The 142,588-nt window shown below is 50.2% G+C and overlaps 3 protein-coding genes and 1 long non-coding RNA gene across 5 annotated transcripts; 1 reads left to right on the forward strand and 3 right to left on the reverse strand.

Annotated features, from left to right (window-relative positions):
* Positions 1-673: 673 nt before the first annotated feature.
* Positions 674-6,447, reverse strand: CZIB (CXXC motif containing zinc binding protein). Of its 2 annotated transcripts, none has more exons than XM_082614899.1 (8): positions 6,348-6,447; positions 6,023-6,106; positions 4,661-4,717; positions 4,193-4,274; positions 3,959-3,990; positions 2,618-2,695; positions 1,825-1,919; positions 674-932 (listed from the first exon to the last, which is right to left on the reverse strand). In XM_082614899.1, the coding sequence occupies exons 1-8, from the start codon at positions 6,351-6,353 to the stop codon at positions 863-865; spliced, it is 504 nt and encodes a 167-aa protein (XP_082471025.1). In that variant the 5' UTR covers positions 6,354-6,447; the 3' UTR covers positions 674-862. The 2 variants fall into 2 exon arrangements, with proteins under 2 accessions (XP_082471025.1, XP_082471026.1); XM_082614900.1 differs by having other exon boundaries at positions 1,825-1,890; positions 6,348-6,446.
* Positions 6,448-8,159: 1,712 nt separating this feature from the next.
* Positions 8,160-18,288, reverse strand: MAGOH (mago homolog, exon junction complex subunit). Its single transcript, XM_082615558.1, has 5 exons — positions 18,108-18,288; positions 15,269-15,327; positions 13,990-14,100; positions 9,538-9,620; positions 8,160-8,395 (listed from the first exon to the last, which is right to left on the reverse strand). The coding sequence occupies exons 1-5, from the start codon at positions 18,193-18,195 to the stop codon at positions 8,296-8,298; spliced, it is 441 nt and encodes a 146-aa protein (XP_082471684.1). The 5' UTR covers positions 18,196-18,288; the 3' UTR covers positions 8,160-8,295.
* A 186-nt stretch (positions 18,289-18,474) lies between these two features.
* LOC309800802 lies at positions 18,475-22,421 on the forward strand. The gene is made up of 3 exons (XR_014293502.1): positions 18,475-19,082; positions 21,258-21,394; positions 22,036-22,421. It is a non-coding gene; the product is annotated as an uncharacterized lncRNA (long non-coding RNA).
* Positions 22,422-25,776: 3,355 nt separating this feature from the next.
* On the reverse strand, positions 25,777-102,810 carry LRP8 (LDL receptor related protein 8; the record flags this gene model as incomplete). The annotated part of the gene is made up of 21 exons (XM_082612136.1): positions 25,777-25,815; positions 28,104-28,280; positions 29,232-29,404; positions 33,008-33,076; positions 35,041-35,265; positions 36,400-36,552; positions 37,856-37,997; positions 39,417-39,556; positions 39,810-39,928; positions 42,913-43,140; positions 45,183-45,357; positions 48,420-48,545; positions 48,618-48,737; positions 49,859-49,939; positions 51,892-52,014; positions 52,839-52,961; positions 53,897-54,280; positions 57,438-57,566; positions 65,215-65,337; positions 101,798-101,917; positions 102,699-102,810. The coding sequence occupies 21 exons, from the start codon at positions 102,808-102,810 to the stop codon at positions 25,777-25,779; spliced, it is 3,081 nt and encodes a 1,026-aa protein (XP_082468262.1).
* Between the last annotated feature and the right edge of the window lie 39,778 nt (positions 102,811-142,588).

Here is a 142,588-nt window from a genome sequence, read left to right on the forward strand (position 1 = left end):
CACCGGCATGAAGACGTGAGCTTGCCCTCATGACTGAACTGTGCACTGAACAACTCTATCCACTGTAAGAGATCTTTAGACCCAGGGAACCAGGCCCACGAGACACAGAGGCCGGGACTGTTGTCTTCACACCTCCACAGGGCTGTCCAGGGGCAGAAGAACACAGAAGAAGTGTGACCACAAAGGGGACAAACCAGGACCATCAGGAGGAGCTAAAGGAAGCGTAGGGGCTGACTCAGCATAAGGAAGAACTTTCATAGGGGTTCCCTTGGTGGGAGGGATTGCCCCATCACAGCAAGTGAGCAAAGACCTGAGGACCATCTGGCAGGGATTGTAGAGAGATGATTCATGCCAGGATGGAACTGCTGACCTCCAAAGTCCCTTCTGGGCCTGGAATATGCAGTGACACCAGTGAACAGAGTTGCCTGGGTTTACCCAAGAGCCAAGGTGGTCAATGTGATGTTTTGGCTCATGACATCATTCCGCAGGCTCCGCTGCCCTCTGTACCAATGCGTTTGACACTTCTGGTCCCCTGGGGTGGCCTGTGCTCTCCCCAAGAGCTTGAGAGCCCTTAAGAGCTCTGTGTTCCTGTTTTGCAAATTGGATTCGGCTAAGATTCTGTACTGTGGGAAGGTGCCAAGCAGCCATCAAAGCCCTCCAACATGAAGGGGAGTGTAGCACAAACGGGGGCTTTATTGGTGGGGCTCGGGAAGCTGGGACAGCCCAGCACGCAGGCTGTGAGGGCCTGGACAGCTGCCCCGAGACGAGACACGAGGGCACCAGCCTCTGCGCTGTGCTGCCTGGGGCACGTTGTCCCTTCTCAGTTCTTAGAGGCAAGTGTGCAGGAAGAGGGTTCAGGACTTCACAAACTGGTGGGTGACCTCGTAGATTCCCACAGACTCCCGAGCCTTTTCGTCATAGTCAGTCCAGTCCTGTGGGAAAAAATGGCAGTGTTGGCCTCACGAGGCAGCCTGGACAGCATGGGGAGTGGAGGACTAGGACTTAAAAGGCCCAGCTGAGGCTCCGGCTCAGATCTTCAGAAACATGTCAGACCCAGGTCAGAGCCAGACTGCTCAGGCCTGAATTCCTACTCTTCTAGCTTTGTGATTTGGGGCAAGTCACTAACTTCTCTGAGCCTTGGTTCTGTCCTCTATTTAAAAAAAAGAGGACAGCAGTAGATTTTACACTGAATGTTGAAAGACTCAAGAGTTAACACATGTAAAAGTATTTAGCCTAGGGCCAGGCACATATGAGAGCTCAGTAAGTCCAGTTACTGTTACTAGGTGCTATGCAAACTATTCCTCTGAGGCCTGACCACAAGCCTTCCTTATCTGCAAGGCAGTAACATGTCCAGTTGATTCTTGGTATTCACAGTAGTTACGTTCTAGAAAGTCCCCACAAACACTGTGTTAGTGAGTACGGAATCACTGCTCCCAGGGGAAATACAGGGTTAGGTTCCTGGGAGCATCTGATTCTGTTTAAAAACACCTTATTTAACACACACACACACACACACACACACACACACACACGTATGTATATGGCTGATTCACTAATACTGAACTCACAGCCAACTGTGCTGTATCTCACACCTGAACAAGCTTGTCTAACACGTATTTTCTCTGTAAGGCACATCCAGCTTTCCTGCGTGTGAACACTAGGCAGCGCTTCAGCACTACACTTGGGGCTATCGTAAACACCAAAATCACCAACAAAAAGCACAAAAAGTGTGGAGCCGGCTTCCCACTGAAGAGCCTTGTTCACCAAAAGGGTTATTCCCGCCAGGTGCCCTAGAGCTCCCCGCAAGGCCCCCAAGTCCCGTACCTTTTCCTGCAGATTAATGTCACTGAAGACTGTCCCGGATTCCAGACCCTCAGCAGCAAACCCGGCCTGCAGGTGACAGGAAGGCAGCAGTTTACCTGGGGAGAAGGAGGCACTGGTCTGGCCTATGGGGCCTGGTCAGGGAACTGGCCTTTCTCACAACACCTCTGGCATGGGAAGACCAGAAATACAGTGTGGGCTACTGTTCTGGAATAACTACTGAGCTTCCATGCCCTGGCAGCTGCCCTGGGACTAGAGTGGTTTCTCCAAATTAGAGCCCTGGCCCCAGAAGGCAGGAGGTGTGGGGTAAACCCTTCCATTACCCTTGATTTTCTGAAACACCCTGGGTGTGTCACGTCCCTCTCTGGACCTCAGTTTTCTTACTTATGAAACGGGGATGACAATACTCTCTCTTCTGCCTACCTCACAGGGTTGTGAGGTGAAAATGCTACACAAATAAAGTGGCCTGAGCACTGGCTCTGGAGTCGGATAGATGTGGGTTCAAATTACAGCTCCATTGCTTACTAACTGCGTCACCCTGGGCAAGTGGCAAAATCTCTGAAGTTCTTTTCTCATCTGAAAAATAGGATGTATAACTTCACAGGGTTACTGTGAAGTGAGGTAACATTAAAAGTGACAAGCCTGATGCCCAACATACATTAGATGCTTAATAAATAATAACTGTTATTCTTAGAAATGAGAATTCCTAGTCCACGGTCTCTGTAGGAAGCACAGTTCTACTGTCATTTCCTATATGCCCTCCCCAAAGATACAGGTTCCCCAGGAAGACATGTACCTGGGGCTGGAAATCAACTGGTTCAAGTCCTCGGCACTCAAACTCCACTATCGTCTTGAACTTCTCATTGTCTTCGGCCTAGAAAGGAAGTGTGTTGAGGAGGTAGGTCCAACTGTGCCTTCAGGATGACTCCACAGCCCCTGAGAGCCCAGAATGGGACTCAGGGGCAACTCATCCTGTTCTGGAAGAAGACTGCCTTGACACCTGCTTGCCACAAGATCTTCTTGGATGTGGACTCTGGGGTCAGGGTGCCTGGATGTGAGCTCAGACACAGTTCTGCCTCTCTTCTCCTCTGGGCCTAAGATTGTCAGCTGGAGCTGAGGAAACCACTACAGGTTTATTGTGAGAACCTGAACTAGGTATAAATTGCCCAGTATAGGACCTGACACTATGCTCAATGAATGGTAGATAAAATTATCAAAATAGAAACTATGAAGAAGAATGTTAAGCTATAAGGTTTCCAGGTCATCCAAAAGGCCCCAGTATACTTTGCTGTGGCCTTTTGCTAACCATCTAAGCCATGCTGTCAAGGCAGGGGCTGACTTAAAGCCTTTGAAGTGGGATATGCATGTGGAGGAGGCACACTGAGGGGGTGGTACAGCCAGGAAATTCATGCCTCCCTGACCCCTGGGCCCACAGACCCCAAGGACACACCCACACATTCATTCTTATTCTGTCATTTACTGTAGAAATGCTTCCTGCACACCAACCATGTGCCTGGCCCTGGATTGGTTTTTGTTTGCTGGTCTGTCTCTTCCACTAGATTATGATTTACTTGAGTGCAAGTCCTTACGTGATTTTTCCCTTTAACTTCAGGACAAAGCTGAGATTTTAGCATAAATCAGACATTTTTCAAAAATACCAAATAAGGAATGGATGAAGACACAGACCCAAAGCATACACTCCCTCCCTCACCTTTGGACTAATCTGTTAATGCAGTAACGTATAAATACCTAATAAAATCAAATATCAAGGATGGATGCACTGTCTCATCCATGGATTCAGAGAAGGCTCACTAGCCCTCCAAGATGTAGACAAGGCAAGTGTTCCCAGTGATGGAAACTGAGTGGCCAGGTTGGGTCAGAGGTCCCCTAAGCTCCCACAGCCCAACACTTATAAGAAGGCAGTACAATAGCCTAGTTATGAGTCTTTTTCCTACCGAGCACTCGGTCAGGGTAAGGTGAATGAATGACTGAGTGAATGAATGAACAAATAAGCACATGAAGTCACTCAGTTCCATGGTGGGTCACTCTGGTGCAGATATAACTCGAGAACCCAGGCCTCCTAGTTCCTGGCTTGGATCTAATCCCACCATGCCTGCCACTGCAGCAGGAAACTTACATTGTAAGGTTTGATGGTGCTGCTCAAAATCTCTGAAATGTAAAAGAGAAGACAAAGTCGACTTAAGTCCGTATCCCGGCCCCACCCAGGTACCCAGATGTGGCTCTGGGCAAGAGTCTACGGCAGAAGCTTGGATACCTCAGGCCTGGGTCCACCCACATGAGCATGCTTTCGGTCTCGTACCACAAAGCCGTGGGCCAGCCTGGCAGAGGTCAATATCCATGGCCTACCTACCAATGGAGTTTTCCCTTGAACACAGCTTGCACTTCTGGACCATGGAGGCACTGCCACGGCCTCCCTTCAGTGCCACGTTGTCCTGGCAAGCAGTAAACAGAACCTCTAGTCACAGATCAGTCAGATGTAAGGGTCCCCAGGAGACCCAGTCCTATCACTTATTATCAATTAATATTATAACAATATTTAAATACACACCATCTATATCTACCAAGACCCAGACAGGGTGAGCAACTTGCTAGGACAAGAATCCTGGGGAGGCTTCTTGAGAGTGAGCAAAGGGCTTCCCCTTGATTCTGAACTCTGCCTCACGTCCCAAAGCCCATTGTTCCCAGTTGATCACACTCTGCCTGCCCTCCCAAACCACAAAAAGTGGGGTCCAAAGACTGGGGAGGTGAGGGCCACATATCCCTGCCCAGAGGCCTGTGTGTGTCTGTATATGGGTATAGTGGTGGGGGGAGCAGTTACCATGAGCCGAATGTACTGCCACTTCTCTGAAATCTCACCACAGTTGCCACATTTCATCTTGGGGAGGGGGAAAAAGAGTATTAGTAAAGAAGTTGGCTCAGTTGGGCAGATGCTGAGGGAAGGGTAAGAACAGTGTGAGGTGGGCAGGCTCATCATCTTGTCAGCAATTCAGCAATCTTACTTCATCCTTATAACCAGCTCCACTAAGGACATAACCAGACTTCTCTCTGGGCAAAGTTTCTCGTGCTGGCTTGCTCATCCTCCTCTAAGGAGTCCCCAGTCTGGCTAGGGATTCAAGGCTCAAGTAGTACAGAAATGGCTTCAAAGTCCCCCCCTCCCCGTTGAGTTAGGAGCTTCCTGCGTGTCCTTACAGGCCCTGTAGGTTCCTGGTAAAAGTATTTATCACTCTTGCTACTCCTTCTTTGTCTCCTTCTCTAGACTCTGCTTTTTGAAGCCAGGAAACATCAACTCCTCAAATAAGCCCTGGCACTCGGGCTTCAAAGTATTTGGAAATAAAGGTGGGCAGAAAGCTTCCTGAAAGATAGGGCTTTTGCCAGGTACTGAAGGATTCTGGGATTTAGACTAAAAGGAAAACAGATCAGAAGCTCCCGTATCTGGGAGAGTAAAGGGCCTCAAACTGCTCAGTTAAGAAGAGGACCTCTGTATACCATCCCACTAGAGTACCAGATTTACCAATACAGGATGGGGAATTAAGAATGGAGCCATGCACAAAATTAAACGATTTCACAGTAAATAAAACCTAATCAACAAAAGAGAAGGTGAAATTATTCTTACTGAATAATCACAAGATCCCTTCAAGTAGCCTTTCGTTTAGTGTTTGTTTACATACCATGAAATATGTTACGGAGGAAAAATTACAAAAGATATTTCAAGATACTGCCAATTAAGAATTAACCAGTAGGGCTTCCCTGGTGGCGCAGTGGTTAAGAATCCTCCTGCCAATGCAGGGAACACGGGTTCGAGCCCTGGTCCGGGAAGATCCCACACGCCACGGAGCAACTAAGCCCGCACGCCACAACTACTGAGCCTGCGCTCTAGAGCCCACGAGCCACAGCTACTGAGCCCACACGCCTAGAGCCCATGCTCTGCAACAAGAGAAGCCACCGCAATGAGAAGCCTGAGCACTGCAACGAAGACCCAACGCAGCCAATAAATAAATAATTTTAAAAAAGAATTGACCAATAAACTTAAAAAAGCAAACATAAAATTCTACCCAGAAGAAAAGAGAACATTTAATAAGCATTTCTCATCTAGCCGGAGAGAAAGCTCCCGTTCACCACTGAGATCAGGGTGGGAAACCTTTACGCGGCCCCGGCCCTGGCACCCCCACCAGAGCCTTACCTTCAGGTACCACCGGAAGTCCTCGCCCACTGGCCGGAGGTTGGTGACATTCTCCAGCGTGGCTTTGAGCTGCAGCGCAATTTTCTGAGAGAAGGAGCACAAGGAGGAGGAGCGCCAGGGCAACGGCGTCAACAGCGCCCCGGCAGCCCTGCGCCTAGCCCCTGCCCAACCCCGCCCCTCTCCTCCTCTCCCGGCACGAGCTGTGCCTCCCGCCTCCTTCTCAGCGTGAGCCCACTCCCCTCCTTCCCTCCTGGCGCGAGCTCCTGCCTCCCAAGTTCTCGCCACCTCCCGGCCTCTGCCCCGGCGGCGGCTCGCCTCCGCTTACCCCCATAGCGACCCGGCTCAGCTAGCGCTGGCTGCGGCCACTGCTTTCCGGCCCGTCGTAAACGGCGGGCGCCGCTTGCGCACCCTCGCTGCGGCTCTGGGCGGGGCGGGGCGCGGAGGCGCGGGGCGGGTCTCAGCGCGCCGGGGCTACACCCGCACACCTGGCTTTTCCTCCTAGGCAAAGTGATCCTGTGGAGGTAGGCTGAGTCCGCAACTAGCCGGTGCTCAGACCCGCGGAAGGCTGCCTCCAGCAATCGGTAATTCCAGATATTTACTGAACGCCATGCTAGTCTGAGGGATACCGCAGCAAACAAGACAGTCCTGCCCGAAACCTCTGCGGGGTCCGCTTCCTGCCCTTCAGACTCTGCCTTCCCTCACCCAACCTCGCGCTTGGTCCCTGCCTGACCTTGGAGGCTTCTTAGATCACGTCCGTTCACCCAGCCCAGGGCCGGCTTCGTAGGTTTGAGAGATGGGACCTTTTTCATCTTTAAACTGCTCCTTCCTCCTTCCCCCAGGGGACCTTTCAGAGGGTTGGCTCGTGTACATGTCCTTCTCATTGTGGTCGCCAAGACTGGACACACCCTTTCAGCTGGCTCTTCTCTGAATTCCTGGTTTATTTTCTATCACACATTTACCGAACCTGTGCTCTTGTGCAGGGCACAGCTGAGACCATACAGAAGCTGTGAGCATTGTAAGCAAAAGCCTGTTTGAGGCTTTTACAGCTTCCTGAGGTCTAGTTTCTTTAAAATTTAGAGTGACTCTTTCGGATGTCTACTTTGCCACGAATTTACCTGATTGCCAGGTACCCTTCTGTAGCAGAGGGTGCACTATAGCCAGGAAGCCTGACATCTCAGGTCCCAGATCTGCACCTAACTTGCTGCCCTGTAATCTTTGAAGGAGGCAAAGTAGAGTGTGTGTGTGTTGTGGAGGAACACTTGCCTAGGAGTCACCAGACTTGGGACCTGTCCCAAGTTGGCCTGTCTTGAGGGATGTTGAGCTCAGCCTAATCACCTCCCCTCAGTCAAATGAGATTTATCAAGACCTAGTTCCTTTCAGCGCCCACTGTCTGTTCAGTCAGCAATTTGCCTCATTAAGGAAGCCATGCAATTTAGCAGCAAGAAAAAGTTCCTACAGATTTACCTGCTGAACAAATCCTCACACTATCTACAACTAGGTTGCTTCTTAATGGCCGCTGGTATTCTGATTTTAAAATGAATTACTGGAAAAATTTTCTGAGACCAGGCACTTTACCCCTTATAATGTATTAAACCAAATATTTCCCCCCATACTGAAGTAGCTTCAGATATATCTATAAAGGTGATTTAAAAAACCCCAACCTCAGTTATTAAGCTGGATGAAAAAAACAAAACCCAAAATACCAACCACAATACTACTTCACATCTAAAAAATTAACTTCATTAATACCAAATATCGTGTTCAAATTTCCTTAATGATGTCAATTTTATATTTCCTGAATCATGATCCAAATAGGGTTCAAATGTTGTATTGATTGTGTCTCTCAAATCTCCTTTAATATATAGGTTCTCACTCCATCTCCATTTATTTTATGTTTGCAGCTTATTTTTTGAAGAAATCGGATCTCTTGTCCTGGAGTTTCCCAGGACAAGGATATTGACTGGATTTCCACTGTATTTTTTAGCATGTTTCTCTATTCTTTTACTTCCTGTAAACTGGTAGGTATATGTATAGAGTTGATTAGATTTTTGGCAATACTTCACATAGGATGTTAGTGTTAAAAAGTAATTGAGAAGAGTGCACATGTTCGGGTCTTTATAAAATAATAAAAATTGCATTTTGTTACGTATTTATTAAAGACAATCATTTATAGTTTATAAAAAAAATACTGCCCTGATATACACAAAAATGTCTTGATAATGGTAATTAGAAGCGGCACTCCCACCCCCCTTGTGTCCACACCAATATTCAATCTAGATTGGCTTAATCTTGAAGTGTAATCCAATAAGACTGAAGACCAAACACTTCAGGTCCTGGACAAGATAATAAAATACTCGTAAGCCTTCTGGATCCCTAAAATGCAAGAAGAAAAAAATGTTTAAAAAGCTGAGAAAACTCAGCAAAAAAATACCATTTACTAACCCAGATTATTTAGGTACCAGGATATTCCTCACAGAGGTATTTACAGAATTAAAACTTTAAAAACAACCCAGTGTCCAAAAAGAAGAAAAAGCCTATACGCTATATATTAAAATGTAATATTATGAGGTAATTTAAAATGTTAAGGTTTCTTCTTAATGAGGAAATGCTTATATTAAGTGGGAAAAAATCATGATTAAAGTAACAGACTGTTGATCTCAATTACATTTTTTTGTGTTAAAAGACTATATATATTTTTTAAAGCACAGGAAAAAGACAAGAAATACTTTAAGATTAATGGTTATCTAATTGATAAGTTTACAGGCTATTTTCACCTTTCTACTTTTCTGTATTTCCTGTATTTTCAACAATGAGCATGTATTACTTTCAGAATTAGGAAAACTTATTTTTTAAGTAGTAGTACTAAGCAGGACCAAGAGGCTGAAGATTACTACAGCATAACTGGGTAAGAACAAGACTGTTCACAGGAAGACAGTTATGCCTAACATGTACTAAAAGTGAGCCATATCTAACCCCAAATCCTCAAAGCACAAGAGCCAAAGAGGTTGCCAAATTCTAAGGATTCTTTGTGGCATGTAGATTCATGTCTCGACTTTATAATTTACCCTACTGACAAAATGAATTTTTAAATTTATATTCTGAATAATTTCAAGTTTCACTAAAGTCAGGCTTTAAGATGTGCTATCGGAATAGCCAACACTGAGGAAGGTGTTCAGACTCATTGATTCTACAGTTTATTTCCAGCACTTGTTTTTTCGTGTTTCATTTCTGTTCTGGCCAGATTCTTACCCACTTTGGCTGCTCTTATGGCATTACTCTGTGTGTGTGTCACTGAGAAGCTCTTATAGCAATGACTGACTAAAACACCAAAAGCAAAAGGAGCAAGCCCTTGAAAATATATAATTTGGAGTCTCTCTATTGAAGGGGACAAAGCTGACCAATTCTGTCTTACATTTGTACCAGATCTTACCATAATGGTCCCAATTTGGTTAAGGGTTTCATATCAGCCTGCTATAAAACAGACACATCTTGATATAAGGATCATGGATACTTACTTGGATTGATTGACATCAATAAGGGAACCAATTTTTGATGTTGTGAAAGAAATATGTTCATCTCCAATGACAATTTCAAGCTCCTAGAAACATGAAATGTCAAGCTGAATTGGATTTTTCATCAGTAACACAGGAGAAGGGTTCATCATCTGCCAAATCACACAAACTATAATACAGTTGGCCACATTACCAAGACCAGTTCAATCTGAGCCCTAAACTGTACTGGGCACTGGAAACAAAGAGATAAATAATTGGTATGAGATAAATACTGGTTTAGCCCTTGAGTAGCTTATACTCTAAGAGGAAGTTGTGTGTGTGAGGCTCCACCATTTAGAAGAATTTACATCGTGCTTTGTATAGGAGTTTTCATTGTTAACAATGTGGAGTAACATGTATAAATCTGTTTTACGAATACCAAGAATCTAACTTTTCTGGGCAACATGGGACAAGTAAAAGAATTCCAGACCCTGAGCAGATCCCAGCTTTGTCACTTACTAGCTGTATGCCCTTGGGTCTGAATTTCTAAAGAGTGAAACAAGTACTATAATCTTAAAAAAAAAAAAAAAAAATCTATTGGGTGGGGAACTGGAGGGGGGTGCCTATGGGACAGATCAGCAAAACCAAAGAAACATCTCTGCCCTTGTGGAACTTACAATCTATTTTTTAAATATTTATTTATTTATTTAGGCTGAATTGGGTCTTAGTTGCAGCATGTAGGATCTTCATTGAGGCATGCAGGATCTGTTGCTGCAGCGCTCAAGCTCTTCCTTCGTTGAGGCACGCGGGCTTCTGTCTAATAGTGGCGTTAGCTGCCCCACGGCATGTGGGATCTTAGTTCCCCCGACTGGGGATCGAACCCGCATGCCCTGCACTGGAAGGAGGATTCTTTACCACTGGACCACCAGGGAAGTCCCAAACTTACAATCTATTGAGCTCTACTTCTTTAACACTCAGATTTGAAAATGTTAATATTTTATCATATCTGTGTCAGATTTCTTTTTTAAGAAATATTAGAGTTTAGACCCACCTCCCACTCTGTTCTCCTTCCTGTCTCCCCAGAAGTTGGGGTGTATTCTTTCCAATCATGGTTTTATATTAGGTAGTATATTTTTAAAATTTTACATAAATGATCATACTATATCTTTTTGCTTTTTTCATTCAACAAGGGTTTTTTTTTTAAATTTGTTTTTTATGGAGTTAACATTGTTTTTTTGTTGCTGTTGTTGTTTTTGGCCACACCATGCAGCTTGTGGGATCTTAGTTCTCTGACCAGGGATTGAACCTGGGCCCACAGCAGTGAAAGCAATGAGTCCTAACCACTGGACCACCAGGGAATTCCCATATTGGGTTAAAATTGGTTTAAGGGTTTCATGTGTACAATATTATATTTCTATTTCTGTAAATAATACAGTGTGCCCACTACCCAAAATTTAGTTTCCATCTGTCACCATACAGTTGATCCCCTTTACCCATTTTGCAACACCCCCTCCCCACCTCCCCCAGCTCCTTCCCTCTGGTAACCACTACTCTGATTTCTCTGTCTATGTGGTTTTGTTTGGCTTGTTCATTTATTTTGTTTTTTGTTTCCAACAAAGTTTTTGTAGGTAGATCAAGTCCATTAGTTTTAAACGCTTTAGAATATTCATCTCCCTATTGAAGCAGACTTAAGTTCCCAGTTTTTGTTTCTATAAACAATGTGGCAAAGATATCCTTCTATGCATCTTGTGTATATATGTGAAAATCTTTCTAGGAAATTCCTAGAAGGTAAACATATTTTCAGCTCTGCTAGACACTAACAAATCGTTGCCTAAATGGTTGTACCAATGTTGTTTCCACCAGTATATATGAATCCCCCTTTTCTTTCTCATATCCTTTTTAAAACTTGGTGCTTTTTTTTTTTTGACCATTCTAATGGGTCTGACATGGTATTTCACTGTTGTCCTCATGTTCACTTTTCAAATAAAACTGTAAATGTTTTCATAAATTTATTGCCCACTTGTTTTTCCAGTTCTGTAATTGTCTACTCATAACCTTTATGGATTCTGCCACTAGTTTACCTTTTTATTATTATTATTATTTTTTTTTTGCGGTACGCGGGCCTCTCACTGTTGTGGCCTCTCCCGTTGCGGAGCACAGGCTCCGGACGCGCAGGCTCAGCAGCCATGGTGCACGGGCCCAGCCGCTCCACGGCATGTGGGATCTTCCCGGACCGGGGCACGAACCCGTGTCCCCTGCATCGGCAGGCGGACTCTCAGCCACTGCGCCACTAGGGAAGCCCACCTTTTTATTATTAATTTGTAGCTCTTTATATATTCTGGATTGAAATGCTTTGCCAGTTATGTTTTGCAAATATCTTCCTCTAACCTGTGGCTTATCTTTCTATTTTATCTTGATATCTTTAGATAAAAAGAAGTTCTAAATTTAAAGAAGCCGAATATACTAACCTTTTTCCTTGAGGAGTTTAAAAAACTTCTCTACCCGGAAATAATAAGATAGTCTATATTTTCTTTTATGTTTTAAAATTTTGCTTTATTTCTATAAATCGTCTAATTAAAAAATACTCTGTAAATATACTGCCAATCAACTTGGTATACTTTGTTAAACAGTCCATCCTTTTTCTACTAACTTGAAAGCCCACCTCTGTCATATACTGTTCCAAGTTCCCGTATACTCATGGGTTAATGTTTCTGGGTTCTCTATTCTGTCCCATTGGTTTAGTGGTCAATTCCTGAGGCAATGTCACCATACAAATGACTATAGTTTTATAAGAAATCTTCAAAATTATCTTGGCTACTCTTGCCCCTTTGATCTTCCATGAATTTGAGGCTCCATCAGGTTTTAGGAAAAATCCTGTTGTGATTTTGATCTGAATTGGAATGAATTTATAAATTATTTTGGTGAAAATCGATATAATATTGAGTCTTCCCATCCATAAAAATGATACATATTTTTATGTCCTTCTATAAAGCCCTTTCCTGTCAGTTTTATATATCTTGTTAAATTCACTCCAAGTTCTGTATAGCTTTTGTTGCTGTTATGAATGGGATTTTGTTTTTAATTTACACTATCCAGTAGGTTGTTGCTGGTATATAGGAGTATGCCTTGTCCACTTCACAGGACTATTGTGAATGCTGAATGAGCTAATGGAGCTGAAAATTTTATCAATCCTAAAGCAAAATACATATACATAGTATTACTAAGATCTCATGAATGTTAATTAAAAAGTTAACTTGAGTAAGTACTGAGGATGAGATTTTTTTCACTCTTCCTCAAGAGCTGGCCCATCATTCTGAGGTTAATTAGAATAAGCTTATACGAGTTTTCATATTAATTTAATAAATATAATTATTATTGAGCTTTTACTATACATTGGCACTATTTCAGTCACTAGAGATATAGCAGTGGAAAAAAATAGGTAAAGTCCTTGTACTGAAGGAGTATGCATGTGTATGTGTACATCTGTTGCAGTGGAGGAGGAAGAGGGATGCATAAGGAAAATCAAACAAGGCAATTTCAGACAAAGATAAATGCTACAAAGACAAAAACCAGATTTTTTTTTTAAGTGGTGGGGAAAGGCATTTTAGATTGGATGGACAGGCAAGACATCACTGAGGAAGTGACATGTGAAGACCTCAATAATAAAGACAGTCTTGGATAGAATGTTCCGGGCAGCATGTAGGAAATGCAAAGTGTCCTAAACTAAGAACCACCTAGGTGTATCTGAGTAACAGAAATAAGACCGGTGAGGTCTGAACACAGTGAGAGATGGTGAGAATAGTAGAAGGTAAGGTGGGAGTTTGGACTTTATTTTAAATGCAGTGGGAAGCCACTGGAGAGTTTAAAATGAGTGGAATAAACAAATTTACATTTTAAAAGATTACTCTGGCTTCAGGGAGGAAAAAATGGGCTATACAGGACAAAAGAAGAAACAATGAAATCAATTAGAAGTCTGGATTAGGAAAGCAGCATTAAAGTGGAAAGAAGAACCTTTCCTATTAATTCAGTCAAATATGACAGTGGCTTTTATTTTTTAATTGCCACAATGTTTTCAGAATATCTAAGCCACGAATTTAAACAGATATATAGTTGCTTGCATGATTTTCCATTAGACTGTTGAAATAACTATGTTTTATTTATCTTTGTATCCTCACAACGTTTTGTCCATAGTCGTTACTCAGTAAATAATATGGGCAGCAAATGCTCTGAGAAGCAAGGGAGGGATCACAAGAGGAAATTCAGGGCTGGGCTCTGGGTGGTGAGCAGCACCACTTGCTCTCCCCAATCCTCTGTGTGGGATTAGCGCTTCCTTAGACCAACGTGCTGGTAACCTGCTCCGTGTAGGGCTCCATATCGCACATACATACATGAGTATATTCAGTGTCATATGCAGAGCAGTAAACCTCATCTTATTTGTAAGATTTTCGCACTGTGGATAGTTGCTGAAACACCTACCTGCCGGCCCACTCGGTCAGGAGGAGGCCACAGAGCATCATCCTCTTTGGTAATTTCACTGTCATCAATTATTCTCTTCAGTTCCTCCATCACACTTCTATGTACATAAGCCTGAAAGCAAGTTAAAAAACAGAATTTAAATTGTATCGCTAAGCAGCATTCTGACTCAGATAGCGATGAAAAATAAAAGACTACTCATGAAAACTTATTTCTGGCACCTCTGTAAGTGGGAAGACATTCCGGCAGGGTCAGAAGTGCCCAATGACTACACCTCAGTCCCCCAACTAGTTGTTTCTATTTCTTGGTACATCCTGTTCATATGGACCTACTCCTTGCCTACCTACTAAACTCACACTTGAGCCCCAATCAAAAGATCTGTGAGTAACTCTGGTTAATTTTAACTAAATGACATGCTTCTGAAGAGCAGAGATATGTCTTTTACATTTTACATATTAGTCCACATTAAAAAAAATTGTGAGGATGCTGACATGTGTGGGTAAGCATAATACTGATTGCTAATTAAATACAATAGCATGAGAATATACTGACTGTTAAGACATTTTCAAATGTGACAAAGTGGTTAAAAGGAAAGAATAACTTTGATGAAACCTTAATGGTGTGGTAGAAATCATGCCAAAATGGAGCACACGGACTTGACAAAGGCAGGCATAGGTCTGAATTCCTGCTCAATCTCTTACTAGGAGGGTTAACTTTGTACAAGCCCCATAATTAATATCTGGGCCTTCACTGTCTTATCTGTAAAGGGTATATAATACCACCCATCACAGAGGCTGACAATAAGGGTTAAAATAAGATCACAGATGTAATACCTAGTGTCATGCCTGGCATCTAACATGCATTCAGTGATGTTAACTGCTTTCCCATGCTCCCTTTCCCCCATTCAAATGCAAATTAAAAGAGCTCTATTGAGTGCTAGATACCAGGCAATATACCAAACACTAAGTTAGTGGGGGGGTAGGTTTTCTGTTTTTGCAGATGAAGCAACTGAAACTTATCAAGTTCAACCAGGCGTGTGCCCAAGGTCACAAGGTTAGTAAGTAGCAGATTCAGGGTTCAAACCAAGATTTGCAAGACTTCAAATGATTTCCCGTTACCGATTCAGCATTGTTAAAGAAAATACAAACTAAAAGATTTGAGAAAAACTTTAGAAGCTATCTACAGACATGTCTATACTTTCCTATTCTTTATCTTTCAATACTACTCACAGAAAGAACAAAAACAGGACAAAAGACTAAACGGCTCTCAGAGGATTCATTACCTCTTTTCTGATCATGACGTCATTTTTGTAATTGCTGTTGTTGGCGTATCTCAATTTCCCTGTGAGGGGCAAAAAACAAATTCAATATATAATAAAAACATATAAATAAAGCCTGCCTTATCAGTAAACAAAGGATGTTGCCGCCATCAAGCCACCAGCCACACCACTCCCAGCTCCCTGCCCACAGGTGCACCCTGAGGGGATTCAGGGTGGGGGAAATAGGATACTGGCCCTAGATAGTTAAGGTGCATATCAAAGAAATGATCTCAAGGAGCCAAGCATCTTCCTCTACATAGGAAAGTGCTAACTTCTTTAACTTGAGCTATCTGGTATTTCTTTAATTAATAGTTAATAGTAATATTTTGATGTTCTGACTACCTGTTATTTTTGTCTTTGGGTGTTTGTTTGTTTGTTTTGCACAAACTCCTATATATCCTGGCTCATCCCTAACCTCTTTGGAACAGTCCCTCAAAGCTATCTGAGAGCCTGTCTCCCAGGCTTAAGTCCTCAGTATTTCTGCCGAATAAAACACAATTCTCAATCTTTAGGTTGTGGGGTTTTTTTTTTTTTTCAGTCGACACTATTAAATAGCCTCCTAGCCAAAAATACAGCTGACAATGAATTACAATTCTTGCAAAAGCCAGCTCAGGTGTGATAAAAGAACAGGCTCTTTTGTGACTGGCAAATCAGGTCTCTGCAGGTTAATGTCCTCAGCTGAAAATAGGAGTAATTGATAACTCACCTGCACCCAGGGCCTTCTAAGGCTCAAAAGAGCGGTGAAAACTTCTGAAAACTGTAAAATACTTTTTACATATATTAACATGTGACTGTGAAAAACTCTCATCTATCCTTATGATGGAAAAGCTGTGGATTTATTATTGAGCATATTTGGTATACAAGGCCCTTTGTGCATATGTGCATCTAACAGGCTAATTTGGGTATATATGGCAGATATGAAGGAGAAAATAAAGGAAATAGAGGAGATAATTATTTCCCTATAGAAGGCACACTAAAATGAGCCAAATTAATTGATGCCTCACTGCACTGTCTCTCTGCCTCAAGTCTCTCTCCTTTCAGGTCATTCTCCATACAGTGGATAAAGTGATATAGTAACAGGTGGCTCTGATTAGGTTACTCTAACACTCTGATACTGACAATGGCTTCCCACTGCCTTCTTGATAAAATCCAAATTCCTTAACGTGGCTTACTGTTAAGCTGAGCCCCTTTCCAGCCTCACTCCTATAATAGTCCTCTCTCACAGAGCTGGAGTTAATCAAACTACAGCTGACCCTTAAACAACGTGGGGGTTAGGGGCGCCCACCCTCTACACAGTTGAAAATCCGAGTATAACTTAAAAGTCATCCAGCCCTCTGCATCTGCGGTTCCTTGGTATCTAAGGTTCCTTACCCGAGATTCAACCAACTGTGGATCATGTAGTACCATAGTATTTACTATCGAAAAAAATTTGCATATAAGGGGACCCATGCAGTTCAAACCTTTGTTGTTCCAGGGTCAACTGTCTTGGTTTCTGCCTGAAACATCCTATGCACTTTTTGGGTTTTCAGCCTCCTTGCTGTTAATGCTGTCCAAAATGCCTTCTTGACTCATCTGCCTAACCAACTCCTACACATTCCTAAAGACTCACACTCCCCTTCCCCGTGTCATCTTATACAGGAAGGCTTCTTTGACCCTTCAGCATAGGTTAGGTGCCTTCTTTCTGCTCCCAGAATCTTCTGTTTCTTTCTACCACAACACCCAATACACTGTCTTGCTATTGTTAACAAAACTTTCTCTACAATTGGGGCTTGTCAGTTCATCTTTGTGCCCCCATTTAGTGGAAGTTTTCTGTCATCTTTGACTCCTTTTCCTTCACCATACTGGCCACGCCCCAAATCCTATCAATTGGCAAAGTCCTTTTTGGTTCTGCCTCCAACAGTATCCTAAATCCTTCCCTCTACTTTTACTATCACTCTAGTCCCAACCAACATCCTTTTTGTCTTAACAACTGTAACCGTCTCCCATTACGTAGTTGCCATTCTTGCCCATTCTGCACCTAATAGTTACAATACTTATTCAAGAACAGATTATATCTCTGCTTGAAACTTTCCAATTGCTTCCTGCTGCACTTAGAAAAAAATCTAAACTCTACCATGAACTATAAAGACTACATGGTGTGAACCCTGCATACTTATCCGACATCATCTCCTACTATTCTCCTGAGTTCAGTACTCTTCAGCCACACTGGGCACCTGAAACATGCCTAGCTCATCTCTGCCCCACGGCCTTGACACTTGCTTCTCCCTCTTCCTAGAATGCTCTTCTTCCTGAGCTTCACAAGGCTGGCTCCTTCTTGGCAATTAGATCTCATTTCAAACATCTGCTCTTCAGAGAGTTCTCCAATGGCCACCCTTTCTAAAAGCGGCCAACCAGCAATTATTTCATCATTTTGTTTTATTTTCTGACCACTCATCACTATCTGGAATCTTTTTTTTTTTAAACGATCTCCCAGCACGAGGATACAAGTTCCATGAAAGAGGAAGCCTGTCCATCGTTCACTCCTGCACCCCAGAATGTGGAACAGAACCTGGCACAAGATAGGCGCTCAAGTAATGTTTGTTGAATGAAGCATTATGGTCAAAAACGTCACTAAACAGAAGTCCCTGCACACATACAGAAAGAACCAGTGGGGCGGACATAGGATCGTTCCTTCCAAATCAGCGCCTCACAGCCATCTGTCCCTTCCTCCTCCAGTTCCTCGTACATTCCGGACCCCCGGCCTCCCCACTAGCCCGCCCCCAGGTCTAGTCCTCGCTCCCGGGGAGCGGGAGGCTTCTCTCACCGTCCGGCCGGAACTCAAACTCCAGGAATTCGTGGCCGAATTTGCCCTTGTGACCCACATAGTAACGCAGATAGAAATCACTCTCCATAGCTGGCAAAAGGCAACAAAGACCAAACTTTAATAGCGAACCTCACTGCCGCCGTACGCGCCCGACACTGACGTTTACGGCGGCGCGCGGAAGTGACGTTAGGCAACGGCACGGCCTGTACCGGAGAGACCTCCTCCCTACCACGTCTACCTGGAGGTGGGACAAGGCGGCTGCGCCCCTCCCGGCCGAACGAATCTCCATTCGCCGGGAGGGGGGGTCTCAGCCCGAGGCGTGAAGGCCCTGAGGCTGGTCGACCTGCCTTCTCCTGGGCTTGAGGCCGGAAGCTGTCCGTGGACTTCTGGGCCCCGCGGCGAGGGCCGGGGGTCTGGAGGCCGCGTTGCCTGACCTCGGGCTTAACACCCGGAATCCTGCGTCCCCCCAGGCTCCACCTCCATTTGGGACACCCGACTGTGTGGGTCGGAAAAGGCCCTTCACCGTCTCTGGACCTAGGTCGTCTCATCAGTAAAATACGGTTAAAGGGAGAACGCAGCGCACCACGGCGAATGCGTCTAACGTAGGCTCCGACTGAACTCTGCCTGTTTAAGGATCACTTCTAGAAATCCTTCTCAGCGACGCTTTCCCTGAATCCGCAGTGGAGCTTTTCATTTCCCTGCAGCTAACTCGGCCACACTTATCCCCCATTTTATCTCTTTCTACCTTTTATTTCTTCCTTTCCCTTTCTACCTCACGGGCCTCTAGATGAGGTGTTGTGAACAGGACTTAAGTTGAATATTTGATCTCCCACTCCCCAGCACAGCTTACCCAGCAGTGATTCTCGGCCCGGCCTGCGCAATCGGATCGCCTTGGAGCACCTAAAAAAATACTGGTGCTTGGGCCCTACCCCAAACCAATTCAACCAAAATCTCCTACAGTGGACCTGTGTGTCGGTATCGTTGTTTTGTTTTCTTTTGTTTTGCAGAGCTCCCCAGATGAGTCAGGATTGAGAATTATTGCCCAAGAGGCTCTTGTCTTTTCAGGCCAAAGTGGTTGACCTCTGTGAAGGCTTTCTGGCTCTGGAAAAGTTTTCCTCCTTGCTTACGCCAAGGGCAACAAAACTCCTAATTAGTAGAAGCCTGCTGTAGTTCATCTAACTTCCGGCCAGAGGGGAAAATGGAGTTGGATCTAGAGACAATGCCGAAATGGCATCATTCTTGGCGCCTGTAACTACACTGTTCCGTATTTGGGCTAGTGGTCTCTTCTCATTCCCAGTCTTGCCATTACTACTTTTCTCCGTGAAAAAGAATTGGTAGCAGAGTGTAGAGTGGGTGTGATGGGGGGGAAAAATCACTGGAGATTTGTATTAAAATAATCCCTTGTGTGACAGTGATTCACTGTGACCAAAGGTGAACTGATTGAATTTTTTGGACCTCAGGTTTCGTATCTTTAAAATGAGCATAATAATGTTATACATCTGGCAGAACTGTTGCAAGGATAAGAAACGTCTTGGAAATTGGAAAATACTTTGTAAACTGTAAATTACTATAAGACATCTTAAAAAAAAAAACAACAGTGGATGTGGGTGATAACAAGGGACTTGTATAAAAAAGACAAGGGATCCACCGTGTATTAGGCACCTAATAAATGTCAACCCCTAGGCTGAGTCTGTTTACAAGTGCTTGTTCTTTGAATCCTCATGACAATCTTGAGGTGGTAGTTGGAGTTAAGTATTTAGAGACATTGGGTAATTACCACAAGGTTATTTTCCAAGAGTGAAATTATAAAAAATTATAACGTAATTGATGAATCTGGGCATCTGCAGATATGGCAAATATCAAAAGTGTTGAGAAAATTTAAAGGACACCCGACTCCAATCAGGCTATAAGGTGATTTCAGGTTTTGGGGTATGAGGCCACATAGTATAGCTGAAAAAGCATGGTCTATGTGTCTGATGTGCCTGAAGTTAGCATAATTTACTGAGCATCTACTATGTGTCATGTGCTGGGAATACAGTGGTGAACAAGACATACCTTTACAGAGCTTACAGAGGAGGCAGTCAAGGAACATACAAGCAATTATAATGTAGGGATAAAATTTACATATAGGGGAAGCACAGAATACTATGGAAGCACACGGAGTGGCTCCTAATCCAGTCTAGGGGGTCTAAGGGAAGTCTTCCTGAAGAAAATGTTCCAGACAGAAGGCCCAGAACTGTGGTTAGAATACAGAATAAGGTTGTGAATATAATAATGAGGTTGGAGAAGGGTTAGAAGACTAATCATGAAGGGCCTTACAACCCATATTAAGGAGTTTGGGCTAAAACCCAAGGCTGCTGGATTTAAATGGAAGGAAAATGGATGAAGGGCTTTAGGCAGGAAAGTGGAAAGAGGTGGTGGTGACATGACCTATCGCATTCTAGAAGGATCACTCTGGCTGGTTGTAGACTGGATTGGAAAATGGAAAGATTAGAGGTATGAAACTCGTAGGCAAGGAGATTAAGATGTAGCCAGAGAGGTAGGGGAAAAACCAGGAGTATGGTGTCAATGTAAGCCAAAATAAGAGTCTTTCAAGACACGAGTGCCAACAGTGTTACATACTGCTTCCAGGTCAAGGAAGATAAGGACTGAAAATATTTACAAGGTTCATAATCAAGGAAGTCCTGGGTGACCTTGGTAAAAGCAACCTCATTGGCATGGGAGTTAGAGACAGAGCAGAAATATTGGGATACAAATGGAAAACTTTGTTGTGGAAGCACAGAATTACCTAACCCTATGAGTTAGGTCTGAGTCTGAGAGAATAGAGAAGGCTTCCTAAGGAAAGTACTCAAGGACAAATAGGAGCTAGCCAGATGAAGAGGCAGAAAAGGAAAATCGAGGCAGAGAACACCACATGTGCTACACTTACTTTGGGGGCACTAAACATAACTATTGACTCTGGGAAGTTTCTTCACTCATATTTCTCATCTCTAAAATGGGAATGATAATATTGATAGTCTTTATCTCACAATATCATTCACTCCCCCCCTCATAAAAGCATCACAGTACTTTCATATTTTAAAAAAATGAATTTAATCTCTCTCTAGAAACAGTGCACTGATTTTACAAATGTCCACATTTGGTTTTTAGTTCACCAAGATGATGTTGGTACAATTAGTGAGATGCAGCACACCACCCTTTGCCTCTGGAAGAGAAACCAGACTGCAAAGGGGACTGAGTACAGAAGCTGACGGAACTCAGAAGGACAAGACAAAAAAGCATAAGTGGTTAGTGTGACCCAACATTCTAACATGCCTGTTACATCAAATATGGTCACTTGGGGGTGTTCAGAGGAAGACAAACGAGGAAAGTTCATTTGTGTACAACGTGGTGGAGTTTGCAAACCAGTAGCTCACCCCACATCAACAACAGCTCGTACAGAACAAAATGCTATTTTAAAACACATGGTTTGCACAGATATTTGTTTTCTCTTGTAATTTTTGTAAAAAAGTATCAAAACCTTCACGTCTTTAAATATATATATACATATACAGGTGGCTTTTTAAAATTACTCTTTATAGCACAAAGTGTTTGCAAATGCAGAGGATTTCTGCTGATTCTTGACTATGCACATGGTGCATAGCCTGAATGAACAAAGCTTCCCGATTTCTTATATTAACTGAAAATTTGAAGCTGTAATTCCTCCACCTCTAAGTTCTCCATATCCTGAAAATCCCCAATACCCTAAAAGTAGTGTGAGAAGATTCTGATACTCTATCTTCATGCATTGCCAGGAAAAGAAATTATTTACTCTGAAGCATTTAACTGATAACTCATTTATATTTTGTGAAATGATGAGTGTATAGCAGGAGTGAGGGAGTGGGGTAGAGAGGCTCACATTCCTGTGCTCTCTCCCCATTCCCCCTAGTACCCGACTGGACAGTGCTTGGGGTCCCCTCTGCAGACACCGTTGAGAAAATCCCAGAGGCTCTTGACAACATGGAATCCTTCTGTGAAAATCCTGCTGCCCTTCTATCAGTCTTCATTGACCGTACCAAAAAACTTCAACTCAAATTTATGAAAAGCAGTCACTGTTTCCCTTTGGCCACAGGAAAGCTTGAGAGCGAAGACTGTCATGTCTGCAAAGTGCTGGCAACACATTCTGATCAATTTTCCATGATGCACTTGGTGCCTTATACACAGTAAATGACCAAGAAATGTTTCATTAATTGAATCAGAAACTAAATAGAAGTATTCTATAAAGTGCTTACATTGAACCTGTCTTTCCCATCCAGCCTCATTTCTTGCTAAGTCTCCCTTGAGCCTTTTGCTCATTACAATGAATTACATGCAGTTCTTTAAGATGCCCATGCTGTTTCATGCTTCTGTGTCTTACCTCAGTGTGTCCTCTGCCTGAAGCAGCTTGGACACCCCTACTTAAATTCTAAGACTTAGCTTAGAGCCACTATTCCTACAATGCCTTTCTTGACCCCATTCTTACAACTTTGTAAACTAATAGTACCCCCAAAAATATCTATTCCTTTTTTTTTGTTTCCACATGTCTTCCTCTAATTCCTACTGTGAGCTCTGTCAGGACAGAAAGCGTTTGACTGACCTGTACATCTGCAGTACCTGGCACTTAGTTGGTACGTAGCAAATAGTTTCAGTGGATGAATATATGTATTGCAATCACACAGAATTGAAGGGATGAAAAGTACTTATTGCTATACATTTAAATACGATCTCATTCTGAGGTTACAGTTTACCTCAATCTGTTTTATATGTAATCATGCTATCAACAGTAAATAAATAAAATAGTTTTCCTCATTTCTGGAAGCATATTTCTGCCAGTGCTTTCAAAATTCCACCAGAAAGATAGGCCATAAGATAGGTAGCAGGTTTGATACAATGTTTGGGCAGCCCAAAGTAGTCTCCTGGAAAAGGAAAGTGAGGAAAAGGGCTGGACTAGTTTCTTTTACACATATAAAAAAATGCCTGATAAATTTTCTGCCCTTCAGGCCTTATCTCTAAGCTTCCTTCCAGCTCTGTAGTCCAATGACTCTGTGATCCATTATTGGCTGTAGGTATATGATGACGCAGGGGCAAAAGGCAACAGATGTACAACTGTACCTCAAAATGCATCCAAGAATAGAGAAGCATGAACCTGACTCCTCAGATTTCATCTTATTTACTGCCATCCAACACACGAGTATTCCACAGTTTTTTGTAGGTTGCTTCCGTAACTGCCTCTTCCAAACTGCAGTTGTAGCATAGTCAGGAAACATGGATGTCTCTCAGGAAGTTGTGTTTCATCATCATTTTGAGGTCTCAGGCTGAATCATCCTGACCCTATTCATTATTTTTTTCTGTGAAGGACAGGATCTGACTAAAAGTTTAGAAACTACGCATTAGTCACTATTATCATTTCCCCAGGAAACTCTATTTCTTTGGAGGCAGGTTACAGAAATAGTTGCTTGTTTTGTGTAAATTTCAGTGTTTTTCACTTTCATGATTTTTCTTCAGTCAAAAATAATTTTACTTTCCGTTCTTGAAAGAATAGTAGTAAGTGATTAAGCTCTATGGGAGTTGGCCACCTGTTCTTAAAATTCTGTTTGGTTTTGGTCATTCTAGGTCAATTGCATATACCCTCTCAATGAATGTTTCAGGACTATCAGCACATGTATATCATGAAGAAACTGCTTGCTTATGCAAAGCTTAGTGGCCAGGCTCCAGAATACAGTTATTTTCTCAGAAGACAGGAGACCGTGAGTGATGTAGAGAAAGGTCCTAGGAACAGGGTGACAGAACCCCAGAATGTCTGCCTGGAAATTCAGAGGGTATCAAGCTGGTGAGACATCCAAGCTTCACAGAGTTGGGGGCAGCTGGGGAGTAGAAGGGGAGGAATTCTCTTAAAAGTGTCAAGTTCCAGGTATGTTAAGGTTAGATACATGTCCTCTGCTCCTACTAAACCAAACACTTCCATGTCACACCTTGTCCAGTGGGAGTGAAGTGGCAGAACAGCAGAGTTAAGACCACACCTTGGATAAGAGCCAACGGGGACTGAATTCCTTCTGGGACTGTAGGATTATCTTTTCAATGGTAGACCCCACAAAAGAAAAGTGCACTTCTCCCTGCCTCCCCCAAGGCCCAGGAAAAGCAAAGTAAGTGTCTACAATGAAAAAAAAAAATCTGATATACCCAGAGTTTCTCCTTTTATTTACAAAGCAGTAAACCAAATCCCTGTGTGAACATATATATCCAATATACTGTAGTACTGTGTACGCCGTTTCCCCCTCAAACAGGGCTTCAGGTTTGGCCACTTTTACTGATTTAAGCCAAATATTAGTTTCATCTGTGTGAACACATGATGGTAACAAACCTATGTATCACTTTAAATTGTTTTCTCCACCTAAAGGAAATGGTAGAGAGAAAGGGGAAGGGAGAAATAGAGATGTAACAAAACCTATTCCTCCATCCTTATCCTCAACCCATAGCATACTCAGAGGTCAGTGCCTGAGCCAGTCCCAACAGTAAACTTGGGCTGTTCAAGAAACATCTCCATTTAACTCTCTGTAAGTAAGGATGGCACCCTCAGTGTGCTTCAGAGGAAACAGTGAATTCAACCCAAGTGTCCTAAAGGAAAATGAAGTTACTTGAAATGCTGAACTTTAAAACAAGGAGTAGCCGAGGTTCAGGCATGTTCTCACCTGAGCTCGTGGGAACTTTGGGTACTGTGTGAAGTCTGTACACTGGCTTTAGCCACAGAAGAGAAAGCCCAGGTGAGAACCACAGTAGCCATGGGTGAGCTGAGGGGCTTTTGCTGACTGATTGGAATCCCAAGAACAGCCAGAGGCAGAAAAGGTCTACCTCTCCCCACTGCATGTTTGCACAAACCATGGTATCTCTTTTCTGATCCAAATTTCCAAAGGCTTCTCTGAAAACTACAGATAACCCTTCTTGTGGACTGTTTTAAAATATACTTATCTTTATGTATCTGAACAACAGCCATAGGTGTGCCTCTTCTCTACAGATTTTTCTTTCTCACTCACATACACACATAAACATAAATGCACACAGAGTCCGGGTGGTAGGCCAATCATACCAAAAATAAATACTCTCACCTCTCTAAATTACTTATAGAACTAATCTCATCTTTGAAATATGTTAATAAATAATCTAAATGGGAGAGGGAGTTGAAGTGTTTTCTTTTTTTTTTTTTACTTATGTTGATGGATAGCCACAAAGCATAATCATTCTATTTACAAAAACAACTCTGAAACCTAAAAAAGCCCCCCAAAACCAAATACCCTCTGTAAATATAATTTTTAAATGATGAGTAAGCTACTGTACCATCGGCCCCATTTGGTTATGTACATCACGTTAGTCACTCAGCAGTAGCTATTCCATGAATTCCTCATGGGTAGTGCAACCAGTTAAAAAGTGTATAAAACATTATACATATAAAAACTCTCACATCCTTTGGATGTTTGCAGTTCATCATAACTTTGTGGTTACCTTTCCGCAATATAAATTAAAAAAAATTACACACGCACACACACACACAGACACACAGACTCATGTACAGAAACCCTTCCATCCAGGCATACACCATCCAGGGTGTAGTGCATGGGACTGAATTCCGTGAGGCACGAAGGGAGTGGTCCCGTCCTCAGGGCAGTCCATCATCTTCAAGGCTTAATGCCACTCGCTGGGGGAGACAGAGCAAAGAAATCATCATTAGACCCATTGGAGCTATTTATTGGATCACAAGGTACCAGAAATTCTATTACTTTATAGGCAGTAGCTCACATACTCTTCAAGGTACCTCAGAAGACAGGTTCGTCGTATTTATTTTACAGATGAGAAAACTGAGACTCAACGAGCTTAGACAGCATTTGTCCTGGATCATAGAGCAAGCGGGTGAACTCAATTTGAACCCAGATCTGTATGAATCCAGAGCTATAGCTTTTTTCATTATTCTGTTCTGCCTCTGTAAAGAGGAGGGCTGCAGAGATCTAAACTTTCTGCATCCTCCCTTACAGGATTTTAGGTTTGCTCAACCCCAGTAGGTTAGCTTTGGCAAATGTTTAATCCCAGGCCATTAGCTACTTGTCTCTAGCATGCTAATCACAATCAGGAAGGTAACTGGCTGCACCCCTCCCAACTAATTATACAGAATTGGAAGGCAGTGGAGATCAATGAAGTTTAATCCCTCTTTCCCTCACCCCAACTTTCTAGTCATTAGATACTAGACTTCCCTCTGCCACAAATGGCTGACCACCCACTAACCCTTGAGCCAGTCTATTCCATTGTGGACAGTGGACTTAAATTCTTTCCTATATTGTCATGAAATCTGCTTCTTTATATCTTCCGACGTTCCCTGATTCTCTCTCTTAGACTCAGAGAGTTCTACACAGACAACCCTTGAAATTTTCAGTGTTGGTGTTCCCTTCCCTTCCTTCTGAGTGTTTTCTTCTCCAGGCTACACATCTAGCTTCCCCCACCTGGTCCTGATATAATGCTGTGTCCCACTCTTCCATTTCCTGGACACCCTCCTTTGGATAAACCCCATTGTTTCAAGATCTTCTCATAGCTATATGAATTTGAGCTAACCACTTCACCTCTCTGAGCCTTGGTTTCATCATGTTAAGTGGGAGTAATAATAGGACCTACCTCATAGGGTTGCTGGGAAATCAAATGGGATTATGTATGTAGAGTACTTAATGTAGCACCTAACACACATGGGGTCCAGAGTATTCTAAATCAACCTAACCAGCATAAGAGAGAACCAGACTAGCATTTTCCATCTCTGAACATTCTATAAACAATAAAAAGTAACTCCACTGCCTTTCAAATCGTCTTTGGATTATTTGTGGGTTTGCATGAATGTCACGGCCTTGCTCCACTAGACTATCTTTTTCTAGTCTGTGACCCTCCCACTCTCCTCAAGATAGATCTCTAGGCCAAAGTCAGGTCCCAGCAGTGATGGTGGAGCTACCTGAGAAGGGGACAGGGGAGAGAACAGGTTGTTGAGAATACTGATTTCCACAGCTTCAAGGCTATATACCCCGAGCAATAGTGGAAAGAGCATGGGCTTTTGTGTACATACAGACAGGCGTTTGAATCCTGGTTCTACCACTTTCTAGTTGTGATCCTAGGTAAGTTATTCAATTTCTCTGAGTCTCAGTTTCCTCATCTGCAAAATGGGGCTAGTAATATCAAGTATATAGGTTCCTGTAAAGACTAAACAAGAAAATACATGTAAAACACTGAGTAGTGTCTGATACACAGTAGGTTCTTACTAAATGTCAATTTCCTCACTCTTCTACTCTATTTCTCTGCAGTTGGCAGGAGCTTATTCTTCAGGCCTTAGATTCATCAGGAATAGCTCCTCCTGAGTGGTTGTTTCCTTCTGTGGAAACAATGACACTTTACATGTGCAGAGCGCTTTATAACTCACAAAGCACTCTCACATGTGTTATCTCACTTGAACTTTATAAACTTAGGCAGCAGAGAGAATGGGGGTTATTATTCCCATTTTACAAATAAAAGTAATCAGAAAGAAGAGACTGAGATCACAGAGCTGTGGAATAGTGAAACTGGGAGTCATCTCCACTCCAAGCTCAACATTTCTTCCACTGTGCCCCCTGTGATCTTTAAAAATTGGTTAAGCAACTGTCTGCTTGGATTGGCCAAGGTTAAGGATCCTCAAGGCCATCTGCTAACCCTCCTCACTTGCTCGACCTCATTTCCCACGTCTCCCGTTCACGAACAATTAGCTTCAGCAGCAATTCTGTCTGTCCTGCCCCGTACTCAGTCATTTCTTCCACATGCCATTTCCTTGGTCTGCAACTAACCCATCTTTCCTCTTTGCCCCGACACCCAGCTCACAGTTTGCAGCCTTCTAGAACCAGAAAGCCTTCTAGGATTGACTGCACCTGCCTGGTTCATGCCCTTGCTCATCAGCCCCTCAGACTCAGAGTGGCATGGCCCTACCTTGCACTTGACGACAGGCAGCTCGGAAAGAGGGTTCTTCGGGAGTTGGTGCAGCTGTGACCTTGGTTCCCCCGGCAAGACAAAAAGCTCCTTGAGGGCAGGGGATGGGTCTTCCATTTCTCTGGTCTCCCCAAGACAGGGCTCTGCCCACAGTGGGTGATCAAAGCTGCTGATTGCCTGACAGGGGGATGGACTGGATGACCTATGAGGTCACACTCAGCCCCGACTCTGCTATACAACCATGACATCTGCTCCAGCCACTTTGTGGTCCTTGATCCCCCAACAAGCCATGCCCTGTCGTGCCTCTCAGCTTTTGCACATGCTTCTTTCTGGAATGCCACTTTCCTCCTTCTCTACGTGGAAGACTGCTATGAATCTTCCAAGGACACAGTTCTTCTGTCACCTTTGTTGATGTTTCCCTAGCATTGGTTCAACAAATACTTACTGGGAGCCAAATATGCTGTGCTAGGCACCAGGGAAACATTCATCAGACAATCCTGCCCTCAAGGAGCTCACGGTCTAGCGGGGAGACCAATGAGTAAAAAGACAAGTAGACTATAGTGTGACAGGTGCTGTGATGGAGAGAGGTGGTGAGAGAACAGAGAAACCAGGGAAAGCTTCCTAGAAGAGGGGACCCTTGAGCTTCCACCATGGCACTCAGCACACAGCTGTTCAATAGCCAGTGACTCTCTAACTCCCCCACCAGCTCCCTGGGAGCAAGTACAACACTTGGTATCTTATGTGGTACTTGGCACATAACTGGTATACATTGTTCACTGAAATGAATGCATTTGGACTGAATGGCCACAGTCGCCTTTCTAGGCCAAAGGTTCTGAAAACGTATTCAGCACAAAGACAGGCCTCTTTACTCCAGGAAGAGCCTCTAGGTACAAGGCCGTCCTGATACCCTTCTATCCCAACCACCTACCCCAGCATTCCTGTGTCCCCAGGGCCTAGAACAGTGCCTGGCACATGGTAGGTTCTTGATAAATGTCTGAAGGAGGGAAGGAGGGAGGGAGGGAGGGAAAGAAGGAAGGAAGGGAGGGAAGGAGGGAAAGAAGGGAGGAAGGGAGGGAAGGAAGAAGGGAGGAAAGGAAGGAAGGAATTCTTCCAGCAAGGAACACTTACTGCTGGATAGACATGGCCAATCTGAGCAGCCCTCCCTATGTGGAGCTCATCCTCATCCTCTTCTTCTGTCGTTTTCCTGTATACAGGGTTGTCGAAATTCATGCTTTTGGTGTTCTTCCGCTTCCAGTTTCTCCAGATCAGGTAACCACTCATGCACAGCAGGGCTATAACCACTGGAGGAAGAGACACGTTACAGTGGATCTCCAGCAGGCTCCAGCCCGTTGCCCAGACATCAGTGCATTTCTCGCCACCTCTCCAGCTTGACTGCCCCTTGTTCCCAGGCTCTGTTTCTACATATTCTTTTTCTGCTGCTGGGAAGCCCTTCTCCTAGCTCTTCGTTCATTAACTACTCATCCTTCAAGATCCAGCTCAAATGTGAAGTCCTTTTCAACCTCTCATGGTACAGTCAGTTGTTCCCTCACATGTGTTCCCAGACCACAGTGTTGTACTTTATATATGTGTACCCCCAAATAGACTGAGCTCTTTGAAGGCAGGGACCATGCCTTCTTTCTCTCACTGCGCCCAGTGCCCAGTAGCGAGTAGGTGCTCAGTAACATGCTGAGTGAGTGAGTGAATTTCTTCACCACACTCTTGCCCTAATACTGCTACTTCCCTGGATTTCTCTAAGAAACCATTCTCTCCCAAAATTGGAGGGTGGAGGGTGGGGTGGGGTGCTTCTTTCCAAAGCTGGGGCTCTGCAAGAAGAAGAGCATCTCTAAAAGGGAACACAGCAGGGAAACACAGGCTCTGAGTTAAAATAAATGGATATATTAATGAGTAAAGGAGGAAGTTCTCAGATAGAGCCGGGAGAAAATGGGGCAAGCAGCTTCACAAGATAGTAAGCAGTCACCCTGAGCATTCACGTGGAGGCTGGGTGATAGCTATCTAGGATGCTATAGAGGGGGTTTCTACAATACTTTGGTAAGATTATAGTAATCAATAATAACTGATATACATAAAGATAAGAACAGGGCAAGGATGCCTGTTATCGCTGCTAGTATTTGTTGTCCCAGAGATCTAGCTATGCAGTGAGACCGAATAAAGAATTGAAGGGCACACATGGGAAAGGGAGAAATCAAACTGTCATTAACAGATATTGTATGCTTGGAAAATCTTAGAAAAGCAGATGAAAAACATTAGAAATGATTTTAGTTCATCAAGAATCAACATAAAAAATCAATAGCTTTCTTATTAATCAGCAATAACCAATTAGAAAATGGATAGAATAAGAACACATTCATAATAGCCCAACAAAAAACTATAAAATACTTGGGATAACCCAATAAGGAATGTGCAAGTCCTATGTGACCTATACAATTCTACTGAAGGCCATAAAAAGAAGGCTCAAATAAGTAGAGAGATATGTCATGTTCCTCGATGGGAAGGTTCAATGTTGTAAAAATGTAAATTCTCCCCACGTCAATTTATATACCCAAGGCATAAGATTCCATCATAAGTTTTATAGAATTAACAAGATGATTCTAAAGTTCACTTAGAAGAGAAATTGAATAAAAACAGCTAAGAAAATGTTCCAAGAACAATAATACCCTATTAGACATTAAAACATATCATAAAGTTGTGTTTCGAGTATATAGGAATAGTATATAGGAATTAGTGGAGAATAAACAGCCTAAAAGCAGATCAAAGTATGTATAGGCACATAGTTTACAATAAAGATGACAATTCAAGTCAGAAGGAAAAGATGGACTATTCAATAATGGTCTTGTGAAAACTAGACAAGCATGTAGAAAAAAGTACTTAAATCTCTACCTCTTGCTGCATTCTAAATTCCAAATGGATTAATAATTGAATACTAAAAAATGCTTAAAATAGTAGAAAAATATATAGAGAGATATTTTAATAATTTAGAATGAGGCAGGCCTTCCTAAGCAAGACACAAAGCCCAGAAGTCATAATGTAGGAGATTAACAGATCTGATGCTTAAAGATGTTTAATTTATGCACGGCAAAAGAGATCATAAACAAATTTTAAAAATCAAGTGGCAGGATGGGAGAAATGATTTGTAACATATATTACAAAGGTTTAACATGAATTATGTATAAATATTTCTACAAATAAGTAAGAATAAGACAAGGAACCAATAAAAAAATAAGAAAAGACTGTGAATAGGCAATTCATAAAGGATGAAATGTAAATGGCCAATACGCTTGTGAAAAGATACTCTGCCTCCCAGGGGAATATCAGGCAAAGAATATTCATCTTTCACCCCTCAGATAAGCAGAAATTTAAAATAATGATTCTATTAGGGCAGGTTACATCAGGGAAACAGCATACACATGCCCTTCTGTGGAGCAGAGTATGGCAGGAGAGGAGTTGATTTCTCTTTCACTAAACAATGCTGAGTATTTTCCACTCTACTCAAAATGAGCCTGGAATAGTCTCACCATCATCTTTACTAATAAAGCTTTTCAAGGCCAATTCAAATGCCACCTTCTTTAGAAGTGCCACTCCCTCTCCTCCACAGAGCATTGGGTCTCTATTATAGCACCTTATAATATGTAGTAACACCTCCCTTGTATCACCTTTTTTATGATTAAGTCTGACTAAAAACTGAAAGCTCTTAAAGTCTTTTCTCTTTTCCTTCCCTGGATCCTTGGCGCCTCGCACAGTCCTTTGGATGGTGTTGAAGTTTTTAAAACATTCCCTCGCTAACTCACCACCATATTGGGGATTCTTAGGATAAAAGGGCCAAGTCCTTATCCTTGAGGTACTACACATGGGCAAGTAAGGGAGATAAAACGATGGATGGACAATCGCAATTCAAAGATCCGACCAAGAGAAGAGACTGGTATGAGAGATAGAATGTGCAGGATACTAAGTGAATATCAGGGTAAGAGAGACTGAATCAGCCCACATGGCTCTCTGTGAGGTTTAACCAAATGTTATATTCTGGCCATATTCCAAACCCACCCCACTCCCGCCCTCCCGTGCCATCTCCCATTCCTGGCTTTGCCCATGCTGTCTTCACTTGCTTGGGTTGCTCTTGATCCTTCTTCACTTGGCTGATTTGGCTCAAATAACTTTTCCACTAGGAACCCTCCCCTGTCCGCTTCCCTCCTCTCCCAATTCCAAGATAAGTGCCTCCTCAGCACTTCTACTGAACTGCATACGGCTTCCTTTCAGGACTTACCATGTCAGAATCAAATTATCTGCGTTATGTGTGTCTCTCCAACAAGTCTATAAACTTTTGGAGGACAAGAACCATGTCTTACTTATTTTTAATCACCTTCCCTCCCCTTATCACAGAATCTGGTACATCATAGCTGCTTGATAAATGTTTGTTGAAAACGAAACAGAAAGAAAGCAAGATAGCACGATCTATTAAAGGAATGGCAAGCAGCTCTATGAATTTTTTTTAATGTATTTTTTTTCTACTCATTAATTCAACAAATACTTGATTTCCTCCCATGAGCCAGACACTGCTAAGAGCTGGGGAGAGTGGCGAGCAAGAGAGACACCAGACCTGTCCCCGTGGAGCCTACAGTTTGGCTTCACATGGCTGGTGTGTAGAGTATCAGTGAGGGGTAGTGGGGGAAATATGTGGATAGTTGTCTGGGGCCAGGTCCTGCAGAGCCTCGTGTGCCAAGCTAAGAAACCAAACTAAATCAGGACTGGGAGGTGAGCAGGAAGGCGGCCAGGGCAGAAAAAGTCAATGAGAGAGGTCCATGTGCTAAGTGCTCTATTCTTCTAGTGCTTTTACCCAGACCCTGGGCAGGGTCTCTCTTTTCTCACCAGTGACTTGGGGCCACACTCACCCATAGGCACAATGATCCCAATGACAGCAGCAGTGACCGTTGAGCCCATCTTGTCACTTTCATTCCCATCTGCAAAACACAAACATTAGCAGAAGGATGCTCCATCACTGTGAGTCCCAAGTCCTTGCCGGCCTCAAGCAGTAAAAACTACCCAACTGCTTCTTGCCCCCGGGGGTTCCAGAATGATGATCCCGGCTACTGCTTAATAATTTAGTCTTTCCAGATCTTATCAGGACAGAGGTCATCTCCAGTCCACAGATGAGGAAATTGAGTCTTCTTGGGGTTCTGGGGACCCACAGAGAAGTGGCAGAGCCGGGATTCAAACCCAGGATTTGTGACCTAAATCCCTTACCCTTTCCACAGTATTTGAGTGGTAGGAAGCTCGGGGCTGAGCCCTTAGGTCTTTATGTTGCTGACTACCTGGGGCAATTGCCTTTTTCAGCCAGTATCTGTTGTTTTGTCTCTCTTATTTCCGGTGGTCTGTCTGTCCATCTGCATCATCAGTTTGTTTTTTTAAAATAAATTTATTTATTTATTTATTTTTATTTTTGGCTGTGTTGGGTCTTCGTTTCTGTGTGAGGGCTTTCTCTAGTTGCGGCAAGCGGGGGCCACTCTTCATCGCAGTGCGCGGGCCTCTCACTATCGCGGCCTCTCTTGTTGTGAAGCACAGGCTCCAGACGCACAGGCTCAGTAGGTGTGGCTCATGGGCCCAGCTGCTCCGTGGCATGTGGGATCTTCCCAGACCAGGGCTCGAACCCGTGTCCCCTGCATTGGCAGGCAGATTCTCAACCACTGTGCCACCAGGGAAGCCCGTACTATATATTTTTAAAAGTAGGTTGTGCCATCTTTTTCACTCTCTTACACTCATCTTCATTATAACATCTGTACAGAACTTTTTAGTTTAAAAAGCAGTTTTCCCTTGGATCCTCATGATAGCCCTCTGAAGTGTGAAGAGGAGCTATCATTTGCTCCAAGAGAGGAGATGATTGTCTCCTGGCAACGGCCCAAATGCTATCCTCTCAGTGTGTCTGTTTCTCCAAGTTACTCCAAGGGAACCTAATTATTAAGGGGAGAAAAGAGCTGCACTGCTTACAAGGTTTACTGTGGAAATGCCATTCTCCTCTCCCTCCGGGTCCCAAGCAAACACAGGACAGTGATATTAAAGCCTAGAGCATGCTGAAGCCAGTGGGGAGACCCCCTGGTTGGAGGCTCGGCCCAAGTGAAAGGAACTGGACTTCACACGCGACCCACCTGCTTCTCCGAACTTCAGGGTAAGCGCTCAACTCTGAAAATCCAGCTCCTGCTGGCAAGATGGGCCTGATTATTAAGGTGCTACCCCGCTGCTTAGTTTCTGGGCCATGCACATATGGGAAAAAATTTAAAAGATAGTTTATCCTCTTAAATGAACTCTGCCTAGCAGGTAACTCAATTTAAAAGGTATTTGCTGGTTAATAAGATAGAACATTTCTAGCAGTGACAATTATTGCTCCCGATGATTTAATAAGCGGTGAACTTAATTATTTTCATCCCAGGGTTTGCAGAGAGGCACTAACAGACCATAGTTATGGATATTACTATATGGGGAACCTATAGAGAGTGCTGAGAACTGAGACCAGGGCATCTGAAGCTTCCAAATCTGAGGGATGCTCCCTCATACACGTCAGTAACGTGTGACACAGACACACTATCAGAGTCAGCAGAGGCTGTGTGCGTGAGCACTTCTGTTTACACGGATGCCTCTGTCTCTCATGGCAACCTTGCGAAGCAGGTAGGGGAAGGGTTATTATTATCCTACTTTGTAGGTGAGGAAACTGAGGCTCAGAGGTAGGAAGTAGCTTCCCTCAAGACCCTCTATAAGGTAGGAGCACCTATGACTCCTAAATTGTGTGTTGGCACTCTTCCTCCCGCTGCTTCCTCCTTGAAGACAGTCAATATTTAGCTCTGGTATGACCACTTCTTCCCACAGACTCCCCGATCCTGGCTTCCGTGGGACCCTCCCGTGTCATGAAAGAAGGCAGAACTCATTTCCTTACAGTGCTGGGAGTGGTTGCTGGTTGCAGGGCTTGGGGTAGACGGGCTGATGCTGGGAGCCCTGGGGACACTAACTGAGCTTGGGACCGCTGCTGCCAGGCTCGGTGTCTCTGTGCTGTGGTTCTGGTAGGCGGGGCTGTGGACGGTGGTCCCAGGGGCTCTGGTGGTGTCGGCTACTGTCCTCGTTGTGGTGGAGGCTAATGTCGTAGTTGAGGTAGACTGAGGTGCTGCGGGGGAAATATCATGAAGGTTACTGGACAAAGAATTTTGCTGTTTTAGTGCCTAAATTATTGTCTCAATGAAGTATACTTATGAACTCATCCTCATGGCTCAGCTCAAATTCCTTCCCTAATCCTACTGAACGGGCTATGATTTTTACTTTAGCTGAATGCCAAGCATCTTGTCTGTGTTTATACTGCATTTCAGTTTGATAAAGATGAGTCATGAGGACAATGCTGTAAAATTAGGTGTGGGTAAGCCCACGATAAAAGACTGGGAAGAGTGGAAATTATATAAATCTAGAAGCAGTTTGCATGTATATTGGTACACTATTAGGTTCAAATTCTCACTCCACTTTTTTTTTTTTTTTTTTTTTTTTTTTTTTTTTTTTTTTTTTTTTTTTTTTTTTTGCTGTACGCGGGCCTCTCACTGCTGTGGCCTCTCCCGTTGCGGAGCACAGGCTCCGGACACACAGGCTCCGCGGCCATGGCTCGCGGGCCCAGCCGCTCCGCGGCATGTGGGATCTTCCGGGATCGGGGCACGAACCCGTGTCCCCTGCATCGGCAGGCGGACTCTCAACCACTGCGCCACCAGGGAAGCCCTCTCACTCCACTTTAAACAATTGAACCTGGAAATCATGAATGCTGCAGCAGACTTATGCTCAAACAAAAGGCCTCGTGCCTTCATCAAGACTGGAGGATGGATATAAATTTATATGGTTGAAGTATTAACTGACTGTTCGTCCCAATCATATCACAAAAGGGCTGCTAGACAGTGTGTTAAGTTCTGGGTGAGAAACAGGCAAGATCATAGTCACCTGCATATACATAGTAATCAAAGCCATGGGGAGCAAGGTTTCTTAATTTGAGGTCTTCAGGGGATTCCTGATCCCTCTGAAACTGAATTTAAAATGTTGTATGTGTATGTGCATTTTTCTTGGGAGTGAGAAGAGAAAGCCTTGGAGGGACCCTATGGGACACCAGCATTCAAGGTCGGTACAGAAGAGGAGCCTGCGAAGGCAACAAGTAGCCAGAGAAGATGGAGGAAGACCAGGCGCTCATGGTTTTCCAGAAGTCAAGGAAAATTTCAGCAGAAGGGGTCTGGCATTGCCAGGAGCCATCCCTCCCTGTAGCTCTGCTCACCTCGGTAGCACCTCTTCATGTCAGGGCCCAGTCGCATTGTGTCAGGACAGGCACAAGTGTACTTGGGGGAGTGGCTGGACATCTGAGGAGCAGGAAGGCACAGGTACTCACAGCCTCCATTGGGCTGGGCACTCAGCTCGCAGGCATCTGCAGCTAATGGCACAGAGAGAGATGGGGAGAGAGAGTACTGGGGCACAGACAGGATGTGCCAGATTCTCCCTCCCCCACGTACGAGGCCCTTCCCAGTCAGCTAAATCAAAACGCTTTCTCTACTACTTTTACTGGGCACCTTCCGTCACTGTACCTGCTGTTTTATCCCCACTCTTTCTTCCTTTTCTTTTTTTTAACATCTTTATTGGAGTATAATTGCTTTACAACGGTGTGTTAGTTTCTGCTTTATAACAAAGTGAATCAGCTATACATATACATATGTCCCCATATCTCTTCCCTCTTGCGTCTCCCTCCCTCCCACCCTATCCCATCCCTCTAGGTGGTCACAAAGCACCAAGCTGATCTCCCTGTGCTATGAAGCTGCTTCCCACTAGCTATCTATTTTACATTTGGTAGTGTATATATGTCCATGTCACTCTCTCCCTTCGTCCCAGCTTACCCTTCCCCCTCCCCATGTCCTCAAGTCCATTCCCACACTTTCATTTAATGCTGATGACAACTCAGAGTGGGGGGTGTTATGCCCAAGTTAACAGATAAAAGACTGTGGCTCAAAGAGAATAAACTTGTCAAAGTTATACCTCTAGTAATTTTGGAGACAATTTAAATTGAGGTCTGTTGGACTCCAAAGTCCATGTTTTTTTCTCTCTATGCCACATGCCATATCTCTTTCTTATTTAAATTTCTAATCTAGAATCAGGCACCAACCTTATCTCCTTACCCCTTTTTGCTTTCCCACCTTCACCCTTCCCATTACAGTTAGAATGAGTATATCCTAGTGACAAAGGAAGAGACAACCTAATTGTAGGATTCCTGGCATCTGTTGCCAACCAGCAAGCTGACTTACTGATGGCCCTAGGATACATTACTTTATACCACTGCAAAGTACGAACAAATAGCAAATGAGAAGCAATGTGCTCCTTTATGGCAGAAGGAGCTCTGGAATCAGACAGGCCTATGTTTAGGCTTCAGCTCTACCACCTGCTAATGTTATTTTACCTCTACGAGCTACTGTTTCCTCAGCTGTTAAATGAGAACAGTAATATCCATACTTTGTAAGACTGGCAAAAATGGGACATTTGTATATGTATTTATTTCTACCCAGCCTTAGTCCACCAAGAGCTGGAGGCAAAATGAAGTAAAATATGTGACAGCAAGGCAGTCCACCAATGACAGGGACAGCTGCCACTACTTCTGGGGATGCTGAGACATGACATGAATGTGGATACAGCCTGCCTACTAGAGGGAGGGGATGTGGGCAGGGGACCTGGGCCTGGGGAAGGCTCACCTCTTGGCTGCTTCAGCTCATGGAAGATGACAATGTCATGTGGGTTATTGAGGTTCTCAGCCAGGACGGAGATTTCCAGGCCACTGAGCCGATTTGCACTGAAAATGGCCTCATTCTCCAGGTCTGTCCAGAATACCTTGTCCTGTGGGGTACACATACAGAGGATGGGAAGCCTAGAGCTTAAACCCATGACCTCAGCCTGAGGGCTCAGCCTCAAACCATAGTCACAAGAACTGCTCTGGCCTCTCCCCTGAACTCTCTTGTCCACAGATTCATAGTGGGACTCTCAGCTCTGATCTGTGGCATATGCTCTGGTTCCCTTCCGTCTCAGAGGGTTATTCAGTGCTTTGGCCTGAAGACTGCTCATTAAGGCTGAGCTAGGCCTGCTTCCTGGAGTTCAGCAGAAACCAAGGTTGGGTCTCTGTAGCTATTACCATTACTAGGGCCTGGGACCAAGATTGGAGAGGATGTATGATCTGGTGAGCACTACCCCTATGGGGCCTCCTACAGCCTCCGGGTATACATGCATACACATCCAATGGTTGGTCCATACAAGCCTAAATGTGTACCTGTAGGCAAATCCACATTTATAGGTACAACCGTGCAGCCTCATGTACAGATCTAGACACATACCCACATGCTCATCTACACACCCAAAGGCACACTTGTACCTAAAATGAACTTGTCTAAGTACTGGTATGCATATTTACACTCACAAGCACTAGCACATACAGGAATGCATATTTTTAAACAGACGCATTTATGTATACACAGGCACATACACATACATGCCACATATACGCACAAGCACAAACACGTGTCTGAACACACCTGTCTTTTGAAGCAGAGGCTGGACTTGGGAGCTGGAGCTTTGCCCACAATTTCAGAGCTGTGCTGGGTGATGTCACTCCAAGCAAATATTGCCAATGCCCACCACAGGCCACTGTCCCCTTGCTTTCCCTCCCCTTGGTGGCAGAGTTAGATTTGGGGAAGAGGTATGGGTGTGTGAGAACTTGGTCGCTTCTGGCTTCCTCATTCCCCAAGGAGAAAGGTTGTTAGGGTCAGAACACAGGAGGGTCTTGACTCTTCACCCTCCTGTGAGCTTCTTGAGGACTGGGATGATGTCTGATTCACTTCTATGACCCCAGAGTCCAGCAAAGGTCAGTGAGAGTGTGCTGAATTGAATAGCATCTCTCAGGCCATTTCCAGTAGTAAATAATACTAAGGAAATGTGTATTCCTTTTCCCTTTCTTTATTGGGTACCTTCTGTATACGTGGGTACAGTGCTGGGTGCTGAGGGTACCTGGTCTGGCAACTTACCTGTGAGAAGTGCTCTGAGGGAGGGGCCTTGGGGAGGAAGCACAGGAAAGGCTGCCAGGTGGACAAGGGGCTGCATAGCCTCTGTTTTCAGACAGCTCACATATTGTGTACAAACAAGCCAGTCAAGCTTCCCTGTCCCTTTGTTTCCACTTGGACGAGTCTCAGGGAGTCATCCTATTTGAACAGCCTTTCCTAGGCTTCAGCTTCCTGATGGGGCCATGCCTCCCCTCACGGAGCTCACCTCAAACACAGCTATCCCGAAAGGGTGGCTCAGGAAGTCAGGGGAGGAAATCAGCATCTTCCTGTTGCCTCCACTGAAGTCAATGCTGGACAGCTGGTGCAGCTTGGAGTCCACCCAGTACAAGCGCTGGTTCAGCAAATCTTGAGGAGGAAAAAGGGACAAGGGGATCGGGTTGTGAGCCTGGGACCACAGCCTGGATTTCTGCTCCTCTGTGCCCCTTCCCTGCCCACATCTCCAGGCCGGGCCTCAGAAGGAGGCCAGCCCAGGGCAACCATCAGGAAACACAGGCAGTGGCACTATAAGGGGACACAGCAACAAGACCCATGGAGCCCCAGGCAGTGGTCAGCACCAGGCGCTAGAACAGGACCCCCAGCCGGGGAAGGCAGGGCTCACCCAGGGTGATTCCGTTGGGCCACTCAATACCGTCTGACACCAGTGTCTGCCGGTGCATACCGTTGAGCCCAGACTTCTCGATCTTAGCCTCGTACCCCCAGTCAGACCAATACACGAACCTAGAAGAGAGAAGAACCCAATGGGCTTCTTGTCAGGGGACATGATTGGGGTGGTGTGGGTCACAAGGGCTCAGTGGCCCTCTGAATATTGAAGATTATGCTTCGTGAGGACTGGAAAGACCTCTGAAGTTCATGGAAGCCATCAAACCTTAGCATTGGCAGGCGTGTTGGTCTTCGCCTTATCTGAGTGCCTGGAGAAGCCTGTATTCCCCGAGTCCACCTGACCCCGGCGGAACAGCCTGTCAGCCCATCTGTCCCACTTCAGCAGCTCCAGCTCCAGCCCTAGCATGCCAGAGCAGGAAGGGAAGGGCCCTGTCAACCCTCTTACTTTCCTGGTTGACAGAGGAGAAAGCCGATGACCTAGCCAGGGTCACACAGCTAGAACTCTGTCCAGGGCTTCTCTCTCTTTTTTCTTGAGCATTTATTGAGTATTTACTAGGTGAGTGGCCTCATCTCATGTACTTACAAATGCAGTAATCACTGCCCCTCTAATCCAATCCCTACAGAGCAGGCAAAATGAGCTTCTAAAAATGGAAATAAGTTGTCATTAACCTGTTTTTTTAAATTGAGATATAACTGACATATAACACTAGTTGCAGGTGTACAACATAATGATTTGCTGTTGCAAAATGAGCACCACAAGAAGCTAGTTAACATCCAGCACCACGCATAGCTACAATTGTTTTCTCGTGATAACTTTTAAGACCTATTACTCTCCAGTGTTTAAACTTTATGATCGTTTCTCCTATTGACCTTAAAATCAGATCCCAAATCCTTACCACATCCGATAGGGCTCTGCATGACTAGGTCCCTGCCTACCCCTCTGGCTGTCTCTTCTGCCACCACTGCCCACTTCCCTTACAAACTCCACACCCGCCCCCAGGGCTTCTCTTAGATCCTTCAGGGCACCAAGGCCTTTGCCCCAACTTGTTTGCCATTCAGAACATCTTTTCAGTAGAGAACCTTCCTCTGACCCTCAATGTAAATAGGTTCTCCCTGTTATTGACTCTTAAAACACCCTGTTTTTTCCTTCCAGGGTGCTCACACCATCAGTTATTTATGTATGCATTCAGTATGTGGCGTATTTGTTTACTGTCTGTTTTCCCCACTAGTCTATATGCTCCACTGAGGGCAGGCTCCTCATCTGCCTTACTCCTCATTTTGTACCTGGCAGGTAGCTCGTGTGTGGCATATAGGCCTTATTTACTATTTGTTGAACGAAGTAGCCTCACAATTACCCCAGGAGGGTATAATTATTAGTCCCATTTTACAGATGAGTAAACTGTGGCTCAGAGAGGCTGAGTTCCCTAAGATCACGTTGTGAATAAGTAGTAAGGCCAGGCTTCAAATTCAAGTTCAAATTAAGTTGGACTCTAAAGCTCGCGTGCTTAATCCTTCCCAAAATGCCTCTGCTGAAACCTGGTGTCAAGCCAAGGCCTGCTCCAGGCTAGGGGGCTGCGTGGTTGTTGTGGATCCCTTCCATTTGCCACTTTGGATCCCATCGCCATTCTGCTCTGAATACCAAAAGGCTGGCGCATGTGGGAACCACATCAATGGGCTGGGCTCCCTAGCCGTCTGGCTCCCAGTTGTATTCAGCAAAATATCGGAGGGGGAAGGGGAGAGACTGAGGTCAGGATGTCTATTCCCCTAACTACCCCCTACAAAGGTGCCTCCAGCTGGCTAATGCCCTAAAGGTGACCCTCTCTACCCCGCTCTTTCCTTCCCAACTCGGGTAACCCTCCCTGCTCCTGCCCCTCAGGCCTGTTACCTGTTACTAGTCCAGGATAGTGCATTAGACCTTACCCGCTCCTTTGTAAATAGTCCCTTTATTAACCGGCCTTAAATTATCTTAAAATGAGTGAGCAGTGGGTTTCCTGGCAAGACCCTGACCAAGCCACAATGGACCAGGAATGGGCTGGGGGTAACTATATGGTTTGGGGGACATGGCAGGTGCAGCCCCAGGTCTGTGTGATAGCAGACGGAGAACAGGGTTGAGGTGGTGGTTAAACGAGGTGACTCAGTTGTCTGCAGAGTGCCTGGATGCACCTGTGCATGCCTATTAAGCAGCAGCTGTCGGTCACCTCCCAAGGCCACGCACACCCTCTCAGGTGGCCAGCCTCACCCCCGGCTGCCCTCACTGGAAGAAGAGCGTTTTCTTATCCCTGCTTAACAATTAAGGAAACAACAGCAGGAAGAAGCTGGTGATCCTGGTAAACATAATATGATGCAGCTGCTTAAAAACCATGCCATCTCAGGACATCCCCACGGAGGGAGGGAGGGAGGGAGGGAGTCCTGCTCTGTTCAGAATCCCTACCCCTGATATGGAGGCCTGGGCAGAGTAGGGCAGAGCAGGGCAGCCTGGGGGGTGAGGGGCCCAGAGGCTGTGGGCCACAGGGATGGGGATGGAGGTGGGCAGGCTGGAGCAGAGCTGACCCAGTAACCTCAGTCCTCAGATCTTGCTGGCTGTCCTGCAGGGCAGGGAGTAGACATGCTAGAGGTAACTCCTAGGCCAATGGAGGAAGTCGAAGAGAGGCAGATATGGGAATATGAGAAAGAAACAAACAAAAGAATACTTTCTAACGGGCAGAGCTGCCCCAAAATGAAACAGGCCGTATGACAAGTAACAAGCTCCTGTCTCTGGAAGTGTGAGCAGTTGCCAGATGCCCACCTGCAGCGCGCAGCAGCCTGAGGGAAGACTTCCTGCCCCAGGAGCGTCTACCAGGCAATTTCTAGCACCCTACTCGGCTCTGAGATGCTCTGGTTCTATGATATGGTGAGAGAGTAGCAGAGTCCTGGGAGCACCCTGGCGACCAATGCACAAGGGACCCTTGGTCAGGGGTTCACAGGCTGAGGGGCCCGCATGGACTTTCTTCCCTGTGGCTTGTGTCTGGGTGGCCCAGGGCCTTCCAAAGCCCTCAAGGTAGCTCTTGTGACAGACACACGAAGACTGAGCGCCTAGGGCAATTTGGGGTGGGAACACTCACCCTTGCAGGGGGTCGACGGCAATGGCCCGGGGTTCACTGAGGTCACGGCTGAAGAGAGTGCAGCGGCGTCCGCCATCAACTGTGGCCACTGAGATGGTCTTGTTGCCCGAGTCGGTCCAGTAGATGTGCTTGTGGACCCAGTCCACTGCCAGGCCCTCTGGAGAGTGCAGCTGCTCATCAATGAGGACCTCCTGCTCTGCCGGGTCGCTGGCTTTGTCCATGTAGGCGCTAGGAGCAACCAGGGCTGGCATGGGCAGGTGTGCCACCCCCCCCCCACCCCGGGCCCATCTGGAGCCGCCCTTCCCCTCTCTCTTCCCTCTGGGCCACAGCAGCGCATTGGAGAGGAACTTGGCTAATTTCCATTCAACACATTCCCTGGGCCACCAGGGTAAAGATACAGGCTCGAGTCAGCCACAGTCTCTGGACTGGAGGAGCTCAGTTTAGTAGGGACAGAAATTTACAGCCAGATAATTACACCAATACACTGTGATTACGGAAAGTATCAGAGGCTATAGCAGCAGAGAAATGGAGACTACATCATCCTGGAGGGCTGGAGAAAGCCTTGTAGCTGAGCCCTGAAGGACCAGTTTGTCAGGAACACAAAGAACAGAAGGCAGAGGGAACAGCATGTGCAGATGCCGAGGCGTGTGTTCTGGAACAGTGAAGGATCCGGTGGGGGTGGAGTGGGGTAGGTGGGGTGTAAGACAGGAAGTAAGTGTAGGCAGGGGCCACATCCTGATGGGCTCTGCATGCCACGCTAAAGGCTCAGGATTTCACTGTGGAGGGGTAACTAAACAGGTCAGAGGACATGGCCAGATAGGCATGTTAGATCACTGTGGCACCTGCAGAATATGCGAGGGGTTGGAGGAGGAGGGAATGAAGGCAGGGAGACCAGTTAGGAGGCTGTGACCGCATCCAGGTGAGAGACGAAGAGGGTGTGCAGAAGGGCTGAGGCAGTAAGAATGGACAGAAGGGGCCACAGTACAGCTGACACTCAGGAGGCAAAATTAGCAGGGCTTTCTCTCTCCCAAATGCCTTATTTCCCAAGGTTTTCTTCTCCATATACCCTCTCTTTGGGTGATTAGTTCCACAGTGCCCACGGCCATCCACAGCTCTGACCCTCTGATCCTGACAACTGTCTAAGTTCCAGACTATAAAGCCAACTGGCCCCCGTCGGACGTCCCATGGACACCTTGAACTCAACACATCCCAGACTGTTCATCCCCATTCCCCTCCTCTCAGCCACACAGACTGCCTACCTCCCACCCGAAACTCCTCCCCTGCTCCCATCTCAGAGAACGGTACCACCGTCCACGAAACCTCCCAAGCCAGAAACTGAAACTCCCAAAGTGAACCTGGGAATTCATTTTGACTCCTCCTCCCACAGCTCCATACCCAGGGCATCCTCAAATCCTGCCTCTTTCCGTCGCAACCATCAGACAGGCGCTACTCAAGCTGGTTCTGGGTGTGCGAGCGTGAGTGAGTGTGTCTGTGTGTGCTGGGGTGTGACAGGCATCGAACTGTCAGTGAGCAGCACTCGCACTGCTTCCATCCATCCATCCACCATTCGTTCAACAGTCCGCCCAGTGCCTGGTCATCGGCAGTCCTGCCAAGTGCATCTCAGGACAAAGAAAGGGGGCCTGGGCACGCAGAGGCTCCCAGGAGAGAACCTCCTTGTGTGTGCGAGGAGCCTTCCCAAGCGCCAGAGTCCACTGACTGTGGTGTGAGGGGCTGGACTGCCGGTAGTGCCACCCAGGAAGACTTCCTTGACCGCCAGTTTGGGTCAGAGGCCTCCTCTATACTTCTCCCTCACGATCATCACAATGGATTTATCTATGCTCTGAGTGGGACCCTCCAGGCAGGACCAGGTCTGAGTCATCTTTGAGTCCCCAGCATCCAACACACACATACGTGAGCTGCTCTGAAAACCCCTACCAAAGCCCAGACAGAGGCTTCTTCCTTTCCGCCCTGGCTGAACATTTCCTGTGTCTCGCACTGCCCCATCAGGCCGCCAGAGGTCAGTCAAAGCCCCCATGTGTGGGGCTCAAAGCTGCTCGCCCATCCAAGTCCTCAGTCCCAGAAGGCCCCGCAGGTGGAGAAGTCCTGGCAGTTCCACAACCGCTGTGATCCCCCATGCCTTCCTAAGCCCCATCTCTGTCCTGGGGAAATATAGAGGCAGAAGGGGTGCAGAGGCCACCCTTCCTCTCCTTCTTTGTTGGCCCCAGCCCCGCCCCCCCAGGCCTGGTTGCAGGACCCAGGCCTCGACTCACCTGTAGATCTTGCGGTAGGAGAGGTCACACCAGTAGATGCGATTGGTGGCAACTTCGACGTCCAGCGCCACGACGTTCTTGAGCATGGGGATGAGACGCGAGTAGTCCCGCTTCACCAGGTCTATCCTCCGCACTTCGTGCCGGTTGGTGAAGATTAGGGATGGGCTTCTGCCAGCTGCCATGCAGGGGGTGTTGAGAGGGAAAGGGTCAGTGCAAGAGGCGGGGGATCTGGAGACCAAGGCTCTGCCACTGGTTTGCTGGGGGACTCCTCATTTCCTGTAAAAAGTGGTGACGACTCCTACCTCACAGGTTAAAGAAGCAGGTGAAATGATGGGTACAAAAAGCATAAGATGCAAAGCACCACGTGTAACAGAGGGGTTTTTATTCTTTTAATCGCACTCAAACTCCCCCCAAATCTTTGATGACTCCCCATTTCCTCTGGCCTGCACGGAAGGCCTTCTGCAGCATGACCCCAGCTCCCTGTCCAGCCTCATCACTCACCCCCCCTAACACCTTGATTCCGGCCACCAGACTACCTGTCATCACCTCGCCACGGCAGAGCTTTGCTGCCTTGGGGCCTTTGCTCAAGCTGTCCCTCTACCTAGAATGCATTTCTCCCCAGCAGCTGCCACCTCTTCTGCTTGGGCCCCACTGCAGTGTTCAAGAAGGGGCAACCTGAGCGTTAAATGATTTAGAAAGATGACTGAGGCTGCAGAATGGAGCACGGACCTCAGGGCTAGGGGTGAGACTCGAGGGAGGAGACTCAAGGAGGTCGTTGTGAGTCTTTAGTTTATACAGAGTGTATTGGCATGAGATGAATCTGCAGATGCTGGCAGGGACCAGATCACAAAGGATCCTGTGGTCCAGGGGAAGAGTTTGCACTTTATTCTCAGCCAATAGCAGGGGTGGGATGTGTATAATATGACACAGATTATATACGTGCAAAGGGACAACACACAACCTCCCGTGTATACACAAACCCATTTTTAGATTTAGGATTAGATTTTAGGAAGATCTTCAGTGAGCTAGACATTCCTGGCTACTCCATGGGGCGGGTCACTGTCCCCCAGGCCTATGAGGGCCTAGCACTTCGCACAGCCCGCCACTCCTCCAGCCTGTTTTCAGGTGGAACGGGCCACTCTCAGGCACCTGCAATACTGAATGGCAACACCTGCCCCTGGAGCTGCCTGTACCTTCTCCCCCTCTTGTTTTCCAGCTGACACTTCTGCAGGCCACCTGGTTCCTGTCACTGTCCATCTGTGCCAGGCTAATGTGCTCTCTGGGGACAGGGTAGGACCAGCATAGAGCCAGGTGGGGCCTGGGGCTGGGTGTGTGACCTGTGTGTAGTGATGGAGATTATTTCAAAGCAGGGTTGGGGTGACAGGGAAGGTGTGGGACAAACAGATACCATGGAAAAATAGAGGTCTAAGCACAAGGAGAAAGGAGGAAAGCTGGATTCAAGGCCCAGCTCTGCCACTGACAAACTGTGATTTTCCTCACCTCAAAATGAGAGCAAAGACACTTCATCTTCCTGAGGGCAGGAGCTGGGTTACAGGGTACCTTGAGGTGATTTTTACTGAGAGCTGTGACTGTGACAGGAACCCTGTGTGTTTATGATTTGAGTTTTTGTGTAACTGCACTTTAGATATTCACACGTAGGCGTTTGTGTATTCATGGGCCATTGTATGTTGTCTCCACTGAACGTATGTAATCCCGGTTCTGTGTCACACCTGTCCCATGTGGGGGTAAGAACAGGTTGCATGTTACATGTGATGGGCTAATGTATGTGTTGTACATTGTGCAGTTTGGGTGGTATATGTTTTGGGTTTACGAGCTACTTCTCAATTATTGTAGCTGCTGTGTTGTTATAACCTATAGAATGGGTATTCATGCATCTGAATTCCAGGTTCATATATCCAACAGCCTACACAATACTTTGCTTAGATATCTAAACAGTTTTGTTAAATTTAACATGTCCAAATCAATCTAATATTCTCCCAAACCTGCTTTTCTCACCGTCTTTCCTAACTCCATAAATAGCAATCCTATTTTTCCAGTTAGTTCGTCAAAAACCTTGGGGTCATCTTTGACTCCTTTTTTTTCTTTCACATCCTACATTTAATTCATAAGCAAATCCTGCTGCTTCAAAATAAATCCTGACCTTCAAAATATATTCATACTTTCATACTGTCCACTTCTCATTATTCCCACGCAAGGCCCAGATCCAAGCCACCATCACCTCTCTCCTGGCTGACGGCAAGGACCTCTGCAGCAGTTCCCCCGCTTCCTCCCCTGGCCCCGACAGTCTATTCCCAACAGAGCCGCCAGAGGAAGTCGGTTAAAATGTAAGGCACACCCTGTCCCTCTACTCTGAACCCACAAGGCTTCCTTCCCCCTGACTGACAGTGAAACCAAGAGTCAGCCCTTAGAATGGTCTCGAAGGCCTTTGTGATCTGCCCCCAAGTCACCTCTTGGACTTCATCTCCTCCTATGCCCCTTGCCCTGGCTTCCCTGGCTTCCTCGTTCTTATCTGAACACAGCAGGCATGCTGCTGCCTTTGGTTCCTGCAGGTAATGCATGGCTCACTCCTTCATCTCCTTCTGGTCTTTATTCAAATGTCACCTTCTCAGTGAGGGCTTTCCTGACCACTCTATCGAAAACTATAACTTCTCTACTTTATATTTCTTCTGAACCCTCATCACCATCTGCCATGCACTGTACTTATTTTTCTGATTTCTTGTCTGTCTCACCAACTGGAGTGTAAGTCCCATGAGGATAGACAGGGATTCATGTCTGTTTTGCTTACTGCCGAATCCCTAGTGCCTACAACAATGTTAGGTGTTCAGTGTAAAGAACTGAATAAAACAAGTGAATTCCGTTGGCTGACGTGACGATCAACGTTAGGTCTGCACGTGGCCTGCTCTTTGTATGGGCTGCCCGTACCGTACGTAGCCAGCACGGTCCAGCCTGTGTCTGGCACTGTGTGTCATGCGAGTGCAGACTCTGTGGGCCGTACCGGGTGGCGCTGTGCAGCGTCTGCGTGGGTGTTCATGCACAGTGCATCGTGTGCGGGCTGAGTATTTACACTCTGAGCACCCTGTGTGCAACCTGCCATCTGTGTGTGTATACGCAGGTGTGCACACCTGCACCTCACGTATGTGAAGCACACTGCTTCCTGGACTCCCTCAGAGCTGCTCCCCTGCCCGCCGCCCCCCCGCCACCTTGCGGTGTCCATACCGACGGCCTTGCAGTTCTTGGTCAGGGTGTCCATCTCGTAGCCAGGGTGGCACTCGCACTTAAAGTAGCCCTTGTAATTGACACAGATCTGGCTGCAGGCATCTGGGTCCTCACACTCGTCAATGTCTGTGGGGGGGGGAGCAAGGTCAGAACTGGCCGGAGGAGCCGCCTCCTGGAGGGGCTCGGGGAGGGGCTCACCACCACAGGTCTTCTGGTCCAGGAGCCGGTAGCCCGATGGGCACGTGCACTCAAAGCCGATCTTGAGGTCAGTGCAGATGTGGGAACAGCCGCCATTGTTGTGCAGACACTCGTTCAGCCCTGGGGAGGGACGTGGGCTCCTGAGGGTCCAGGAGCTCAGATTGGGGTGGGGGCAGGACAGGGATGGGCCTAGAGCTGAAGCAGAGACTCAGGGCAGCGAGCTTTCCCCCAGAGCCTCACTGAGCCTCAGCCTCATTAGCCAGGCGACTGGGCAAGAGGAGGCTCAGAGAGGGCCAGGTCACATAGACAGGACAGAGTGGAACCAGAACTCGGGTCCTTTGCCTCCCAGGCCAGGGCTCTGCCCACCACCAAGCTGAAGGCAGCTAGGCTGCCTGAGGTCTTTCCTTTCACAAACACGTTTCTTATGGCTCCTCCTTCCTTGTGACCTCAGAGTTGAAGGTGCCTGCAGGTACCACATCCAACCCTCAGGTACCCCAAGAATCCCTTCCGAAATGCCCTTGCTTAAACACCTCCAGCCTCGGGAAGCCTGCTTCCCTCCTGAGGCAGCTGGCTCTGTGTGGGGTTGGCCAGAGTCCAATGGCTCCCTGAGAATCTCCTTAAAGCGCCGATTCCTGGTCCCCCGCCATTCAAGTGCCTTTCTCTGCATGCACTCATCTGTTTGTGTCCTTCTCCCGCAGGGCCCAGAGCTAGTCTGCCACCCAGAGGAGTCTGAACAACAAGGGCTGCCCACTACTGAGCTTCTGGTTATCTAAGACTGCCAGGCCTCTTTCTCCACGGAGCTGTTGCTAAGTCAGTTCTCTCCCACGGTGAACTATGGTGGATTTTTTTCACCTCCTCTCATTTCAGCACCTGCCCCTATTCCTACACTTAGTCACAGGCCCGGTCCCAATATTACCAACTGCAGCAAGGGATGAAGGGATGCCAGGAGGTCATCTGGTTCCCCCGTCCTCCACTCCCTTACCACCTCCTGGCAGGGTCCTAGCGGAGGTCAGGGAGGCCAGGACCAAGGCTCACCAAGTTCTTACAGCATCTTCTGAGCTTTAGAACCACAGAGGGTTAATTCTGCCAGCCAGGGAAGGTGCCGTGCCACCCTCTGCCCATCAGGCCCACGTCCCACCACTCCAGCCAAGCCAGGCAGAGCTGTGCCAGGCCAGCCAGGGCCATGCACACAGCTGGTCTGAGCTGCCCACCCCAGGCCATGCGTAGCTGTGGTGCCCCACCTCCAGCCTCCTGAGCCATGCTTAGGGAATGCTCCTCTTTACCCCTGGGCCGCCTCCTGTTTCTCTGGGATGTTGGCAGAACTGAAAGAAGAAGACCATAGCAACCCCATGACTCGGGGGCCGGGGGGTGACTCAGCCAGGCCCAGTCCTGGGAAGCCCCAGCCCCTCGGGGTGGGCTGAGCTGTGGTAGCTTTGCGGTGGTCTCTGTACGGCACCACCTCCAGGACTCTTTCTGTCACTCCAAGCCCTCCTTGACCTCTCCCACACCACACTATTCCCTCCCGTCCGTTCATCTGTTCACCCGCTCACTCACTTCCTACCCCACCTTCTGCAGGAGCAGCAGCTCAACCATTGTATTTACTGGGTGGAGGGGCATGTGTAGGATGGCTCTGAAAGGGGAAAGGAGAGAGCTCCACGTGACTCAGGCTTCGATGAAAGACCAAGGAACTGAGTCCTCCAGGACTGAGGTGAGTCGGGGTCAGAGAATGGGGAGCGGGTCCCGAGCTGTCTATCTCCGTCAAACCTTCTCTGGAAGACCAGCGCTGAGGCAGAGGCTGAGGGGAGTCTCCGGGCCTTCCCAATTCTACCTACCCTGGAGGTGATTCTGCTGGGGGGCCTGCAGGGTGGGGAGAGGGGAAGGTGGCCCAGAGAGGCCTGAGGAGCATTTGAGGTCCCCTGTTGAAGGAAGGGGCAGTGTGCCCTTCTCCCAGCACGCACGTCCACCTGCATGCCCACACCTGCATGCACACACATGCATGCACACACACACCGCTTACGTGCACAGGCAGGCACATTCACACAGACGTGGGAGCTGCACAGAGATACGTGATGCAATTCCCTTGCCTTCCTCAGAGAAGGAGCCATGGGTACAGACACTGGCCTCTCACCAGCACAGAGACACAAACACATGCGTACATACGTCTCTTTGGTGTGTCATGCAAAAGACGAGAGAGAAGAGAGTTTAGCAGGTTAGTAGTCTGTGGGTGGGGGGCGGGGGGCGGTGGCTAGGCCCAGCTGCTCCTGCTTCCTTATCCTCTTGTCCATAACTTCCTTCTTCTGGGACTTTCCATGGCAGGGCCTGGGGGGGAGTCTGTCACCTGCAAGCTCAGGTGGAGGCCGAGTGACCTTCACCCAGCTACTCTTCCTTCCGAAATCAATTTCTTTATCCTCAATAGGGGCAGAAACGTGCTATTCCGGGGAGCTCCAGGGGATGAAGCTCCTCTGAGGGCCCAGGAGGGGAGGTACTGGGTGGAAAAGGGTCTGCCAGGAGGGTAGGGGAGGGAAGGTCTGACGTAGGCTCTGTCCCCCAAGAAATTCTCTGTCCCCTGACCTCAGAAATGAACCTTCCTGGAGCCCAAGCTGGGTTTCCTGCGTGCTCTCTAGGATGCCCGCCCACCTACAGTCCAGAGTCTCCTGTTCTTTTTAGCCTGGAACCCACCCCTACAGCTCTGGCCATCAGGACAGCCACCTCTTTCCACTCCTAACTCATGTCCAGCCTGTGAGTCTGGTCTCCCAGAAAGCTTCTCAGGGCTCAGGATGGTGCCACCCTCTGCTGCTGGGTCCGCCCTATGCTCATCCGGGCCTGGCCTGAGCCCAGTGGCCTTCAGATGTGCCTTGTCTGCCCACCCGCCTGCTGTTCCCCACCTCTTCCTCTGCAGGGGGCTGGAAGGCCTCGGAGGCCAGCGTCCTGGCTAGGTCGGCAGGGCAAAAATAATGAGGAAGAGAGAAAGTTCCAGAGTGAGCACACACTCAGAGGTCTGAATCTGGAAGAAGTGAGGAGAGGCTGCATTTGTGAGAGGAAGCATAATTTCTGAGCGTCTGGAAAGGAAAGGCCCTTTGATTTGCAGAGTAGCAGAACAAGAGGCCCCAAAGGCAAAGAGCCCCGTCTGAGACCATGGGACAGCACACGAGTCCAGAGAGAGGGTCAGATCAGAATGTGTGCAGAGGGGCAGGCGAGGGCTGAGGGCCGAGGGCCAGGAGGGGGCGTGGCAGGGAGGGTTAGTCCAGCAGTGGGACGGAGACAGGTACTGTACCACACTCTTTCAGAGGCTCATCTGACCAGTCCCGGCAGTCCCTCTGAGCATCACACACTTTCCCGCCGTCCACGCACTCGCCACTCTTACACTGAAATCTGCGGGGACCCTCACATGTTGACTCTGTCGGGCCGGACAAGAGAGTGGACAGCACCTGTGAGACCTTGGGCAGGGAGGGCTGGGGTGGGCTGGACCCATGGGAGGTGAGAAGAGCTCCAGCCCCAGTCCCTGCTGGTCTCCAGAAAGTGACCCAGGACAAACAGCTGAATACAGGGCCAGTGGGAGCTCTGCTCACAGAAGGACAGGACCCCAGGGATAATCGGGATACCCAAGCATCATCTAGGTAGGCAGGGCACGGGGGTCTGTGTCTGATCTGTCAGTATTAGGGAACTTGGAGGGAAAAGCAGCAGCTCTACAGAGACCCTGGAGGATGCACTGACCATCTCCTGAGGGGGACCTATGCTCCAAGTGCCCTAGACAGAGGAGGCCACGTCACTGCCCAATCACTGATCCATTTCTCCAGATGACCAGTGGGTCAGGGTCCCTGATGCTGCTGCAGGGTGATGACCACAGAGCCATCTGAGAATTAAGTGGGCTTCCTGGGAAGCAGGACTCAGCCTCTGCTCAGTCTGGGAACCAGTGCGGGAGGCTGCTTGGAGGTGTAGATGTGGACAAATGGTGGGGGCTGGACTTCCTGCAGTGCCTTCATGTCCCCTCCCCCTAGTCCTCTTTCAGCTTTTGCAAAGTCCTTAAAAATCCAGGTCTAGTGCCACTAGGACCCCAGGAAGGGGATCTGGGTGGTTTAGGGGCAAGTAATGCTCTGAGGGAAGATGCATCTTAGGGACCAAGGGGTGATGTCCCCCTCGCTGCTCTCTACGGAGCCAGGAGGGAGGAGCTCAGGCATTCGCCTCAGAGGATGCTACCCCTCTGCTGCTGACCACACGCACCCTGCAGGCAGCCAGCTTCATCACTCCTGTCTGGACAGTCCTGTTCCTGGTTGCAGCGCTTGATGGCAGGGACACAAGTCCCATCCCCACACTGGAACTCGTCTCCACGGCAGGTGCCCAGCGCTGCCAGGAGAGGGGAAGGGGAGAGAGTCAGGGCCATTGTGGTGCTGGGACAGCTCTCCTCCCCCAACCTCCATCCTCACCCCCACTCCATATCCACCCCTGGCAAAAACAGAACCGGTCGCTGAGCTTGGGAGTCTTCGGAGGACACCTGGCCAAGGCACAAAATGGGGAGACTGAAGCTCAGAGAGGGGGAAGGCCTCACCCAGGGTCACACAGCACTCTGGCTGGCAAAGGCAGGACTACAACTCGGGTCTCCTGTTTCCCACTCCACCATCTCTCGCCAGGGCCACCCCTCCAAACAGACACGTGGTCTTCTTTGGAGTCTCCGTGCTCATGACTTAACGACCTCATCCCTTCAGCAAACCCCTCCTGAGCGCCCACTGTGTGTGCAGTGCTGTGCAGGGGTGGGGAACACAGAGCTTACTAAGAGCCTCCCCATCCTCTAGGAGCTCAGGGGTGCACAGTGGGGCTGCGGGGCGAGCAACGAGGGCATCACAGTGTGGATGTGCTGTAAGAGAGGGCACCAGGGACCTGCTGCAGCTCAGGGGAGAGACGCAGCCCAGCTGGGTCCATCAGAGGAACCTGGGCAAGGCCTTGAAGGATGAGCAAGCCCAGCAGGTAGGCAGGGTGGGGGGCTTCCTGAGTGTACCAAGGTGTCTGGCATTGGAACTACTGGGTGACTGGGGCAGGGAAGGGCAGAGATGGGAGGTATGGGGGTGGGGGGGGAGCATTACTGAAGGTCACAGGTACCTGTGAAGACCCTGAGCTCCACAGCTTAGCAGCCACGTGACCTCACACAAGTCACTTCACTTTTCCCAAGTCCTGTTGCCACCGTTAAAACATTACTAGGATCACAGTAGGGCGAGGAGACGCGGCCCCTCGACGGACAGTCGCGCACCCGCGGCTCTGGGCGATACGGAGGGGAGGTGGCTTACGGCAGTCGGCCTCGTCCGACTTGTCCTTGCAGTCGCGGTCGCCGTCGCAGCGCCAGCCCAGGTGCACGCACTCGCCGCTGCGGCAGGCGAACTGGGCGGCAGCGGCGCAGGCGGCGGGTGTGGACGTGGCCCTGGGGCCCGCGCGGCCGCAGAGCTCGTCCGCCTCGTCCGAGCGGTCCTCGCAGTCGAACTGGCGGTCACAGACCCAGCGCTCGGGGATGCAGGCACCGCCGTCGCCGCCGCAGCGGAACTCGCGGGGCCCGCAGGCCGGGTCGGCGCAGCCACGCTCGTCGCTGCCATCGCCACAGTCGTCGTCACCGTCGCACACGAACACGGCGGCCAGGCAAGAGCGGTTGCTGCACTGGAACTCGTGCGGGGCGCACACTGCGCAGGACAGAGAGCCGGTCGGCCCGCCGGACCCCATCCCCGGCGCCCCGGCCCGCTGGCCCCGCTACAGGGGCCCTGACCCTCACCCACGGGCCAGAGTGAGCCCGGCTGGGGGGCCGAACAGGGGACAGCAAAGGGGGCCTCCAATCCGGGTCCTGCCAGGGTCATGCTGGGCGACCTGGGGCAGCACACTTGCCACCCTGAACCTCCCCAGTCTCATTGGGAGTAGGAACTCCTGCGCTACTCCCAGCAGGATGGTGGGACTAGGAGAGTCTCTAAAGCTGCAGAACACGCCCTGTCTTGAAGGGCTTTGTGATGTTCTCAGGAAATGATATGTAACATGACACTGACCCTTCCAGGGAACAAGATCTGGACCTGCTTCTTTACAGCACAGCTCAGGTCCCTCCCCCTCCCCAGTTTGCCCAGAACTATCCGAAGTCCCTTGGCTTAGCATCCAAGGCCACTGGCACGGAGCTACTGCTCTGCCCCATCACCTCACTCCCGCACATACTCTGGCTTCACGTCACACACTGGACCATTTGTACACTTTCCCACCTCCTGGCTTTTGCCCAAGCTGTTCCACCTGCTGGGCGCCCATGTCTTGCCCACCACTGTCTCTGTATATCGCAATGATGAGTTCGCATCTACAAGGGCCCAAATTCTACCTCTTTCATAACACACTTCATGCTCCCCTGCTTGGCAAGTTTCCACCCACCTCCACTCTCCTTTCTGGTGCCCTTCACAGCCTGCTCAGGTGTCTGGGTCTTGTGTCCTTCTCTGTCTGCCCCATGACCACAAACTGCATGGGGGTGAGCTCTGAGACTGATCCACTTTTGTTCTGAAGGCCCGGCACAGAGGAGCTCCCTGCAGTGAGTGGGTGTGGTATGGATGGAGGCTGGAACGGCCCTGGTGTGAGGAGTAATTTAGGGGTGTGCAGTAGTTAAGGGCACAGGTCACTGGCCCTGCCTGGGGCCCTGGGCTTCCCCTCTCTGGTGGGCTGCTCTGAGCTCAGAGGCTGGGAGAGCCTTAGTGACCACCAGCCCAACTACCAGTTTACAGATGGGGAAACTGAGGCCCAGAGAGAGGAGCAATTTGCCCAGGGTCACACAGGCAGTCCATGGTGATGGAACCAGAACTCAGGTTTGGGGCTCTTCTTACTCTGACTCATCTCGGCTTTCTGGTTTTCCTCTCATCCTGGAGTGTAGGCTGTTCCTAGAGCAGCGACCTGGCCTCCTTCCCTCCATTCCTTACACAGAGGCCAAGAACAGGCGCCCAGGCAGGGTGTGGATGCAGGAGCTGTGGCCACAGGTAACTCGGTGGTGGCAGCACCAGATCTTTCCACGTGGGGGCGCAAAGAGTCTGTGTTTTTATTTTCCGGTGGGAAAAAGTCCTTTCTCTTCAGTTAGGGAACATAAAAGAGAACGATGATGTCTTCAGTTTCACCATGTAGGGCAGCTCGTGTCATGTGTTGCTGACAGCGCTACCAAGTTTCTGACAGATGCATTTTTTTCCCCCTTTCTGGGCTTTTGGGATGTTGGGGCATTGGTGGGAAAAGCACACCCTACCCTGTGATGTCTGCCCCTCAAGATTAATAAGCTGATGCCTAGATCAGCTCCCCTCCTTCCTGTCCAGACAGGGAGGGAGGACTCATTACGATCAGAGTTCTGAGAAGAAGCGCTATCTTTATCCTGAGTTCGCTCCAAGGTTTCGAAGCTGACAGCACCTTGAAGATCTACATCCTCAGGCCTGTGCCCAGGGACCCCCCTCGCCCAGCATTCACGAATGGAAGAAGCTCTGAGGGATGAGAGAAGGGAGAATTCTTTTTGTTTCCCCCGGTGGTTGGGAGCTGAAGCAGAGAAGCCCCATAGGCCCTTCAAACACCCCTATCTCCTATAATTGACAGGAAACAGTCCTGCCACAACATGCCCTTGTTAGAGCTATTCCTACCCCCTGCAGTAGTGGCTGATGGCCTTGATGACTGAGGAAACATCTGATTTTCAGCGGGTAGGGGAGGGAAGAGGATTCTCACTGGCCAGTGAGGCCCCACAAAATTATCACAGCTGAAGAAATGAGCCAATGCCATCAATGGGGCTTTGAAACTGCTGGCCCCAGCCAGGATCTGCCCCCATAACCAGATGCTTCCGGCTTCAGACATATCATAACTCCAGACTCAGAATCCTAGAGTGCTGTGACTCAGAAGCCCCCAGAGGAGATGGTATTCCCCTGGGCCAGGAAGGATGGATAGGATGAAATACAGAAGCTGATGAAGGGAGGGGGTGGGAAACAGTGGTGGGCAAGTGCTTGGCAAAAGCTCCCAAGGGATCGCCCAGATCTCAGCCCAGCCTCACAGTCCAGTAATGATAACCAGTCTGTCTACCCTGTTAATCATGAGCTCCCAGAGGGAGGACTGTGTAGCAGTCACCTTATCGGCCCTTTCGGAGCCTGGCTCCGGGCCTGGCACACAGTAGGTGCCCATCAAATATGAAACATGCACGGTCGGGTTGTGCTCCCCACTGGCCCAGGCCCTGCTGGCCCGCTCCCTGGGAAGGAGATAATCCCTGTGTTTGAAGCTCAGTGATGTGGAACTGCCCCAGTGACCTCTTCCATCTGTCCCTGCCGAGGCTGCTGGGAATGTCTTCCTGCCCTATGGCACCGGGGCTCAAATCTGAGATTTTAGCAACAGTCCCCCTCCCTACCCCTGACACTGCCAGTGCCCTGGCCCAGGCCACCACCATCTCTCACTACGGTCCCCACCCTGGTCTCCCTGCCCTTGCTCAGAGATCAGTACAGACGTATGGAATGGATGAGCAGATGTCAGGTAGGCATGGTTTAAGAGCGCATGGATTTTGCTGTCCAGACCTGAATTTGAATCTCAGTTCCATCATTCAGCCATGGGCACTTTCCCTCACTTGTCTGAGCCTCAGTTTCCTCACCCACAAATGGGGATGATAATGGCTGTTCGTGAGGTGTTTGTGAGGATGAAAAAGAATGTCTCTGCGAAGTGCCCGGCCATTACTAGTGTCCTGACCGATACCTTTTCCTCTCCACCTGCCAAGCCCCCTGGAGAACCTGGCCCCTCCCCACAAGCGGCCACTGCTCCCCGAGGCTGCCTGACTGTGCTTGGCAAACCCTGGGGACCTGACCCCGGACTCACAGGTGGCACAGCCGGCCTCGTCCACTCCACTCTCGCAGTCCTTCTCCCCATCACAGCGCCACGAAGCAGGCACACACTTGTGGCTGGTGGGTCCACAGCTCAGCTTCTCTGCGGGACACACCTGCTTGGCTGTGGAGACAGACACACGTGCATGGCTTAGCCACGGGGGACACAGGGCATGGTGCCAACCGGTCCTACTGCCTGGCTCCAGCCACCTGGCCTGAGGCCCTGGGAATCCACCAGGGCCTTCCTGCCCCATGTCTCAGTTTCTTCATATGAGAAGAAGCCCCTGTCTTCCCCTAAGACTTCCTGAATCCTATAACTGACCCACTGCCCTGCCTAACACCCTTTCACGGCCCCCTGGCCCCTGGCCCTCAAGGCCCTCCTTGATCCAGCCAACCCCTGCCTGCTTCATCGGCCCGACCTTCCACCCTTCCAAGCCTTCCCTTTAGGCTCCAGCAATGTGGAGCCGCCTTATGCTGTATGAGTCTCTGCCATTTCCAGCTGTGTGCCCTTGGGTGAGATATGCCCCATGTGGGCCTCAGTTTGCCTTCCAGATCAGTGACTCCATGACTGCAGATGTGAAGGGCTCACCAAGGTCCCAACAGCTCCCTCCAAGCCCCCTCCCCTGATGGTGCTGAGCCCGCTGCAGAGATCAGCCGCCGAGTGGCAGGGCCCAGCGGGACCACATAGCTATAATTACTGCAGCTGCAATCAGAGGCTGACTCAATCAGGGGCTCGAAGCCCCGGGGTTGATTCTCAATTTGGAAGAAAGAATGAGAACCCTGATCAGGCCTGGGGATGGCTCTCATCTTGAACGTCTCAGAATGGCCCACGTGACAGACCCAGCTGAGGCAGATACATCTCAGGCCTCCGTGGCTGGCTCCCTCTGCCTTTCAGGGGGTACACGAGGCCGAACTCAGTGGTCTCCAGGATGTGCCAGGCACAGAGCTAGACGCTTCCATTTCATCTTTACAACAACCCAGCAGGGTGAAGATTATGTTGGGGCCTCCAGCACGAAGGTTGAGGCCATGGGCTCTGGGGCTTGGCTGCCTGGGTTCAGGTCGGTCACTCACTGGCTATCTACCTTGGCCAGCAATCCTTATCTCTGTGCCCATAAAGTGGGGACAGTACTATTCCCTAGCCCACAGGATTGTTAGGAACCACAGGATTGTTACGAACACCTACGTTAATGTCTGTAAAGCACTTAGAATGCCCAGCCAGTGCTCACTGATGATACCTACTATTACTCTCCACGTGCAGCAGCTGAGGACTTGTTTGTTCCCTCAGTGAGTAGCTATTGAGCACTGCTGTGTAGCAGACATGGCACCCACCACCAGGTACTAGTCACACAGCTGTAAAGAGCCAAGTGAGGATGCAGTCAGCTGTGTCTGATGCCAGAGACTGGGCACAGTCCACTGCACCCTGCAGGTGGCAGGTTACTGGTGCCTTACCCTCAGTTTTTCTCTCTGATCTCAGACCAGTTTTTCTTCCTCTTACTTCCATAGCTGGGGTGAGAGGCCGCAAGAGATGGAGAAAAGGGCACAGACAAGGTGGGGTTGGGAGCAGGTATCTGAGTCAAGGCCCCCAGACACTACTACGCTGTGGGAGAGGAGGACCTCGGACCCCTAACTGTGGACCCCAAAGTTATCCCTAGGAATACATTTCACAAATATAAGGTGACCTGTTGGGAATACAGGATTCATGGGATTCATTTTACAGAAATTTCCCTTTACAAATACTGTCGTGTAGAGCCCTGGAAAGCACTGACACTCAAAGACCCTTTACAACAGCTTCCTCGGGGCGGTACTGCAGGGTGGTGAGGGGCCTGGGAGTCAGGAGAGGGGCCCAGAGCACCTCCATCACCCACGCACTGCAGGACCCGAGAAAGCACTTCCCGCTCTGGGCCCAGCAGAACACGAGGGGGCTGCAGCGACCAGCATGTCCTGGAGTCCTGACTAAGGGGTGGGTGTGTGAGGGCTGTTAGAAGTGCAGGTTCTTTGGCCCCAGCTCACTCCAGACTGAATCCAAACTTCGAGGGCAGAGCCCAGGCATTTTAGCCAACTCCCCCCGCTTCACCTCCCCTGGTGATTCTCGTGCACCCTATTTGAGAACCCCTGAGTTATCATTCTACAAGTCTAAAAGATATAGGATATTTCATCTCTTAAATTCACTCCCAGAAAAGTGATAGAGGAGGTTCTGTATGTTTGCAAGCCCCTGAGGGAACCATGGGATGGAGGGACAAGGCAGCCACATATCCCTGCGCCAGGCCTTAGGAAACAGAGGAGTTGGCAGGGAGCCACATTTACTGAGCACCTACAGTGGGTCAGGCTGCTCCATTCTGAGGAGCTGATATTTTCCCATGTCATCCTGACCCTCACCCTGCCAGGTAAGCGGGCCCTGCAGGCTGTGAGTGCAAACTCCAGGGGCACCATTCACAAAGATCATCATGTCAGTGGCACCCCTGGAATGGAGTAGGGCAGTGGTCCTGCAGGTAAGCACTCCATTTTACAGATAAGGAAACTGAGGCTCAGAGGGACTAAGTAACTGGCCCAGAATGCACAGCAGTGAGGGGTAGAGTCCCGGTTCCTTGGACTAAAAACCCTGCCCTTTTCCATCAAACCCTTCCTGCTCCTGTGGGTAGAGAAGGGGCCCAGAACCAGCCCCAAACTCTCCGCCCAAAAGCCCAGGTGACTGAAATGGCCCTTGACCTGTCCACACCATCTCTGGGGGCCTGGTTCTGCATACCCCAGTGCAGCAGGCAGCTGCTTGAATTCTGAATGAATATTTATACAGTTAATTGCATAACCTTTCAGCAAGGACAATGATTAAACAATCCGTCTGCTTCCTTTCTTCATAATGAATAAGACATTTGCTGTGTCCCTAAATAGACAGCTCTAATTACAGGCTCTTGAGGATTCAGCAGTGCCTGACACCAGCCCTCCTACCCTCAAAGAGCCAAGGCACCTTCTTGGAATGCCGGGACACAAGAGGCCTTGGAGGTCACACTGAGGAGCAGCCACTGGAGTGACAGGAGGCAGAGGCCCAGAGAGGGGAAGTGACCTGCCCGGCTACTAGATGCTGGGTGCTCCGACTGCTGTCTTTCTTAGAACCTTGCCGTCTCTGTTGGGATGCAGCTGTTCCCCAAAGCAGGACACAGACCTTGCCCCGCGGGTTCCCGGGTGAGGCTTCTCGCCACCCAGCCCTGGGAAGTGAGTCTGGGGACTGTTGATGTGCAGTATCTCCTCACGAGGTGGGTGCTATTATTACCTCTATTTTAGGATGGGGAGAGCAAAGCCCAGAGAGCGAAAGTCATTTGCTCGAAGTCTTGTGGTGAAGGGCAGAGCTGGGCTTCCTCCCCAGGTCCCTCAACTCCAAGTGCACTGCTTAACTTATGGCACTGGACACTGCACGTGAGACAAGTAGGCCCCACCGGTCTCCCGGCAACCCTGGGCTGCAGAGGGGTCACTGGAGGGAGGAGGCTCACTGGACCTTTGCTCAGGCAGAGGCTGCAAGATGGCAGATGGCCGTCTGACGTCCACTTGCAGGATAACTAAAGCTAAAGGCCCCAGGCAGCACGACGCAGGAGACAGAACATGGGTTTGGAGTCGGACAGGCCTGGGTCCAAATCTCATTTACCAACATGAAGGTCCTTCAACAAGCCACTTAACCTCTCTGCACCCTGGCTCCCCTCACCTGAAAAAGGGGTTACATAATCTCCCAGAGTTGGTGGGTGGTTTAAATGAGGAAACATGGAAATCCCTTCACTCAGGGCCTGGAGCAAACTTGGAACTCAGCAAACAGTTGCCCTAGTTTTATTTCATGAAGTGCAGATACAAAGGGCTGGGAGGGCCCTGGTCTCACCTCTGGGGATGCACATTACACATTATTAGAGTCCACACGGCCTGCCATGACGCAGCCTCCACCCCTGAACTGAACACCTCTCCCTCTCTCCACCTCTTGTCCTCTCCTGCCCTCTCTCTCTCCCTCCCTCCTTCTCTCTCTCTCTCTCTCTCTCTCTCTCTCTCTCAGAAACAGATGCTGCGAGGGATGCCTCTGGCCTGCTGTCCAAGTAACCCCAGGTTCTCCGAGGCAGGAGTGACAAGCCCCACTGTCTCTCAGACATCAGGAATCCTCCAAGTCACCAAGGGCCTGAAACTGCACCCCGGAGTAGCCAGAGGCATTTATAAATTCCCAGAGAAGCCTGCACCAGAAATCCAAATCCAATGGTACTTTCTCTAATTCATAAGTTCACAAATTAACAAAAAGGGAAATGTCTGTTGAATAAAAGAATGAAAGTGCTTGACAGCTACTTATTGAGCAAGCACATCTGCAGTGTCAGGTCAAGAGAGGCATAGGGGCAGACAACCTCCACATGGGGACTGCCAGCTCCGAGGGGACCAGAGGCTCAGGCAGTGGGAACTACAGGGTCTAGCTGCTGCCCCAGGAAGCACGACATGGGACGTCCCACTGTGCAGAAGGGGGCAGTTACACCAAGCTTCTTCTCACAGGGTCAGGTGGGTTGGCCTCTAACCTTGCTGGGATCTCATAAAATCTCTGGTCTGATAGGAAGGTACTCTTGGTTAATCTGTGAGGTCCCCTTTTCAGATGGGAAGGCTCTAAGATGCATGAATAAAACCTCATTTTCAATAAGCAGCACCCAGAATTGTAACTCATTCACCTTGAACTAACCTCCCCACCCCCATCCCACGCCCCTCCCAACAGATGCCTGAAGGTGGATCACAAATGGCCCCAGTCAAGTGAGCTATAATTAGAGCTGAAATGCTACTTTCATTAGGCAAATGTCCCCGCTTTCCCACTGTGACTCCTGGCTCAATTTGATAGACACAGAATCCAGAACCAGAAGGAAACAGAGCTGGGAGAAACCCCAGGCAGCTAGGGGCAGATGACATAATGGGGGAACACAAGAAGGGGGACCTGCTCCCAAATTCCTTTCCCTTCCATGCAAACCCCCCTCACTTAGACTATTCTAAGGCTTTAAATTGGGGAGAGGGCCTACAGTCAAAACGTAATCATAAAATAACACTGCCATTTGCTCCAGCACCGACATTTTGTGTGCATTTTTTTCATTTGATCCTCATAACCCCCTGTAAGGTAGGTACCATTAACCCCTTTTGCAGACAAATGAACTGAGGCTCGGGGAGATTGGACAACTTGCCTGAGGTCTCACAGGTTAAAGGACCTAAACCCAAATATATCAGACATCAAACCCACTACCCTTTACTACTGCCTATAATCTTTCTTTGCAGGTGGGCAGGGGGCTCCATCCTGGAAGCTGGCACAGTCCTCAGGAACCTGGTAGGCTGTGGAGGTTGCTATGACAACGCCAATTAAATGGGCAGTGAATTGGCTGCCGGGTTCTCACTTGGTCAGGAGGCTGTGAGCAAGCCTGTTACCAGGTCCTGAGGCTGCGAGCAAGCCTGTTACCAGGTCCTGCTCCCGCAAATTCTGCCTGACCCTCAAGGACCCCCTCTGGCTGCCCTCCCCCAGGCAGCCCTCCCCACCCAAAGACCTTGCCCACCTGTGACCAATGTAACTGTGCATGGCAAGTGGGATCCTGGGCCTTGTGCCCCAGCTGGGTACAGGCAAGGGAGAAAGAGGGCCTCAGAATCCTAAGAGTCCAGGAGTCTTAGAATCACAGTCTTTGGAATTCTGGATGTTAGAAACTAGGGCCCAGAGAGGGGCGGGAAAGTATGCAGGACCTCACAGTGAATCACTGGGAGATCCCAGAAGAGAGCCGGGCCCCCGACCCCCAGGGTGTGGGCTTGGTGGCAGCTCCCACGGAGCCCCCTGTCAAGCCTCAGAGACACTGCGGAGCCTGCCTTTTGTCCTGGAAGGCAGACCAGCCATGAACCACCTGTGTGTCTTGGAAGCAGGCCCTCAGCTTCCCTAAGCCTCCAGTTTTTCCATGGTCAGATAACCATGCTCTACAGCTGAACACGAATCAGGCCTGGGAGGCAGGAGGCGTGAGGCCCGAGGGCACCCGCACAGCAGAAAGTGCTGGGATGGCGAGATGGAGGAAGACAGAGGGAAACGTGGGCAGGGCAGCCGGCAAGAGGGAGGGAGAGGAGGGGCACGCAGGGAAGGGAGGCAGCCCGACAGTGCAGGGCTGGGCAGGAGGGAGATGAAAAGGAGCATCAGTGCAAAGAGACAGAGACCTGGGGAGGAGGGGGAGCACAGCGCTCAGGCAGCAGGACAGACCCCGGGAATCACCCTGATGATGCTCCCCCTCCCATCCCACCTCCAGTGTCCAGGGAAACCGCAGGCATGGGGTCTGGATGACCGAGCTGATTGCCATGGTGGCCACAGCCCCCTGCCCAAACACACACTCTGGGCTGCACAGAGCTCTGCCCTATATTAGCTGGGCAGCCTTGGGCAAGTGGCTGAACCTGTCCCAGCCTCAGTTTCTTTCTGTCTAAACAGATCCACCCCCCCTCCCAAGGTTGCCAGGAGGATGAGTCACAAGTGGGCGTGGCTGGGCTTTGTTCCTCCCGAAGCCAAGCTCAGGACAAAGCACTGGGCTGTCCTTGGGCCCAGACACCTGGGACTGCACCAGCTTTGGCTACTTGGTGGGGTGAGGGAAGAATAGGGCCTGCAGCAAGTCCGGGGAAGGCAGGGCAGCTGTGCACGGAAACGAGGGGGTGCCCTGTCTCAGCCGCGGACGGCTCCTGCTCTCCCTTTCTCTCTCCCTTTCTCTTTCTCTCCCACGGAGACTGGTAGCTCTGTTGCTAGGAGACGGAAACCCAGTTATCACCAGCCGCAGCCCTAGATGGGACGCTGGCCTCCTCTGTCCCCACCTCTGCCTCTGGGGTGACTGTGACCCTTAAGGAAGATCCGGGACTGTGACTCGCAGGTCCCTGCCAGCCACGCCCCCCAACCAGGTCCCCCCCCGCCCCACCCCCTGTCCTCCACGTGCGGGCCCCCACCCCAGCCTTTTATCTCAGGCTCATATTCTGCTGAAGCTCTGCCTCCGGGACCACCCGGTCCTTCCCTGCCCCCGTCTCATCTTCTTTTTAATTTAACAAATGTCACGGAATGACCTGGCGGGTGTAAGTTTGCTTTGAGGATTAGGGCCTGGAAAAGAGAGACAAAGCCTGAGTATGGGAGGCGGGCCTGGGGCTCTGCTCTGGCCCTCGCCTCGCCCCGTTGTCTTCACTGCCATCAGCCTGCCCAGAGCAGAGGACAGAGCTGGGGCCTCAAAGTCCCAGCTGAGTGGCCTTGGGCAAGTCACTCAACCTCTCTGAGCCTCAGTGTCCGCCTCTGCAAAAGTTAGAAAGTGACAGTACCTGCCTCATGAGGCCGCTGTGGGAATTAGACGAATGAAAGCGTACACAGTGCTTAGCACAGTGCCCGCTACACAGTGAATGCTTGCTAAGCACCAGCTGCCATTAGCACTATTAGAATTATGATTAGAGTCCTCAAAAAAAAATAGTGGGGGAGGCCTGGAGGATGTGATCTGGCTACTTCTGGGCAGCAGGGCACAAAGGGGCTGTTTCTAGCTCCTGGAACTACAGGAGCAGGGCCCAACCTGCCAGAGGGCCGGGAAGAAAGTCCAGAAACAGGTCCCCAGACACCAGCAACTAGAGGCACCGGACTGTCAGCCCGGAGCTTGCAAGGGCTCAGCACAAAGTGAGTCTGAGGCTGTGCATGACAGATCACCTCACCCGAGCCTCCCAACCTCCCAACCGGGAAGACCTGATGAGGAAACTGAAGCCCAGAGCCAGGCCCCCTCCCCCAGCCTAGGGGCAACACTCACTGCAAGTGGCCTCGGACTCGTCCGAGCCATCCGGACACTCCTCCTCGCCATCGCACTTCCACCGCTCTCGGATGCAGTGGCCGTCGTCACAGGTGAAGTCGCTGTCCGCACAGGTCTTCTTGGCTGCGGGGCAAGGAGAAGAGCGTGAGGGCCTGGTGGGCACAGGAGGCTTTTCTAGGACATACACTCAGGTGGCTACGGGGTGACCAGAATGTGCTGGTCTGCAAGCTGGACCACGTGACCTCCCATGGCCCCAGGAGGCCACAAGTGCCTCCCTGACCAAGAGGAGAGGACAGGAGAGAAAGGCTTATTCATTCCACACCAGGAGGAGACGGGCAATCCCTGGCCTTGCTCTCTAAGTTCAACAAGGGTGACAGGATCCATCCATCAAGGGAATGCCCATTCCCATCACACCTCTCTCTTCCCCCCAAGTCCAGGCCCACTGTCACAGCCTCCAGGAAGCCTTCCCTGATCACATACGGTAGCTGCCTTAGCCCCTTCAGCCGGTTCTCAGTCCCTTTACCTGCCTTTCCTGCTCCCCACAACCAGATTGAAGTCGAGGCTCCTTCTGCAAGCACCAGGGAGCTGGTGATAATAAATCATAAAAGTAAATGATTGCCTTGTAGCAAGACTGATGAGGTGTGTTTTGTTCAGAGAGAGGGAAAGAGAATCTGTGGGCAAGACATCCAAATCCGTCTCTGCTCCCAAGGCGCTTATGGCCACACAGGGGGTTGGAATCCCAGCTCTGCCCCTTTCTATCTGTGTGACTTTGGGGATGTTACTTAAGCTCTGAGCCTCTGTTTTCTTATCTATATAATGGGGAGAAAGAAACAAAGGGCTCCAAGGAGAAGTAACAAGAAGTTATAATGTATGAAGATCAGGCAGCAGAGACCCTGGCACACAGCAGATGCTCAGTAAGTAGCAGCTATTGCTGTTTTTATGGTCTGAGTCTTAATTAGAAGCAAAGGAAATGGGGTGTTCTGTGCCCTCATAGGGGATGTACACAGCAGGTTGGACTCTCACAGCTGGGAGAAGAACTGGGACAAGAACACAGGGACCAACAGGGTTTACTTTTCTCCCTCCCTGTCCCTCCACCGGCCTGACACTCCCCCAGTGCAGGTATTGCATCAGATTCAGCACAGGACCCAACTCAGGGCAGATTTCAGTGCAGGGCACTGAACCCATCGGAAACGTAGCTGTCCAGCCTCTGCTCCCACCCACACCTCCAGGGCCAGGCTCTCCCTCTCCCCGGGAAGTTCCTTCCCAGTGACCAGCCTTGGGTTATGTAAATCCTCCCACAGGCCCTCTGGCCCGCTCTGGAGCCACATGACTGCTCCCCCTTGAGCAACTTAACAGGGATTTGGGGACAGATGCTAGGTCTCCTGAATCCATTCCATTTCTGCCTTTCTTTTCAATGAAATCCTTGCAGTACATCTGCATTCTAAGCTGAGCTTTCTTCACACTTTCCTTAGAAGAACATCTCTGCCTGTGCAGGGCTGGAAGAAACCAGAGGAATCAGAGTCTACCTACAGATGGGGGCCTGAGACCCAGAGAAAGAAAAGGGCTGGCCCAGGGAAACACAGGAAGGCAGCAACCAGAACGAGCTCACTTGCCTCCCAGTCCAGGACCCCCAAAAAGCCCTTCCTGAGCCCTGCACTGAGGGGTCGACATGGGTGATAAATACCAATGTGGTACTGTCTTTTGGTAAATCACGGCTTATAGTGCATCAGAAAGGAAGTATAGTTATGAACCACGGCACCCGGGGCATTTCCTAATATGAACACCAGAGTGCTCCTTCCACAGGAAGCTCAGCATCCAAAAAAGAAACATATATTCCAGTGCTTTCTTTTTCCTGTTCTAACATTCTCCAAGGGCAGCCTGTGTGCCAGTCTCTGTGCTATAGGCACTTTACCAGGAAACCCCATGACAAAGGGCCTGTTCTGTCCTCACTTGACCTGTGGGGACATTCAGCCTAAGGTCACACCCCGGTGGGAGCAGAGCCACAGCTGGACCTCACAGTCAGACGTCCCTCTTCCCCACACAAAATGCCCAGGGGCATCAGATACGGAAGAAAAGCCCAAGAATAGGTGGGAAGTCCATGGAAGCTTCAGCTCAGCGCTCAGTGAGCTTGTGTCTGTGCCCTGAGCACACTGAGGAGAAGTCCGCCCAGCCTGTCAGCACGAGTGCATGACCAGCAAACCCCAGGAGAGCAAGGCAGGCTTGACAAAGAAGGGGATGGAGGGGCTCCATCGCTGGGCCTCGGCCAGCCAGATGCTCGCCATGGACCCTTCCCTCCCTGGCATCCTGGGAGCCTGGGAGTCAGCTTGGCCTCCCACAGTGTGCCAAGTCCTGACAGGCACTAGGTAAAGAGGCCAGAGCAGCCACAAGCCACATCACAGTCCTGAAGGGCAGCACTGAGGCCAGGAAATGGCAGGCTCGGGTGCATGTCCCATGGTGGTGTTTTGGGGACCAGACCTGTTTCACTGTCATGACCAGTTTGGACATTTTCCACCCTTGCTCTGCCCTGAAACCTTTCACTCAATATCCCAGTGATTCCTCGTAGCTATCCTGGCAGCTGTTGTTAATCCCATTTTACAGAAGAGGAAACTGAGGCTCAAAGAGGTGAGGGTGGTAGGTGGCAGAAGTGGGATTTCAAGTCCATGTGGCAGCTTCCAAAGCTTGGACTCTTTATACTAAGTCCCTTAGCCACCTCAGCATTATGGGGCAAAGAATGAGGACCCCAGAGAGGCAAATGCAGTTGGACTAGATCCCAGGGGCTGCAGGACAAGGCAATGTGGCGGATCCACCACAGACCAGAGGCACCTGCATGAAGGGCTCCCCTGGAATGTGCCCAGAAATGTGCGGTAGAATAAACCTGGGCCTGTGACAACTTATGCTTTGCTAATGGACCACCCTGGGGAAACTGAGGCAGCATGGTCCGCGTCAGGCTGGGGACTAGACTAAACCACCTTGGCGGGCCCTGTATGAAGTGTAACCACGTGGAAGGATTTGGAAGCAGAGCTGAGCCTGAACCCTGGCACGGCCACCTCCTCTCTGGGTGACCCTGGGCAAGTTCCTTCTCTCTCTGGGCAAGTAAGGATGGTGGCTTTCCCAGGCAGCACTGCCACACAAGGTCAAAAGGCAAAAAGGGATCTGAGCAAGCATCCCAGTGTCAGGTTGTGCAGTGTAAAGAGCCCAACAGCCCCTTGTCAAGAGGCTACATCTGCCCCGCCAAGAGATGAGGGCAGGGCAGTCTTTTGAAGCTGTCAGAGCAAACCATGCCAGCCCCCACTCTCCAGGCCTTGGCAGCCTTGGCTCCAGCTTCCAGGGTGATTCCCAAGCTGGGCTCAAGGCCGTGGCTCTCTATTTCCAGGGACTTATGTCCCTCCATGCCAGTCACCCCTTGGACAATTCCCACCTCTGTGAATCCCTGTACTCCACAGCCCAGGAGCAGTACACAGTCATCCAGGATCTGCAACATCATAATCTGGTGCCGTGGCAACAGATGGGCCGCCACAAAGGACTTGGGATTCCTAAGGGCAGTGGGGAGGGGGCAACCCCAGGGCAGAGGGGGAGAGAATGGGAAATCCAGGACAAAAGAAGGGGGAGCTGCTAATTATAACAAGAATGCAGGCCAAGGAAAGCGTCAGACTGCTCACGGTTGATGGAACTCTGTTCTGCCAATTGTGGGCTGTGTGACCTTTTGCAAGTTACACAACTTCTCTGAGCCTCACTTTCTTCACCTACATTCAGGGATAAAATCTCTGCTTCACCACACAGGGTTGTTGTGAGAAGCAAACGGGCTAAGGATGGTGCCAGGACCTTATGAACTGAAAAGCAGAAAGGTGCAAGTTTGCGGCATGTGAAGTCAGCAGCTCCAGCTGCTATGTGTGTGACACTGGGCTCCTCAGCCACATGGGCCTGCCTCCTCATCTGGATATGGAAGTGTGGAGCTGACTGAATCTTCAGCCCTCTGTGCCCAGAGTCTAAGATCTTGTGAAATTGTTATGATCACTCATCACCTCCCAGCTTCCCCGCCCCCAGAAGCATCCTGCCCTGAGACAATGTGCATCCTTCATGCTGTTATTCCCCACCCATGCTCATCCTGCAGCCCCAGTGCAGACAGGAAGCTTCAAAACAAAGATTAGCCAGGACTGCCAGGTGGAGCTGCTCGGTGTGGCTTCGTCTTGGCAATCACAATGCTCTGTCCTGTCAGAGCCGAGGGCTTTGAAGTCCCCTCTGCGGCTCTCCTGTTCTAGAAGCTGAAGCCAGGCCCAGGGAGAAGGGGCTGCTCCAAGGCACAGCACGTGTCTCTGGGAGGGCTGTACCTGAGCCCAGGTATTCTGACCCCCAGTCCCACTGTGTGGCCAGGAAGCCAGGTGAGGGCTACCCAACCATCCCAGGGGTCAGGGAAGGCTTCCTGGAAGAGGGGACTGTGTTCAAGGAAGAGAGGTCATCCAAGCCGTGGGAGTGAGGAGAGCAGAGAAGGGTGTTCCAGGGAGAGGGATAACAGGCCATGGGGTGTGGAGGAGCCAGCAGAATGGCTGTTTGGGGTTGGGGAGGAGGCAAGTGGCAAGGGACCTGGGAGCTCCACTAGGCCAGGGGCCAACTCGCTCCGCCTGGCACCAGGCTGCCCCTCAGAGGCCCAGTGCAGGGACCTGGCTTTCCCTGAGCTCACCTAGGGACTCACCCTGCCCCTGCTAAGCACAGGGCAGCCAACAAAACCCACGGCTCCAAGCTGCCTGGGCCTCCTTCAGGATTTGGTGTGTCCATGCACACGGACCATCAGGCCCTGGCAGAGGAAGAGAGAGGCAGAGGGCAGGACAGAGAGCTGCAGGACCATCCACCCAGATGTTTGGGTGAAGATTTATTATCTTCCCCTTGGAGATTCATGAGGCCCACTGGCTTACTAAGGGCCCTGAGAGGCCTACAGTGAAGATATCAGATTGATTTTGTTTCCTCCAGCACTTCCCAAACTTGCTTAGCCAAGGAATGTCTTTGTTGGATGCCACGTCTATTAATTTCCCAAGAAACAAGTGTCCAATGAACCACACTTGACGAAACACTGCTGTAGTGCCAGCCCCTCAGATCAGAAGATGAGGCCCAGAGAGGGGAAGGACTGGCCTATGGTCACACAGCAGAGGCTGGTACCCAATCTTCTGTCTCTGGGCCAGCTCCACCAAGCCATGAAAAACAGGAGAAGGCATTCCCGGAGTACTTGGAGCAAAGTGAAGCTGAGGGGACTCCACTGGGGAGACCCCAGTCTTAAGAGCAGGGACATGTCTAGAGGCAAGCCCAGGATGGGGTTGGGGGGAATTGATACCAGGCCACAGGGGACAGGGAGATGCGAGAGATGCAGGCATCTGCCTGCAGACAGGTCATGGGCCCCAGGGAACATTCTTTGAGGGCAGAGCAGAGACCCACAGACAGGTTGATTCCAGCTCAACATTGTTGCGGAGCCACCTGAGGCAGGTTCCTTCCCTCCCAGGGCAGTAGAGAGTCTGGAAGAGCAAAGATGTAAACCCTCACCTTGGAGCCCTGTGCACAGAAGTGACTCGTCTGTTCCCACTTCCTCTCTCAGGCTCGGACCAGCACCGAGTGGCCTGGCTCTGGCTCTGCCGCCCAGCCCTAAGGCAGCTGGGCCACTTGTACCCGGGTCGGGGAGATGAAAGAGCTGCTCCCCCCACGGTTACCCTTCTGCAGAGCTCGCCAGGCCCTGGCGTTGCCAAGACGACCACTGCCAGCAGAACGAAGATCCGGGGTGGGGGCAGGGGGCGTGCCAGCCGGCCCCGGCCTACTAACCTGGCAGGCAGATTTAAATGACAGCCCAGGAAGCTACTATTAAACTGTCACCCCAGTCAACGGCACAACAGGCACAACAGACCCGGAGTGTTCTCTGGCTGCAGCAACAACACAGCAGGAGTGAGAGGGGGAGGAGACAGTGGCCCAGAGCAACCTGCATCCCCTCCCGGGAAGCCCCGTCTGTCTGCCTGTCCACCCGCCGGCCAGAGCCACCCTCTCAGGCTGAGGCGGGTCCCGGCCCAGAGCTGTAGCACAGCACAGGGCCTGGAAAACTTTAGTTTTAAGCAGAGGGTTGCTTTTCCTAAGTGAAACCCCAGCATATAAAATAGAGTAAAATGGAGCTGCACTACTGGAAGCAGGGCGAGAGGGGACCCCATCACCCCCTTAGCAGCCTTGGTGGGGCCATGAACAGTCCAGCAGCAGCAGCAGCTCTGGGGTCCAGCAGCACTGGGTTCAAACCGCCCCCGACACAAGATGTTCCTAAAAACCCTCAGTTTAAAGATCCCGTGAGTCTAATACAACATTTAGAATAGATTTTGTGGGTTTACGGTTCTCACTCTCTAAGGACCCAAGTTTTTAAGACTGCACCACCCTGATCCACACACCCTCAGCCTCATGACGGGACTCCAGGACAGTTACTGCATGACACACACATGTCGACAAGTTGTGGACACCCCCCGATCCCATCCTGCAAGGGACTGTGTCCCCGAGTCCACGCTGACAGTCAGACTCGAGGCTCTGGGTGGTGCCAGAAAGGCAACCCGTTCCCACAGTGTCCCGACACCCACGGAGCGCGGTGGGAGGGGCTCAGCTTGTGGCTTTGTGCTGCCCAGCGGGCTCCGGGGCTCAGGCCACCACCATCCATCAGCAGGTGACATCTGAGTCCGCTTTCTCCTCCACCCTCGCATCCCACCTGGGGAGTAAGAGGAAACATAGCAGCAGATGCTGGCGGGGAGGGGTGGGCATGTGAAGGGCTTGAGGCAGAAGATGAAAGAATGAAGGGGGGGTGGTAGGATCACTCTTTGGGGAGGGCGCCTTTACTTTTCAATTGGACAGTGTGGGCTTCCCTGGTGGCGCAGTGGTTGAGAGTCCACCTGCCGATGCAGGGGACACGGGTTCGTGCCCCGGTCCGGGAGGATCCCACATGCCGTGGAGTGGCTGGGCCCGTGAGCCATGGCCGCTGAGCCTGTGCATCCGGAGCGTGTGCTCCGCAACGGGAGAGGCCACAACAGTGAGAGGCCCGCGTACTGCAAAAAAAAAAAAAAAAATCGAACAGTGTTCTCAGCCAGATGTCCACCTGACTCCACACACCAGTGCCTGCCAACATTTCCTTCGTCTCAGCGTCCCCCTCGCACAGAGTCTGATGCCAAGCAGGTGCTCAAAGAATACCTATGGTCCCATACCTCCGACAGACCGTGTGACCTCTTCCCCCTTGGCCTCAGTTTCCTCAGGTGAACATATCTTTAAGGACCCCCTCCAGCTGACATTCTGGGTCTGTGACTCTATGACACAGGTGGGTTGTGCTTCACGGTGCTGCTCCAGGGGACCACTTGGGGCTTCCCACAGCCAAGTCCCTCTTCCAGGCCCTGGCACATCCCAGCTGCTCTCGGACGCTGCCCGACCCCAGCCCCGCTGTCACCAAGGGAGGTCCAAGCCATCACTGGGATATGTGGGACTCCCTGTCTCCACAGGGAAGATGCGCGTCTCCGAGGGACAGACGACAAAGGGTCTTCCTGTCGCAGTGATTTGTGGACGAAGGGGTATTAAGCCAGTGACAGCTGTGAGGGGCTCGGGGGGGGGGAATGGGTGTGGGGGAGAGGTGGATGGGGTCAGCAGGGGTCCCCAGCGGGCGCCTGCACAAGGACCAAGCACCATGCAAGGGGTGCTGCTCAGAGGAGCAGGCAGCATGGAGAGGACGGCCACTCCCTGACCAACTTCCAGGCTCAGGACTGCCCACTCCGGATATGGGACACCCACTTGGCGCTGGGATTTGAGGTTGCAAGGAAACAGCTAGAGGGAAACTCACAGTATCCTCAGGGTAGGAGCCTCCAGAAGGCAGAAGGCGTGGCTAGGACATCCTCCACGACCTCCAGCCAGAGCCCTGCCTGGTTCCCAGACACACACTGTCCCTCCGCTCAGGTGAGAGCACTTGGCTGGCCCCAGTGGGGACTCAGCCTCCTCTGACCTTGGGGACCTTCCTGTCTAACCCCAGGCAGTCACGGCTCCGCCTCCTACGAGCAGACCTCAGAGCCTGCCAAGGACTCCAGCTTCCAGGCCTCGTTCTCCAATCACGAGCCCCAGCGGGAAGAGGGACCGCTCTTCTGCAGCTGAGGGAAAGGCTCCAGGTCTCATTCCAGCCGGGCTCTGCCACCAACAAGCTGGGTAACACCGCCAGGCCTCTCTGGGCTCTGGTGCTTCCACCCCGCTGACTTCGAGTGGGAAACCCAGGGCTCCCTGGACAAAACTCTGCATTGGTGCGTGAGGAGGTCAGGCCACAGGGGCCTGAGAAGCTGCCTCAGTCAGCAGCCTGCGTCGGGTTCGCTAAGGGAGTAGAAGCCGGGTGGCCAGTCGCTCCTACCCAAGCAGCCAGGTGGCATGAAGCAGTGAATGACGGAGTGATGACCCCCACGTGTCTGGGGGAGGGGCAGTCCCTCCTCACCCCCACCCCCCACCCACAGGCAGTAATGGATGCCGCACCCTCTGACCACAAAGCAGCAGCTGGGAAGCAGCCCCACCTAAGTGGAAAATGCAAACGCTTTCACCAATTAGGCTGGTAGGAGAAGCATTTTGAGAGGAGCCCCACTGGGCTATCCTGGTGATAAATGGGCAGCGACACCCTGTTATTGGGAAATCCATCCCCTGGGGCTGGCTGGGCTGCGGCCTCTCTGGGGCACCGTCTCTGGGGCACCCCCTCTGTGCTGACCCTGGGCTTCTTGCCCAGGAGGCTGGTATGGGCTCTCTGCCACCTTCAGCCCCTTGCCGGCCATCCAGGGATCCTTGGCCCACTGGGTGCCCAACAGGAGGCCTGAGGGTTAGGGCACTGCTCTGCAAAGTAGTTGAGGCCTGTGTCTGGGAGGCTGCTGGCTTTTATTTGGAAAGAGGTTAAGACCATTCCACTGCAAACAGGGTTGGCACTGGGCTCTCTCCCACCACTGGCCTGGGGACCTGTCTCTACTGTGTGACCTTGTATAAGTCCTCTGCCTTCCCTGTGCCTGGCTCTCTTCCTCCACGATGGGACTGGATTGGACGAGATGACCTCTAAGTTCCTTTTCTTTTTAGTTATGGTGCTAAAAAGAGGTCCAGAGTGAGGCTGGCAAAGGAAGGGATCTGTGGCTCAGTCCCCAGGCCCTCCTAACCCACCCCTGTGTCTCCAGGTAGGGGGCTGGAAATCCACAGCCAGTAGCCACTGTCCCGCTGAAGGCCTCTCCATCATCAGAAAGCCACCTTTCCTGGTCCTTCTGGGTTCCCATCTCCCCTAGAATCTGACCAAGTGTCTTAGCAGGGTGCTCAGGGACACCTCAGGCTGCCCCGCTAGCTGCTCTCGCCCACCCCTAGCTACCAATGCCTCCACATCCACCCAACGGTCATGGACAAACCGTGGGCTTGCCTACCTGGTGTCCCTACTCGTGCAGCTCTACCTGCAGGAGGTGCTTCTTCATCTTTACCTGGCAAAACTCTCCCCACTCCTCAAGGCCAGTTCAAGCATCAGCTGTTGATGGCGTTTGACAATGCCCTCTACCTCCAACAAGGCCCAAAGGAGTGGAGTTCCTGCCTGGGGCCTGCCAGGGCTCAGACACTAGCAAGCTCGAGTCACCACAGGGTGCTTATTTTGCTGCCATATTTTTGGCAGGTCAGACCTACCTGGACAGTGCCCGCAGCAAGCCTTCCAGGCTGTGCCCACCCTGGCCGTCAGTGCCGAGGTGAAGCTCTGCAGCTTGGCTGGACATCACTCATCTCCCTGTTGACAGCCTGGGAGGCCCCGGGAGGCTCCACCAGACCAGAGTGGGCTCAGTGAGTCATCCCAAGGTTCAGCCAGCCTGTGGAGCTGGCCTCAGGGAGATGCAAACCTTCCCCTCGCACTGTAGCTGGGCCCGTGGCTGTGGGAATGCCCTTCACAGGGCTATTCCGGGGGCATTCTGCAAACCCGGGCCTGGGTTGTGGCGGTGGGGAGCTGGGGAGGAGCCACTGAGTGGTCTGGGTCTCAGAGCCCTGGGCACTTACTCCAGGTTGCCCCTGACTGCTGGGGTGACCTTGGACAAGTCCCTTGCCCTCCCCGTGCTTTGGTCTCCTCATCTAGACATCGGAGGAGAAAGGAGTCAGGTTTTCCATGTGCACCATTCACAGGCCTGCCTTGGTACCCCTCCAGGTGGAGAGTGGAAGGGACAGACAGAGGGCACTCCCGGCGTGCGGGCAGGGCTACATGCCCCGAGCCGGCGCAGTCAGCACCCGCGTCTAGAAGGGGAGGCAGGGGTGCAGCTGGGTGGTGAGGACAGCAGAGCACGTGCATGGCTCAAGGTGGGTGCTCCATGGAGAGGGGGCAAGGGCCCTACAGCAGGGGCCACAAAGCAGCAGCAGCTCAGACGTGGTGAACTGTGGGGCTGTTCTGGGGACAAGGAGAGTCTCTGGCTGGAAACTCAGCGAAGGCCAAAGGAAATCTGGCAGAACTGGGATCCTGAATGAATGCGGTGCTGAGCGGCAGATTCACGACCCCAGCCCCCCGCCCCTCAGTCTGGCTCCTTACAGCAACTCTGTGAGGCAGGGGGCATCACTCCCTTTGAGAGATGAGGAAGCAAAAGCCCTTGAGAGGCAACGGACTGTCCCAAAGTCACAGAGCTCAAGGCAGGACCACAACCCAGGGCATCTTATCCCTAATGCTTGACAAGGAAAGCAAAGGATGAGAGGTGGACCTTCCCTCACAGATATTACAGCCAAGCTGAGGAGACAAGAACTCAGATATAACGGCCGCAACCCAGAACAAGATAAGATAGTCCTGATCAGAATCGAGGGTGGCGAGGTTGCTGTGTGGCCTCAGACAGGCATCTCCCTCTCTGGGCCTCAGTGCCCCAGCTGAAAACAAGGATGCTGAACTCAGCCCTGGGGAGCTCTCACCAGTGCCTCTCGTCTCTGGGGGTGAGGGGTGCTTGGGGGACAGGGGCGGTGAGCTAGGAGCCTTTTGAGTTGGACCTCAAAGAAGGGGTGATTTTGCACCAATGGGGAAGCAGTGGGGGCTGAGGAAGCCCGCCCTGAGAAATGCCATTTGATCCAGATGGAAAAGGTAGATTCTAAAAGCAGATGAAGAAGGCAGTTTCTTTCCTGGTTTCTTGGTGCATTGGGAAGGAAACAAGGTCCATTCTCTGAAGCCCTTGAACATCCCAGGGGTGGTTCCAGGGGAGAAACATGAGTGTGTGGGTGGCAACCCCGCCCTGCAGCAGATTCTAGGGAGAGATGCCACCGGGCTCCCTCATCACACTGACCACCTCGGGCTGCTCATGTCTCATTCAATCCAGCCTGCATGTGGCCGGCAGCTGTGCAAGCAGCAAACGACTCAGGGTCCTGGAATTCACCAGTACAGGTGGGTTAACTCCTCAGAGCCTCAGTTTCCCCACCTATAAAATGGGGCTAACAATCAGTAACTACACCCCTTGGGGGGCAAGATTTAAAGGAGATTGTAGATGTTGAAATTGTAGAGTGAATTGGGAGGAGAGCTCTCTGGAGGAGAGCTGGGTCGCCTTCCTGCTGGAATGCGAGAGGGCTGGGGGCAAGTGGGCAAGGGGTGTGGCTCAGATGGGAAAAGCTTCTGGGTTCCCAGAGGTGCCGTGGGGTGGCCAGCGCTGATGGGGCACTGTGTGGACGAAGCTCGGAAGTAGCTAAAAGAGCTGCAGGCAGAACACACCTGCGCGGCAGGGCCTGGAGGCCCTCTGGTCCAACCCTCGAATTTCATAAATGGGGCAACTGAGGCCAGAGAAGGCCTGGGCTTTTCACACTCCCAAAGCAGCCTCAGCAAAGCAATTACACTCCCTCCTGAGACCCAGTCATGAAGCAGAACTGCAGCTTAAGAGGCTCATGGAATCATAAAATAGCCTAGAATCACAGAACAGAATCTCCAATTCCACGAGAGTATTTTAGAATCTTAAAGCACACGATTTAAAAGTACTTAGACCCAAATGGCTCAATGGTAGGATCATGGATTCACAGCTTCTTTTCAACTTGGAAATCACAGAGAAAATTTTAAACTTACAAACAACAGAAGCCTAGAAGCTTCAAATCACAGAATCTAATCCAAGCGCCAGGAGTGGCAAAGGCCTGTCCCTTCCCCCCCAACAGTGCAGGAATCCTCTGTTCCCACCGCTGACATATGGCCATTCTGCCCTCTTGAATGCTCTCAGCGACAGGGGACTCAGTCAGCTGTGCCGGCTGGAGGCTGGACACGTTCCTTCCTCTTGAACAGGGAGGGAAATAAGTTCTCAACAGGAGATCCCCACTTCGTACAAATGGATTTTTCACCCCTCCTTGTTCTTTGGCTCTGGTCAGAAAGATTCCCAGGGAAGTGGAAAGGAGCCAAGAGCTGCCACAAAATGACTTTAACCAGCAGACAGGCTGGTAATGTGTTTCGGTGGGAAAAAGGAAGGAGAGGGGCGATTAATTCCAACTTGCTATGTGATAAAGGAAATTAAGGCATAATACAGAGGAGACGGCAGTTCTATTCACCTGTGTGGAATACCAATTACTCAGGCTTCTCAAAATTGCTGGAAATAGAGAGAAAACCCCTAAAGAGAATATGATTGTGGCCTAGCGCTCATCTGGATTAGGCTGTTTGTTTGCCCTGGCACCCTAATAATGGGAATGAGGGAAAATTCCACGTTTCCTGGGAGATGGCTCTGCCAGAGTGGGGGAGAAAAGGCAGGCCCACGTGTTGCCACTGGACCGCTTGGCGAGTGCTCATGGCGGAGGGGGTCCCGGCCCACTTAAGGAAGAGTTTGGTACAGTCGGGGTCTAGCACACACCCTTAGTCCTGCACTCTGGGAGGGAACCTGGGAGGGCCAAGCTTCTGATGACCCCTGTTCCCACTGAAAAGTCTCAAGTCTCTGCTTCTGGAAGCTGAAAGAATCAAGTAGGGGGCTTGCTGTGTGCCAAGTACCCTGCTAGGTGCTGGTAAGCCCTGCCATTGGGCAAAATCTTCAGAGGTGGCCGTGTCTCAGGTGCTGGTCTTGCTGGGCTGGTGCCCAGGGCTCTGGCCTGCACCGCCCACCTCTCTGCAGCCAGCCAAGGGACAGGCAGCATGGGCAGAGTTAATGGCCAAGGGCCGCAGCTTGGTGCCTACGGCCAGGGCCCCAGCAGGACTTCTGTGAGGGTTCCCGGCCAGAGTTGGGCAGGAGGAGACAGTTGCGGCCGTGGGAAGTGAGCTGAGAGAGAGAGTGGGGCAGGTGCCCAGCAGAGCCTCACGCCTCACTGGCATCCTGGCCTAGACCCTTGCCACTTCTCAGAGGCCCTCTGACAGGGGGCCGTCACTCGGGCTCTGAGCCAGCATGGTTCCTCCAACAAGATAGGTCCCACCACAGCCTGGCTGATAGGGAAGCTGCCTCTGAAACAGCCTGCTCCGTGAGCACGCCCACCACCCGTGACAAGTCCATCCTCCTCGGCCTTTTCTTCAAGTGGACGTTTTCTCCCAGTACAGAGATTTGGAAGATGCTCGTCTGCAGCCCTCTGTGGCCCTCCTCCCACGAGGGGCAGGTTAAGGAAGCAGACCTCACATCCTGGCTTGGCCCCTTACTAGCTGTGTGACCTCAGGCAGGTTACTTGACCTCTCGGAGCCTCTGTTTCCCTCATCTAAAATTGTGATGCTGCATCCTGACTTGCAGGGTAGTTGCTTGTAAGATAACACAGCAGTGCCCGACGTAGTGATGCAAGTTCCTCTCAACTTTTCTTTTTCGCTCTCCCACCCCCGGGCTCTGTACCTAGTAGGTCCTCAGGAAGTTTTTGTTACAATTATTAAAGGGCATCAGGAGGCCTGGCCATTGTCACCCTGGGCCTCCTGGTTCTTCCTAACATGCTTTCTCCGTATATAAAGTAGAAAGAAGGGCTGTTCCTTGGAGAAAAAGGTTCAGGTGGAATCATGGCCGGGCAGCCAGCTGGGCTCAAAGGACAAGCTATTTCAGAAGTGGTGTCGCCACTAATCCCCCCGTGATCATAACCCTGAGTGGGGCAGAGTCAAGACTGGCCCACCTAGGCACACAGGCGGCGAGCTCCAGCCACCAGCACGCCCTGCCATCTCCACCCATGGACCCACAGACAGCCAGGGTCCTCTAAGGGGGTCTCTCCTCCATTCTTGGGTGTGGGCCCGAGCCCAGGGAGAGCTGCATGGGGGAGGGGAGGGGAGTGGAGCTGGAAGGTGCCCAGCGGCCCATTTCTGGGTGAATGGTTAGCCTGTCCAAGGTCAAGCCCATGTGAGGCCAGGGTGTCTGGTGGGCACATCTTCCTCATTCTTTGGGGTTCCCCCATTCTACTGAAAAGTCTTCCATGACCCCACATGGAATCTGAGGCCTGTCCTGGCCACAGCCTCACCACCCCGCGTTCCTGTCACTCAACTACCTTCCCCACCAGACTAGCAGCTCATTGGAGGCAGGATAAGGTCTACATGGTGAGCACCAAGGGGCTGCTTAGGAAATGGATGCTGGATGAATGAACGAGGAATGAATAAATGAAAGGACATGTGCAATCTTGAGGCCTGGGTCTTTTCTATCTATACAGAACTTACAGCCCAAGATACAAACCATCTTTACCATCCAGCATTCTGCATGCACAGTAAAAACAATAATCATTGAAACAATGCTTTAAAAATCCTTCATTCATGCATAATGAACTGGAGCTTCAGGGGATCCCAAGTTCTCTTCAGCTGGCTGGTACCCCCACCTCCCTCCCCGCAGGTACAGGAACCACCTCTCTGTTCTCCTTCTCCCTTTCCAAAGACACAGTACCAAGGAGAACAGAGCCAGGGGCCAGGAGGCCTGCATTCCGGTCCCAGCTGTACTCCTGAGCTGCTATGTGGCCTTGAGCAAGCCACTCACCCTCTTTGGACCTTGGTGTCACCACCTGTTGGAGAAGAGGTGGGTCCCACTGCTCTCTGAGCCCTGTTCCTGCTCTAGTTCATCATCACAAGCCACATGTGGGAGACTGGAGCTGGAAGACAGTAAGTGCCAGCACTCAGCACCCAGGCAGATAGTTCTGGGGAAAGGTTCACTGTCTGCAAGGCTGGGGAGGGCACCAGCCTCCGTCCAGGGCCCCACCTCCTACCTGCTCCTCAGGGAACCCTGGAGACACGTGGCCCTGATCCTAGTGTGACAGCCGCCCCTGGGCCAGGCCCTTGTCTATCTACCACACCTTGAGGTTTACAAAGCCCTTTGCATGCATCTCCTTATTTAGTTCTTACAACACCCATGAGGCTCAGAAAGGGACAGGATGGGGCTTCCCTTGTGGCTCAGTGGTTAAGAATCTGCCTGCCAATGCAGGGGACACGGGTTCGAGCCCTGATCCGGGAAGATCCCACATGCCGTGGAGCGACTAAGCCCGTGCGCCACAACTACTGAGCCCACGTGCCACAACTACTGAAGCCCACGTGCCTAGAGCCCGTGCTCCGCAACAAGAATCCACTGCAATGAGAAGCCTGTGTACCACAACGAAGAGTAGCCCCCGCTCGCCGCAACTAGAGAAAGCCCACGCGCAGCAACGAAGACCCAACGCAGCCAAAAATTAATAAACTAATTGATAAAAAAGAAAAAAGAAAGGGACAGGATGGGCCCAGGCCACACAGCAAGTCAGTGACCATCCATCGGCCCAGTGTTCTGCCCTGACTCCACCCTCCTCCACACAGTAAGAAGGATCCAGGATTTGCAGTGCAAGTCCTGACCTTGCCCCCTGAGCAACCCTGAGAAATGTGAGTGGTACCCTCTCAAGAACCTCTCTGAGCCTCCATGAAAATCCAACAGCATAAAAGAAGCCAAAGGTGTGAAAAGAGCACTGCACAGGGGGCCCCAGAGCCAGGGCTCCAGTCCTGGCCTCTCCACACACTGGCTCAGTGCTTGGGCAGGCCTGGGTTTCCCCATCTATCAAACAAGGGATGAGAATCCCACCCTGCCCGCTCCCTGCAGGCCTGCTGTGCACTTGCCAAACCTACCCCTGTCCCACCTGTGCACGGCCCACCTGCCCTTCTGTGAGCATCACCTCAGCCAGGAGGGGTGGAGAGGCTGCCCCCTCTCTGCACACAGCTCAGTTTGACTCACTGCCCCCAAAAGCAGGCCTGGGCACAGAAATGCTCAGGCGGACATGCAGACCCTCGGGCGCATGCACACAGCACATGCAGATGGGCACACATGCACACAAACACACTGCCCACTTGCACACTCAGATGTGCACCACATGCCAAACACAGACACACACGCCATGCTGTGCACACACCGCAGCACACAGGCCACACACTCACACATACACAGGTGGCTTCATATGATGCTCACATGCTACAGACAGATATGCATAGATTTTCCTGCCTCTTCTGTGTCAGCCAGATGGTGGGATTCTCCCAGAGGGCTACCATTTAATGCTCTAATTAATTTTTTTAAAGTTCTATGTACCCAGAGCCTGGGTTTGTTCCAAATGTCCCAGGCATGGCCCAGTTCGAAACCAAGGAAGGAAGCAGACCTTAGGGGGAAGGACTGTGGGGCCGGGGAGGGAGAGGGGCTCCCACTGCCCGAGAGAGCCTGAATCCTCACCTGGAGGTCTGATACCTAGCCTAGTAAGGGGGGTCTGGACTCAAGGGTCATCTGCCCAGATGTGGTCCTGATCCTGGTTCCAAGAGCACCCTATAACCCAGGACAGGGAGAGACCCCTCGCAGCACCCCTGGCCGGGTTGTCTGGTCCTGCCTGCACACTTCTGTTCCTCAGACTTCACTGCAGAGGAAGGTGTTTACAGACACCAGGGTGGGCTCTGGGGCTCACGTCCAGATCCCAACTCACCCTTTACGAGCCCTACTGTGTGACTCCAAGGCACTGTCAGAGGAAACAATGCACAGAGCCAGCGCAGTCTGCCGGGTGAGATGGATGAGGCGGGAGGACGATGGGCCAGCCCGGGGGGACTTGCAATGCTCCCTGCCTTCCCACTTACATGCCTCCAGTGAGGGGAAGCTCACTCTGTCTCCAGGCAGCTTGCTCTGAATGGACCAGAGCCCATCCTCACCCAGGTCCCCTGGTGAACCCCGGCTGTTCTCTGGGTCACGGTCCCTAGTGGTCCAGGCTGGCAGGAACCATGCAGCAGTTGCCCTCCAGGCCTTTCCTCTGCCTTTCCCAGGGGCACGTTCTTTGCTGTTGAGTGTTTGGGAAAACGCAGCAATAAATTTACTGCCTCACTTATGAGTAATTTGCTGTCAGGAGCTCTGCGTAAGCAGCGGGCTGAATTAACGAGGCTTAATTAACATGCATGTTTGTGACAGATTTCAAGCGAGTCAGGAAATCCCCCATCCTCGAAGTCCAGGCCCTCGCCTGCCACCTCCCAGCTCACGCGGGAGATGAGAGGCCCAGGGAGAGCACTCAGAGCCACTGATGGATGTGACCCGGGGCTGCCTCTTTCCCAGGATTAGGATGGATTTGGGATCTGGGGGATGGAGGTTTGCAGATCAGCACAGGAAGCGGGAGCCTTTGCAACACCAATTCCAAAGGAGTTTTCAGGCTAAGCCCTTCGTCCCTACCTGGCTCAGTGACAAATGCATGAGCCTCAGAGCCTGAGAGACCAGCGTTCGGATCTGCCACTCACAGGCTGAGAGGCCTTGGGTGAGTCATCCTACCTCTCTGTGACTCACCATCCCCGTCAGCAAAGGAACAAGACAAATCCCCACTCACAGAGTCGTCAGAGGATTCCTGAGGTCATGCGTGGAGAGCAAAGGTGCTCCGAGATCTTCATTTCCTCCCCCCACCCCATCATGAGCATAAGAACAAACATTATTGAGTGATTACCGTGTGCTGTGCTCATCATCCATCTCATTTAATCCTCCTCATAGTCCTCTGAGGAAGAAACTACCATAACCCCATTGTACAGATGAGAAAACCAAGGCACTCAGAGGGGAGCTAATTTGCCCAAGGTCACACAGTCAGGGGGGTGAGGGGACCACAGTCACCCATGACGCTCACTGAGAGCCCCTGCAAGGATCTCAGAGCCAAGGCAAGGGGCGAGGTCAGGCAGTGGGGGCCATGCTGAGGTGGGCACGGGGCCTGGCAGTAACGTTAGTGGAATCAATCTGTGAATGATGGAGGAAGGGGAGAAGCAGGCCCTTGGGCAGTAGGTGTCCCATCAGAGAGGTATCTGTTTTTCAACCACTAAGACTTTATTAAGTTGACCCCTGAGGGCCCTGCCTGTGTCAGGCTCTGGGGAAGAGAAAAATGCAGTGGAAGGTGCACCCGCTGCTCTCAGGATTTGTCCCCTCCTTCTACTCCCCTCAGCTTTCCCCCAGGGCACCCAGCCCAGCCCTGGCATGGGGCAGGAACACCATAATTTATCATTAATGATTGCCATTATTTATTTATTTATTTATTTATTTATCTATTTATCTATCTATCTATTTATTTATCTATCTATCTATTTATCTATCTATCTATCTATCTATCTATCTATTTATTTATTTATTTATTTTGCGATACGCGGGCCTCTCACTGTTGTGGCCTCTCCCGTTGCGGAGCACAGGCTCCGGACGCGCAGGCTCAGCAGCCATGGCTCACGGGCCCAGCCGCTCCACAGCATGTGGGATCCTCCCGGACCGGGGCACAAACCCGTGTCCCCTGCATCGGCAGGCGGACTCTCAACCACTGCACCACCAGGGAAGCCCGATTGCCATTATTAATATTAATGTGGAGGACACCTCTGACCAGAACCAACTTTAAGGAGTAGCAGGAAGGAGGCCCAGCTCCCACCTGCCCATCCCAACCCCTCGGGCCCCCAGCCATCACCCTGCACACCTTAGATCACCCAACAGGACAGGCCATGTTAAGGTCCTGGGGCTCCCCCTGGAGCACAACCAGGGGAACAGGAGGGGCTCTGGGCCCCAGGTCCCCAGGGCTCACCTGAGGGACACCCAGTTGGAGTCTTGGTGTCAAGGATGGGTCTGGGAACAGTGTAGGGAGGAGGGAGTGGACAGTGTGTGGTGCAGGGTCAGATCTACCTCCAGAGTATAAACCTCCTCAGCCCTGTCAAGCCCCCCACCCCCGACCAAGTCCTGCCCCAGGAGGCCTTCCCCTCCCCCCAGCTCCCTCCCCAACTTCCTGACTCAGACACTAGCCCCATGACCTTGGGGAAACTTCTCATTACCTCTGCCTCATTTCTCTCCTCTGCACGATGAAGGATAAAAACAGTACCTATCGGGCTTCCCTGGTGGTGCAGTGGTTGAGAGTCCGCCTGCCGATGCAGGGGACACGGGTTCGTGCCCCCGCCTGGGAAGATCCCACATGCCGCGGAGCGGCTGGGCCCGTGAGCCATGGCCGCTGAGCCTGCGCGTCCAGAGCCTGTGCTCCGTCCGCAACGGGAGAGGCTAGACAGTGAGAGGCCCGCGTGCCGCAGAAAATAACAAACAAACAAAAAAACTAAAAACAGTACCTATCTTATCGGGCTGACCTAAGGGTTGAGTGAGGTACCACCTGGCACTGAGTGGCAGCTCAATAAACGGCTATGATTACTGACACCGCCCCCCCCCCCCCCGTTAGTGGAGACCAGCCCTGTCAGGTGCCACTGAGGACCCAGGTGGGCTCGGGGGTTCTCTGGTCTCTACTGGGCAGCTCCAAGGCAGCAGGATTAGCCAGGGGGCTCTGTACAGCCCCTGTGACAGGCCTGGGACCCACAGGGCCTCTCAGGACCAAATCAGAAAGGACTCTGTTTTTGGAAATAAAAAGAACTGCCTTATAAAGAAGTGAGGTCTCCGTCCCAGGAGGTATGCAAGCAAGAGATCCATCCATTCATTCAACAAGCATTCACTGGGCCCCTCCGCTGTGCTGGGCCCTGTGTTGGCCAACGGGAGTTGGGAAAGAGAGCATGAGACACAACCCTGCCTGGAGAAACCCACGATCTAAAAAAGCAAGAGCTACTGAAGTTGCCGAACTGACCCCGGGCCAGGGCTGCCCACCCCTGTACACGTGTCAGAGCCTGGAGAAAAAGCAAGAGGCCCTTTGGCATGAAGAGGGCTTGGGGAACAGCCAGGGCGGCTCAGTGAATGCGCTCTGGCCCTGCAGACATGAGGTCAGGCCCCACCTGCTCTGAGCCCCTCGTGGCCCTGTGATCCCGACGGCCTCCGGGTGCCTATGCCCTCCTTGCCCTGGTCTACCTTGACCACAGCTCAGCATCAGCCTCCAGAGCCCCCACCCACCCCGAAACACAGACGGGGGGGTAGGAGGTGTCCTTGGAGGGAGGGCCCTGTTGGCAGCAGGGAGGAGAGGAGAGACGGGTGGCTGTCTGCCTGGACAGAGGCAAGGGCACGGCCAGTCCCAGGCAGGTGGCAGGCTCACCCCTTGCCCACTTTCCTGCCCCCCCCCCAGCATCTACATCCCTGCCAACCACGGTTCCCGGGGAGCAGGCTCCAAGGAGGCCCAGCAGCCAGACCACCAGCTGCTGCCCCCTCCCCGTACAAACACTAGCCACAAAGCACCCTCCCCCAGCTCTGCCCGCCTGCGGTGACAGCCTCTTGGCACCAGCTCTCCCCTTCCCTCCATCTGTCAGGAATCGGTGCAGACAGACTGTGAGAACCACAAGAGGAAGTAGCGATGCTGCTTGGACCCCACCCCTCCCCCCTACCTCCCCAGCGCTCTCCCCCACACCCCATGTCCTCTCTCTCCCCACTCCTCTCTGTGTCTTCCTTTCCCTTGCATCTGTCTCCTACTGATGAAGCCATTGACAAAGTTGGGAGCAGGGAGGGGAAGAGGACCAGCCAGCCAGTGACCCCCACTTACTGGGAATCACCACACACCACAGCCACAGCACGGCCACCCACCCATCAGTCTTCATCCTTTACGTTCTCCCAAACCATTAAGGAGTCGAAATCCTGTGCGACTGTGGGCTCAGTGTCCCCATCTGTACAACTGGTACAGCAAATCCTGCTGAGCCCGCCTCCCAAGGGATACTAGGGGCCCAGAGGCAATACACAGAAAGGGCTCTGTAAACCACAGAGCCTTGTACAAGGCAAATGGCCTGTGTCCCCAGCTTCTTTCTATCTGATGTGGGAATAAAGATCCTAGTGCCGCCCTCCTCCTGGGAGTAGCGAGGCCAGAACGGGACATGAACAGACAGAAAAATGCCTTGAAGAATATAAAGGACAGCAGGAACGCAAAGGCAGGGCTGTCGAGGTAATGATCCTCACTGTATTGATGTGAGGTAAGCAGGGCAGAGCTGGGGAAACTGAGGCCCAGAGGGAGCCATCACACAGCTAGCTGTGTCAGAGACAAGGTCAGAACAAAGGCCAGGTCTCCTGGCCATGTCCACACCAGCACCCCAACAGGGATGCTCAGCCCTGGCTCCTCCAGACCTTCCAAGGGGGTCTATGTCTCTTTGAATTCTCCCAAAACGTGGGGAAGAAATCAGCTTTTTCCTTTTTTTAGAGTGAGCCCTGCCCAACCAGCAGCAGAACCCACAGGTAACGGGGGAAGACCCGTTGCAGAGCCAGGGGAGCAGCAACGGGGGTGGGCAGGGTGCAGGACGGCGGGCCAAGTGTCCCATTGGACATGAGACTTTTCATTTTAAAATGGGGGCGGTTCCAAGCCGGGCACCCTGTGTGGGAGCAGGGGCTTGGTAATGCCAAAGTGCAGGCAAACATGGGGGTAGGTCTTTGCACTGAACAGAGAGCATAACCCCTTTCCCCCTTCATTCCGGCGAAGCTTAGCTCAAGGACCCACAGGCCCCAGCGGGGAGGAAGTTCTGGTCTAGCTGCCGTCTCAGGGTCCTGTGAAGCCACATCTGCCCCCAACTGCAGCACAGATGTGCCCAAGGAAAAGGGGAAGGAGACATGGGTCCTCCACCCCTTTCACTGCCAAGGAAGCTTGAGGTTCAGAGAAGCCAACTGCCCAAGGTCACATATTGAATTGGGCGGCCAAGGCCTGCTTTTCCATCTGCAGATCCTCCCCAGGTCCCAGCAGGGCACTGGCACGGAGGAGGCCTGCAGTGGATGCTGGAGCTCAGACTCGAAGGCTCCAGTCCACACCAGGTACTTCTCGGGGGCTCACAGAAACACCACGTGCGAGCGGGCACGTGGCGCTGGAGGATGCAGCACGAGGAGCAGAAACACAGCCTGGGGTGGGAGGGGCGCTGGGCGTGTGAAAAGCCAAAGAGCCCCACCCGCTCTCCTCCCTTCCCTGCTTCTCCGCAGGCCCTAGCCAGGTCCCCCTGCCCCATCCTCCTGAGGCCCGTGGTCTGGTGTGAACCACAGACTCTTAAGCGGACCATCCTGATGCAGAGTGGCAAGGATGGGGATGGAAGGAAACACAGGGACGGGGGAGCCCAGAGGAGGCCCTGACTCAGCTGGGGTGTGAAGGCTCCCTGGAAACGGAGACTCTTGAAGCAAAGTGGGGTTGGACAAGCATAGGAAGGGCCTTCCAGGCAGAGGGACCCACATGTGAGAGTGTGATGATGCCTCTGTGACATCAAACACATGTGGGGTATGGCTGGAGCACAGAGCCATGGGGTTTGGGGGGACAAGTGGATGGTGAGGTCTGCAGCAGGAGAGATGCCAGGTATGTGTTTGGGCGTTGAAGGGCCCTGAATGTTAGCAAGCAGACTATCCTGTGAGTGGGGGACGTCCCTGTAGGACGCTGAGCAAGGGCAGGACAAAGATCCGCGTGTTTGAGAGCGCTCTGTGTCAGAGCGGAGAACGGACAGGAGGGAGGGAACAGAGACGAGGTTGGTGCTGCTGCCGTGGTCCGGGGAGGCTGACGTGGGATGGGGAAAGGGCCTGGACCGGCAAGTAGGAGGGGAGGGTCAGGCCTTGGTGGCCGTTAGAGGTAAGGGAGACGGGGGCTGTGATGACTCCCAGGTTCCTAACCAAGGCCAGGGCAGTGTCCATGCTGTGGACTGGTCTCAGGGCAGAAGAGGTCCATGCACAGCCCCCAGTGCCTGTGTGCCTGGCCACAGGTCATCGCAGGGTCTGGGCACTACCACCTTGCTGAGCCGGAGACAAGCTGTCTGCAGAGGTGTCATCTTTACTGCTGGACATGGCACATCTGTCTTCAGCCCCCCACTTCCTTGGGAGGTAGGTCACGGTTACAGAAAGCAGCCAATGTGTATAGAGCCCAGAGTGTGCAGCCCACCAGGCTCCAAGTAGCAGTGGCCAGAGAGGGGATAGGCCTTACCCAAGGCCACACAGCATGTCAGCTATCACAGGCCAGGAAGGGACACTGAGCAGGCTTGGAGTGAAGGTAGGGCGTAGTGTTTGCGAGCAGAGGTCCCAGAAACAGAGCTGGGACCTGGGTAGGGTCAGAAGCGTCACAGGAGACAGATTTGAGATGGAAAGGAAGACAGATTCTGTAACAGGAAGGGCTATCCAGGGACAGAAAAAGCTATCAGGTTGCTTAGTGAGCTCCCTGTCCCTGGAGGTATTTAAACAGAGAATCGTCCCCTCCCCATCTCCAGCCCCTGGGGCTGCTGAGGGGATTCCAGCATTGGGATGGGGGTGGGGAGCCTGCTTTGGCCAAATGAAGATGCTGCTCCAGCCCCAAGAGCCACAGCTCACTCATTCATTCACTCAACACACATTCACCAAGGCTTACTCTGTGCCAGGCCAGAGACACTGGGCACCAGGGGCAGGTGGAGCAGAACAAGAGAAACTTCATCTCTCAATCTTCCCCACCCCCATCCAGGGGGGTGAGGCCAAAGCTGGGCAGGGGGAAGAGGATGGAGCCCTGGCTGCCCACACTCCATGTCACAGGTCTAAGGGGCTGGGCTCCCTTATCTTTCTGGGCACATTTGGGGCACGGGGCCAAGGGCTGGGCAGGATCAGACACAATGCAACCTCCTCCTGCACCCCACCCCTCCTGGAGGTCCCCAAGGCTCTGGGCTCATTTCCTAATGAGGTCCCTGTAAGGACTCTTCCTAATTAAATTAGGACAGTAAGTTATGGCCTGGGGCCGCGGCGGAAGAAGCAGGGACAAAGGTGACTTCTGGGGGTGCTCCCCGGCTCCTCCCAGCCCACCCAGCAGTGCAGCAGCCTGGCATGGGAGGGGATTCCTAAAGGACAGATGGGAGATGGAGGTTCAGAAAAAGAGGTCAAAATAAGCGGAGCAAATCTTGAACTGAGCACTGATCACGTCCAGACACTATTCTTGGTGCTTTTCCTAAACAAACTCATATAATCGTCCAACCACCTAGAGGGTTAGGTGTTGATGGCTCCATTTTAGAGAGGAGACAAGTGCTCAAAGAGGTGAAGTAACTCGCCTAGGGTCCCACAGCTAGGAAGCAGTGAAGTATGGACTCGATCCCAGGCAGCCTAGTTAGAGGCCCTGCTGTTATCTGAATCACAGTGGAGTTGCTCATGGATGAGGCAATGCAGAAGCAGTCAGACGAAGGGGAACTGGGGGCCTTCCCACCCCCATGTCTATGGCTCCCACCTGGCCGCACAACAAGCAGAGGTTTGGAGTCAGACCTAGACAGGGGTCAGGGAATCTGAATTTCAAAAGGTGTTCAAAGTGACTCAAAGTCCTGATCCAATCCTCACAGGTGGGAAAACTGAGGCCCAGGGAGGAGCAGAGACTTGCCCAAGTCCCTCAGCAAGTCAGCGACAAGGTGAGGCTACCTGGCTCCTGGCGTGGTGAGGGTGAGAGCCTGGGGTGGGGGGGGTGACTCGCTCGTAACGGATCAACAGCAACAAGGACTCAGGCCTCTGCTTCCAGGGGGAGAACTCAGTGCAGAATGTGCAAGTGTGGGAGAGGCCAAAGGCCAGGGAGAGGGAGGGCGAGGGGTCTGGGAGAACGGGTGGCAGAGAGAACAGGGACTCCAACCACATGGCTGGCAGACCTCTGTGTCCTGGTATGGCCCAGTTGCCGGTGTAGGAAGAACCGACTGGCTCTGTGAGACCCAGTGAGGCTTCAGGTACTGTACGCAGACCAGGAATTGCTCATTACCCGCGTGCACAGAGCAGGAGTCTGGGGTTCAGATTCGAGGGACTTGTCCCAGGCCTCCAACTAGGACGTGGAAGGACTGCAGTGGAAACCCCAGTCCAGCTGACACTGGGAGACCATGCGTGTGCCTTGTCTGTGCACCTCCAAGAAGCAGGCAGTTGTGCAGATGGGGGACGAAAAGAGGGGGAGGCATGAGAGCATTACATATGCAGCATGTTTAAAGCCTGGGGCTACAGGTATTACAGAATTGGCCTGGTCAGACTCAGCACAAAAATAAACAGGTGGAAACCCCCAAGCAGATATAGGTGCTGCTAATTAACAGTTGGTTCCAGCTTTGCACATACAGTTTAGGCCACATCCCCTGTGCGATGGGTTGGATTTCACAGCCCTTGCTCCTTGCTCTGGGCCTTCTGGGCCTCAGGGAACGGGGGCAGCTCCTTGGACTGCCACATCTGGGTCCTGGCCATGGCGGAGCTCCTGTGAACTCCGTGGTTCTCAGGGGAAAACAAAAGAATCCCAGGGAATTGGGGCTGAGAGGGGCCTGGAGATGCCCCGCTCCCAATGAGCAGAGACCCAAGAGGGGCAGAGACCTGCTGATGGCCATTAGGTAAGGTGGGAGCAGGGGTGGAGCTGAGGTGGGCCTGGTCTCCAGGCCATGGCGTTTATATCAACCTCAGCCCTCTGGGTGGGGCGTGGGTGGGTGCAGACAGTGGGCTATAGGCTGAGGCTTGAAGGGGAGAGGCTGCCATGGCAGGGGGCAGGCTGGGAACAGAGACTGCTGGCACCTCTCCAGCTACAAATAATTCCCTGCCACAAACAGCCCAGTGGGGGGCTTTGGCTTTGCCTTGGCTGGGCGGCCTTGGCCAGCATGGGAGGAAGAGCGTCACCTTGTCTCTGCAGCCTCTGTGCGTCCAGAACGGTCACCTCCCTCCTGGTGCACACCTGCTCTCTGAGCACACACACTCCATGCACACGCACGTGTGCTGGTGCACGTGGCTGAGTGCGGCTCTGAGGGTGATGGGGGCAGCAGATGGCAGCTCGGGGTCCAGGAAGTGGAGAGGGAGGGAGGGTGAGAAGAGCACTGGCGTGAATATCCCTGGATTCACGCCACCAGGAAAGCCCACCCTTGGCCTCCAGCTATTCATACCAGCAGCTTAACCTGGGCCAACGGGCCCTTCCTGCCTCTCATCAGCTGCCAACTCTCTGATGTTAAACTGGACCCACTGGTGAACCAAGGCCCCCTCCTAGATAACTAACTATGCCAGGCCCTGATGGTTAACCAGTTCTCCTTGGTTCTCTCTGTGTAACCAGCTCCCCTAGGCCACCCAGGAAGCAGCCACCCTGGGGCCCCCGGTGCGATGGCAGCGGATTAGATGATTCCTACAGTCCCTCCCAGCCCGAGAAACTGCTGTTCTCCCAGGCAGCCAAGTCCTCCCAACTGGCCAGCTGACCTACATCTCTCCTGCTGCTATTTCAGCAACTGCCCTCTTGTTATGTCCTTGGAGGAGGAGAAGGGAAGCTGTTGACGGTCACTTCTACTTGGCGGGGATCACGGGCTCGGGAAGGGGAAAGGGGATGCTCATTTCAGGGCCAGGTCTGGGCAGAACACTTTATATAAGCCTGCACACCTTTGAGAGGTGGGCTCATCATCCCCATTTCAGAGACCAAGGATCTAAAGCTCAGAACATAAGACCCATACCAGGGACCCTGGCTAGTGGGTCACAGGGCTGGTGGCCTGACTCCATTTTTCTCCATCACTCCACTGCATTCAATGCAGTCACAGGCACAGGAAGAAGACAAAAGGGAAAGTGGTCCAAGGAACCTGGGTCTTAGGGCTGAGTTCTGGAACTGGACACTAAAAAGTCCAGCTACCCTCCATCTCCTGCCTGGAATCTACCCACAAAGCCAGGTACACTCCCACCAACCCTCGCCAGGCATTAAGGAGCTCGAGGGCCACAGGTCCCCCTCCCCCAGGCCAGGACTGGTCCTAAGCTCAGCTCCAGGGAGAAGAAATCTGCTCAGAGTGCTGGTTACAGTGCAGGTGGAGCAAGGACCAGTGGGTAAAGGGGAGATGAAGTTCAGAGAGGGAGAGCCCCTCGTGCAGGGTCACACAGCAAGTTAGGGGCAAGAGCAGAACAACGTTTATAAAGCTGTGGAGGAGACAGATTCTACAAGTATCTTGAGAAAAATGAAGACCAGTTATACTCCCTTCTGTTTTCTTTGGTGGAGGTGGGGAGTCCTTGGGGCCAGATCACAGTTGTCCCTTCTCTTTGCTTTGTTTTGTGAGGTCTGGATCTGGCTACTTTGTCTGCCCCACAGGGCCAGGGTGAGGTGGCCCTGTGCTCAAGGAAGAGGGAGGTCCTGCGGGCCACCAGCCTGGCTGGGAAGGGCCATGGGGAGTCAGGGGGTGTTGTGAGATAGGAAAACATCTCCTTGAGGGAGAGCGACAAGGTGAGGATGAAAACGCACATGCTCAGCCATGCCTTTCCTAGGACTTTCTCTTAAGGGAAAAACCAGACAAATGCACAAAGGTGAGTACTGATATTCACCCCAGCACTGTGTAGAACAGGAAAAAAAAAAAAAATATATATATATATATATATATAACCAACTAAACACATGTCTATCAATAGGCGACTGTGTCATTAAATTAGGGAAGATTCATGCAGTAGACTACAATCTAGCCCTTTAAAACGATAATACGTATCTACTGTTAGTGACACTGAAAGATGTGCATGATGTGGGGAGAAAACAACTGACATAACACAGGCTCGTTTTTCAAAAACACCCAAAAACCAAAAAAAAACCCCCAGAAACACACATGTTCATGCACACCAGCTCACATGCAGAGAATGCAAGAACACCTCTGGGTGGACAGGCAGCTCCCACGGTGGTATAACCAAGGGGGACTCCTACCTTCCTCTTTTCCCTTTTCTGAATTGTCTGTGTGTTTTCTTTTCTTTAAATTACAAGTATGAAATTACCTTTATATAATCAGAAAAACTTACTTCCGTTGGAAAATCAAAGGAAATCAATTGAAGTGAGTTTCAGCTTCAGCACTACCAGTAACAGGCTGTGTGGCCCCAGGCGAGCCCCACGCCCTTGCTGAGCCTCACTTTCCTCATCAGGAAAATAGGGACGATGATGAACTCCTGCACCACCTTCCTCTCAGAGCAGCTGTGAGGCACAAACTGGAAAAGGCCATACTGTGGTTCGAATAGGCTGAGAGGGCCGGAAACTGAAACAGTCTCCAGAGCGGCTGGGGTAAAGTCCCTTGTGGCATCTCAAAGCCAGTGACCAAGGGAGGGCGGTGGTCACGTTGACCATTCCCATGTACTCCCAGACTGGCAGACCTCAGAGAGGCTTTGGGCTGCCATATCCAAGGGGCAGGTGCGTGGAGGCCGTGAGGGGTCATGGGAACTGTGTGGACCTAGGAGCCCCACGGCCCTGCCTCTCTGGGTGACTCTCCTAGTCACTAGAGGGTGTTCCAAGGGGCCTGATAAAAAGCTGGGTTCCTCGCCCACAAAGCAGCCGGCTTGTGGGCACCTGGCCTGGGCCCTGCCAGGGTCAGGGAGGTCAAACCAGGTGCAGGGGGATGGGAGAGCTCACAGGCAGGGCCCGCTCCTGAGCCACTGCAGCCGAGGGGCTATTCCTAGGGCCTGTGACATACACCGGCTTGTAAGAGGGGCCATGGCGAGCACGACTGACGATCAAAACGCCACCTGGGGCCACGCTCATGCTTGGGTACACCCAGGGGCCAGGGCTGCTCAGGAGGGAGCTGGTACACCCACTGGCAGGGGCTGGCAAGGACGGATGCCTGGGGTACCTAGAAAGGAAGGGCCACCCCAGGCCACTCCCACTGCAGCTGTGACTGGGATGTGTGAACGTGTATCTCTTCCTTTCACCTGTGTCACAGTGCAGCCGGACAGGCATGGCCCAGTCCTGCCGCTGACCCGCTGACCTGCCTGGGGCAAGTGACTTCACCTCTCAGAGCCTCGGCTCTTTCTCTGTGAAGTGCAGTGCTGATGCTTCCAGGCACCGGCTGAGGGAGGTATTGCATAAGAAAGCCCTCAGCAGTGAGCATGCTCATGAACCCTTACTATAAACAGTATTATTTTAGATGAGTTCCCAGCGATCTGGGGGTGGGCAGCAGGCCCCAGCCAGGGGCAGTATGCACCTGTGGTCCCCGTGGGGAAGTCCCAAGCCCTTTCTGTGTGCAGGAGCCAGTGCCCGCCTGCAGCCTGAGAACGCCTTGCTCCCTGGTCCAGCAGGGAAAGGAGAGAGGGGGCGGGTGGCAGCAGGTGGGAGTTGGGAACGTACTGTTCTGACTCAGTCCCACCCAGGAACTGAGGACACCCTAGTTCTGAGAATGGGTCCCTGCTGACACCTGGAGCTGATGTCCAGCCACCAGGGCCTCGGTTTCACCTTCTGAAGCCTGGAGCTGGGAAGCTCCCAAGTTTGCAGGGTGAGCACTGAGAGACCTGCGTGCCCAGGCCCTGTGTGACTGTGGATGTCACTGGTGCCCTCGGGGCTTCAGGTGACCCAGCTCACAAGAGGGGGCCTGACTATGGTCCCTAAAGGATGCCCAGCTCCCTTCTCCAGCTTCAAGGACCCCTCAGGGCCTTCTCAGAGGCCCCTGGCTCCCCTACACCTGACTGATATCAGCTTCTCATCCTCAAAAGTGGGTGACATTTCCTCAGTCCATTCATTCATGCACACACCATCCCTCAAATATCTCGGCTCTGGGCCAGGCCCTGTGGTCCCCCACCACAGACACTCCCAGCAACCACGAGCTCCTACGATGGGCTATTACAAGCATGCACAAAGCCATGGTCATCCAGACACAGGAGAGGTTAGATCACACTAGGAAGACAGGGAAGGCTTCATGGACGTGGTAATGAGCTGGGTTTTGAAGGATGGGTAGAAACCAGGGAAGGACAATCCAAGCAGAAGAGAAGTATGTATGTATGAGACCTACAGTCAGCGAATTGCATGGTGGTCAGAGAACCGAAGTCCACATTTTGGATGACTTGGGCTCTTGGCCTTTTCTGAGGAAGGATGGTAATATTGGAAATGACACTCCTTGAAGTCATCTGCATCAGAGACATATCACTGGGTCCTCAGTTTCCTATCTGTACAATGGAAACAGTACTCACCACCCCACAGGCAATGGCCAAGGAAGGCCCTTGGAAACTGTGGAGGGTCACACTCATGGGGGGTGCTGGACAAGGGGGCCTTATGTTGGGGCTCCATGCAGTCTCCAGAAAAGACGGTCCCTCCTAGACAGAAACCTGTAGCGCAGGGAGGCATCACTGGACACTGCAGCCCCTCACCTTCTTCTTCCATGCCCTCTGAGCCCCAGGCCCTCTGACCCCAACTGGGTAGACAAAGCTCAGAGAGGAAGACGCTAAGGAAGAGTCCAGGCTCCAGAGTGGACAGGCCTGGGCCAAATCCTGGCTCTAGCACTCAAACATCATGACATTGGCCAAGTCACTTCTCTTTGAGCCTCAGTTTCATCATCTTTAAAATGGGAATAATAAGAAAACAGCCCTCACAGCGTTGTGAGTAGTAATGTTAATGAATGCAGATTGTCCAACATGGTGCCAGGCATGGGGGTAAGTAACCAGTATCTGTTAGTAGCAATTCCCTCAAGGGAGCTATTTATTTTGGAATCCCTCGTGCTCAGCACAAGGATAGCAGAGCAGACAATGTGAAGAAGACAGATCTGAGACCGAGGGGAGAACAGGGACATGTTGTGGGAGCTCAGGGACTAGGGAGCAAGAGGACAAGAGGTCAGGGAAGGCCACCTGGGGGAGGTGGCATCTCCACCAGGCCTTCAAAGACTGGGTGATCTGGGCATGCGGGCATTTGCAGAGCAGGTGTTACCAGTGCTGCTGAGATCCAGGGCCCTGAGGCCTGGCTGCCCAGCCCCCAGAGCAGGGCCCCACACCATCTCCTAGGCGCAGGACTGGGTTAATGGGGATGGCACTGGCCTGGGGGTCTGACCACAGACCCTGGGCCAGGAGACTTCCACTTGGTAACAGCCCTGAGGGGTGGCACAAATAAGCCTATACCCTCCCGCTCCATCAGCCCTCTGGGTCCTCTCACTCCTCACCCTCTCCCTGGGGGCATCTCTCTGGTTTCACCTGCTGTTGCTATTTCCCCAAGGGGGGAAAACTGTCAAGTCAGCTGCCTGCAGACAACCGAGAGGACTAAGCCAACCACCCCTGAGGCCTATTGCACTCAGAACCCCCAGCAGGCCTGAGAAAGTCCAGGGGGTTTCCAGAGGGGAACTCCGTCCCAGGAGAGCCCCCCCCCAGGGAAGGCCCATGGGAGAGTCTTCAGCAAACACTCCCAAGGCCTGCTGGGGCCAGCCAGGGAGACACTGACCTGGCCCTAGGGAAGGGAGAAGCTTAGGCCCTGTGGGGCAGAGCCATGGGGGCTGTAGGGCTTCTTCCCCGTCCCAGGTACAGACAGGTCTGGAAACCAGCCTTGGGACAGGCATACGGCCTGAGGGAAGTCTTCCTCTGCCCCTCCCAGGGCCCCGGCCACTCATTCACTGAGACCAACCAGGCCTGTTTGATTCATTTCTTCCCTCAGGTCCTCCTTGGGTACCTTCCTCCACTCCCAGGTCCATCTCAGGGCTGAATGGCCTTGGGACCACCTCCACTGTGGCTGGGGAACCCTCTGGCTGAGGCACGCCTCAGCTGCGGGAGCCTTTGGATCTCGGGCTAAGCAAATGCGGGCAGGAGAACCAGGGGGGTCCTGGCAGACAGGTATCTAGAGACCTCAGTGAAACTCCTCCTCCAGGAACGGACAGACCCACTGCCATTCACTGAACACCTACTGCTTACCAGGCACATTATCTCACTTAATCCTCATCACTGGGAGGGAGAGACTATTATCACCTCCAAGGCCATTCAGCCAGAGGTCACAGTGGGAGAGAAAACCAGGAGTATCTGATTCAAGGCCACACTGAGTTATTCCAACACACATCTCTAAGTCCCCTCTTTCGACTCCTGTATCTCAGCCCTGGGGAAAGAGGGTAGCAGGGAGGGCTTTCTGGAGGTGATACCTGCACTGATGATTCTAAGATGACAAAAAGAAGGTAGCCAGGTAAGGGAGCAGAAAGTGGTCCACACAGATGGAACAGCACGTGCAAAGGCCTAGCAGTTAGAAGCAGTAGAAAGGCCAGAATGTGACAGAAGTTTGGTGTCACGGGTTCATAGGAAGAGCAGGAAGGGGCTGGAGGGCAGTGGGGTAGTGGAAGCTGGTCACAGAGGGCCAGATGCAGAGGAGTCTAAGCTGACCCTATCCTATGGGTACATGGGAGCTTCCGGAGGACTCCGAATGGGGAGCTGGTGGGTCAGATGAGGAAACCGAGGTTCAGAGAGTAGCACTATCTGTCAGATGACTCCATCCAGTAAAGGACATGAAGCTGGGCCTCGTGTCAGGGGTGTGAGAATGGCCTAGGCCAGGCGGCACACTGAAGACCAGATGCGGGCTTGCAGCCCCAGCTGGGAGCTGTGGCCGAGCTTTAATTATTTACAAGGCTACTTCCCAGCAGGCCTCAGCACTCCTACAGCTTGGCCTTGCCAGCTAATGAACTCTCGGCCATGGGAGACCTTGCTGCGGCCACTCTTTATTAAAACTGGAACGGAGTGGTGATGGGGGCTGGGAGAACAGGGCAGCCTAAAGAAGCCTGAACAGGTAGAGGAAACTGAGCATATGACCGGTCCACCTGTCTAAGCAGTCCATCCACACGGAGAAGCGCAGAGTTCTTCCCAGAGCTGGAAGTAGAGTGGCGGGGGTTGATGTCCCCTCAAGATGGGGAAACAGAGTCCTGGGAGGACTTGCCTGAGGTCGTCAGCTAGTGCTTGATGCAGTACAAGTTCCATTAGTTGGGTGCATTCACACCCAACTGCATTCACACCCCAGCAGTTGCAGTTTCACTTAAAAATCATACACCCTGGGACTTCCCTGGTGGCGCAGTGGTTGAGAGTCCGCCTGCCGATACAGGGGACATGGGTTCGTGCCCCGGTCTGGGAGGATCCCACATGCCGCGGAGCGGCTGGGCCCGTGAGCCATGGCCGCTGAGCCTGCGCGTCCGGAGCCTGTGCTCCGCAACGGGAGAGGCCACAACAGTGAGAGGCCCGCGTACCAAAAAAAAAAAAAAAAAAAAAAAAAAAAAATCATACACCCTTGGGCCTGTTACTTAACCCCTCTGTGCCTTTGTAAAATGAGGAAAATGCGGGTACTTCCAAGAGTCACCCCATTTTATAGACTCGAGTGCACGAGGTGATACATGTAGAATCCCAGCACAACTCCTGGTCCACAGCAAGTACTCAGTAAGTCTTCATTGTTGTTACTGTTGCTACTCTGGGGGCAAAGGGTTGGCTGGAGACCAGAACCCCTGTCTCTGCTCCCAGACACTAAGCAGCAACAGGAAACTGAGGCCAAGGCGCCAGCTGGCCTACGTGACCCAGGTGCAGCCAGGAACCCCACCCCTTCCCCTGGCCGGGCCGCCCCTGGGCTTCCAGCCCCTTCCTCCACTTTGAAGGCCCTTTGAGCTGGGAACTGAAACCCCATGAGCCTTTCCCTTCCCCATCCCAGTCAGCTCTATCTGTGTCTCCAAAAGGCCGAGTCCCATCCGCTGCGGGTAAGTTTCCGCACTTAGAAGGTCTTAATTTGAGTTCCAGCTCCAACCCTGAGGAGCTGTGTGAATTTGGGGGAGTCACTTCACTTGTCTGAACCCCAGTTCTTCCTCTATAATATGGAGACTGCATCACCTATTTTTAAATGGTAAGCTCTGAGGGAATGGCATTAGTTACTATCTTTCAAGGCCTGCCTTAGCTGTCTCTTCCTCCAGAAAGCCTTCCTTGGTTTCCTCCACATACAAGCTCCTTCCCTCCAATCTCCATCAGCTCTGGGAATTCATGGTCTGCATTCTGGCCCCTTTGGGAGCCTGAATCATTTTTCCCCACACAGACTTCACTTACAAATGGCAATCCTCATTTTGCAGGCCAAGAGGTATAGAGATGGGGTGATTCAGGCCCTCTCACAGGGTGGAATGGTTGGAGTGGTCAAATATAATGCAGGGAGGATGGTTCCAAGAAATGCAGCTCGGGCAGGTGGCCCGGAATGGAGAAAACTCCCCAGATGGGGAAGGAAGGGGTGACAAAAGACAATTTTCCAACACCACGCCTCATACAGCCACCCAAAGCTCCCACCACTTTCTTCAAGATTTCTCTTTGTGGCCCCTAGGGGTCCCTTTCTAAAGACCTTGGTGGTGTGAACACTCATCCATTCCCTTCTCTTCACCAGCCCCATGTGAAGACTTTCTACAGGTATAACCGATGGTAGAGGAACAGCTACCCCCCATTTGGCAGATGAGGAGACAAGCCCAGGAAAGTCCAGTGTGGGGGATGGATACTTGACACCAACAGCAAAGCCCTCAACGTCGGTTGCTTTTGTTCACTAACCCTCTGCCTGTGACTTCACCCCATCCATCTCAGAATAAAAGCAGGAGCCCAGAGTGGCCATCAGATTGGCCCTGGTCCTATCTGGGGTCGCCCAGCTACCCGCTACTTCACTCCTCCATTTGCCCAGAGCCTCGATGGAGATGAAAAGAACCCGGATCACCCTCCTGGGTTCTTCTGCACCACACTCCCACCGGAGCAGACAGTGCCCCTGAGCTAGGAGGCAGGTGGACACCCTGACCAAGTTCTGTCTCTCTCAGCTGTGTGACCTTAGGCAAATCACTCAACTTCTCTGAGCCAGAGTCCTTATCTACAAAGGGGGATGACAAGAAACACTTCTGCTCTTCACGGCCACCCCCCACAAAACTGTTGTTATACAGAGCCAGGGAGATAAGGTAAAACCGGCCCAGAAATGCACAGTTTCCACTTCCTCGCCTCATCCTCAGCACTCCCACTGTAAGGGAACCACAGAAGAACAACTCCAGGCGAGGAGACTCACTATCACATTTTACCCTGGCTCAGGCATTTTCAGAATTTCAATAGCATTGGGAAATGGTTAGGCTAAGAACTCTGGAGTCAGATGCTTAAGTTTAAGCTCCTACTTAGCAGCTCAACAGCTGTGGAATAACAAACTTGATCTCTCAGTGCCCTGGGGTTTTTTTGTTTTGTGTTTTTTGGTTTGTTTTGGTGTATAAAATAGGACTGCTCTGAAGGTTACAGGAGTTTATATAAGATAAGCACTTACACAGTGGCTGGCACACAGCTAACAGTCGGCACATGTTAGTCGCATCACTTTCAATTACATTTCTAGAACTGGTCTTCAAAACCAGGGCAGGAATCATTAGCCCAAGTGGTCAGGAGAGGAAACTGAGACAGGAGGGAAAGATGAACCCATGTCACACAGCCAAATCTGGGTTGGTCTGTGAATGAACCTGGAGGCTGACTGGCAAACCCCGAAAAAAAACCACTATAACTCAACAAACAATGCCTGTCCAGGTGGTCCCTCTACCCCTCCTGCCACTGCGTGGTGCTGTGGGCCTGTCCACCTGTTGCCCTCCTCCCACAGAACGGGCACTCCCTGGCCTGCGGGGTGGGCCTGTTCTCCAAAGTGTCCCAGTGCCTGGCATACAGCAGGTGCTCAGTAACGATGAATGAATGCCCGTGTCTGTGTTTTTATAGAGTCCTGTTTATCTGTTCCTGGAATTATACTCCTTCCACTTGTGGCAACTGCTTGCTAACTCGCCTCAGGTCCCACAGACATCAGAAACCACGTGCACCTCACGAAACAACTTCCAAAGCAGTCGTGCCCAGGTGTACAAACACCACACTCAGCAAAGGTGGCCGGCCACCTGCACGTGACCATGGCTTCGCACGTGACCATGGGTTCGCGCGCGGCCTTGGGATCCTCACGGCCCTTCCAGGAAACAAACTCATCCTTCTGGCCCCCTCCTTCCTGCTCTGCCCCATGACTCCTGCCTCAGTCTGGCTGGCAGGAGAGCGCAGTCGGCCAACCAGGGTGGCACAAGAAAGGTCTTCACCATGACTAGGCAGAAAAGCGGCGGGCGCCAGCGCCCCGCCTGCACCTACTACCCAGGGGAGGTGCGGGGGTGTGGCCAAGGCGGGGCCAGGGCAGGGCCCCAACGCCAAGGGCCCCAGAAAACTGCACACCCGGCCGTTCCACGATTGGCCTGCTCCGGCCACAGGGGCCTATGGGGTGGTCCTCGCACAGCCAATCAGGGGCCCCGGGGAGCCCATTCATTCACAAAACCCAGCAGGAAAAGGAGTGAGGCTAGGCCGAGTTGCCTGGAACTTTGAGACACGCGCGCGTTCCGTGGGGCCTAGGCAAGAGTCCTGGAGGGCCTGATCGCAGAAAGCTAGACGCTTGCAGGGACCGTCGCGTCGCCGCCCCACAGTTCCGGCCCAGCAACCCGGGCGTGGCGTGCCCTCCTCCCGGGCCGTGCTGCGCCGGGCTTTGCCCCCGGCTCCATCAGGACCTGCCGGCCGCCCAGAACCCGCTGGGTCCCTAAGTGCCTGGAGGGAAGGGGCTCCCGGGAGGGCTCCCGGCTGCAGGCTCCGGCAGTAAAGGTCCAGGCAGGTGGCCCGGTGGCGGCTGCAGCCACGTGGACGCTGAGCACGGCGTCCCCCACCTTTCCCTCCCTCCCCGGCCGGCCACTCACGGCAGTCATCCTCGTCGCTGTTGTCCGAGCAGTCGTCGTCCTCGTCGCATCTCCACACAGAGGGGATGCAGCGCTCGTTCCGACACCGGAACTGGTCCTTTTCGCACTCCTTGACCGACCCTGCGCGGGGGAGAGGGGGCGTGAGCCGGATCCCCAGAACAAGCGATCCCGGCCGCGGGGAGGGGTCTACTGAGTGAAGGAGAGGGCCCAATGCTGAAGCCAACGACCTGGAGGCCTCTGGCACCCTCGATCAGGAAGGAGGGCAGGATGGTAAGGGTTCCTGGGGTAACGGGCTGCTCTGTGGCAGGCACACACAGTCGGTGTCCCACCACTTAGGTATGCCCCCCATTCAGAACACTCACCCGCACACACGGCCCTTAGTGAGAGATCCACGCAGACACAGCCCACAGGGAGCCCCTGAACACGCCGCGACACGCGCACTGGGCGCTGCGGGCACATCCGCCTCGCACGCTGCCCCTCTTTCTCTGCCACACGCAGGGGTCGCCGGAAACGCATTGTCAGGCGGGGTAGTCTCCGGGCTCCGCTTATCGCCGCCGCGGAGCGCGCGTGTCAAATTAACGCCAACGGCGAGAATCACACAGCCCTCCCGAAAGCATCAGTGATCACCCCCAGCAAAGTTCACGGCCCCCACGGCCCCCACGGAGCCCATCCCACAAGAGCAGGTGCCGGAGGGCAGAGCCCACCACACAGGGAGCCGCGGGGGCGGGGGTCTAGGGCAAATTAAGGGAGAGCTGGGTCCCGAGGAGCATATCCCACCCGGGCGCCTCCCTGCCAGGCCCGGGCTCGGGGGCCGCGGCGCAACCCGCCCCCCGGCCGCCGGGCCGTGCTTTGTTGGCCGCTCCGGCGGCGCAAAGCCGGGCCGGGGACCGGCCGCACGCACCTTGGCCGCCGCGCAGTGGATCCGCCGCCGCCTCGAGATGCTGGAGCTGCAGCAGCAGCAGCAGCAGCAGTAGCGCCAGCGGCCGGAGCGCGCCCCGTTCGGGGCGGCCCATGGCGGGCCCCGGGCTCCGGCCGCCGCTCCCCGCGCACCCCGTGCCGCCGCCGCGCCTCAGCCCTCCGAGTCCTTGCCGCGGCGCCGGGGCTGCCGCTGCCCCCGCCGCCGCCGCCGCCGCCGCTGCCGCCCGCCCCGGCTCCTCGGCTGCATTTCAAGCAGGTTCCGTGACGCTCGGCGGCGGGGCGGGCTCAGGCTGGGCGCGCGGCCCCAGGCCTGGGCTGCCTCAGCCTGCGCGCGCCCCCCCCCCCACCAACCCCGCTGCCGCCTCCGCCCCACGCTCCTCCCGCTGCCGCCTCCTTTCCCTCCTCCCTCATGCCCTTGGTCCACTTCTCCCTAGGCCCGCGCTCAGTGACCCTGCTCAAGGCCCCCCCCGCGTGCTGGGCTCTGCAGACGCTGGGATGAGCCAGGCGAGGCCCCTACCCCCAGAGGTGGCAGACGGCCCAAGGGAAGTAGCACAGGCTGCCTGGAGGAGGTGACATGCTGATAGGCGGCTGAGGGAGGCCTAGGAGTGAACCTGGGCGGGAGGGGAGATGATGTTCCCGGGTGCACAGGCCTGGGCATGTGCACACGGAGCAGGGATGGTAGTGGACAGGGATTGGGGTGCCAGGATTCGTGTGATCAGAGAGAAGCTGGGGGAGCAGGAATGGACCTCTGCACCCCTTCAAGACTCCAACCCGGATATTACACGTCTGTGTAGCTGGTTAACGTGCCTATGTTGCATTCTCATGTGAGAATTCCCACGGCCAAGGATGTGAGGCAGGTGGCTTGGGCCTGGTGCACAAACTTGATCCATTCATTCTCATTCGGTGTTCTGTTGGGCCAGGCAGAGGGGCAGACAAGCAGGGGGAACTGCAGGGGCGACAGGGTAGTACTTGCTGTGATGGAGAAGGGCAGAGACTGTGAGATCCCACAGAAGGGACGCCTCATCCCTGCTAATAGGGGACGCACACCCAGGGCTGCTGTCTGCTTCTGCTGGCATGAATAAGACCTCTCCCCTGGAAGGTCTCAGCCCCATCTCATCCATGCCAGGGTACAGGTGACTAGATTTTAGCTACCTGCTGGTAAGCAAGGCCCAACCAGCCCAGCCTTTTTGGACAATGAGTTTTGAGGGCACTGGCCACTAAAAGAGACAGACTGGAAGGTGGCTAGGCCCAGTGTAGGTCCCCCCTCCCCTCCTCTCTTGCTGCCTCACCTCCATGGCAGAGGGGCAGAAGAAGGGGCTTCAGGAGCTGTTAGTCTCAGGCCTGGAAGCCACTCTGTCTCATCAGCAGTCCTGTTACTGAGCCTTGTTTCTTCCCACAGAGGGCAGCCCCTTAGGAATTCGGTCATCCAACAAGCACATCCCAGCTCTGCTCTGTGCCAACCCTGGGCCTAGGAGTGCCAAGGTGAATCAGACATGGTACCAGCTTGATTGGTGGGGAGACAGACCATCAACGGACAGACAATGAAATGCAAGCATGCTTTCAACAAAAACTTATGGAGCACCTCCTATGTGCCAGGCATTGCCCAGGGATACAGTGTAGACATAGATGACGTCCCTCTTTGCTCTCCTACACCTTACATCTTAGTTGGGAGAGATAGACACAAAAGCAAGAAAACAAACAAACAAGAAATGATAATAATTTCAGATCATCATAACTGCTATGGAAAAAATAAAGTAGGGTGATGTGAGCGTGATGGGAGGTAACTTTAGAGAGGTGATCAGGGAAGGCCTCTCTGAGGAGGTGACATTTTGCTGAATGGCAAGAAGGAGCCTGCTGTAGACTGAATGTTTGTGTCCTCCCAGAATTCATATGTTAAAACCTAATCCCAAATGTGAGGGTATTTGAAAGTGGGGTCTTTGGGAGTCAATTAGGACATAAATGCGATTAGTGCCCTTATAAAAGAGGCCCCAGAAAGATCTCTGGCCCCTTCTACCATGTGAGGACACATCGAGAAGAGAGTCATCAATGAAACAGGAAGTGGGCTCTCACCAGACACCAAATCTGCTGGCATCTTGATATTTCAGTGCCTTGATCTTGGACTTCTCAGGCTCCTAACAAATTTCTGTTGTTTTTAAGCCACCCAATCTATGATATTTTGTTATGGCAGCCCATATGGACTAAGACAGAGCCCAACCATAGGAAGATTGGCTGTAAGGGCATTGCTGGCAAAGGGACCAGCAGGACAGAGGCCTTGAGGTGGGCTGGAGCTTGGTGATGAGAAGTTGGGTGACCAGGTGAGGTCAGAGTCAGCAAGGTTCTGATCACATGAGGGCTTTGTAGGCCCCAGCAGGAGGTTTGGATTTTGTTCCAAGCACAACGATGACCGCTGTGACAGCAGGATGCCTGGGACTCTGGAGCCCCTCCTGCAGCCAAGACTGACTGCTTCATCTCATCCCCTCCTTCACTCTGTGGTCTCAAGGAGAGTCAGTTCCCACCTCTGAGCTTCAGTTTCTCATCTGCAAAATAGAGATGGAGAATTCAAAGGTCTATTCTAGTTTTAAGATTGTGTAGCTTAAAGTTCGGAGGCAGCAGGGTAGAGAGATTAAGCGCATGGGCTCTGGGTTAGACTACCTGAGTTTAAGTCTGTTCCTTCCCTTCCTAGCTACATGACCTTGGACAACTCACTTAACCTCTGTGGCTCAGTTTTTTAAATCTGTAAAATGGGAATGGTGACAGTACCTCACAAAGTTGTGAGGATTACATTAGAGGAGATGCACAGCATGCACTGTACTGTAGGTGCATAATAGCTATTAGTTATGTTACTGTCATTCAAACATAATTCCCTGTCAAAAACCCCTGATAACCTCCTAACACTCAAAGAATAAAGACTGAGCCTTCCTTCACCTCCCCTCCAAGGGGGTCTTTGCTCATACTGTCCAACACACATCCAGCTGCCAAAGTGGGCAACTCCTTGTCTCTTGAAAACCCCCTCATTGGAGGTTCTCCAGGCTCCTCTCAGCCCCCACCCAATTTGGACCACTTCTCTCTCTCCCTAGTCAGCCTGTGACCTTCCTGAGGACAGGAACCAGCTCTCCTGCATTTCTGGGTTCCTACAGGGCATGTTTGATCAACGTTTGTTTGTTGTTGCCTTTACCATGGTTTCTGTATGCCTAGGAGGATTATGTCTTATTCATCCCTATTTTCAGAGGATAGATACAAGGCTTGGCATATAACAGGCATTAGATAAATGATGTTTAAATCTTTGAAAAGGTTAAAAGGAAAACCATATCAAGTAATAATAATAGCTAATACTTATTGTACACTTGCTGGAGGTGGGGAGGGGGTCAAGCACCATCTAGGTGTTTTAAACGCTTTAACTCATTTAGTCCTTACAGCATCTCCATGAGGCAGGTTTTATGTTGATCCCACTTTACGGATGAGCAAACTAAGGGGTGGGGAGGTCATACAGCTAGTAAATGGCAGGCCTAGCATTTGAACCCAGAGGGCAGAAATGGGAATTTTTCAGGGCACCTAAGTTGGTTAATCTAGTGAAGGGCAAATGAAGAAAGATTTGACACACACCATACACCAAATGGACACTGAGGTCCTTGTACAACTTGTTCCCAGGTGACTTCTTGTCCTCACCTGTCTTTCTCCACCCTGGGCTGACTCAAGCATACAGGCCTCGCCCAGTCCTGGGTTTCCAAAGAAAACCCTCAAGCCCAACCCCAAGTGCAATGAATTCCCCAAGAGACAGAAACAGGTGACATTCCACCTGCAGTCATCATGTCACCCTGCCCATCTCAAGTCTCTGTGTCCTGCCTTCAGAGTCACCAGGGGCCAGTGGCCCACCCCTTGCACATTCTACTCCCTCACCCTGTCCTCCAAGAGAACCTCAGGCCTCAGGCCTCAGGCCTCTGCCAGGCTGTACCCTCTGCTGAGAACACTCTTGCACTGGCTGACTTCTGTGCATCCTTTGGGCCTCAGCTCACATTCCTCCTCCTCTGGCAAGTCTTCCGGCCTCCTCTAGAGAGCTCCTCCCTGCCCCTCTGGCCTCCCACAACAGCCGTGTCCCAATCTCTCTGATCGCACTAGGCTATCATTGTTGTATCCTCCATCCAATAAGGAGCTGCTCAAGTCAGAAACTGGGTCATCCTGGTCCCTTCTGTGTCCCCAGTGATAATTTGTTATAGGGTAGTGTGACCATATGAATTCTTTCCAGGGCCAGGGCCAGAGAGCTTTCTGCATATACACCTCCCCCAGCCTGCTCTGGCTGGCCTTGCACCAGGCAAGGGGCACAGATGAGCAAGACTCCATCCCTGCCCTTGAGGATCTCTGGTCTGGGGGCAGACAGTGTCAGTGCAGGGTGATAAGATCCCCAGAGAGGGGGTGTCCACAGGCATCACATCCCCACCCCGAGGTATCCAAGGCTGTGTCAACCACGCAGCCAGGGACAGAGACCAGTGGCCCCAAGCTAATCACAGCTGAGCTGCAAGGGCAGCAGAGCTCTCCCACTGTCCACTATCATCACTTTTCAGAAGTCTAGCCTAAGTCTGTTATGCTGTACTGGGAACCAATTGCCAATTTCTCTTTGCCGCTGTCCCTGTGTTTCCCTCTCTCTCTCTCTGTCTCTCTCTTTCCCAGCAGTGTCTTCATTCCTGTAAAAGGGATTCTAATTTATTACATGAACTTTATACAGATCCAAACTGCCATGGTTTAAATCACTTGTTAACTGTGTGATCTGGGACAAGTTACTTGAACTCTCTGTGCCTCAGTTTCCTCATCTATAAAATGGGGATGACAATGTTACCTAAGAGTATTAATTACCTATTGCTGCATAACAAAATACCCCCAAATTCAAAACAACAACTCAAAACAGCAACAAATATTTATTATCCCCTACATTGTCTGTGAGTTAGGGATTTGGGAGCAACTTAGTTGGGTCACGATGCTGGCCAGGCTGTAGTCTTCTGAAGGTTTAACTGCAGCTGGAGGGTTTGAGTTGGCTCACTCACATGTCTGGCACGTTCATATTGGCTGTTGGCAGGATGACTCCGTTTTTCACCACACAGATTTCTCCACAGGACTGCTTGAGTGTCCTTATGACATGGCAGCCAGCTTTCCCCATCCAAGAGGGAGAGAGAAAAAGCAAGGAGGAAGTCACAGTGTCTTTTATAACCTAACTAGGGAGGTCACACTCCATCATTTTGGCAATATCCTATTGGTTTCACAGGTCAGCCCTATTCCATGTGGGAAGGACTATATAGGAGAGAAACAGCCAGGAGGCAAAAATCACTGTGGGCCATCCCGGAGACTGGCTGCCACACTATCTCATAGGGTTAGTGAGGAGGAAATATGTGAATATAAGTAAAGTATTTAGAAGAGTTTTCTGTACATAGTATACCTTATATATGTGTTTGCTATTATAATTGTTGCTGCTTTTTCTGGTACACAGTAAACACTTCCTAAGGACTATCTACAATTATCGTGAACATTACTGCTATTAGCTGCAGAACCTCATACAGAGGAATACACCCAGGAACCGAGAGGATGAAGGCGTTTCAAGGTTTCAGAGCTGACCAGAGCAGAGCAAGACAGACCCAGTGTTGGTTTCCTGCCTCCTGGCTGTGTGCTCTCAGGAGAGTCACATCTGTCTCCTTCACTGCCTTGCTAGAGGACACCGGGCAAGTCCTTTTTCCTCTCTGGGCTGGGCTCCCCATCCCTAACATGAGGGTTGGACTAGGTCAGTATTTCCCATGACCAATCAGTCATTCTTATCGCCGGGGAATGACCTTCTCCATTTCCCCTTACCTGCTCTACTGTCATCCTAGTATTTCCCTTTAAATCCTTTCACTTAATAAACTTCGCTTCATCCTAAGCAATAATCTCCATGAAATCACAGGTTTGATATGCTAGTCATATTTTCCAATACACATTAAAATGAATGTGTGCTTATTCAAATAAACAATGCTTCTCCGTCCATCCAGATGTGTCTCGCTTCTCTCAGGGCCGCCAGCTCTGCGTCCCCCATTTAATCTGGGAAAAAGGATAGAGAGCAGAAGCCCTGGCCACTCTGCCCGTGACAACAGGCTCCTCAAGGTGACTCAGACATCGTCAGGCCCTGGATACCCATCGCCTGAATCACAGGGCCTTCTAGGGGAGGCTCAGCAATTTTCTGTTTGCTTTTGTTTTGGTTTCGTTTTTATTTTATTTTTTCTTATCAGAGTTTTACTTCACATAGTTTAAAGAATCAAATAGTTCTGTACACTTTGTTATGAGAAACTTAAGTCGTTCACTCCCCACCTCCATCTTCTTCTCCCCAGAGGCAAACATTTTCAAATCTTTTAGCTGATTCTTTTGGTTTTTACCTCGCTATAGTTAAATAACACACATTTCTATTTCTTTTTTTATTATCTTATAAATTTATTTATTTTATTTGTTTTCTTTTTGGCTGCATTGGGTCTTCGTTGCTGCACGCGGGCTTTCTCTAGTTGTGGTGAGCAGGGTCTACACTTCCGTTGCGGTGCACGGGCTTCTCATTGCAGTAGCTTCTCTCGTTGCAGAGCACGGGCTCTAGGCATGTGGGCTTCAGTAGTTGTGGCACGTGGGCTCAGTAGTTGTGGTGCACGGGCTTAGTTGCTCCGCGACATGTGGGATCTTCCGGACCAGAGCTCGAACCTGTGTCCCCTGCATTGCCAGGCAGATTCTTAACCACTGTGCCACCAGGGAAGTCCCACATTTCTATTTCTTGATCTTTCGGTTTCAGGCACTATCTTTTGACTTCTCACCATGAAGACAATGATTTAGCTCTCTCACCACCCCCCCTGCACCCCCAGACACAAACACACACGGACTCTCACACACTCACTCTCTGAGTCAACCATCACCCATCCTTCCAATATGGTTGTGATTCTTTGATTTTAAAAAGTTTTAAAATTTTTAAAATTATTTTTAGTTGTGGTAAGATATGCATAACATAAAATTTACCTAACCATTTTTAAGTGTACAATTCAGTGGCATTAAGTACATTCATATTGTTGCATAACCATCACCACCACCCATCTCCAGAACTCTTTTCATCTTGCAAATGGCAACTCCGTACTCATTAAGTAACTCCCCATTCTCCTTTGTCCCCAACCCCTGGCAACCACGTTCTAACTTCTGTCTCTATGAATTTGACTACTCTAGGTACCTCATGTAAGTGGAATTGTACAGTATTCGCCCTTTTATGATTGGTTTATTTCACTGGCACAATGTCCTCAATGCTCATCCACGTTGTAGCGTATTGCAGAATTTCCTTCCTTTTAAGGATGAATAATATTCCATTATATGTATATTCCACATTGTGTTTATCCATTCATCTGTCAATGGACACATATGTTGCTTCCACCTCTTGGCTATTGTGAATAATGCTGCTATGAACATGGGTGTACAAATATCTCTTCAAGTCTCTGCTTTCAGTTCTTTGGGGTAATACACCCAGAAGTGGAATTGCTGGATCATATAGTAATTCCATTTTTATTTTTTGAGGAATTGCCATACTATTTTCCATAGTAGTTGCACCATTTTACATTTTACCAATGGTGCACAAGGGATCACATCTTTGTCAACACTTGTTATTTTCTTTTTTGTTTTGTTTTTTATAGTAGCTATCCTGACAGGTATGAGGTGGTATCTCATTTTGGTGTGTTTTTTTTTGGTCGCTCTGCCAGCATGCGGAATCTTCCCCAACCAGGGATTGAACCCATGCCCCTGCAGTAGAAGCGCTGAGTATTAACCGCTGGACCGCCAGGGAAGTCCCCTCATTGTGGTTTTGATTTGCGTTTCCTTGATCGTGATATTGCACATCATTTCATGTGCTTCTTGGCCATTTATATATCTTCTTAGAAGAAATGTCTATTCTAGTCCTTTGCCCATTTTTAAATTAAGTTGTCTGTTTTTTGTTGTTGTTGGGTTGTAGGAGTTCTTTATGTATTCTGGATGTTAATCCCTTACTGGATACATGACTTGCAAATATTTTCTTCCATTCTGTGGGTAGCCTATTCACTCTGTCGATTGTGCCTTTTGATACACAGTTTTTATTTTTTATTTATGTTGTCCAATTTATCTATTGTTTCTTTTGTTGCCTGAGCTTTAGTGTCATATATTGAAAGGATTTTTGTGTGATCATAACAAAATAAATGCTATTCATAGTGTGCCATGGTTAGCATCTTTTCCTGCATAACTGTGTTTTTCCTGGAGTTAGTAATGGATATTTATTTATTTATCATTTTATTTTTTGCTTCATTTCTAAGTGTTCATCCCTTATCCCCAAACTCTCCCTCATTTGTGTAAACTTCTATTAATACAATCACCCATATTAGTACTCTACCAATTCACTTGACTGGGAAGTCGCTGCAGATTTCTGACTCTCCATCCTGGACTGGTTGATAGCAAGACCAGCTGCTCAGCTCTCCTTGTGGGCTTTCCCTTCCCCATCATCTGGAGGCTTCTCTGAACTTCTCTCCTGTGTTGAATCTCCTGCTTCCGACATACCGTGTCTTCCTCACTACCTTATTTGGGGCAACATCTGCTCATAGCTTTTTTTTTTTTTTTTTTTTTGGTAATGCAGTCCACTGGTTAAGACTCCATGTTCCCACTGCAGGGGGCGTGGGTTCGATCCTTGGTTAGGGAACTAAGATCCCACAAGCCGCACCATATAGTCAAAAAAAAAAAAAGGGTAAAATGAAGTATAGTTGACTTACAATATTGTGTTAGTTTCAGGTGTACAGCAAAGTGACTCAGTTATATATATATGTATATTTTTCAGATTATTTTCCATTACAGGTTACAATAAAATATTGAACGTAGTTCCCTATGCTGTACAGTCAATCCTTGTTGCTTATCTATTTTATGTATAATAGTTTGTCAATCTCATATACCTAATTTATCCCTCCCCCTTTCCCTTTTCCCTTTGGTACTCTCAGGACATGGAAACAACCCAAGTGCCCATCAATAGACAATTGGTTTAAGAAGACTATATATAATGGAATATTACTCAGCCATAAAAAAGAATGAAATATTGCCATTTGCAGCAACAGGGATGGACCTAGAGATTATCATATTAAGTGAAGTAAGTCAGACAGAGGAAGACAAATATCATACGATATCACTTATATGTGGAATCTAAAATATGATACAAATGAACTTATTTACAAAGCAAACAGACTCACAGACATAGAAAACAAACTTATGTTCATAGCTTTCTGAGAGGAGGTGTCTAAGGGAAAGTTTTTGAGACCCTGCATTTCTAAAAGTGCTTCTCGTTTAATTGGTGGTTTGATGAGATATAGAGTTCTAAGCTGGAAATAATTTTCCTTCTGAATCTTGAAGGCTTGCTCCATTGTCTTCTAGTTCCTGTTGAAAAGTCCAATGCCATTTTGTTTCCTGTTTACAGAACCCTGTTCTTTCTCCCTGGAAGTGTTTAGGCACCTGTGTCCTCAGTGTGTCTTTGAGTAAATCTGTTTCCATTCACTGTGCTGGGTACCCAGTGGGTCCTCTTATTCTGGAAACTCATCTTCAGTTTGGAGAAAATTTTCTAGAGCTACCTCTATAACAGAACGATTTCCTCACCTCCATTTTCTCTGTTTTTTACTTTCTGGATCTCCTTAATTATTCCAATATTGGCCCTCCTGAACTGGTCTTCTACATTTCTTATATATATATTTTCACCTCTTTTTGTTTTCTATCTAGAAAATTTTTTCAACCTTCTACAGAGGTTTTTATTTTTCCTCTGATCATATTTTCAAGAGCTCTTTGCTTTTTCAATGTCTATTCCTTTTTTATAGTACCTTGTTCTTTTTTCATGATGCAATATTTTCTCTTATTTCTTTCAGGATGTTAATAATGTTTTGTTGTTGCTTCCTGTGAGTATTTATCACCATGTATAGTCTCTGCTTCCTCCAAGTTAATTTTTTTCTCACTGTCTAAAAGACTAGCCACAGATTGGGAGAATACATTACAGCACAAATAATGAACAAAGCATTCTACCCAGAATACATAAAGAACTCTTACAAACCAATGCTAAGAAGACAAACAACTCAAAAAAATAGCAAAAGTTATGAACAAGCATTCACAGCAGAGGCAATATGAATGGAAAATAAACCTGAAGAAAAGATGCTCAACCTTATAGTAATCAGGAAAAAGCAAATTTATACCACAATGAGATTTTCCACACAAAAAGAATCTGAAAGTGACAAGTATTGGTGAGGATGCGAAGCCACAGAATTTTCCTATACTCCTAATGCAGTGAAAATTGCTGCAACCACTTTGAACTTGTGATTTCATTACTAAGCATAAACCCTAGAGAAACTCATGCATACAAGCATCAGGAGACCCACACAAAAATGTTCATAGTAGTGCCATTTATAATAGCAAAAACCTGGAAACTAAGCTAATGTCCTTAGAAGGAAAATGAATTAATAAATTATGCCATTTCCATATAATGAAATCCTATACAGCAGTGGAAATGAATCAAATATAGCTGCAGACAACTATGCAAGGAAATCTTAGAAACAATGCTGAGGGAGAACAGCTTGTTGCAGAAGACTTCATAGGACAAAATCCAACATTTAGAGGGCTCAAAAACTAGCAAAAATAAACTATATTGTTTAGGTTTTCATACATATGTGATACAAGCTTAACCGAGGAAATGATTCAACAAAATTCGAGATAATGGTTACTTCTGTAGGGAAGGCAGGGAAATGGGATAAGGAAGAAGCCCATAGCATTAGTCATGCTCTCACGTTTAAGTTGGGTTCAAAGGTGTTCATTATTATGCTTTATACCCAGGGTGGCCATACATCCGGGGTTTCCAGGACATTCCTGATTTATACCTGTTGTCCCACATAATTATTCACTGCAATCCCTTTCTTTCTCAGAAAGTTCTGGTTTGGTTAATAAAGCATATGACTAGTCTGTTTATTTCTTATAAAAATGCAACACACGTCTATTTTATATATATCTATTATTAGATAATACGTGTAATTTTTAATGCCAGGGCTGACCACGGTCTAAAGGGATGTTTGTGGTTTGGCCCTGGCATCCTTCTGAATCAGTCTGGGTATCTGTCCTCAAGGCCTCAAATGACCCCCTCCAGCCACTCTGATCTCCCTATGCCCTAGTCCTCACACCCTCCCCCACCCTGGGTCTTACCCCCGACTCCTCTCCACCTGTCACTCTGTGTGGGACCATCCTCCAGAGTTCCTGAGACCTCGCCTACAACCCAAGGTCACTGATGTCCCCTCTGTGCCAGGCCCTGTGCTGGGCAATGTTGGGGTCCCAGCCCAGGTCCTGCCCTAGGGGAGCTGTTAAGGTTCAGACGGAGATGGAGACTGTGGCAACCCAGAGGATCAGAGGAGAGACACAGCCCTGGGCTACAGCACTGCAGAAAACATGGCCAAACCTGGAGACCCCGGGACAGCTGCCTGGAGCTGAGTGAGCTGGTGGGAAAGGTGGGGAGAGAGCTCCAGGCAGAGACAACATGGAGCGAGACGTGGGGTGGGAAAGAGAAGGCTGGGCTCGGGGAAGGCAGTTCACACAGTTCAATCTAAGTAGAGCACAGGGCACAGGACAACAGGACAGTGCAGCAGCAGGAAGCAAGACTGGAAAGGGCACCTCCTGGGGCCTTGAATGCCAAGCCTCAGATCTTGGGCTCTATCCTGAGGGCAGCAAGGAGGCTCTGAAAGAATTAAAGTGAGGCAAGGAAAACTATGAAGTCGGGAAGAGTGGTATCAAATGAGGTTAAGAAGGAAACTGGGGAGAGAGAGTCAGAGAGACAGAAGGGGGCAAAGCAGCAGAGAAATTTTACTATTCGGCTTAATCTTGGAAGCCCACTCCCCGGACAGCCTCCCCTCCTCCGTCCTGCATCCGCCACCCAGACACCGATGCTACACATGCTAAGAGATCTGAATAGCCCAGAGGTCTTGTGTCCAGGCTCTGCTGTAGGACTTCCTGGGTTCAAATCCCAGCATTGCCCACATCCTACCTGTGTAACCTTGGACAAGAGGCTCAGTCTCTCTGTGCCTCCAGTTTCCGACTCTGTAAAAGGAGGATGAGGAAAGTACCTGCCTCAGTGAGGCTTAATTGAATCATTAAGGGCCAGGAACATAGTAACGGCTTAATGAGCCATCACGTGATTAGGTCAGATACCACCCCCTCCTCCAAGACAGAGAAGATACAGCTGAGAAGAGAGACGGTCTCTCTGCAGAACCTTGCCTTGTGGCCCAGGGCCCCACACAGGGCTGGAAGTGTCCCCCAGCTGAATGAATGAAATTTCATGCCTATTTGAAGTCTCTTTCCCCTGACCTTGCCTGTGGTGGGTGTGGTGGGTGGGATGAGCATGATGACAAACTGTCAGTGCATTCCCTGAAGCAAATCTCCCCCCTTTACAGTTTACAGTTTCTCACTGATCTTAACAGCAGCCCTATAGGTGAAGCATCTTCGCCTCTACTTTATAGGTGAGGACACCGGGCTCAGAAAAGTGTGAAGCTTGCCCAAGGCCACATAGTCAGGGTATATGACCAAGTTCAAGCCACCTGACTTCCACTGCCCACAGCTGTCTAAATACAGAATGTCAGGACATCAGAGCTGGGAGACCCTGAGAGAGGACACTTTGGATGTGGGATTTTAGTCATGGAGTTCTTTCCTCAATAAAAATCTTTGTGCAACCTCAAGATATAAACTCCATCCAAGAGGAATATATTAGCCATGCTAGTCTGGGCTCTGCTGAGATGACAAATAAACCCTGAAATCTCAGTGGGGTAACACAATAAAAGTTTGTTTCTCACTCACACAAATACAATATGGGTTAGTGGTTCTCCTGAGCATCTCTCCTCTACATGATGACTCAGGGATACAAGTTGCTTCCATCTCAGTGTCCCTATCTATGATGTAAGTTCAATACATTGTCACTATGAGAAGCAAACAAAAGAGCAAAGAGTGTCACATTAGGGGATTTAAAGCTGGGCCTGGAAACAATGTACATCACTTCTGCTCACACTCTTTCCAAAGAACCCAGTGACTGGCCTTTGTCACCTTGTCAAGTTAGGTGAGGAATGCAGTCTTCCTGTGGGCCCAGGAAGAAGAAATAAGACTGGCGAGACTGTAGTCACACTGAGTGCTCCTGCTGAAGGGTGGAGAGGAATCCTAGAGCCCCAAATCTGGCAGTCCTCCACCCAGGCCCCCTCCCCAAGTGGGGTACATAGTTTGAAAATCTCTGCTGGAGTCCAGCGGTTGGGGAGGCCCAGGCCTAGAGCAGTTTCATGCTTCCTCTAGATCTGAGCTCTGTCTGCTCATGGCTGTCTTGCCTAATTTTTTTTTTTTTTTTTTTTTTTGGTGGTACGCGGGCCTCTCACTGTTGTGGCCTCTCCCGTTGCGGAGCACAGGCTCCAGACACGCAGACTCAGCGGCCATGGCTCACAGGCCCAGCCGCTCTGCAGCATGTGGGAACTTTCCGGACCGGGGCACGAACCCGTGTCCCCTGCATCAGCAGGCGGACTCTCAACCACTGTGCCACCAGGGAAGCCCTGTCTTGCCTAATTTTTAAAGGCAATCAGCCTGGCATGGAGGTTTCTTAGCTATAAGCTTTTCCTGTGGTAATTTCTGAAACCCTTGGTGCCAGATCCAGCCATTCCCTTGCAGTGCCCACAATAAACTGAGACACTCAATCTCTTTCGGTCAGGGGCTTCAGGAGCCTGGGGTCCCACAGGAATCTTCGAGGGACGCTGCCTCTACCTGGTAACTGGGTCACAGCCTGTTAGGACCCAGAAATGGGGCTGGGAGCACAGGTAACAGCAGCCACTGTTGTTCCACCAATGTCTATGGCTTTCAGGCCTGGAGTCCCTCTCCTGATTTGTCAAGGAGTTGACCTCCCAGAGGCAGAAAGTCCAGGCTGCACCACAGCAAAGTCTACCTCATTGCCTCCCCAGACCCCAGAAAAGACTCCACCTCACCCTGGGCTCTCTCTGTTCCTGCTGCTTCCCTCGGGAGTAGGTGAGGGTGACCCAGTGCTGTTCTGGGAGCCCAGGGACCAGGAGTTACCTTGGGAAGGCTGGTCCATTTCTGCCCCACCACCCCTTGGCTGTGTTATTTTGGGGAAGGCCCTTTACCTCTCTGAGCCTCCATTTCCACTCCTTTAAAATGGGCAGAATAATCCTACATGTCAGGTGTCAAGAGGAACCCTCCAGATGGTGTCAGTGCTGTCAGGGTAGACACCAGCATGCGCCCTGTAAGGCCACTGGGGTGGTGTTCTCCCAGTCCGGCCCTGTGCTCAGTGAATGCTGGTAAAAGCTGGTGCCTATTATTTAAGGACAAGGCTGCCAAGGGCGCCTAGAGGAACAGCTTAGGCCTGGCCTGAGGGCAGGGGCTTGCTGGTCTGAAAGCACAAGGGGCAAGTAGGAAACAGGAGCCAGGAATCAGCCCAAGAGCCCCCCTCCCGCACAGGACCCTCCACCCAGGAGCCCAATAGACACATCGTTTATCTTCCCCTCCAGGCGCGAGCTCCAGTGGGAGGTGGTAGCCTGGTTTCCCAGGCCCTGCTACCCAGGCTCCAGACTGTCTCCGAGGAGACATCCTCCCAGCCTCGGGCCAGCCTACCCAGGGAATGACTCCGGAATGTACGCAGTTCGGCATCCCCACATGTGACCGCACTCGTGGGTGTTGTTGCATGTTTCTCCATGATTGAACATCTGTGTTCAAGAGTGTAGAAGCCTGACTATTTCTGCAGTATGTGATTCTCTGTGGGTAGCTTGGCCCTGTGTGCTTGGATTGTGCGCTGTGAGTGTGTATGTGCATGTGTGTGTGTGTGTACATATGTAAAGTCACAGATGTGACCTTAATACTTGCTTGAGTGTAAGCACATACATGGGTGTCTTGGTTAGAAGGTCATAGTGCATACATGGGCCTTTGGGTGTGGGAGTGTACCCTATGAGAAGAGAGTGGTATATATCTATGTGCTTAGATGTTTCTGAGTTTGTTGCTATGTGTGTAGAAACATAGCACACACACACAATCACAATGGTGTGTGGTGGGACATGAAAGGGGCCATGGGGGACGTACGGTATCAGAGGAATGCAGGACAAACTCTGCTTACAGGGAAAAGGAGGTCTTTCCGAAGGGGTGTGAGAGAACCTTCAGGCAGAAGGAGTAGTCCAAGCAAAGGCCCAGAAATTGGAAAGGGCATAACGAGACAGCGTCATAAGTGTCCTCACTTAGGAAGACCTGGAGGGGTGGGACACAGGACAGAAGAAAGCCGAGAGTACGCTCACGGCTCCCAGATTGGGGTGCCTGCTGTAGAGTTCCCTGTCTAGGCTCAGGGAACTGAGAGGGGGAGGTCCGGGTGAGGATAGAGAACAGGAGGCAAACACCTCATCCCTCCCTGCATCAGCTGGGCCAGCCCTGTCTTGGGTTTCTAGGGAGATGGATGGTGCGGCTCCTGCATTATTCTCAGGCTGTTGATTCTTTGTCCTGGTCGTTGTGGCCTGTGTACCCGACCAGATCCTGGGGTGGGGCTGGAGTGATGGGGGTGGGGAGCAGTCTGGGGCAGGAATCCCTGAGGCCTGCATCCTCATGACTGGCTCTGCAGCTGACATACTGATGACGGAGCTGATGCGGAGAGCTCCTGTGGGTTTGGGTTTCAGCACATGCCTCATGCATGGTGCTCTATGTTCACAGCATAGTGGGTGAAAACAAGGACTCTGGAGCTGGAAGGCTTGAATTCAAATTCTGATTCTACCACTCACTAGTTTGTGACCTTGGGCATGTTAACTTCTCTGTGCCTCAGTTTCTGGATCTATAACAGGGAGATGATAATAGGAGCACTGATGCCTGCTGATACCGTTAATGTGTGGGTGAAACCACTTAACATGTGTAAAATACTTAGAACAATGGTACCAATGTTTTCTTAGGTCAGTCTCCCAAGGCGATAGAAATAAAAACAAAAATAAACAAATGGGACCTAATCAAACTTACAAGCTTTTTCACAGTAAAGGAAACCATAAAAAAAACAAACCCCAAAACAAAAAGACAACCTATGGAATAGGAGAAAATATTTGCAAATGATGCAACAGACAAGGGCTTAATCTCCAAAATATACAAACAGCTCATACAACTCAACAACAAGAAAACAAACAACCCAGTCAAAGAATGGGCAGAAGACCTTAATAGGTATTTCTCCAGAGACATACAGATGGCTAGTAGGCACCTGAAAAGATGCTCAACATCACTAATTATTAGAGAAATGGAAATCACAACTACAATGAGGTACCACCTCACACCGGTCAGAATGGCCATCATTAAAAAGTCTACAAATAACAAATGCTGAAGAGGGTGTGGAGAAAAGGGAACCCTCTTGCACTGTTGGTGGAAATGAAACTTTGGTGCAGCCACTATGGAGAACAGTATGGAGGGTCCTCAGAACATTAAAAATAGAATTACCATATCATCCAACAGTCCCACTCCTGGGAATATATCCAGACAAAACTATAATTCAGAAAGATACATGCACCCTTATGTTCATAGCAGCACCATTCACAATAGCCAAAACATGGAAACAACCTAAATGTCCATCAACAGATGAATGGATAAAGAAGATGTGGTACATATATACAGTGGAATACTACTCAGCCATAAAAAGAACAAAATAATGCCATTTGCAGCAACATGGATGCAACTAGAGATTATCATACTAACTGAAGTAAGTCAGAAAGAGAAAGACAAATACCATATGATATCACTTATATGTGGAATCTAAAATATGGCACAAATAAACCTATCTACAAAACAGAAACAGACTCATAGACACAGAAGAGACTTGTGGTTGCCAAGGGGGAGGGGGACAGGGAGAGGGACGAACTGGGAATTTGGGGTTGGCCGATGCAAACTGTTACATTTAGAATGGATAAACAACAAGGTCCTAATGTATAGCATAGGGAACTATATTTAATATCCTGTGATAAACCATAATGGAAAAGAATATTAAAAAAAGAATGTAAAAAATTTAGAACAGCCACTGGCACGGTAATTAAAGGCTATGGAAGCTTTAACTACTATTTTATTTTATTTATTTATTATTATTTTTCTTTTTTGTGGTACGTGGACCTCTCACTGTTGTGGCCTCTCCCATTGTGGAGCACAGGCTCCGGACGCGCAGGCTCAGCAGCCATGGCTCACGGGCCCAGCCACTCCGCGGCATGTGGGATCCTCCCGGACCAGGGCACGAACCCGTGTCCCCTGAATCGGCAGGCGGACTCCCAACCACTGTGCCACCAGGGAAGCCCTAGGCAAACACTTTTGACGAGTCATAAAAGATGAGGAAAGGAGAATCAGAGAGGTTAAGAGGGCTGGCCAGGGTCACAGAGCCGGTAAGTGGCAGGGCTGGGAGGAGTGAAACCCAGGCACCTCCACCCTACCAGGCTGCCTGTCCCCAGGCCTTGGTTCCCCCGTTTGGAGGGTGAGGAGCTGGGCCGAGAGGGTGGGTGGGTGAGTCAGCCGGAGGGAGGGCACTGGGTTCAGGCTGCAGGGCGGCAGCCTCCAGACACCAGCTGCAAACCTGGGAGGGGCAGGAGGAAGCCCAGAGTGCCAAAGCCAAGCCAGGGCTGGAATTATATTGCTGAGGCTCCAGACCTCTGCTCTCCTGCCTCCTACCTTCCCTACCCAGAGACCCTCTCCTGAACCCAGCCCCCTCAGGACCCGTTCCATAGCAGCGGCCCCCACTGCAGGAAGTCACGCGTCTCCCCATCTGAGAATCCTCTCCAAGCCACTTGCCCTGTGACCTTGGGCAAGTCTCAACCCCTCCCAGCTTGGGGGGGCTCATCTGTCCACCACACGAGATCACTGCTGTGAAAGTGCCTGGTTTGTGTGTCAATGGCCCGCGCTTACTGAGCACCTGCTGTGCGCCAGGCTCTTTTCCAGGCACTTTACCTTCATTAATTCATTTAATCCTCCCACCAACCCTGTAAGTGGCATACTATTCCCTGTTACCCTCTCCTCCCCAGGATGGAGAAGGTCCCACCTCACAGGGGCATGGTGAGGGACAAATGAGATAATGGAAGAAAATTGCTTTGGACAGAGCTAGGCACCTGGTAAGTGCTACCTACATATTTGTTATTGTTATTCCTGGGACTTCAAGGTTTATAAAATGCCAGGACCTCCTTGTGCTCCTCTGGGAAAGTGGGGGGCAGGGAGCAGGCATTATTATTATCATTTTTGCTGTGTTCATTTATTTATTCATTCATTCATCAACCCAGCACATATCCAATGACCAGGCCTGGGCCAGGAGCTCTGGGGTCGCTGAAGCAAGAGTCTGGGTCTCCCAGCTTGACTCAGGGGTAGAAAACCCACCAGCTTCCAGGGGCTGCCTGGCCTGTGAGGACTGGAGAAAGTGACTTACTCTAGTGGGTTATTACCTGACAGGAGTGGGAACCCAGTGAGCCCAGATCTTCTGATTTTTCAATGAAACCTGAAAAATCTAGATTTTTTTGTGTGAAATTTCCTGATCCTTTATGTTTTAAATGTTGGCAACCAATTTGATTAAAACAAACCAACAAACAAACTACAGTACAGGCTGTGTCCTGCCCTTGGAATGTTTGAACCCTCTGGGAAATTGAGGCCCAGGGATGTGAGGGAACCTGCCCAAGGTCACACAGCTGGGGGGAGAGCTGGGATTCAGCCCCAGGACTCTTGAGACTGCATCCCCTTTATCAGGTCTGGAACATGTAGAATTGGTGGAGTGGACTCAGGTCATTAGCCCTCCAGTGGGGACTGGCCACCTGAGAGATGCCCCTGGGACTAAAAGAGAAGCTGCTTTAATGGACAGAACCCTAGGCAGCCCAACCCCCAAGGCATGTTAAGAAATAAAATGCTCTGGCCCCACCCACACTTTCAGCTTGCACACCTGTGCAGGCGCATACAGAGTCCCCAAAGGTCGTACTGGGGACAGGGCTGGGAATCAAAGCAATTCCAGCTTCCTGGTTCTTCTGAGAAGCTCTGACCAGCAGGCATGTGTCCAGCAGCTGGGACGATCATGGTGGCCAGGACAGGGCTGAGCCCAGCCGACTAGACGGTGGCCAGAGCCCTTGGACACCACTGAGCAACATGCTTGGTCCAATCCTCCAGGGGCATAAATGTGACTTGGGCCAGCCCCATTTCCTCTCTGGGCCTCTGTTGCAGGGTTGATGGTTCCAGGACTATGTGATAAAGAGCAAGCAAAAGTGGCAGGTCCGTGGCTCTGCAGAGTATCAGGTCTAGCCTGAGGAAGGGGGCATTTTCTCCTGGGAAGGGGATCTGTGGGGGCCTGGGGCAGAGGCAAAACTGTCCCTCAGCTCAGGCCTTCCAACCCCATGAGGTGCCCAGCTAGAGGGGAACCCAGAAGACAGCTCGCCCTCCCCTCCCCTCCCCTCCACGCAGACACCGCCAAGCATTCACTTGAACACTAATTGCACATCTTAGGACGGGTCACCTACCCCTCCCTAAGCAACCCCTCCATTGCTGGGCTGCTGTGTTGATCATAAATTCCTTTTCTGTGTGCCTTCTGCCTGGCTTCCTTTCAGAAGGCAGCATGGTGGAGTAGAAAGAGCTCTGCCACTGTGTGATCCCAAAAATTACTTAGCTTCTCTGGGTCTCAGTTTCCCTATCTGTAAAATGGGGGTAATAGTATCCGCCTTGCTGTTTGTAAGGGTCAAATGCATATAGAGCATCCATCTCATGCCTGGCACAGAGTAGGTGCTCAGTCAGTGACAGTTCCCTTCTCCCACAGGGTTGCACACCCGAAGCCTCAGGAGCCAGGTACGTGGTGTCAGCTGAGCTCCCCACACTGGTTTAATTTCCCTGTTCCACACTCTGCATGGCAGACACCAGGTGGGCAATGCTGGCTGCAGTTTCCTGCCATAAACAGAAGGCACCGTGCAACCCTGGAGTCCTAAGAGGCAGGGCCAGACTGGGTCCCCTGGCTCCCTGCCCCTCGTGGGGCAGCCCTGGGGGGTGAGACTAGCCAGACAGAGCCGGTCGCAGAGGATGCTCCCCTCTGCCGGTCAGTCCCTGCCCAGCCCAGGCCTCCTGCTCACCCTCCAGGGCCCACCATGACCCTCCCCCAGGTGCCCACCCTCTCTCGCCTGACTACTTCCATGGCCTCCTCACTGTTCTCTCCACTCCCACTCTTCTCTGCCCCACAGTCCTTCCTCCCACCCAGCCAGAAGGGTCTTTCTAAACCCCGATGTGACGCTGTTGCTCCTCCATCTAACGTCCTGCTGTAGCTCCCACCCCCCTCTAACCTTTGGCCTGGCATTCAAGGCCCTTCTCAGTTTGGGTCTTACTACCTTTTCCCACCTCACCTCGAGACCACACTCTAGGAATCCTGCATTTGGTGGCACCTTCTTACTTCCCACGCCCTTTCACACCCCTGAGTCTCTGCATGTGCTGTGCATCCTTCTTTTATTCATTCTTTGTTTAACTAATACTTGAGGCTACTGCACAGGGGCACTGCTTAGGCACAGAAATATAAAAGCAAACGAAAACAACAAAGGCCCTCCCACTTTAGAGATCCATCCCACTTTAGGGACTGATTTCCCCAGTGTGTGGAGGTCATATCAAGAGGGATGCACAGGGTGATTTTAGGAGGTACATGGCCAGATATCTTCTTTTCACAGTAATGTATTTATTTTCAAGTGTATTTAGAAAAAAATAACAAGCACATCAAAGCTGGTATTATTGCCAAGGACACATGAAGAAAGGCTTTGTTTCGATTCAAAATAGAAGAATACACACAGGTAGAGAGAGAATGTTAGTGATTGTTGAATTTTGGATAAGGATATAGGGTGTTCATTTTCTAGTCTTTCACCTCTTCTACGTAATAGAGGAATTTCAGAGTACAAAGTTGGTTGGGGGAGAATAAAACTGAGGAGTGGTTGATGTCACTGTGCAGTGCGGAGCAAGGGTAGGACAGAGCTCCACGTGTCTGAGAGCGCACGGCTGCAGAGCGGAGAATGGACAGGCGGGAGAGAACAGAGGTGAGTTCGGTGCTGCTGCCGTGGTCCGGGGAGGCTGCAGTGGGATGGGGAAAATGCCTGTTTTCTCTGCTCTCAGTAAGAGCACAGCCATATGCAGACTTGGGAGCCTGACTACCCCCGTGTGGCTCTGGCCTGTGGCCTTGAACAAGTTCCTTAACCTGCCTCAGTGTCTCCATCTAAAAATTGAGGTAATAATAGTAGCTAGTACCTCATCAGGTTATTCTGAGGCTCTGACAAGTTAATAGATGTAAGGCATCGGAACAGTGTCCCACCAGAGGCGGGACCCCATAAACACTGGCTGTGCTATAGCCGGTCCATTCCTCAGAGGACTCTTGGCAGGGCACTGACGTGGGTCATGGTGGAAAACAGCCTGGTGCCTGGTGATGGCCCTGCACTGGGGAGCGCTTCATGACACACACGCACAGATCCCAGCCAATTCTGCGTGCAAAATGCATTATATAAATCAATCAGATTTATTAATACTTCTATTGGGCTGTTAATTTTTTATTTTAATTTTTAAAATTTAATAACATTGTTTTGTTTTCATTGTTCATTTTTAAGATTAAAGTCTATTTGAGGCACATCATGCTGGTTTCATTTGCAGGAATAATGAAAACTTTCCCTTTAAAATACAGTTTAAGGGCTTCCCTGGTGGCGCAGTGGTTGAGAGTCCGCCTGCCAATGCAGGGGACACGGGTTCGTGCCCCGGTCCAGGAAGATCCCACATGCCATGGAGTGGCTGGGTCCATGAGCCATGGCCACTGAGCCTGCACGTTCGGAGCCTGTGCTCCGCAACAGGAGAGGCCACAACAGTGAGAGGCCCATGTACCACAAAAAAAAAAAAAAAAAAAAAAAAAAAAAAATACAGTTTAAGAGAGTTGGTCGGTCTCTGAACTACCTTCACAATATTCCTGTAAATCTAAAACTGTTCTAAAATTTAAAATTTATCCTAAAAACTCAGATTCAATTTTTTTTAAGTTTTTACAGAAAAGAGAGTTGATTAAAGTGAAATATTAAAGACTGGCTTTGGAGATTTGCAGGGACCGATGGGTGGGAAACACTTCTTTGCTGGGAACCAGCTTGATCAGTCTGTTTTCCTCCCAACCCTGTGTCCACAGGGGAAGGCCTTGTGGGGCAGGGAGAGGGGAAAGGAGGCATTATGGGTGACAGAGCACAGGACACTTTGGGGGCAGGAACAGCCTTGCGGGGGTGTCTGCCAGGGTCCTTCTCAGAGTCAGGATGGAAATGAGTCCAATGACAGGTTTAGGCGTGGTGAAACACCCTGAGCCTAGCAAGAGTGGGGAGCAGTCAGCGCCTGTAAGGCTGTGAAGGCAGCCCTGCCCAGGGCCCTGAGGGCTGAGGCTCTGGGGAGTGCCACCTGACGGAGGAGGCAGCCTGGCACGGCAGGGAGGGGCCCAGGGAATAAATCCCCAGTCCCTCTCACCTCCACCCTCCACCCTCCACCCTCCGAGCTCCTGCTGCTGCTTCCCCGGGGGCTGAAGGAACCGGAAGTCGGAGGCAAGGGAGCTCATGTGATGCAGTTGGTGGAACAGAGGGCAAGGCAGAGGGTGTGTCTGCAGGGCCAGTGGAGCACATCCGGTTTAATCCCGGGCAGGTGGAGGTGGGAGGGTGGCTGCAGACATTCAGCAGATTTGCGGAGAAAGCCAGGAATCCAAGTCAGACTGCACGTGCTTCACACCTACTGTGTGATATAGGGCAGTTGCTTCCCCCGTCTGTCCATCACGGTAGCAAACACCCACTCCAGGAGTGTGGAGAAGCTGAAGTGAGTCTGTGCAGACTACGTGCAATTGGGCACACAGTGGGCTTGCTGGTCAAAGAAGAATGTCATCTACCCTTTCCAACAGAGGACAGGGCCTCTCCCATCTCCTCCCCGCTTCACGGGCCACCCCGCTCCTCACAGCCACTCTGGGGCCCGTAATGTCCTCTGCACAGCTCATGGTTGTCCCTGCCACCTCCAGGTCTCCTTGCTTTCTCAAATCCCCCCACACTGTGTCTCCCCTTGTCCCCTCCTTCACGGTAGAGACCAGGAGCCCGAGGCCCAGAGAGAAGAGCAGCTCGTTCAAAGACACACAATAAGTTAGTGGCAGGTCAGTGGATTTACAGGGGCCTGGTTGGCCGGTTCATCAGCAGGAAGGCCCTTTCACTGGAAATGGGCTGATTTCCTGGCCTAGGGGCGCCTCCCCAGGAGGTGGGAGAAACATGGTCAAGGCTTCCGGCTGTCTATAATTTTCCAGCCTAATTAAACACCTGTAAATCCATTTGCTACTACTGATAGAGAGGGAGCCCCAGAGAATATCTGGAGGGGAAAAATCCGGTCATTCAAATTGAGGGAATAAATAAGCACAGTCCTGCAGAAGTATAGGTGCCAGTGGGTTTTGGTGATTTCAACACCCACCCATCTCCATCAAGCCACCCCTCCCCATTCTTTTACGAATACTTGATGGCCTCTTGGTCTTAAGTAAGAGATTGCAAAAGCACCATCAAGCCCCCCTTCCTCCCATGGCCTCCCTTGGCCCAGCAGGGAAAGCCCTGGTTCCAGTCCCTACCCATGCTGTGTGGCCTTGGGTGTGTGCCTGTCTTTCTCATCTGTAAAAAGGAATCATGGTCCCTCTCCTGTTGTCCCCATTTGACAGTCCAGGAGATGAGAAAACACACAGACCCAGCCATTCTTATCTCTCTCCCATCTTCTGACAGCCCACTAGGCTCTAGCCACACTGAACTTCCTGCCCTTCCCCAGATATACTCCATGAGTTGGGGGTATATCAGTTAGATTTTGCTGTGTAACAAACCACCTCCTAAATTCAGTAGCTGGTTTCAAACAATAACCATTTACAGGTCAGCCGGGCTTATTGCTACACCTGAGTCAGGATTTCCCTTATGTGACAGATTGATTATGAAATTGGCCTGTTTCCCACACTTGTTCCCATATCCATGCCCCTAGCAATGTGCCTCTCTCATAAAGAGGGGGAGGCTATTCTCCTACCCCTGGTCTTAAGACTTGTTTTGATCAACAGAATGTGGCAGAAGTGACATGCGCCAGTTCTGAGCTTTGGCCTTAACAGGACTTGCATGTGTCCACTTGCTCTCTTGGACCCCTGTCATTGCTGCCATGAGAACAACCTGGGATAGCCCACTGGAGGATGAAAGACACCACAGAGAGAGGCGCCATCCATCCTCACCCAGGCCCACCTAGACCCGACAGCCCCAGTCAACTAGGGTGACCAACTGTTTCAGTTTGTCCAGGATTGAGGGGTCACCGGGGAGGCGGGTCCTTTAGTGCTATAACTGGGACAGTCCCAGGCAAACCAGGATGGTCGATCACCCTACAGCTGACTCAGTAGCTGACTCAGGTGCAGGAATAAGCTTGCTTGAGATCAGAACTAGCCAGCTGACCTGTAAATGCTTATGGTTTTAAACCAACTGCTGAATTTGGGAGGTGATTTGTTAGACAGCCAAGTCTAACTGGTGCACCTTCTCCATTTCTGTGTGAAGAACTCAGAGTTGCCCTGCACAACTGCAGGGGGAGCCAGAGACTACTTTGTGAATGGCAGCACTTGAAATTGTGTGGGATAGAACCCTGGATAAACCTCAAGGCCCCAGTTCAAATGTCACCTCCTCCGTGAAGCCTTCCCAGACTTCCCCAGATCTAGTTTACTAGGGAAAAGGAGTCTTTTGAGCTGAAAATGATAGGGATAGAGTAGGCTAATTAAATAATTAGTTTAGAAATCCCACTAGGGGATTAAAGACAGAAAGGGAATTTTAAGGTAGTTTGAGAGACTGTTGTAAGCTAATGACCACTCAAGAAAAGAATCCAGTAACCTAGCAACAATCTACACTACCTTGTAGGAAGACCAGGTGCATCCAAGCACCAGGCACACTCAAGCCACAAACCCTGATAGTTAAAACACAGGACAATAGATATGGGGTCTGAATCTTGTTACATGAAGTCAGAGAGGTAATAGTCCTTGAAGAGTAGCATTTCTGCATGTAACCAAAACAGGAATATAGGTGAAAGGTAAAAAAAAAAAAAAAAAAAAAAGTAAGGGAAAGGGAACATTATACCAAAACCTGAGATAAATGACCATATTTTAGTACATGGTGCAACACTTTTTGCTAAAATACATATTATTGAAATAGTGCCATGACAGTCCCGTTTAGACCATGCAGGGTCAAAGGAGGAGTTAATGATGTGAGTCTTGACATCTGCCCAAGAACGAGAAAGAAGGTGGTCTTCTCCTCTCTCCATTTTTTCTTTGATTATAAAAATGTACCCCTCCTTGTTCTCAGGGCTGCACTCCTTTGCCAGCTTACTTGTATCTCTCACTAGCATCCTTTGCTAATAAACCCACTCTGCCCATCGCTTTGCCTCACACTGAATTCTTTCTGCCATGAGACAAAAGAACCTGAGCTTCAGTAAGTCCTGACACCAGGTGAATGGTTTCAATTAAAAGACAGTGGGTTCATGTCCCCTTCTAAGTCAGGGATTGTGGGTTCAAGTCCCAATCTGAGGTGCAGCTGGGTTCGAGTCCCACCTGAGAGGGAGTGCGGTTTCAAAAAGAACCGGTTTTGGAGTCAGACCTGGTTCAAAGGCTCTGCCACTTATACCTTGGGCAAATCACTTTTACCTCATCTGGAAAATTGGGATGACAAAAAATAACCATCATCCTCTGGGATTGTTATGAGGAGAAAGCGCACAGTGACCAGCAAACAGTGTGTGCTAAGTCGGGGTGTATTCCGTAGAAGAATGGAGCACAAGCCTTTTTCGTCTACACTTCTGAATTCTTTCCTCTCTGTCCCCACCGCTGATGCTCCTTCCCCAGGTTCTAAGAATTTCTCTTCCCCTAAAATGCAATCATCTCCTCACTGGTCTCCTGGAGGACCAGGCTTGCTCTGTATTATGCATTAGAGCCAAAGGGACATTTTTTTTTTCAATTTTTATTTTTTAATTGCCACACAGAAAAATTTACTTTTATCTTTTTATGTACAGTTCTATGAATTTTAACACATGTATAGATTTGTGTAACCACCACCGTAATCAGGACACAGACAGTTACATCACCTCAAGGGACTTTCTTTTCAAAATATACCTTTTTTATTTTAAAATTTGGGAATAGATAATACACATACTTTGTAAAAAATACATTTAAAAGTATACAAGTTATTCGTTGAGAACTCTCTCCCACCCCAATCACTCCCCAGATGCTATCTCTAGTTTCTAGTGCCTCCTTCTGAGATATTTTATACATATGCAAGCATAAATATGTAGAACTATCCTGCACACCCTGGTTTTATACCACTGGAACCGCATTTTGTTTTTTTGTACTTAATATGTTCTGGAGATGGTTTCAGATCAGTTATAATTCTAGTCTATCCGTACCTGGTACTTACCACGTGCCACACCCTGGTCTAAATGCCGTAAGACCAGTTTTACTCATTTACTCTTCAGCACATTTTGAGGTAGGTGACATTATTATTACTGCTACTTATCCCATTTTAGAGATTAGAAAACTGAGGCACGGAGAGGTTAGGTTAGGTAAGTGGCCCAAGGTCAGTCCCACAGCCAGTAAGTGGGAAAGCTGGGGTTAGGACTCAGGCATTGTGGCTCTAGAGCCCATGTTCTGAGGGACCACATTAATCTACTTCAAGCAGTGTCATGGAATCCCATTACATCCAGACATGGTCATTTATTTAACCAGACTCCTCTTGATGGCCATTATTTGCCACTGTGAACAAGGCTGCACTGGTTATCTCCATCATTCATCTTTCTGGACATTTGGAAGTGTATCTGTTGAATTCATTCCTAGAAGTTGAATGTCTGGGTCACAGGGTATATGCAGTTCTATATTTGATAGATATCTCTAGATTGTCTTCTCAAGAATTGTAACAATTTTTACTCCCATCAACAATGCATGAGAGAGCTTGCTGCCCTACACTGTCACCAGCACAGCACATTATCAAAAATTTGGGTCTATGCCATCTATTAGGGGGAAGTGGTAACTTGATGTAATTTTTGTTGGCATTTCTCTTACTGTAACTGAGCATGGACATCTTTTCATATGTTTAGAAGCCATTCGTATACACATTCTGTGAACCATCTGTCCATGTCCTGTGACCATTTTTCTTTTAGATGTTTGATCTTTAAAAAAAATTGACGTGTGGTCTCTCATGTTTATATGATAGTTTATTCATTTTCTTTAAATTTTATTTGTGGGTTTTTTTCAAATCAGACATGTTCAATTTTAGTGGTCATATTCATATTTTCTTCTGTGGCTTCAGGTTTGAATTATTTTGAGAAAGTCTTTCCCTTTCTCAAACTCAGAACCACAAAAGAATCATCAATGTTTGCTTCAGTACTTTCATCGTTTCATTTATTTACCTTTAAATCTTTGATCCATCCAAAATTAATGTTGGCGTGAACAGTAATATGTGGTTCCAAACTACTTTTTTCCAGTTATCTCAGTATCATTTGTTAAATAATCCATTTTTACTCACTCACTTGAAACGACACCTGTATCAAATTAAAGTCTAATATGTGTTTGTGTCTAATTTTGGATTCTTTTTTTTATCATCTTCCCAGCTATTCTTTTTGGGTTTTTTTGTGATATCACTTACATATAATACACAGATCTTATGTGTTCAGTTCACTAAATTTTGGCAGTTGCATACAATGTATAACTACCACTCAAGAGAAGACAGAACATTTCCATCATTCCAGAGATTCCTTCATGCACCTTCCCAGTCAACTTTCCACCCCTACCATCCCAGAGGCAGCAGAATACACGTTTTTTTCAAGTGCACATGGAACATTCTTCAGGATAGAGCACATGCTGGGTCACAAAGCAAACCTTGGTAAATTTTTAAAAATTTTAATTGACGTTATCTAGTATTTTTAGAAATTTTTTATTTGGCTGCACCGGGTCTTAGTTGCGGCATGTGGGATCTTCATTGCTATGTGCAGGATTTTTAGTTGCAACATGCACACTCTTAGCTGTGGCATGCATGCAGGATCTAGTTCCTTGACCAGGGATTGAACACAGAACCCTGCATTGGGAGCGCGGAGTCTTAACCACTGGACCACCCAAGCCTTGGTAAATTTAAGAAAACTGAAATTAAAGCAAGTTGGGAAGTGCTCATATTATTTTTCTCCATAGATAATAAAATTCAACATTCATTGCTGATTTTTTAAAATATTTATTTATTTATTTATTTGGTTGTGCCAGGTCTTAGTTGTGGGAGGCAGCCTCCTTAGTTGCGGCTTGCATGCTCCTTAGTTGTGGCATGTGAAATCCCAGCTGCGGCATGCATGTGGGATCTAGCTTCCTGACCAGGGATCCAACCTGGGCCCCCTGCATTGGGAGCGTGGAGTCTTAACCATTGTGCCACCAGGGAAGTCCCTCATTGCTGAATTTTAAAAGCACTATTTCCTGAAAGAACTTGTGTAGAATCACTATTATTTCTTCCTTAAATGTTTGAGAAAACTTACCAGTGAAGCCCATCTGGGCCTGGAGTTTTCTTTGTGAGAGGGATTTTTATTACAAATTCCATTTTTAAAATAGATATGGGGCTATTTAGGTTCTCTATAACTTCTTTTGTCAGTTTTGCTAGAGTTGCATTTTTAGGGATGTTGTCCACTGCATCTAAATTGTCAAATTTTGCATAACATTGTTTATAATGTTCCCCATGTACATTTTTCATGTGAACTTAAGAATCTGTCAATTTTCCCATGACAAAGAGTGCTTTAAACTCAGTTCCTCTATTTCCTGAGCACTCGGACAACATAGCATAGCCTCTTGTAATTAAATGTAATTATGTGATAGAGTTCTAGCCAATGGAATGCAAGTAGAAGTGATGTGTATTACTTCTCAGACTGGCTCATGAAAACTTGCCATGCTTAATCATTCATATTCCTCTGCCAGCTTCAGGCAGATGAGCATAGTCACCTTGGAAACCATGTGTTGAAAATAGCAGAGCCAAAGATTAAAGAATTCTGATTGAGAAAGACACACACATAGATGCCCACCAATCAGGAACATCCATTTTGGGATTTATGTAAGTTAGAAATAAACATCCATCATGTTCTAGCCATTATATACTCAGGGTTTGTTTGTTAAAGCAATTAGCCTACTCTAATTAATATACACTCCTAAGAACCCTATTTTTATTTTTATTGGAAACATTCTAAATGTATATAATAATATAGGGAAAACTGATTTCTTTTTACTATCTTCCTACACAGAACAAATTATGCCTTCCATTTATTCCTGTTTTGTTTTAGGTATCTAGTAGCATTTAAATTTTTTTCATGTATATCTTGCATTTTTCTTATTAAATGTGTTGCTAGACATTTTATCTTTTGTACTTTGTCTTCTTTGCTATTTTCATAGATGGGATTTTTCCTTTAAGTATCTTCTATAACTCACTGTACATGTATAGGAAAGTTATTAATTTTTATGTTTTAATTTTGTACCCAGTTATCTTACCAAGTTATATTATTTGTAATAATTGTTCTATTTTATTGGGCTTTTCAAGTGTATAATCATATCATATACCAATAACAATACTTTTGTCTCTTTCTTTCCAATATTTATGCTCCTCATTTCTTGTGAAATTATAGTGGTTAATATCTCTAGAGTAATGTTAAACAAGACTGGTGAGAGGGGACATCTTTGTCTCGCTCATTAATTTATTGGGAATGCTTCAAGTTGTTCACCATTACACATGCTGATGGATTTTGCCTTGATATACATGATCCCATTAAGGAAGTATCCATCTATTTCAATTTTATCAAGAACTTTTTAAAAATCAGGAATTAATCTTGAATTTTATCAAATGCCCTTTCAGCATCTATACAGAAGATAACAATTTTCTCCCTCTTTTGATCTATTAATGATGACATTTTATAATATTACATTATTGATATTAATATACATTACTAGGTTTTCTAAAATTGAACCATGCAAAGATTAGTTAGAGATGTGTGCTATTTTCTTAATGTGCTTCTGGATACTGAATGATATTTCTGATTAAGCAGGGTTCTCCAGAGAAACAGAACAAATGGGATATGTGTGCCTGTCTCTGTGTGTGTGTGTGTGTGTGTGTGTGTGTGTGTGTGTGTGTGTGTGTGTATATATATACATATATATATATGGAGAGAAGGAGAGATTTATTATAAGGAATTGGCCCATGCAGTTATGGAAACAGAGAAGTCCAGAACCAGGAGAGCAAATGGTATAGTTCTAGTCTGAGTCCGAAGGTCTGAGAATAGGAGACCTGATAGTTTAAGTTCCAGTTCTAGTCCAAATCTGAAGGCAGGAGAAGGTCAGTGTCCTAAATGGAAGACAGTCAGGCAGAGAAAAAGAATTCCCCCTTCCTCAGCCTTTTGTTCTACTCAGGTTCTCAACAGATTGGATGAGACCTACCCACATTAAGGACAATCTGCTTTATTCAGTCCACCAATTCAAACGTTAGTCTCATCCAGAAACACCCAGAATAATATTTGACCAAATATCTGGACACCCCGTGGCCCAATCAAGTTGACACATAAAATTAACCATCACAATTCCTATAATTATTATTTTACTTAGGATAGTCACTCCCCCAATATTTATGTGAGATTGATTTATTGCTTCTATGTTGTGCTTTGTTGTGTTTTGTTATCTGTGTTAAAGAGTCTTCATGGTAATAATGGGAAGCTTTCCTTCCTCTCTGCTCTGGAACACTGTACTTCAATAGAACTTATCTGTCCCTTAAAGGCTTAGAAGAAGCCTCTGTAAAACCTTTAGAGTATGGTGGTTTTCGAGAATAACTCTTTAACAATGTCCTTTGTTTATTCTCTGCTATTTGGCCTTTTAAAAATTTCTCTCAGAAAAGGCAAATTTAACCCTATCACACACTTGCTTAGTCACCTGCAGTGACTGTTCCTAAAGGTAACCTAATATTTAATAAAGGGAAGTTTCTCTTTGGAGAAATAGTCTAGCTGAAAGATGATAATGGGATAATAGAATCAGAATATCTTCATTTTGCAAACCTTAATGAACTGATGGCTCTAGTCAGTGCTCATCGATGACCACTAATAGCACAAAATGAGTGCACAGATTGCAGGAAGCCCGCCCTGACCCAGCCCTGCTCAGTGCTCCCTGGTGCTGTTACCCTCTCCCTCTACCTGGTGAATCGCCCCCTCCCATCATTCATCATTGGTAGGTCCCAGCCTTCCTCAGTTCCAGGTGGGTCAGGGGCTCCTCTGAGACTGCAGCCACTGGGTATCCCTCATTGGTATGGGGTGGGGTGCATCATCTCTAGTCTGTGAGCTTCCGGAGGGGTCTACCCCATACCCCAGGCCTGTGGGTATTTGTAAGTGACTGAGCACATTTCTTCTGGATAGGACACTTGGGTCTGCAGAAATCTCACTTCCAGCAGGCAGCCCCACTGTTTCAGGTGGGAGCGGACCCAGAAGCCCTTGGATCTGTCATCTCTTGCTTGGGTGCCTCACACTGCCCCGGCCCCAGGATAATGAGGGAGACAGTGACCAGCAAGCCCCAAGGCATGCACATTTGGCAGATGGGAACACTGAGACTGGCAGTGGGAAGGGACTTACCCCATGCTATGTAACTAATAAAGGGATTGGCAGGCCGGGAACATTGATCTACGATGGGTCTTTCAATTCTCTCCGGGGAGAGGAACAGTCATCGTGCGCAGGCACATGTGACACATCTTGACTATTTAGGGTGACATCCAAGCTCAGAGAGGCTAAAGCCCCAAGGGCACACAGCTAGAAAGTGGGCAGGTGACTTCTTTGCCAAGCCTCAGTTTCCTCATCTGTGCAAGGGGGGTATCAAGCTAGGAGAGGGTCCCAAGGAGCAGGGGAGGGGCTTAGGAGCCTCTCAACACTTGTCCATGAGAAGCAGCTCCTGAAAGCCAGGGTTCCAGTGATACCAGGTCCCGACACCAGGCCAGAATCTCCCTGGGGAAGAGGCAGGGAGCAACCTCTTCCCCCTGTATACACCAGCGCTCCTTAAATGTCACCCCTGCCCTCAGTGGCTGCCCATGGGCTGCAGTGAAACCTTCTTGTGTTATCACAAGAGTGACAACCGCCACATGAAGGCTTGCATCTCCCAGTCATCGCTGCTCCCCTTGGCCACATGCTCACCTCACTGGGACCCAGAAACCTGATCAGATGAGTCACAGTCCTCAAGGAGTTCACAGGCTTGCATGTGTGTGTATGCGTGGTCAGGGAGTAGAGAAGGAGAAGAGGGAGGAAAGAAGCCGATGGTGACTGCATAGGTCGATAGGCACCAGGGACCATGGGGGTGAGGAATCACAAAGGAGGTAACCTTCCCAGCCTGGAGATCAGGGAAGACTTATTGGAGGTGGGAACCCTGGAGGAGGAGAAGAAAAGCAGGGGAAGGGCATGATAAGCGAAGGGAAGAACAGGAGGTAAGATGGAGGGATGAGGACCAGCCTGCTATGTCTGGGGAACTGCAGAGAGTTTGGTGGAAGCTGTAGGCTGAAAAGCGGTTAGGAAGCAGACAGGTGGAATGAAAGAGTCCCAGGCTAGGAACTTGGAGGTTACTCCGTAAATGATGGAAAGCCACTGAAGGTTAGCATTTAAAAAAAAAAAAATTTTTATTGTAGACAATTTCAAATCTGTATACAAGTAAAGAGAATAGAATAATTCACCCCCACGTACCTGTCTTTAAACTTCAACAATTATCTGCTCATGGCCAAGTTTGTTTCATTTTTACTTCCACCACCACCCTCCCCCACAAACTGGACTATTTACAAGCAAATCCCAGATAGCATATCATTTAATGCATTAACATTTCAGAATAAAATATTAAAAGATACAGATTCTTAAAAAAATATAATCACAACTGTTATGGGTTGAACTATGTCCCCTCAAAATTCATATGTTGAAGTCCTAACTCCCAGTACTTCAGAATATGGACTGTATTGGCAATAGGGTCTTTAAAGAGGTAATTACATTAACATGAGGTCATTAGAGTGACTCTAATCCAAAATGACTGGTGTCCTTATAAGAAGAGGAGGTTAGGACACAGACACATAGAAAGGGAAGAAGATATGAAGACACAGGGGAAAAAGGGCCAGCTACAAACCAAGGAGAGTCCTCATAAGAAACCAATCCTGTCGACACCTTGATCTTGAACGTCCAGCCTCCGGGACTGTGAGAAAATAAAATTCTGTTTGCTTAAACCAACCAGCCTGTAGGACTTTGTTGTGGCAGCCTGAGCAAACTAGGGAAGACAGAGCTATATTTATTTATTTAGGTGTAATATTATTATAACACCTAAAATATTAAACAGAAATACTTAATATTGTCAAATATCCAATTCTAATCATCTCATGATTTTGTTTAACAGTTGGTTTGAATGAAGATCCAAATAAGGTCCACACAGTGCATTTGATCCTGAGATCTATGTAAGTCTCTTGATCTAAAGGTTCTCGCCCCTTTTTTTTCACCATCTGGATTTTTCTTATTTGCTTACCAGTGACATAATTTAACATGTTCCTCTGTCCCCTGTATTTCCTGTAAATTGGTGGTTAGATCTAGAGACTTTATTGTATTCATGCTCATTTTCTAGAAAAAAAAATTCATAAGTAGTATTGTGAACTTCCATCAGCAGGAAACTGCAATCAGAGGGCTTTCAAGCTCTGCAGTCACCATCATCTTGAAATTCTTAATAATGTTCGAATGAGGGCCCCTACATTTTTATTTTGCACTGGGTCGTGCAAATTATGTACCGTTCCTGTGGGGGAGGATGAGACTGTCACCAAAGGGGACAGGGAAACAGCACACTGCAGAGGAAGGGCAGGATTGGGGCGTGACTTATCCCTGACATTGTGGACCCCGACAAGTCCCTTTCCCTCTCTGTGTCTCAGCTTCCCCATATGAACAGCGAGGAGGGCAATTAGATGGTGAAACATGAAAGATTTAGAACAGTGCCAGGTGGGAATAGGAGAGCTCAGAGTGGAGGCCTTTTCCTCGCCCACTTTCTCTCCCCACCCCATCTTCTCATGCCTCCTGGGAGCTAATCTGATTATAGAATCCTGTGGATGGAATGTGCTGATAGTGCCAAATGGTGCCTCATTTTCCCTGCAAACACCCTGTTTGCGCTGTTCCGGGGTCTTCATTCCTATGAGGATTTGGTTGCCATCCTGGAGGATCTCTAGTCCCCTACAGGCTGGTGGGATGATGCCCCCCCCCCACCACACGTCTCCCACAGCTGACCTCTCCACAAAAAACCAAACCCTCTTTACAGATCTCCCCCTACCTGGGGACAATAGGGTGGCCCAAGACCTCCCAGCCCGAGGCTGGTCTGAGCAAGCCTTGGGTAACCCCCTCCCCCCTCCACCAAGCTCAAACCAGCCCCAAGGCCCTGGATCCCCAGGCTGCCTTCCTAGGGTCTGGCCACACCCACAGATCCCACGGATCACCCAGCAGCCGTCTTGGTGACCCTGCAGAGCTGCGGGAGGCCCAACACCCCTGGTGTGTGCCCCCCAACAGAAGTCCTCCAGAGTCCACCCTCCACATTCAGGCAGGAGCCTATGTGCCTGGGCAGAGCTCCAGGCAGGTAGGGGGGAAGGTGGGGGACCTCAAAGGGTGCCAGGGGGACCATCACAGGAAGCTAGACCATTTGGGATCTAAGCTTCAACCCAATATTCCACCCCACCCCCCAACATATTTGGGGTTGTTTGTCATGCAAGCAGCCTAGGCTGGCTGAAAGAGACCATAAATGGAGCTCTGCATCCTCCTAAAAACCTGCTCCTCCTTCTGTGTTCCCCGTCTCCAAGGGGCATATCCATCGACCAGGCACCCAAACCAGGAGCCTGGACATCAACCTAGACCCCACACTCTGCTCGCTGGGCCCCCTCCCGCCCTCCTCTACCCTGCTCTGAACTTGCCTTCTGGCTTCCAGGTGGGTTTAGCCAGTGGGAGGTACCATCTGCAATGGCAGTTGGGAGAGGCAGGAGTGAGGTTGGGGTATTTGCTCCCCAGGCTCTCTCTCTGCCAGGTTACAGGCAGGCTGGTCTCTCTGAGCCTCAGTTCCCATCAGGCACCCTCCCCCTCAGCTGCCCTGCCCAGTTCTAGGGACCCTGCCCTCCCTCTGCCGTAGGCCTGGGTGTGGTGATGGCTCCCATATGTGCCTAGCCCAGGTGTGGCACCACCCCTCGCTTGCTTCCCTTATCCTGCCTGGACTTGTAAGCAGTTCCTTTGTTACACCCTCCTCCATAACCCACTTTGAGGGCACCATCAGCTTCCTGCCAGCATCCTGCATGAAACACCCTCTCCCCTCTCCCACCCCTCCACCAAAAAGTCACCAAGTCCTCTCATCTGTACCTCGTAAGTAACCCCCAAATCCACCCTCTTCTCCTGCCCTTCCTCGAGTTGTCATCTAAATGCCCCGAGAGCTCTGAACTGGTCTCTCCACTCCACCCTGGTTCCCCAAACTCATCCTTCACAAGAAACCACAGTGGACTCCTTACAATGCAAATCTCCAAAGATTTTTTTTTTTTTTTTTTTTTTTGCGGTACGCAGGCCTCTCACTGTTGTGGCCTCTCCCGTTGCAGAGCACAGGCTCTGGACGCGCAGGCTCAGCGGCCATGGCTCACAGGCCCAGCCGCTCCGCGGCATGTGGGGTCTTCCCGGACGGGGTCACGAACCCGTGTCCCCGGCATCAGCAGGCGGACTCTCAACCACTGCGCCGCCAGGGAAGCCCCAAAGAAATATTTTTAATATTAAAAACATTTTATCATGAAAGCCATACTTGCTTATTGTGCAAAATGTCAGAGAGGAGAGGTCTAAAGTGAGAAGTAACAGCCCCTCCTCCTCTATGCCTTCCTCAGAGTCACCATGGGTGATGGTTCCTTATGGGTCCTGCCACACATTTTCCATTCCTATGTGCATATATAAATGCACATCTTTTTTATTCATGCAAATGGCTTCATTCATGCATAGGAGCCTGCGAATACTTCTTTCACTTGTAATATATCTTGGAGAATTTCACGGGTCCACATGCAGGGATTTACCTTTCTTTCTGATGGCTGTTTGGTATTTTGTGAGATGGATCTACCTCATTCTCTCATCCATTGCCCTGTCAGTGGGTGCTCGGTTGTTCCACGTTTCTGATGGCTACCAATAGCGCTGCCATAGACACTCCTGTCCAGGCATCACTGCACCCGTGATCAGGCACGTCCGCAGTGTTGACTTGCTAGGCCTAAAGGTATGTGCATCTAACGTGGATGGATGTGTCAAATTGTGCCTCCAAAACACTGTTCTGATCTCCAGGTCCGCCGACAGAATATCAGGGTGTCTGTTTCCCCACATTTTTGTCAAAACTGGGCTTTAAGAAGAAAACCTGACTATGTGAATTTCCTGCTTAAAACCCCTCATCTTCAAGGAGATGGAACATTATCCTCTCACCCTGTAAGGTGGGTGGGCTGTACAGAATGACCTGCTGCTAAGGAAGATATTATGGAAAGGGGGAAAAAGGAATAACTTCACAGCTATAGTGGAGAAGCCTGACAAACACTATCTCAGCCAGGAGATCAAGGTCAACAACAACAGTGGTAAGTCCTGCTGGCAGCAAGTACAGTTGTTATGTCATGAAAGTGGCCCTTTATCTCTGGGCTCTTCCTCCCCAAAACCCACAACCCCAGTCTAATCATGAGAAAAGCACTAGACAAATTCCAACAGAGGGGCAGTCTTACAAAATACCTGACCACTTCTCTTCAAAGCTGCCAAGGTCATCAAAAACATGGGAAGAAGAAGAAACTGTCACAGCCAAGAGGAGCCTAAGAAGACATGCAACTAAATGTAATGTGGGATCCTGGATGCGCTCCTGGAACAGAAAAAGGATATTAGGTAAAAACTAAGGAAACCTGAATAAAGTATGGACTTGACTTAATGTACTGAATAATTAATTGTAACAAACGTACCATACTAATGTAAGATGTTAATAAAAGGGAAATCTGGGTGTATGGGAACTCTCTGTGCTACCTTTGCAATTTTTCCAGAAATTTAGAACTGTTTTAAAATATAACATTTAGAAAAACAAGCTTCACGTGGGCACCCAGAGACCTCTGAGATGGGGCCCTTGCCTCCTGTTGAGTTGTGTCTCTCTCTTCTCTCCTCTGGGAATTTTCTACTCCCATGATATCTACAAGTTGAATTTTCTGGAACGCACTATGATTTTCAGTTCTCTGGGCTGTTGCAAACCGTGTTTCTCTCCCTGGCTTGTCTTCTCCCCTCCCTTCCTGAGGAGTACTTCCTACTCAAGGTCAAAATCCAGGATAGGTAAGACTTCCTCTGAAGAGCCGGCCTCCTCTCTTCTGACCCCCAGCCCAGGCTGGGAGTGCTCAACCTCGGGGACCTCCAGGGATCTCCTGGAAAGTTTCCCCAAGCTTCCAACTGGATATGAGGTCTGTACTCCTTTTCAGCAACTGTGGTACCAAATTACCACAAATTGAGTGGCATAAAACCACAGAAACATATTCTTTCCCAGTGTAGAGGCCAGAAGTCCACAATTAAGGTAGGACTACACTCCCTCCAGGGGATCTGATGGGGTTCCTTCTCTGGCTCTTCTGGTGGCCACCAGCTTCTTTGGCTTGTGGCCACATCACTTCCATCTTCAAATCACCTTCTTGTCTATGCATGTCTCTCTCCTTTGTCTCACTTGTTCAAGGACACATCATTGGATTTAGGGTCCACTTGAATAATCCAGGTTGATCTCCTTATCCCCAAATCCTTAACTTAAATATCTACAAAGACAGTCTCTCCAAATAAGACAAGACTTACAGGTCCTGGAGATTAGGACATGGCAGTATCTTTGGGGGCTGCCATTCAACCCACTACAGGGCCCAGTGTGGCTGGCTCCACAGGCATCTTCCTGCCTCACCTTGCACACAGGTTCCTCATTTTCATGGGTTCATCCTTGCTCCTCCTAGAGTTTTTTGGGGGGTGGGGCTCAAGAACTGGCCACCGGAGCCATGCTGCTCACAAAGGGGTCTGTGGGCACAGCCAGGACTCAGCCACCCCGGCTGGAACATAAATGTACCTGTTGCAGGTGGGGATGTCCAGGAGCAGAGCCCGAGATGGAGTCTGATGTGGAGGATATTTACTAGGGATCAACACCTGGGGAAGGGAGGAGGCGGAAGCAGGATTAGGTAGAGAAGCTAAAGGGTGATGCTGGTCCAACAGAGCTTCAGCCACCCCTGGAGCCAATATGACCCATCTAATTTTCCGTGGTGGACAGAATTGTCTGGACCTTTACATCCTAGCCATGATCAGTCACCAGTTTGCCCTTCTGTGAAATGGGGGAAATGACAGCTCCTACCTCCTAGGTTGGAAGGGAGAAATGAAAAGCCCTGGGCTCACAGCTGCCATCTACAACAACCCCAGGAGGCAGTTCTTTATATTGGGGGAAGTCAAAGTTCAGAGAGGGCAAGCAACTTCCAAGGCCACACAGCAAGTAAGGGCAGAGCCAGGACTCAAACCCACGTGTGCCTGATGCCAGAGCCTAAGCCCAAGACAACTGGCCCAGCTGAACCCAGGAGCCCTACCCACAGTGTCTCCCTCCACTTCCAGCTCTTCCCCTCTTGCTTCTCTGTGACCTGTGCCCTGTTTCTTTTCCTCCCAGCCATTTCCCACAGGCCTTCACTTCTCCAAACCTCAGAGAGACTTCCATTCCTCAGGGGACCCTACCAGAGGGCCACCTTGCCTTCCTCCCCTTCCTACTCTCTTGGCCAGTGCTCCAGCCTCCCAGGACACCCCACAGTTCTCCAAGCTGCCCTGACCCACTCTGCCTCCAGGACTTTCCTCCTGCTCCTCCCATGCCTGGAATGCCCTCTCCCATCTTGCCATTTAAACCGGTGCTCAGCAGCCCAGATGTCCCACTCAGACACTTCCCTCTCCTTCTTCACTAAGTACTTTTGATTGGCACTCTTCCTCCTGTCTCTGTCTCCCAGGGGAGTTTATATCTCAATCACAGCTCAGTTGCTTTTGGTCTGATATGAATCTGTTTCCCTCACCAGACTAAAACTGCCAGGAGGGCAGAGAACTGCTGTTAGCTCTGACACAGCCTGCTGCGTGACCCAGGGCTGGCCACTTCCGTTTTTCTGAACCTCAGTTTGCCTGTCTATAAAATGGAGCTAATGGCCCCAGGCACAAAATAGGTGCTCAGCAAATGCTGGCTCTGAGCCCTTAGCCTGTGTGCAACTGTGCATCACCTGCAGCGCCTGAGAACTCTCCATGCTCAGCTGTCCCCTTTGCTTTCAATTGCATATTTTCTTCCCACGCTCTCTAGCCCTCAGTTTCTCTGGTGTTAACTGGGCTGTCATACAGTTGCACGCTGCAGGTTGTTGTGAGGATGAAATGAAAACAAGGCAGTGCTTTCTGGGGCCGGCCCAGCCGAAGTTTTGGGGGGGAGTGCTGCTTCCTTCTTTTCACCCTTCCGACTGGGAGCCAGGTGGGCCCTGATGGCTCAGCCTCCCACGTGGTATCAGCGGCAGGCATCCCTCCCAGGGCAGCAGCTGCTCTTCACCTGGGAGCAATTGCTGGGTTTTGGCAGGGGGCGGGAGGCGGCCCCAGTGCTGGTGACGCAGATCTGCTCCTTGAGTGGGGGTGGGGGCGAGGCTGCTGCCGCTGCCGACAGTCTGTCCTCTCCACGCCGCCCCCAGACCTCCCCTCCTTCCTTCTCCCACAGTCCCACCCACAACTCCAGCAGCCTGAGTCCTTGGGTTCAGCCTCCTCCAGGTCCACTTTGAGGGGAAAGAG

This window comes from Mesoplodon mirus (assembly GCF_964341445.2).
Source record: "Mesoplodon mirus genome assembly, chromosome: 3".
NCBI lineage: Eukaryota > Metazoa > Chordata > Mammalia > Artiodactyla > Ziphiidae > Mesoplodon > Mesoplodon mirus.

Bases quoted from the DNA above. Each gene is read 5' to 3' on its own strand.
- MAGOH (XM_082615558.1), bottom strand. From the start codon at position 18,195: ATGGAGAGTGATTTCTATCTGCGTTACTATGTGGGTCACAAGGGCAAA. The intron at 9,621-13,989 runs GTAGGTGTTTCA...TCATGTTTCTAG, and splicing joins CTGACCGAGTGGGCCGGCAG to GAGCTTGAAATTGTCATTGG. The intron at 8,396-9,537 runs GTAAGTATCCAT...CTTGCATTTTAG, and splicing joins ATTGATGTCAATCAATCCAA to GGATCCAGAAGGCTTACGAG.
- CZIB (XM_082614899.1), bottom strand. The intron at 4,718-6,022 runs GTAAGGCTCTGG...CCCCTCCCCAAG, and splicing joins ACTTCCGGTGGTACCTGAAG to ATGAAATGTGGCAACTGTGG. The intron at 1,920-2,617 runs GTACATGTCTTC...CCTTCTCCCCAG, and splicing joins CAGTTGATTTCCAGCCCCAG to GTAAACTGCTGCCTTCCTGT.